The sequence below is a fragment of the Coloeus monedula genome, assembly GCF_965178545.1.
Source record: "Coloeus monedula genome assembly, chromosome: 1".
Classification (NCBI taxonomy): domain Eukaryota; kingdom Metazoa; phylum Chordata; class Aves; order Passeriformes; family Corvidae; genus Coloeus; species Coloeus monedula.
This window is the reverse complement of record NC_138781.1, coordinates 71,333,063-71,477,241: the sequence shown is the minus strand read 5'-3', so window position 1 is coordinate 71,477,241 and position 144,179 is coordinate 71,333,063. Positions and strand designations below refer to the sequence as shown.

The following is a 144,179-nucleotide window of genomic DNA, read 5'->3' as shown; positions in this document are numbered from 1 at the left end:
CCGTCAGTTCTATATTTTTTAAAGGAATTTTCTACCAAGCGTCTGATTCGTAAGTAATTATCGAGATTGCCGCCATCCCATCCCCTCTGGACCCCGTTTTTTTTGTGATGGCTGCTGTCCCGCGTGGAAGCATTTGGTGGGATAGAGGTGGCGAAAAGGTTTTGTCCTGTTCCACACCTCACTGGGTTTCGTACGGCACTCCCTCTACTCCCCCTGCAGTTTTCCAGATCGCCGCCTATAGTGTATAAGCATAAAGTATGCCCTTGGTGCCGTTTGGGGTTGCTGTAGGCTGTCACAAGCGTGTTTTATAGAGGCTGATTTTAATTTTGCCACCCAGGAGAGTAATAGTCCCAAGGAAATGAAGCATCTTTCTGCTATTGTTATATATCTGAAGGAAAAATCCTGGCACATAATTGGCTAAAAAATAGTAGTGTGATGAGTCAATAAATTTCTATTGTGTAGCTTTCTCTGAGTGAACAATGCTATGTTCTGGGGTAGTGTTAAACAATTAGTTCACATATCATGCAAATAAGCACATCCTAGATGGATACATCTGGGGGTAGTAGAAATTATTCATCTCTGGCCAATCAGACAGCAGTTTTTATTTATTTCAGTGTTCAACAGAATACCTCTCTGAGCTCTGGGAGACCTTGTGAGCAATTGAAAATACAATAACTTTACAAGGAGAGCCAGCAGTTTTTCCTCACTCTCAATCCAGAATAATAATGTATGACAAAATACCCTGTTCCCACAATGATTATCCTTTCTATCCCCAAGTGCTCAAATAGACAGCTGGGCAGGATTGACAGACCTCTTCATTGTCCTGTCATTGGGGCTCCCTACCCTTTCTCTAGTGGAAGAGATTTTGGCATTAACATTTCTACCAGTACAAGGCAGAAAGAGAGATGAGTCTGTCCAGGAGTCCATCAGAAATTACCAATAAGGACAGAACCTTAGTTTGGGTAGTGCACCTGGCTGTATTGAGGAAAGTAGGACAAAACAGAATGCAAATCAGCCATATTATTTCTTTTGAATTTCAACCATCATCTCCCTCTGTAATTCTATTTAAAGGCAAAATATTTTATCTTTGATTACATGTGATTAAAAGATTACAAGGAATGTACCTTCCTCTTTGAATGGTACTCACCACTATGCTTGAGTTGCTTGGAGTAGTTCTCTGTAAATTCCTGCAGTTATTTTTATTGTTTTGTTTTACAATAGTGCCTAGAAATCTGAACTGTTTGCTAGATGCTGTTCAAACATGTTCTAAGGGACAATCCCTCCCCAGAAGGTTTGCAGGCTAGCCCTTTACTGAGAATAGAATTTAATTCCTGGATTTCGTTTCTTGGTACATTTGAGTTCTTGAATCTCAAGAAATCTTATTTTTCTCTGTCTCATTTAATCCCAGTTATTGCCTAATTAGAAGTTAATGTTTTTTGAAGGGGGACTACCAAGAGAGTTTTCAAGCAATGTGAAGCATGCAGGGTTTTGAACTAAGTCTCTACAGATGGTGCATGCCTACAGACCCCACTAGATCTCTCTAAGGCATTAAGGAAAAATTTAATATTTTTCATTTTGTGCAGGGAGATTAGTGGTCCCCAGCTGTGCCTGAGACCATCCATTCTTCACAGCTGGCCATTCTTATTAATCCCCAGGAAATAGCCTATGTTCTAATTTGGTGATTTTTAAATACAAACTGAGCAAAATTAATTTAAGCACAATAGTGGAAAAATTAAAATCATACTTTGTGGTGGATCACATTCTCGAAGAAGTAACTTTTGTGTGTGGGTAAAGAAGTAATACCCCAGGTTCATCTCTGGCATTTATTTTAAAGTATCATGGTAAATGTAATGAGAGAACATAAGCATCCCAGGCACACTCCTTCATGAGCCCAAATGCATTTTTATTCTGGCTGTTGTTTTTTGACTTTACATGGGAAGAGAGATGTCAGCACAGAAAAGCACCAAGCATTATGACAATTGGAATTAACAGTCCAGAAGACTGTTAAAGTTAATGATGCCAAAACCCAGGAAACTGATGCTTTGTTTTCAGTCCTGTTCAAAACTTTGAAGTGAATCGCTCTATGTGCGTTTCCTGAAAAGGTGAAGTTTCTTAGGACTGTCAACTCCGACAATTAATGATCAGCAGATAATTACAATGAGAGCTCATTAGGATCTTGTGTGCTTTCTAGCCAGGTAGGTCTGGCTAAAAAACAGTTCCAGCTTCTCTGTTGCTCAAGCGCATAGTCTCCAGCTGCAGGGACTGGGCCTGGCCATCTGTGTTGTGATGGAGGTCCTCTTAATTTGTGTGTCTGAGGCCTTGAAGCAGACACTAATTTTCTCCTAGTTCATTCCCAGCTGGTGCTTGTCTTTTTCCAAAATTCTAATTACTTGAGCACTCTAATTTATCATTCTGCTGGTCAAGAACAAAACACATTTAAAGAAGAAAGTGCAGGCTTTGCAAAAGAATTTGCTAAAAACACAGGCTTTTCTCATAAGCCATTTAAGAGAGTTAAACAGAGTGGATTGCAGGGGAATATAGTCTCCCAGCCCTCACCTTACAACTCCAGAAGCTTCTGGGGGCTTTGGTCACTATGCCTGAGGAAAATATGCAGGGCTGTTCTTGTTCCTGCATCCATAGATTGGTGATTTCTGTCCAGCCCCAGGCCAGCTCTCATCCTTAGGCTGCATCCACACTTCAAGGTGTTCGTTTATGAATGCACTTCTTTTTCTTGTTTTCTGTTGTGGAGTTTTTACTGTACGAGCTCTTCCTTAGGGATAGCTGGGCAGAGAGCTGGGTTCTAACAGTGTTGAATCCTTGCCTTCCACTGTGGCAAAACCTTTCATCTGGCACTCACCAGTGATGGTTTGGTTTTACTTTGACAGTGTTAGCTCTCAAGGGGATGCTTTAACACACAGTGAATGGTGTTTCTCCAGGAACACAGAAAATAAGGAACACTGTGAGATTAATTTCTTCTTCTGTTTTTTTTTTTTCCCCAAGCCAACTGAAATTTGGATTTTCCAGTATAAAAAAACCAAACCAACACAATAACCCTCTGATCTCCCCATCACTGAAGATCCTAAAATGGTTGTGCACTAGGAAATAAAAGTGCCTGAATGAGGAGTTTTTTACACTTCTACTCTCTCCTTGCCCTTCCTAAAATGTGATTGCATGAATGAGTGATTAAATGTGATTTGCATCTTCTTAAGGCAAAAAGTTCTCAATCCTCTACATTTTTCAACAACTGGATGAAAATGGGTGTGTGAAAAGCTTAGGTTGGGAAATACTCAATATTTTGCTTAGAAGTCTACCTACATATTGAAATTTACATATTAAAGTTGAGGCTATATGAAACCTTTTTAAATGCCACACTGCTTTTCTTTAGTGTTTGTAGTAAAATGCAGCTTTTATTTCTTTTGAACTAGTAAGTCTTATTTTTGGTCTCTTTAATCATGTAGAACAGCAGGTTAATCAGAAAATTCAGTGTCTGAGCCTCATCCATCATGGAAGTGTGGCTTCCTTCGTTGTCTCCCATAGAGTCTAATCTGGAAATTCTTTATTTATTGTGATTGGGGAGCTGTATGACTTCTGAGAGAGTCCTTTGTCCTTGCATGGAGGCATATCTCATGTGAAATGGCAAAAAACTCTAGTGACTGGTTCTGTTCTATGCCAGCACATTTGTGAGCATGAAACACAGGTTGCATCTCAAATAGCAAATTACTTTTGCAGCAGGGGTGTGTTTCTGAAGTGCAGGCCCTGAGTGTCCTCTCTCACTGCGTCTACTTTTCTGTCTACAAGTTACAAGGTTGCTTCCACACCACATGAAACTGGAGGATGCTCTCTAGTGGCTGTGCTCCACCTGCTAACCAGTGTTCCATCCATGCGAGCACAGGAGAACTAAAGGAAAGTAACCCCCCAGAATGTGTTTAGTGCAGATGTTGCTTGCTTAGCCCCAGCAATTTTGGGCTGTTCTACTTGTTAGTGCAGCCATAACCTGGGACACATGAAATATGAAAGCAAAAATAGGGGAAGAGTGTGTGTGTTAATGTGCACATCTTTTTCATACTATATTTGTTATCTCAAAAATTTAGCAGAGGAATAGTGCACAGGCAATACATAAAACCCAGATGTGGAAACTGCAACCTTGAACCCCTTTTCAGAGAATATATCAAAGAACTTTTGTCTTTTATCAAACAAAGACAGCATAAGAGGGAGAGACATTATTAATTGCTAATTAGAAGTAAGTGCCCTCTTGTTTAGGTAGGAGACATTTGTGTCTATTGTTTGTCATTCAAGTATTAAAAATGCTTTCCAAAGTTCATGCAGTGTTAGTTCCAAGGCAGTTATTCACATTTGAAGGTTAAAATCTTAGTAATGACACCTTGCATGAACCAGCACTTACAACTAATTGCCCTTATTATTATATTAACTATTTTTTTTTTGCATGTATGCTCTCATCCTCTGGTTTACCTTAGAAAGTAGCCTCAGAGCTGATTTTATCGCTGCTGTAAATGCACAGAGAGTAAATTGAAGGCATAAGGTGTCCCCCAGTTAATTAAGTTAGCATTTTAATCTCATTTTTGTAATTTAAAATGCTAGGAAAGATATGCATAGGTACATATGCATAAGATCTGCACCTTGGATTATCAAACACTGATTATTAGCCTTTGAAATGTCATGAATAAAAATGGCGGAGTTCATTTTTATATGGTGAATTTTCAATAGACTTTAAATATACAAATTAAATGAGTGGAACTCACTCGGTGTTTCTGAACAGTAGAAGTCTAAATCCAAAATTCATGTCACTTTCGTGAGAAAACAGCTGCTTCAGGAAAGTAGCAGATCAAATACCCAAGCTAGTATTACAGTTCTAAGTTTGGAGATGGCCAGGCTTTTGCAAACCAGTATTCTCCAGTGAAGTTAATTTTGCTAAATTTAGTGAATGAAATGAAAAAGCAAATGAAAACTTGAATTTGTCTTTAGTTTATACTGAAAAATAATATAGTCAACTGTATAATAGCTTATTACCTGGTAAGTGCAGATAGAAACGCCCTGCTTGTTTCAGCCTACTGTGATCTTAGCTTTTCTAGGATTTTTATTTGAATTGAAGTCATGAATATGGCAGTATAGCAAGTAACAAGGGACACATCTGTGCTGTAAGTCATGGAATCATTGAATCGTACAATATGCTGAGTGGGAAGGTACCCATCAGGATCTCTAACTACAGCTCCTGGCCTGCACAGGACATCCCAAGAGTCACACCACGTGCCTGAGAGCATTTTCCAAATGCTTCTTGAACTCTGTCAGGCTCGGTGCTGTGACCGCTGCCCTGGGGAGCCTGTTCCAGTGCCCAACCACCCTCTGGGTGAAAACCTTTTTCCTGATAACCAGCCTAAGCCTCCCCTGACACAACTTCATGCTCTTTCCTTGAATCCTGTCACTGGTCATAAGAGTTAAGAGACCAGTGCCTGCCCCTCCTCTTCCCCTTGGGAAGGAGTTGTAGACTGCAATGAGGTCTCCCATCAATCTCCTCTTGTCCAGGCTGAACAGACCAAGTGACCTCAGATGCTCCTCATACGGTTTCCCCTCAAGGCCCTTCCTATGGATGGTCTCTAATAGTTCAATGTTTTTTTTTATATTGTGGCACCCAAAACTGCCCCCAGCACTCGAGGTGAGGCTGCCCCAGTGCAGAGCAGAGTGGCACAGTCCCCTCCCTTGCCTGGCTGGTGATGCTGTGCCTGATGCCCCCCAGGACACGGCTGCCCCTCCTGGCTGTCAGGGCACTGCTGGCCCATGTTCAACTTGCCATCAACCAGGACCCCCAGGTCCTTTTCAACAGCACTTCTTTCCAGCATCTCATTCCACAATCTGTATGTTTAACCAGGGTTGTCCCATCCCAGGTGCAGAATCCAGCACTTTCCCTTGTTGAACTTCATGTGGCTGGTGATTGCCCATCTCTAATTTGTTGGGGCCTCTCTGCAGGGCCTCTCTGCCTTCAAGGGAGTCAACAGCTCCTCCCAGTTTTGTATCATCTGTAAACTTGCTCAGTTTACAGCAAGTTTACAGTTTACAGTTTTCCAATCCTGCATCCAAGTCATTTAAGAAGATGCTGAAGAGCACAGGGCTGAGGATGGAGCCCTGTGGAACCCCGCTAGTGACAGGTCACCAGTCTGACATCACCCCATTCACTGTAACCCTTTGTGCCCAACCCGTGAGCCATTTGTTCACCCACCACATGGTGTGTTGTTTATCCAGCTGTGTGCTGGACAGTTTGTCCAGAAGGATCCTGTGAGAGACACTGTCAAAAGCTTTGCTCAAGTCCAAAAAGATTACATCAACTGGCTTTACCATATTGGCTAGGTGGGCCATCCACCATGTCATCCTGCTTCTCAAAGACACACAAAAATGTAATTGTGTCAGCCTTTGGGTTTGTCATCCCATAAGTGTCAGAAGAGACAGTGTGGAGCTTCAGGAAGAACATCTCCCCTCACAGCCCTGGAATGGTTTTGTTCTTTGCTTCAAGAAAAATATGATGGGCCAAATATCTGTAGACAATATCTTCATTTGCCTCTGCAGAGTAATAGACTCTATGAATTTAGCTGTTGTCCTCTTCCCTCATGTCTCGTGGTCTGTAGTGACATTCACAATAGCTTTTCTGTTTCCTGAAAAGCTAGCTAACCCCAAAACCTTGAAAAACACAGATATTCCTGTAATTCAGCATGACATCATATTAATTTCGAAAAAATATGTGTTCCTGATGTTGCCAACTTAAAAAGATAAATCACAAGATTGTTTGTTTACATCTTGTTTTGTGGGAAATTCTTTCGTAGGTTTTGCATGCTGATGGCATCTTGACACAGTCTGATGTCAACAAATGCAAAATTGCTCTGCTTGTGCTTTGGACTAGTTAGTCATCATGATATTTTGGCTCAGGCAGAGCTGCTGTCTGAATGCCTTTGGGGAAGTTGCTGTCATCCTTGGAGTGAGGTAGAGAAAGCCTTTAACTCTGCAGTGTCTGGATGAGCATGGCCTGAGGTGCCTTACAAATACACATGTAATGCAAAGGAGTACTGGGCGCCTAATCAGAAAAAAGCAAAAACCTTTCTAACACACCTTAACTTGAGCATTCTGAAACAAAAACACTGGGAATGGCAAACAATTTTTGAAAACTTCCTCCTGACCTTAACTATTCGCTTTTTCCTTCAGTTTCCAGGCTGTCGCTTATTCTATCTTATAATACTTACGACATGACAGCAACACTGTGCTAGTGCCTACTACAAAACCATGCCACTTCTTATCCAGAAGGAAAAGAAATAAAAGAAAGGAAGTGGAAAGCACTGGTATGGCAAGTCCTAGAAATTTGTAAATTTTAGTGTAATAAACTTAAAAAGGAAAGGTGGGAAAAAAGGGAAACTTGTCTGTGATTTGCCCCTTTATTTTCTTGGGGCATATGTATGAATTATATATAGCACAGAAATGATCTAAAGTGAGAAAATTGTAACATTGAATCTTGCAGCCATTTACAGTGATTCTGTCTGTTAAACTGTGCAAGTAAATTCCAGCTTTCCTGGTATATTTTGGAGAATTTGTGTTGTCATACAGTCTGGTATTAAAGTATATGCTGTGCTCTGATTTCCATCACTGTGGTTTAATCAGCAGCTGGGTTTTCTTGCAGCACCTAAAAATAATGGTACCTCAGTCACCCAAAAATGAATTTAGCCTTCTCTGTCTGGCCTGGTTGCATGGACAGAGGACGTATATCCCCAGTGATGAGGAAATATGGCTGTGGATTAGGAGGGGATATAATTCTGGCTTACCCTCTCAAAAGTCTCTGGAAATGTATTTAGTTTTCATTTTGTGTATTCATCCTTAAAATGCAGTGAACATGGCTGTTCCATGCCTGCAGTCTCCCTTTATATTTTGTGGTATACGGACAGCCTTGAGAAGTGCATACCATGCTCCCCTGTTGTCCAGAACACTCAGATTACACCATGTGCCTAACCTCCCTCTGGGTGCCCCTTCATCTTGGCACGAGTCATTGCAAGGCTTGCCTTGGCTCTGTGCTTGTTCTCTTTTCAACAGCTTTGTGGAATCTGGTATCTCTTTGGGGCATAATCAGACAGGGCGCGAGGAAAGAATATGGGACAGATTAACAGAAAAATCACTGCAATGCCGATCACTTGCTGATATGCAATAATCTCTACCATCAGCAGAGCAAGCAACTTATTTAATTGTTGTATTTGCTTTTTGGGAAGAAACATCTTAATCACAGTGAGTGCATGCTATACTTCTCTAGTCTTGTCACAGCACTGGTCATTGAAGCACTGAGACTTTTGGCAACTTCTGGACCTTTCAGGGAGCTGTGGTTTTTGTATGGATACTCCACAGTGACAATCGTGTCTTCCCACTGTTTCCTTAGCAGGAATTCCTGGTAGAGCAGACTGTAATTCAGGTGTTTCATATGGTGGACACAGACCCTTTGGGTCTCAGAGAGCCTGTCCTGTGGGTTTATTCAGGACACAAACTGGGAATTAAAAGTTTGGCCAGTACATTCCTGGTTCCAAAGACATCCCAGAAAGGTTGAGTTTCATAGTTCTTTTAATCCTGTCACTGCTGTTGTTCTGAAGCAGAGAAAAAATGTCTTTTTTCATGCCACTCTTGAATGGGAATTTGTCCTTTAAAATCTCTTTCTGGAGTCCTGCACATACAAACATCCTTGAACAAAGAATTTGGGCCTGACTCTGTGTGCTTAGACATTATCCACAGTTTTTTGGATAAGTGTAAGAGAAACAACCTTATAATATGTATAAACTTAACTATGAATTCTGTGGCGTTAAATGTAGATCTGAACTCTCAAAATCAGAGGTAAGGCATACACTACAGAGAACTGCCTTTGCCTCTCATTTACAAAGTATGTTGTCTTGGATGACCTCTAAGTTTGTTGGCCAAAACACTTTAGACCTCCTTTGGTACATTATATTGTTCTTCCCAGTTCAGACAACTGGGTTTAATTTTCAACACATAATTATTCTACACTTCTTTGTGTGATTCCTCTTCATCTCCCCAAAGTAAATGCATTTTGACAGTTACCACCAAGAAATAAAAAATGTTATATTCCATGGTTCATTGGCTGCAGTACTGGAAAGTGAATCATTCCCTTCCTGCGTAAGTGTTACCATATACTGTATTTTGTTACAAGTATGGATAGAATATGTATATATATGTGCATCTCTAAACCCGTGTGTTTTGCCCGATCCTGTATGTCCCTAGGAATCTTATAAGTGTGAAGGCCCTGCCTAGGACATGCATTTGAACATTACTAGATCTGGTCCACAGTCTAGTGGCTTTGTAGCCCTCGAGCCTACTTCAGACACAGTCATTTGAAAAACCTGCTTATCCAGGTTTTTATTTGAACACTATCATGGCATTTTCATGGTAACATATTTAATACTCTTGAACAGCAGTTCTTGGAGACATCGGAATAGGCATTATTTCTTCCTTTTTTCCTCATTTCCTTATTTTTTTTTAGTTTTCTACACCCCTTATGTTCTTTACCTCATTCCTGCTGTAAACGTGAATAAAAAGTTAATTTTATATCACCATCTCTTTGACATTCAGGGGTGAAAAAAATCCTGGTTATCTTTTCAATTTGGAATGCAAGTAGATGTTTAGGTTTATACAGCTGTTGCTGACTCTCAGCATCATGTTAATGAAGTGCTCCTTTTTAATGTCTTCCAAAGTTCCAGGAGAGATTTGCATTTGCATTTTTTAATCTGACACAGCATTGGAATGAACTTGTATGCTGAGATATTCTTTTCTTCTGTTGAGGATGTTTTTGAACTCTGCTCTGACCATCTCAAGGATAAAGAATCAGTACAACTTGTTTTTATGTGGTTTTCCACTTTCAGTATAAGAGCCTTTTCCTATGCTCAGAGGAATACATCCTCATCTTTCACAACATGCTCAAGAATAATTCAGAAGATAGCCCAAAGGTGTGAATTTATTCTCAACCTATTGGCAGGCAAACCAGTTCACTAGGAGTCAACAGACTGTGTTTCCAGGAGAATTCCAGTCCTGGAGCAGAACATCTCTCACTGTTCATTAAGGGGCAACATGGCTTTGCATCACTCATGGTGCAGGAAAGCAAAATCTTTTTCATCTTCTCTTCTTGATGTTATACCTAGAATGACAATGCTTCAGCTCACTATACACTCTAAAAAAAAAGAAAAAAATCAGAAGATTGAATCATTTCTTTCTATCCGTGTTTGTAACCTGGCTTTAGATGGCCTGTAAGATAGTAGCCCGTGTGGGCTTTTTTCTTTCGTCTTTCCTTTATGCATCCATATCTGGAAATGATGGTTTCTTCCCTGGGGAAAGACGAAGTACTCATTCTCTTCTCTCACTGTTATACCACAGGAGCAGTAGCTGATCAATGGGGATCCCAGCAAAGAAGAAGAACACCATTTATCTGTGAATGAAGTTTGGACAGGTTTACCATTCCCTGAAGAGATGTGGTTTTTTCCATCCATCATGCATCCTGTGTTGTTGAGATCATGGATTCTGACCTGTCTGCTTGCAAAGCTGTGTGTGAGATTTTGTCTTGGTATGCCTTGTCCCACCCCGTAGAGGGGATATTCTGGCTGCTGCAAGGGCAGGGCTTTGTACAAACTTGTTTTAGCTCCATGGACAGAGCTGTTTTCTTGGGGTGAAGGCAGCGCCGTCAATTTAAAAGCTTAGGAGTGGTGATTCATGACTCCTGTAACAAATGCCGAGGCATCAGTTTATCCAACCAAAAAGGCCCTCAGGAGGTGGAGAACATCTGGCAAACCCACATTAGGGAAGAGGCTTGTCCCCTCGTCACTGCCTTGGGTTAAAGAACACTGAAATGAAGACTGGAAAGAGGAACTATTGGGCTATGAGAGTGAAGAATTAAGGCTGCCTGTGTGGCTTTCTCCTCTGCCCTCTTGTACATCCATTAGTGCTTAGAGCTTGCTTCATTACCTCTCACTAGTTCTCCAACAAGCTATTTAATACAAGTAAAAAAACCCCCAAAAACTAACACAAACTTTTAACATATTACAATCTTAAGGAAATAGATGTTATTGAGCATGTATTGCTGTTAGTGAGAAGTGGAGTAATGTAGCAAGCTGCTCAGAATATTCTACGACTTTTCCCTGAAGTCTTGAGATATACCTTTATAAGGACCTTTGAGTTTCCATGGTGGTGTAAACACTTCTTAATGTAACTAAGAATGGAGTACTTTGTCTTCTGCATATATTTTATACAGCTGACAGAGTGAGCCATATTAAAATGGTTACTTCCCATTTAATATCTCTACTTTATGAGTCAGATTTCCAGAGAGTTTGAATTAGTGTAATCTCAATGATGTGTCAAAGAAACTACTCCAATCTATTGGCCCTATATCTCTAAATATGGCTTATTTATATGGCCCAAAGCCCTGTTGAATTTTATAATTCAAATAATTTCTAAATTGAAGCACTTGAAAGCAAGATATGTGATTAGCATACACTTAAGAACATGTTTCTAGCTGTTAACATTTCCCACTATGTTTTAACAGCTTAATCAAACATTATAATTCGTTATGAAATGCTGTAGTCTGACATAAAATCAGTTTCACAAGTGAGGAAGCTGCTTCTGCAGAGAAGCAAACACTCAGAGAATTAGCCCTGGAGCCTGAGCAGGGCTCAGCTGGAGAAGATGGACAGTGACCATGCTGAGGCTTTGACTGCCATGGATCTGAAACCATGGGGAGTGTCAACCTGGCATCACCCAGAGCTAAGGCTGGTCCCATTGAGGCACGGCTGCATCTTTGGGTAATGTATTTGCAAATGTTTAAGATTGGGACAATTTGACTTGCTATGAATTAATCTGTAGGCTTTATTATAGACAATAGACATCACTGCACTTTTTTATTAATTTATTTTGAAAGGAATGCCTTCCAAGCTCTGTGCTGAAGACAGTGAATGGGTTGGAAAAAAGTGATGATTGTCTAAGATTTATACACAATGTTTTCTAATCCAAATCTGTTCCTTTAAACGTTCATACTTTGCTTTTCTTCCTCCCCCAAATTCTGAATTAGGCAATCAGGGCACATAAATTTCCAAATGGAAGCAAACAGTGTCCTTTCAGCCTCCTCTGAAACAGTTCTTGGACAAACTCTGAGGGAAAAAAATGTTATCAATGCTTAAAGCTGCATTGACCCGAAAATGAAGTTTTCCCAGGTTGGCTGCTGCAGTCTCACTTTTCTGCAGTGTTTCGTAGGAGGTAATTTCTGTGCTGGTTATGATTTGAAAGGCCTGGCCTGCAACCCAACCTCAATCAAATTGGAACAACATGTCACCAAAGGTCCCGGTCCCATGGTATGTGCTTGGAAATACAACTCCCCAGTGTGGAGAGGTTTCTGGCAAGTCAGTGAAACTAAACTCAATTTTCATGGCTAGAAATTGCTGCAGGAGCATTTCATTGTGCTGCAGTTGCTGTGCTCTCTACGTTTGTGTGTGTGTGGGGGAGGGGGGCAGTTGCAGGCTTGCATATGGGTGTGTGTGTCACTGAGATAGGGCAACTCTGAAAGCTGGATTTGTGGAAAGAAATGACAAATTTCTGTTAAATTATTGACACAGAAGGAAAAATACTTTTGTCCTTTGAAGTTAACTAAAACCAAATGGGATTGTTTCCTCAAGGGAAAAGTAGGAGTTTAGTTATGATGCATCCCCTCCCAGAAATCTTTCAAATTATACATACTGTACCCTCTGTTTATATAAATATGAATTACGTGATTGTGTGTACAGGGTCATTTGTAGTTCAAATGGAAATGCAATGCTTCTAGGCAGAGACTATGGAGAAATTGAGGGGATTCTAGGATCTGCCATTTAACCCTTTTCAAATGTTCAGTGGCTTTGAGTAGATCTGCAAGAAAGCTTTGGCCTAGCATTACAAGGAGACGCCCAAGTTTTGCTGGTAAATCCAGATTTCTATGCAGCTTTAAATGGAGAGAGGTTGATTGTCTCTCATTTATGTGGGGTGCTCTGATTGTACATTGTTGTGGATGGTGACAACCAACAGTTTATGCTCTGCATTAAATTTGCTTATGTGTTCTCATCCAGCTGTGAGGCTCACATTTTGCAAGGGATGTTTTCCCACATGCAGGATAACAAATTTGCCATATTGACCTAAGGGTTGTTCTTTTCCAATTTGCCAGTGATTTCTTTTTTCATTTCAGCTAATTTAATAATAGTTGGTTTAATTGTCGTTAAGCCATAAATAAATTGTCTTCTGAAACACTTGGGGTTTTTCTGTGTCATACAACTACGTTTCTGTATGTCAGCAGGAAGATGTATTTCTGACTGGGTGTCCTCCTCTCTTTTAAGATGAGAGTTTATCAAATTTAATTTTGCCATAGGGCATTCAGTTATGTTTTTGCTCTCTTTGTTTACATCCTTGGACTTTACTTTCTACTGCTTTATGTCTTCTTGCAAATTCTCTGAGGAAACTTAGACAAATTTGATAGAGTTCCCTAACGTAGTAGCTCTGGGCAGTCCAAATATGATGCTTATAAAGTAGGAATATCATGACTATTGCCTTGTAGACAAAACGTTTTGTTCCCAGTCTGTAGTTTTGTTCCCAATCTGTGTCATACCATCTATGTCATGTCTTGTGTCATCTGTGTACCCTCTCCTCCCTAATTTCATTAGTTTTCCCAAAAGCTTTAGAAGCTTTGGGTAGTCTGTGTCTTATTTCAGCTCTAAGAAGGCTTTTTCTGCACAAAACTTTCCACTTAGAAGAACTTTACCACTGCAAATGTGAAGTAATCACCATTGTCTATGTGCGATGTCACCTAAAGATTGTAAGGATGTGTATGTCTGGTCTTCCTGAGACTGAGAGTTAGACTGAAGCCCAGAAAACTGTTTGACATTCGTCTTAGCATGGGCAAGGAAGACGAGACATCCATCAAGAGCTCCTGAGACAATTCTTCAGATGACATTTTTGTGTTTTTTGCAGTGTTGGTGGCAAGCAGGGTGCAGGGTTTTTCTGGTGTGTGAAAAGACATAATTAATTCCTCTGCTCTTGTGGGTGGAGTGCCTTCCACTGTGTCTCCTGCAAAGATGTCAGGAGAGCTGTCTGTACCTCCTCACAGTGGAATAAAGGCTGATTGAAGAGCCAAATGCTCCTAAAAACAGTGGCCTGTACTTTCAGAGCTGGCATTAGAAAGACTTATGTTTTACCAAAGAGGTTTGGGACAAACCAGCCTGTTACTGACAGGGAATGTTGGGCAAGTGACTTTTTACACTGCTTCTGACCCCTTCACTGGCACGTGTCCCATTATCCATTCCTTATAAATCATTTTAGACAGTATCAAGGGACATGTCTACATTTCCATCAGCAGCGAATTTGCCAGAGGCACATTTATAATGGCCTGTTAATAAAAAGCAATGCAGATGGATACAGTTTCAGAAAGCAAATGCTTGAATTAGATACACAGGTATCAGTATTGGATTCACGGGTATCAGTATCTATTGACCCAACACTGTATCTCTTCTGGTCTCACCTCAGGTAATGTTAGAGCCAGCCAGGTCAGTAGGCTTTTCCAGTTGAAATGGAAACAGGGCAGTTGTATCATCTGAAATTTGTAGCAGCTCCTCTCATTTGGAGATCACTCTTGGTTTTTGACAGACAAAGCTATGTAACTAATACAGAGGGTTTGCTTCCTTAAAGTCAGTTTTCCAGATGCTTTATTCATGTTATCCTAAGAGTCCTGGCGTCAACATACTTCCACTGAGTGAAATACCTGGGCTGTTAAAGGTGTGCATGGATCATTGCAAACAGCTTCATGCTTCTGTTTCTTCCCTCTTAAAAAATATTATGATTATTTTTTCAAGTATTTAGTTATATTAATGAACAGACTGTTTGAAATGAGGATGGCAGAAGTGTAAAACTTGGTGGGATGGCCATGGGACACCATCACATGGGTTATTTCTCTACTAGGTGATCAGCGATGTTGGTGCTTGGCACTATCCATTTATGTCTAATTATTGCAGGGATATTGCAATGTGAAATTGGAGCACAACAGGAGAAATCAAGCCAAGCTGTTAAGTGAGATATTTTCTATCAGTTATTTTTGTCTTTCATTATGGTAGCAACAGGGTTATTAGGGCTGAGATATTTAGCCAAAACCATAATGCAGAAAAACACCTGATTATGTGAATACAGTCTGTGCCACCCAGCAGTTTTATACTGCCACCCTATTCTAGCCTTCCTATTTTATATAATGGCATTGAGCTCCTTCTGCAGCTCAGTATCCAGCCCCCTCTAACACTCCCAGCTCAAGCTCGTTGTCTCCACATATTCTTGCACTCTGAGCTCAGCTGGACTAGGCATGGTGGTGCTCAGCTTAAGTCCTCTGAAATTAATTGCTACTCCTCCCTTTTCCATCTTCCTGCAACCCCTTATAGCCTGCCTGATGCCTTCCAGCTCCAGGCAGGCAAAAATGGTAAGATTCATTTCATCAGTAAGGAGATATTAGGGAGAACTAAGGTAGGTTGGACATAGGGAGAAAAATCCTGCCTTTAAAAAGTACAATCTGAGCATTTTACAAGCATTTTCACTTTTGTACATTAGCTCCCTGAACCTTAACTCTCTCATCTCCTTCATTATTTAACTCTACTTTAATGGAACAGTTTCTTAATGAGCCACAGTAGAAGTAATTACTTTTGGCTGGGCATTTATCAATGGTAACTTAAATGTTGTTTTGTCCTTTGTCAGATTTGTGCATTAATTCAAAGCTCAGTTTAGTTCTGAAGAACTAAGCAATGGAAAAGACAGTAAGGAAATCTTCATGTTCATGGACTTTCTTGCTCAGTTTACAAGTAAAAAATTTTTTTTTCTAGCTGGTAATTCATGATACCTTAAACTGGGCTGGGAATAGTCAAAGAGGGTTCTCTCTGCTGTCTACATGACAACAAGTAACATAGTTCTCATTGTCCCATTGACTTGCCTTTTCTCTCATACAGATCTGATTAAATGGGCATTGCTGTTACTGAGTTTTATTGCACTGGTAGGTGTTTGGGATGTGTCATAGTGCAGCAGTCTCCAATTGCTAAGCAAAATGTACTAATAAAAATAGAAACTGGTCAAACCAAATCCAGGATCAGCATGCATGTTAGTTGCAAACAGAATTACTACAAAGGTCAAGTTTGCAAATACTCCAGATCAGGCACAGGTCTGAGATCTTAGATGAAATCTTTGCTCCATTCCATTCTATTTATCCACTGAAGTGTGCTTCTGTAGAATTACATTCTTCTTGTGTATTATACCAAAATAGTATATAAATTCGTATATGTGTATAGGTATGTATATGTGGGGCGGGCTATAATATTTCAATGGCATTCTTCCTCATGGAAAGTTTCCTAAGCATGGGGCCGTTGAAAGAGGCAAGTGTGCAGTGCTGGTGGACTGGAAGTCTCTCTTTCTGCTGACTGACATGTTTTGGAGAAAAGAGCCCTTTGGAGTCCTCTGTGTCATCTCAGTGCACTTTTGAGAAAGTTTCTACAGAAAAAGCACATGCCAAGTATCTGAAAATGCTGTTAGGTTCACAGTCACTTCTATGTACAAATGTACAAATGCACATACACAGGTTTTACATAGGCAAAACCTCTATCTTGCTGTAATCCCATTCTTAAACTTACAGGTGTCTGGTTTGGATGTAATCTAGGTTTGCAAAACTTAAGGTTGCAAACACATTTGAGAATAAGACCTAAACCCTCGTGATTTGCCCCCCCTTTTTTTTTTTGAAGATTTTAATTGTCATTTTTTAAGGTGAGCTTGAAAATTAAGAAACCTTACAATGACTTCTGTTAATACAGTGAAAAGTGCAAAGAGGTGGAATTTGAGTGGACCTTGAACACCCACTAGCAATGTTAGCAAGGGATTTTGTTAATATATAGTAATCCAAAACTACTGTAAGTTCTAATCAGTCAGAGCCATCAATAGGCAGATAAAGAGCTAATTTTCAAATGCTGTTATGCTGGGTTTGGGAAGGGATGTGAGAAAGGTCTATCATTATGTCCACTCTGCAGTGGATTGAACGATCCAAGATGCTGCTGCAAAGGACAAATACACTAAAAGTGACACAAATGAAAATTGGTTATTAAGTGAGTTAAATACTCTAAATACTCAATTAATTTGAATATAATGCTGAAAGTATCTTTTAAGTTTGTATTTTAAACACACTAATTTTGAGACAAGAGGTGATTTCAGTAGCTTGCTTTGTTGAACTTTAATACCTCCAGTGCATCTCTGGTGATACCCACATTCAGTTTTCCCTCCTGATCCTGTCCCTCCAGCCCTTGCATTCCTCGTACCTTGTTATTCTTTTGCAATTCTTCCCATTTTCTCTAACTTGGAAAAGATTCAAAAGTAAATAGTTTACTTACAGTGTTACCATGACTTGGGATGTTTCATTGATGCAGTTACTGTTAATTTAAGTTGATCAACTGTTAATTCAAATTCCTCTAAAGGTATGCCTTGCAATTGTAGCCACAACTAACAAATATCCTGCAACTAAAACTCTGACAGTGTTTTTTTTCTGTTGGGTACAGACAATGAAAACAGAAATTAAAGTTTTTATGTATGTTTAATTAAAGGTAAAGCACAAAGGACTATGACAGCTTATTCACAAATGAAACTAAAGGTAATTTGCCATTTTAGTAATTAAGCAAAGCAATCCCCTAATACCAGTGTTTTCCTTACCACATCCTTGAAGGACAGAGATGAGGGAAATCCTGTGGAAGCAGAGTGCATGAATACATATTACTGACGTATTTTCTTTCATTGTCTTTGTGGGAAATTTGGTATTGGGGGGGGGGGGGGGGGGTGGAGTTTTAAGATTATGGAGTCTCAGGCAGGAATTACAGAAGCCAAGGCAAATTTGAGGAGCAGGGTGCTGGGAAGTGGCAGAGCTCAGGTAGGGGGCAGAAAGTCTTAGTATTGTGGCTTGTGCAGCATTACTCAGTTCTGTTACTTTGAGCAGTAAAGCCCATGTCAGTTTTTGAAGGAATCTGGGATGAGAAATAATTAGCTGTACAACAACAGCAGGAAATTATTTGGGATCTGGGAAGTGATGGATCTCTGTGTCTTAATTTCCTGGCTCTCTTCTTTGGAGAGTGGCATTTTCATGGCTCACTGTATATCCTTGAGCTTCCCACTGGGTCACACATCCAGAGCTCACATTATCTCCCATGGAAGCACACTTACCAACAAATGCACTTTCTATTAATTATCAGAGGAGTTCAGAGCTTCTTATCAAACACATATTTATTTGTACCTCAATGATCATTTACCAGGAAATTTTATAGAGTCTACATCATGCTGAGGTGCCTTAAGAAAAAGAAAAAATTGAAGAGAGCAAGAAGGGGAGAACTGTGGTCTGTCTCCTATGGAAATTTCTCCCTTGACATTTGGGAAATCCTTTGGTGGGTGATAAAGGGAAGTTTTGATTAGTTGTTAGTATTATTTGCTTAGTATATCTTAGTTGAATTTTCTTAAATTCACATATGATTTGAACAAAAAAATCCACATTTTCTGAAGGTGGATTTCTGTAACTGTACTTCAGAGCACAGAGAGTTGTGTGCTCTGCCTTAAACAGCCAAAGATTTTAATGATGACAGTGTAATATAATAACCATACGGGCCTCTGTGTAAAGGAAGTAGTTGATCAAGGAGGTATCTAATTACCCAGTTGTTGGCAGTCTGGTTTGTTCTAATACTTTCTTGGATCTGAGTTATGGTCAGATATTGAAGATGATGACGACTGTAGGGTGCCTGGGAATACAAAGCACTTTCACTGTGCTGGCTTCGATGTGTTGTCATGTTATAATGATTACAGTTTATTCAATGTCACTAACCTGCTCAAATATTTGAGAACAAAGTGGTGTGGTTATAGAAAATTTTGTGCAAGATAACGCAACTCTCAAGATCACTCTTAAGCACTGCTGTTGTCATCTGCAGTCCCCTTTGATCCCAACCACATATCCATGTAGTAACTCTGAAGATCTGTGAACCATTTCTCCCTTTCTCCCTGTTTTGGGTTGCAGCTGCTTGTTAGAACACTTCAGGACATCTCTTTGAAGAAACGTGGTGGTGACAGTGGCAGATCAAACCGCAAATGCTCAAAAACCTTGGGCTGCAGGAGGAAATCCATGTCAGAATCCCATAACATCTTGCATCTCTTATTGGAGGAAAAAGAGGTTAATATTTAGGAAACAGTTTGGGAACCAGAAAAACAGGATTCTCAGTTTCCCATCTAACCATGGAATAACTATTCCATTCTCCTTGTTCCTTAGTTCTCCAGGTGAAAATAGGTCTTTTTTCTCCTGCAGAGTCTTGTAAGAGTGACTTCATTAAGTGTTGGGACATCTGCGCACTCTGATGGTGGTAGGAACTCAGATGGGTGCAGTTAGAGGCATGAGGGTTTATCCCCTGGTCTGAGAGTTTTTCAGCTCCAAATGGTATCTGTTTATAGGACAGAGGTATAGCTGCTTACTGCTTGTAACTCCTGAGAATTTTGTCAGAATGATGTCAGAGCAAAGTGCACAGTAATTTAGCAAATCACAGAGTAGCTGCATGGAAGACCAAGTTGACCCTTTGGAATTATTCCCAACAACATCATCTCATTTCAGCAAGTAATTCTAATACAGCTCTGATCTGAAGAGTTTTCGTGGAAAAGCAAGCCTTACTGCATGGGTTATAGAGACTTGCAGCAGGTCTCTGTATTTTGCTTCTGATGGCTTCACGGAGCCAACAAGTTGGAGAAGATGTGATCTGGAAACTCCTAGTCTGCAGCACTGGTCCCATGTTTTACTAATTTACACCTTCTGTAAAATTTTGGTGATGGTGTCAAGTCTACAAAAAATATATTTCAGGGCATATTATGGACCAATGATAAACATTTAGTGATCAAAGTCTGTGAAGGGCTTTGTATGAGTCTAGAAATCCAGTCTGAGCTCATACGACAGACAAATTACGCAGAAAAAAGTATCAGATATCACTGGTAGGAGGAAAACACAGAGGTCAACACTGTCCTTTTCAGAGTTATTTCTACAACATGAACCTGCAATTGACATTATACATAACTTTTTGCCCCTTCAAATGTAAAACTGAAGGGCAAATACTAAAAAAGCTTTCTAATTATAGTGCTCAGTTGTGCGGAGCATTCTTGACAGTAATGTAATTCCAAGAAAATGTCTGTAATATATGTATGCTTTTGTTCTTGGAAAGGGTTCCTCTGATTGCTGGTGGCACTGTCTGACTGCCCAAATGAAGTGATCCCCCAGGAACTTTGGATCTCAGCCCAGGCAGCCAGCCTGGAGTCATCACCTTGTCAAGCAGTGCTCCCCACAGCCTGGTTCATTGCTGGATGACCTGTACAGGAAAATAAATGGGTTCCACATGAATATTTTGACAATGTCACCTTTAAGGATGCTCTAGGAATACCAGGCTGTGCAAAAATATTGATATACATGATAAAAGTAACTTGTAATTTCTATTTTTAGGGAGAATGGTTTGGTTTTGTGTGTGATAAGTTTTTTTTCACAGTAATTATCATGGGGCTTGGTTTTGAGTATGTGAGGGAAACAGTGTCAGCAATATAGAGATGCTTTCATTATTGCTGAGCAGTGCTTGTACACAGTCAAGACCTTTCTGCTTCTTAACCCCACCCTGCCAACATGTAGGTTGTGGGTGCACAAGAAGTTGTGGAGGGACACAGCTGGGACAACTGACCCCAAATGACCAAAGGGATGTCCTGGACCATACAGCATTGTGCTCAGCATATAAAAGCTCAGGGAAGGAGGAGGAAGGGGGGATATTTGGAGTTATGGAAGTCTTCCCAAGTAACTGGTACCCATGATGAAACCCTGCTTTTCTGGAGATGGCCAAACACTTGCCTAAAGACAAGAAGTAGTGGAATGGTTCCTTGTTTTGCTTTGCTTATTAAATAGTGTTTGTGTCAACCCACAAGTTTTCTCACTTTTACCCTCCTGAATTGCTTCCCCATCCTACCAGAGCAGGATGAGCAAGTGGCTGTGTGGGGCTGGTTGCTGGCTGGGGTTAAACCACGAGAAAGGGATTGCATTCTTGTCTGCAGAGCCCAGCCTCGGAGGGCCCTGAATCCAAACGTGAGGCCTCTTGGCCCTTTCGTGATGCAAACAGTAATTTAAAATATACATCTGGCACAGTGTAAAGAGAGAACATCCAACATCTGTCACATTCCATTATCTTGCCTTGATGCTATTGGGCTATTATTAGTATTTAAACTAAATATATCTTCCCACAGGCTGCTAACCATAATACTTCATTCCAGTACCCATTCCTTTTACTGCCACAAACTGTTCTGAACATCACATAAATGAAACTGGAACATCACTTGATGGACTGTTATCATATTTTACTGCTTTATTTTATTTCAAATGGGAGGAAACAAAACTCGCCAAGTGTTGTCGTATGGTTTGCAGAAGATTAAATGGATTTCCCTATCGTTTTGGGTGAGGGAAGTGAACAGAGGCTACTCTAATGGAGATCAGATGCAGGCATTTGGTTCCACACTAACTAGGGCCCATATGCTGTCACTGGTGTATCAGTTTTGTCTTGGGGCTGTAAGACTCTGGAATGACTGGTTATTTTTTTTTTTTTAACTGTCTTTTATAATTAATTATCTGACTCCTCTATCTCTTCAAAGCTGAGTGAAATAAAGACGTTGTAAGAGAATAGAATTACTCTAAGCCAGAAGTTAGCTCAGAAATGTTTCCTTCCCAAGCCAAATGTCGTATTTCCACTGGGACCTCTGCTCAGCAGTTTGCAAATAACTGCCCCAAACCTCAGGTAGCATTTTGAAATGAATTGTGTTTTTAATTCACACCAGCACAAAACACAGGTGTTTGCCCAGGGCCAAGAGCAGTGTCCTTCCTTAGGGTGCCATGAAGGATCCTCAGGAAGCATCCAGCCTGCATCAGACAACTCAGACTGTATCTGTTCCCATACATTAAGCAGTGTTGCTGGGTCCTGGGACAGGATTATCCCCCTGGTTGAACACAGTGGTCTTGGGTGTTATTTCAGCCTGGGCCAGGTAGTGCCATCTCAAATGGCTCCGAGGTGTGTGGATTTGGTACAGACCAGAAGCAGTTCTGGGGAGTAAGGGCAGTGCTGTGGTCATGAGCCTTCCCTGTCTGGGGTGTCAGTCCCAGAGAGCAGTCCTAACAACACTTAATTTCAAAACAGAGTGAGAGTCCTGCAGGCATTGGTGTGTTTTCAGAGGCTGTCTCACCACCCCTATTCAGTGAGCTAGAGGGTGGTCACAGGGCTCCATCCATTTAGAAAGTGTGAGCAGAGCATCACGTTAGTGCAACTCTGCAGCTTCTGGTGTCTGACCTCTGGTACCCTACACACTGGAGGTACTCAGTTTTAAGCTAATCCTATCTTCTTGTAGACATTATTTATTCATTGTTTTACATTATTTATTATAGTGCTGTACTCGTCAAATATGAAAACAGTAACAATACATTAGGGGCTACTCTTTCCACCCCATAAAACTCATCCTTCTATATAGGAGCAAAGACCCACATAGACCCAGAGCAGATCAGCTGCCCAAGTCCCTTCTGAATGGCTTGAGGGGTCTGGGTCTGGCAAGAGAAGGTTTTACCTGCTTTTCAGTGCACCCACAGCCATGCTGACCTGTGTGGATGTGCTGACTCCAGGGAGCATCCATGCTGCCCGGTGACACTGGGTAGCCATGTCCCAACTGGATTTCCCACCCTGAGTTACGGCAGTCATGGCTTCTCAGCCTGCATCTCCTGGGGACCCAGCAAGGTCTGGGCTGCTGGCGCCCTGCAGGAGGGATAGAGGCTTCAGAGCTTGTGTGCAAGCTGGCTGAGACAGAAAATTTGAGCTCTTCTTTGGGCCAACAGTGCAACAAAGACAAGCCTTGCATTACAGGCGTGCTGTTGCTCTGGAAACTTGAAGCCTCCCTGAAGCAATGCAATTACTAGCTGCTTATCACTTTTGCTTCACCAAGGAGGAAATTTATTAATTTAGGGAACACTAAGGATGCAGAATTTTTTTAAACAAGGCTTCCTTCTAATAGCCTCTAAAGAAACCACATTTCTTTCTCTCTTATTTCTACCTGCCTCCAGAAGGCAAATGTATGAAACCTCTTTTATCAGCCTCTGAACATTTCCTGTAGAAAGAAAAAAGATTACTCTCTTTTTTGAGTTACCTCATCTTGAGCTGGCATGGAAACTTGTTCAGTGCACAATGGCAGCTGCATCTCTTCAGCTAAAATTGATATACAGTTGCCACTTACCTCAGCTCTTCTCCTGACTTGTTAACAAAATGATTATTGCATTGTGCACCTCTTAAATCTAAATGTTAAATGGTGTTTGGGAACAATTCACATCTTCTTTCTTCTTAGCTGAATCAGTTCCCTTAAGGAATCAATCCATAAGGCTATTAGCTGTCACAGTAAATACAGGTAATGAAAAATATTCTCTTTGGGGGATGAGGGAGTGTTTGAAGGAAAAGTGTATGAAAGAAAAGGCTCAGCTATAAGACAACAGGGGTTTTAAAGTTTTTTTAGCTGCCACAATTCTTGATGTCTAAAAATGCCTTTGTAGACTTGCTGCCCTGTCCAGTGTCTTCTGGGACCCTACTTTTTCCTAAAATACCATGTTTGATTTGGCACTGTATGAGGTGTCTTTTAAAGCAAAAGTGAATGAAAGCAAGTGGTGCCTACTGAATGTTTGTAAGTGGCAAAGAACTGTAGGAAATGCGTTTTATTCCCCAGAGCCTGAGGAGACCACAAGGCAGAAAACCCCTTGGTGGCAGCTCTGCTGCAAGAAGAGGTAATGGTGGCAGTGGGAAAGCCTTGGAGAAGGTTGAGGATGGGAGAAGGCACCAAGCTGCCCGTCATGCTTCCTGCAGCTGCCCTACCCAGGAAGGAGATGTCCACCGAGTTCAGGGTGGGATGGGTGCGAGGCCACTTGGCTTTCTGGTACAAAACAGCAACTGAGCTTAAAGCAGCAGGGAACATTCTCTGGCATTTATTTTTGGAGGGTGTTTAGGACCCTTTGTCTTTGAAAACTTGCCCCTGTGTGCAAATAGATAAGGGAATGGCAGTCTGAGTACAGTGGACTTTACAATAGGATACTGCTGGGAATGGCATTTGTATTTTCAGACTTTAATAATCTGGCAATCCCCACTGTGGCCCCATGCTATTTGGGTCTATCCCAATTTTATTGAAAAGCGTTGTTGAAAAGATATTTTGCACACTGGTAAGAGCAGACCTCGTCAGAGTTACTTTAAATAAGATTTCAGAACCCTTTTTTTTCTTCTCCAGGATATTTTCCAGTCCCATTCTGTAATGTTTGTGAGCAATTTTAACAGCTGTTTTTTCCTTAATCATTATCATTGGTCTTGGGTTTTTTGTTTGTTTTTTTTTTCTTTTTTGACCCAAAGCAGAAAGTGATGGCCAGGTCCTTGCATCCCCAATACACACCATTTCTTTTGTCTGTATAGAAATGTGCACCTCTGCAGGTGGGTGAGCTCAGGTGTTCAGCCCTGGGAAGCAGTTGTAGGTGCCTCTCTGCAGCACACCAGCCACCGAGGGATGTGTGTGCTCACAGCTCACAGCAGAATGAGGCAGAAGTGGAAGGGAATTTTTCCAGCACAGTACACTGCTCAATCCTCCTCTTCTGTTGACAGGGAGCTGGATAACCAGAGGGCTGAGCAGCGAGTACCCAAGCACCATGATGTGGGAAATACACCTGGATCCTTTCCTTACCACCTTGAGGAAGAGATTAAGCACTAATTTTAGTAACTGGCTAATGAAGGGTGCTGCAAAGTTCCACTTGATAAAATCAGATTCTTACAGTTCATTCTCACATTATGAGCTACCACCACTGGTGTTCATTTTTTCTAGTCAGTATGCCAGACAATGCTCATGGAGAGACACTGGCTGATAGCTCACCAGCTGACACCAGCAGAGGATGGAGTGAGGACCTCTCCTCCTCTTGTCATCTCTTTTTGCAGCATTCACGTTCTTGCAGCCAGGTACCTCTCTAGTTCTCATTGTTCAGAAGAAATTCAGTTCTTTCTCTGAGATCCCACTAATGAAAAAAGAAATTAAAAGCAAATATCATGAAAATACCCAGAAAAATTATATCAATGACACAATATATTAATATTCATTTAGCTGCTGCCATTTCAGGTCAGATTCCCTTAATACTCAATACCGTTGACTTCAAATAAAATTTAAGCTATAATTGTTCATATGTAAGTACATCCTCGATAGGGTGAAGATGGTGACCAGTGTTGGAACAGAGCTGGAATTGTTTGTGAACCTCATACTGCGGCTTACTTAATTTTTAGCTGTTTGCTTTTGCAGGGATAGCCGTCCAGTTGTGTTATTGAATTGATATTTATAACCATTTTTTAAAGTGTTCTGATCTGGGAAATCACCATTGCGTATTTTTAGATCAGATTTCTGAGTAAAGAGAGTAGTGGTTTGCTATGTGCAAATAAGATGATGTTACTATTTTTCAACTGCCTCTACTTGCAGTGGAGCAAGTTTGTTCAGCAAGCTAAAGGAAAAATTTGAGCTTTCATAGCAAATGCTGTTTTTAGCCTGCTTGAATCTTTGAACTAAGATTATACTCAACCACTCTTTCTCATTGCACAAGCAGACTTTGGAAACCGATACACTAAAATTAGGAGGCATGTTTGCATTTTCAACCTCTTCAAGTGCAGCACTGCAAATAGTTCTTTCCAGCTATGTCATTATTGTACAACATAGGGTTTGGGGTTTTTTTTAGAAAGCAAATGTCATTACTTACATCTCTTCCACATTGCTTTAAAAAAATACCTGCTTTGTTTGGCAAAATGTATGCGAGGACCGAAGCTGCTCTTACTGCAGTGTCCTTGCTGACCCCATAAGCATAGGAGCCTGGATTTGTCACAGGCAGTTTCAGAACCAGTGGCTCATCTGAAGGGAAGGAGTGAATGCAAAGTTCTGTCTTTTCTGTGCTCAGGAGATGGAGAAGGGATCACTAGAATAGTGAGTTCTCCACTCTACTCAACAATATGTTATTTGTCCTGAAAAAAATTAAATAGAATGTGTATCATTCTGCTAGGGTTGTGTACTCTCAGTACCTGGGAGGATTGATGAAGATTTTGCATAGTCCTCTTCATGAGTACGGTTGAGGTAGTGTATTTTAAGGCATTGTGATGGAAACTCTATTTTTTTGTTGTTGTTTTGTTTTGGGTTTTGTTTCTTTTGTTGTTTGGTTCTTTTCATTCTGAAGGCTTCCAACTAAAGTTAACTACCTCTTTAGCCTTTCAGTGCTTCACATGCCTCACAACTTTTGCATAAAACAATGAGGAAAAGTAATTTGCTTAAATAAGAGCAAGGAATGATTTGATAAAACTGGATAACTGAAAACCCAGTAAATCCTCTTTGACTAGAAACAGGTAGCCCAGCTTTTAATTGCATACAATCTAAACACTGTCACTACCAGAAGAAATTAACTGTGGTAGTTAAGCCTTGCTGGCACCATGCCACACCTTGGAATGGGTATTCTGTGGGGTACAGGCTCTGTTCATGGTCATGTGTAAAAGACTTTCTTCATGAAGTACTGAGCAGGTGTGGGATTGAATATAGACTGAAGTTTGGCTTGAAGACAGAAAATTACACAAGGATTGTTCTGGGGTAGGTAGGAGACCTCTTTGCATTATATAGACAGGGAGTTGTTTATTTTTGGTTTGGGGTGGTTGGGGTTTTTTTGTTGGTTTTCGTGTTTTGTTTTGATTTTGGTTTTTGTCTGTTTGTTTGAGAGAGAAAGAAAAAAAAATATTTAATTGCTAGCTTGCTAACGAGGGAAACTTCGAGGAACAGACCCGAGTTTCTCCACTTTGCCACCAGATGTCCGTCATGAGCAGGGAAAGCTGGTGACCTGCGCGATACTCAAAAACCTGGATTCGCAGCATTTTTGAAGATCTGACAGCGAAAACTCGAGTGAAATTACACGTTACCATAGAATTTTGGGCCGCGGGTATGCTGCGAAGGCTTCTTGGCAGCAAAAAATCCAAAATCTTGTCGGTAGTTCTACAATACATGTTTAACTCTTAAAACGTGCGTGTCTCAGCCTGCAAGCACTTGTAGAATACAGAGCCTTTGCACTCCTCCAGAGAATTAGGTATGCAGCTCCCATCCAAAGTCCTAAAATCCTTTGAGGAAACTTGCCTTTCAGATGGAAGGAACATGTGAAAGCAGTCACTGCATGTGACCTCTGGAAGTCTTAGCACTTTTCAGCCTCACTGAGTTGCTGAGTGACGCTGTAACTTTCGTAGGTCTGATAGAATTAACTGAATCCTACAGTAAAGCCTTCACATCCATAAGCAAGAGGCATTTCCAGGCATAAGTAGGGTGCAACTCTGAAAGCACTTCCGAAGAAAAACGTGGAAGTCTTTAACTTAACAAGGTGCAATGACTTCATGAGGAGGTTATTAGCTTCCGAGCTATACGAGGGAACTTACCTCAAGAATAAGGTAACTTAAGAGGTTAAGTGCTGGAAGGTTTTCTGTGTGTCCTTGTCCTCAGACTTCTTCAAACTCAGACGCCCGAGTGCTTCCAACTGTTGTAACAGCTGGTTTTTATCGCTGTAACCCCTATTTCAGATTGAAAACGTAAAGGTGATACATGTTTGAGAATCAGAGGAGCAGAAACACCCAAGAGCTGCCCTAGAGTTTGACACTGTCTGTTGCTAAATGTGCATCATCCCTTCCTATCTTCGAGAGGAGCAGGGGACACTTCGGATGAAGAGTTCATTCTTCAGCAATAACCCTGTAATGGGACACTTCCGTCTCTCATTGTCAAAAACAGGAAGCGGAGGCTACAAAGCTCTTCTGGACACAGCGACACGAGCTACACCCAAACAGGCTCAGAGCGGGAAGTGAATGGCCGTGGGAAGTGGCTGCTCTCCTCCCTCACCACCTGCGGGATAAGTACCTGCCTAGGAAATGTCCCTCACTCACCTAAGGGCTCCTGCACTTCCTCCCAGCTTCCAGACGCCCTTCCTAAGGGGCTACAAAACGTCCTGCATCTCTCTCAGCTCACCAAGGGGACAGCTTGTGCATCAGGCTCTGCTCCTGGGAACCTGGGTTTTCCCGGCAGGATCTCACACTGCCTTACAGAAGGAAATGTGTGTTACTCGCCTCCTCTCTGGGAGTGAGCCCTAATCTCCTCATTTAACAAAAGCAGCCCCATTGCTCTATGATGAGAAAAGTGAATAAATGAACCAGCAATATGAAAATTTCCCTGGGCATTGCCTTCCTGAGTCCTTCTTGGGTGACACAGACTTCTTTCATGAAGGTAGTGGGATCCACTGCAGCAAAAGGAGCATGTTGGGTCCATGCTGTCACATGTACCCTCATTTTCAAATTTTGAGTGTCTTCACAATCTGGAGAAAAAAAAAAAAAAAAAAAAGATAGTTGCAAAAGCAACTTGCGTACTCTTCCCTCCCACCCCCATGACAGCTGTGGTCAAATGTCCTGAAACATGCCTTTTTTCCTCTCAAACAAGCTTTAAAATATCCAGCATTAGGGTGTTCCTTGACTGGTGCAGTTAAAAAACACATCTGTAACCTCACTTTCAGAGACATGAAGGCTCAGTGTAACCTCCTCCACTTCTGAAAATACCGTATTCTGTCCTGAATATTCTCAGCTGTGTCTCTGGGAAGCTGAATATGAGCTTATTGCCAGATTCTGATTCTAATAAAGTTAATGGATCTTTTGCCAGTGACTTCAAATGGTCCAGATATTATTCTCGGGCCAACTCCTATGAAATTATCCCAGTTCAAACCTAGAGCAATTACACCGATTTCAGCGAGACTAGACTGGCTTTACTCATCCAACCCGAGGAAGATCCATGAATTCAGAGATCAGGGTATGGAAGAGCTGCCTCTCGCTCAACCAAGCTGTTGTTACTAGAATGTTGGATGGTGTTTGGGTTTTTTTTTCCCTCTTTGATGAAAGTGATGAATTCAGATCTGCAACCTTACTGTAGGAAGGGGTATGTTCTTTTATGGCAGTGTAGGCTAACCCACAGGACCCAGACCGGTACTCCATCGATCAGGGCTGGCGGGGGGTACCTGGGTACACCCAGCTATGTACCACAGCTCCGTGTTCAATTCTGCAAGGTATTCCAGAAAAAAAAAACCCTGTAAAATGCTGTAACCTGCTAAAACGAACAGCAGCGCTTATTCGGATTTAGAAAACTCCACCTATTTTCAGGACAAATAGCCAACACCCACTGGGGGCAGGAGGGGTGGCCGAAACCCTTCCTTTAACAAGAAACAAGCCAGCAGAGTTGCACGGCAGAGGCGACCGGAGCCGCAGTTTCGCGGAGCGCCGCTCCAGCGCAGCGAGTCCGTGACATCCGACGGGGCCGGCGCTTCTCAACCTGCTCTGCTCCGTCGCCCCCGCCCCGCCCGTCCGCCCCCGCGGGGCCGCGCTACCTGCGCCCGCTCCCCGCCCCGGAGGAGCGGCCGCCCGCCCCGCCGAGAGGCGGGCGCGCTGGTGATTTGCCTTCGCTGCCAGCAGCCGCGCTCCGGCCAGCCCGCGGGGACCGGGGCTGCAGCCGCAGGAGCTGCTCGCTCGCTCCTCCGCTCCCTGGCAGCGAGAAAAGTTTGCTGCCCTTCACCCTGCTCCTTCTCCCCCCGTACGCAGCCCCCGCGGCCCGGCGCGGATCCCCCGGGCAGGGGCATGGCGAACTGAGCGGCCGGAGCGGGCCGGGGGCGGCCCCGCCGCACCTGAGCGGCGGCGGGCGCGGGGGGCTCCGCAGCGCGGTGCCCCGCGGGCGGCCATGCGAGGCGGGGGCGAGCGCTGAGTCCCCCCGGCCTGGCCGCCCCCCGCCGGCCCGGGCCGAACCCGCCGCGGGGGGGCAGGGCTGGAGGGCGGCGGGCAGCCCCCGGGGACAGCGGGGAGCGGGGACGTCGCCCGCCCGCGCCCGGCCGAGCGCCATGCCGCGCCGGCTGGCCTGGCTGTGCTGCTGCTGGGCGCTGCTGAGCGGAGCCTGCCGCCCCGCCGAGCCCGCGCTGCCCGCCGAGGGCGGGGAGCCGCCGCCGCCCGCCGCCGCCTCGGGCTTCCTCTACCGGCGGCTGAAGTCGCACGAGAAGCGGGAGATGCAGCGGGAGATCCTCTCGGTGCTGGGGCTGCCCCACCGTCCCCGGCCCCTGCCGCGGGAGCCGCCGGCTCCGCCGCCGGGACGGCTGACGGCGGCGCCGCGCTTCATGCTGGACCTCTACCACTCCCTGGCCGAGGGCGCGGAGGGCAGCGCGGGCACGGAGCGCGGGGGTCGCCCGCAGCCCCCCGCCCCGCCGCTGCCCAGCCCGCAGGACAGCGCCTTCCTCAACGACGCCGACATGGTCATGAGCTTCGTCAACCTGGGTGAGTGAGGGAGGGAGGGAGTGGGTGCTAGGCTGCCCACCCAGCCACTCACCCGTCCGCCCGTCCCGCGGGCACCCCTGGCCTGGGCAGTGGGGACGGGCGGCCGCTCCCCGGTGGGGCGCGACGCGGTCGCGGCTCTGCCGGCTGGATCGCGCCTTGGGCTGCGCGGGTTTCGGCCAGGAGGACAGCTCACTTCGGCGAAGGGCAAAACCTCTCGCAAACAGAAAAAAAGGAATATACGCCAGGATGCAAAACCTGGCGGGGGGAGGAGTGGGGAGAAGGAAGAAAAAAAGAATAATTATTTTTTTAGTAGTCCTTGTTCTGATGGTAGTGGTCAGAGCCTGTAGTTCAGAATTAAACACACCCTCTTCTGCTTCGTGGGTAGCAGGGCTGGGGTCATGCTAGAGTACAGGTTGCACTCACTCTATGCAAGGTCCAGCGGAGATGCTTTTGGGGCTTGAAAAAAAGTACAGCCAAGCTACTCCACGGTGTCTTCGTCTTCTCTTTTTAATTTTTAATTTGTTTTGTTTTTATTTTGAGGGATCAGAGCTAGTGTGGTGGTGAATATGTGACTCTGTGTCGGTTATTCTGGTGATTGAGCACGGGAACATGATAAAAATCTGTATCATGTGGAAATCTTGAATTAAGTTCTGTTAGACGTCAACCTGCTCTTCAAACAAATCATCTTGTCAGCGATGTGAAGGGCTCTGAGGCAGGCATTTCAGTGGGAAAGTTATTAAGCCTTTTTACTTAAGGGAGCTCTTAGTACTATGCAATTGTAAGGAAACAGTGTAATTAGATTCAGCCTAATGTGGAGAATGAAAATATTTCAGTTGGCAAATTACAGTTCCTTTTTTTAGGGAATTCCTGTGAAGCTCAAGTGTCTTAGCCGGTCAGCTGAAAACTTTGCCTTTTCACTAGTGCTGCCAGAGCTGCGTGCCAGAACGACAACAGCTTGTCTTGTTTAAAAAAAAAAAAAATACAATTTGTTGTGTGTTTACTCATTTGGAGCAGGGATATGTCACCGCAGCAGGAAATTTCTTGGAGCTCCCAGTGCTGGTACAGGTGTTCAGTAGCTTTGTACCATGCTGTATGCATCTAGAACAAGAGCTGATTAATTTTTGTACCTGATGGAAATCACGTAGTAGGTCAGAAGTGTTGCAAAGAGTTGTTGAAGGATTTGTCTGCATTGAAACCGAGGTGACCACAACTCGTGTGGATACAGCTGAGCTGCCTTAGGTGCTCAGACCTTCCAGGACTGTAGAGCCCTGTTGCCTCCTCGTGGGTGTGTGCCTGTCAGGGTCTCAATTGCCTTGTTTAAAGTCAGCTCGGGGATGTTTAGGTGGTGCTGTGATCTCAGAGCTCGGATGCATTTGGTTGAGACTTCCTGAAATTGTCCATCAATGAAACCAGCGAGGTCTGTGGTCTCAGCTCAGAAGTTGAGATCTGGGAAATACTGTACAGGCTTCAGGACTAAAGGGCGCCTGCCTCTCTCTTTCTTCCCTCCCAGCCTCCCCAAACGTCTCTGTCCTTTGAATACACAGAGCTGCTGCTGCTGTCTCTGTTTTTTGCCTTTGGAACTTTCAGGACCTATACTTGGAGCTGTGAGTTTAAGAAGTGTGCTGCTGCCTGTAAGCAACCCCATGGCACATTTTACTTGAGGGATGTGAAACAAGGTGCTTGCAAGGGACTAGGCAGTTCCCAAAAGAGCTGATTCCAGGCATAAATGTGAGCATGTGGTGTTTTAGAAGGTAATTAGTTGTTTATAAAGCACCAGGGGAGTATTATTAGATGGTATACCTGAAAGTATGTGTTTCTTTTGAAAATAGCCCCTTCCACTCATATGATTCAAATCAGTTCTGATAATTTGGATCAAGACACTTATGTAACAACAAGGAAAATTATTCATGTAATGTAGCAAAATAGTGCAATTGAAATGCTAGTTATGAGTCTCAGGAAGCATGAATCAACTGTAGAATTCTCATCAACTTCCAAATTCCGAGATAAACCATAATGTCATTTAATGTGATTGTTTGTTACCAGAGTGTTGGCAAATGGATGGGCTGGGACTGAACAGCTGTTTGGCTGTTTTCTGTGGCTTCTCTGACATGTCAGGAATATTTTGGGGTCTTTCACCTGTGTATTGACATTTACTTTTCCATTTAACAATAATTCAGGTCAGAAAACTAGAGGAAGCCTAATGTTATATTCCAATACAGAAACCAAGGGTTTGATGGGAGAAAGCCTGCTTGTTATCTGTCGAAGTATTAGATTAAGTCAGAAATGCAGCAAAAGATGGTGGGATCACCACAGAAAGAGAAGAATTCTTGATCTTAAGCACACTGACTATTCTGATGAAGTACATGTCAAGCAGCCCTGAAAACTCACAGCTGGAGTCTGCTTATAAGTAGACACTGCCAGAATTATTTTAGTTGGGGCTTTCTGCATGTGGCCATACATATAGTTACTTCTGTTCATTTAAAACTGACTTCTGAAGAACTTTGTGTTCAACCTTGAAGACTTCCCCTTCCATTATTGAAGGGGCAACTACCAAAGAGATGTGAGGGGCCCTTGCTGTTCTCCCAGGCTGAGGAGTGTATGGTATCACCTGGGGGTGCAGGTGCATGTGGCTGTGTGGGTGTGAAGTCAGTGTGGGTGACCTGCCTTCAGGTGCTGATACTGCTTCTGCTGCAGCTCAGATCCAGATAAAAGTTTGATGCATCTCGTTGTGCTGGAACGCCGTCATCTAGGTGAGCTGTGCAGAGAAGCTTGCAGGTGTTGATGTTCTTATAAAAGTGCATTTAATTTTTCCAACCCATAGCCCAAAAAGAGTCTCACTAGCTTGTAGTCACTGATTTCAAACATGCAGGGCTCCAGCTCTTCCTGACCAACCTACATCTTTCAGTCTGGGGATACAGCAGATGTGTTTCCTGTCTAGGGAAGGCTATGTTTCCATATGTGCTCAGGGTATGGTCGTCTTCACAAAGGTCTTGGAAAGCTGAGGGACTTTGGTGAGGTCTCAGATTATTCAGGCAGTGCAGGCTTGTCCCAGTCTCAAAGGTGGGAGTGTTCTTGGAGATGGTTTCTATTTTATTTTGGGCTTTTTTTTAAAGTGAGAAAAGAAGGTCACAGAGGTGTGGAGGTTCTCCAGACACAGGGAGTTGCTGTCTTACAGGGAGGATGAGAAATACCAGTCTTTGAAATGGGGAGTCTGGGATTTATCTTGCCTACCTGGTGATGTCTGTCTTGTAGTACGGACTTGCAAGGTGTGGGCAATGATTCCCAGAGGGGCTGATTATATGGGGAGCTTGGTGTGTCCAGGGTTTCTAGGAGATGCTTAGCATTTTGCTTTATAAAGCACCTGGAGAGCAGTATCAGGGAGGAGAAATAAGTTTTTGTTCCCATTACAAGCAAAACCACACAAGATATAAACCAATTCAGATAATTCAGAAAATAAATTTAATTTATCAGGTTAGGTACAAAAAAATAATTCGACAGAAAACATAACCTGTTCTTGGTAAATCTGGTCCCTTTTTTGGGAAGATGATCCTAGAAGTGTCTATTTTGGGTGTTTTCATTAGGATGAGGCATCCGACAAGTGCCTGTTTCTTTTCATTTCCCACATAGGAAGTCTGGATAGCTAGCACAGATGGAAACATCTGCATGGATTCACTGACAAAGCAGGGTACCAAACTTCTGTGCTGTGGAAATGGCTGTATGTCAGGTTTGTGAGGCTGCAGCAGAGGAATGCACTGTGGGTCAGCGGGTGTCTTTGTGAAACTGTTCAGCTCTTTTTGTAGGAACAGCCTTGACATAAATGTGTGGTGTGTCTTGACACAGTACTGTTGGGAGAATAACATCTATTAATGTTTCCTGTCTGGAAAATGTACCTTCCTTATGGCACCAGATAAGGTTATCTCCTCTTGGCAAAACAGCCCGGGGTTGGTATGGAGATCCCTCTTAAGGCAGTGATGCTGGATTGACAGCTTGACTGTCAAGCATCCCTTTATTTTACAACCATTTTAGTGAAAAATGTATCAAGTTCCTTGCAACCAACCCCCTTTTTCCTCAGTCCAGGAAGATGAGCAGAGAGGGGTCACTGCTCAAACCAAGCTGTAGACAAGGGTCGGATCTAAAGTCCTCCCAGTCTTTTCTGGCATACCAGTGCTGATGTGAAGGGGATCTGCTCTCCCTCCCCTCTTTCAGCAGCTGGTGTCTTCAGAGTAGTGCATGCTGTGTGAAGTAGCAGAAAACGAGACTCTCAAAGACTTTGCTGCTTTAAATGCATACAGAATTATCCGTGTATAATGAAAGGTGCTGTGAAGCAATCCTGTGTCAGAACATGGTGTTCACCCATGTCTTCCTATCCTGACATCCACACTGAGAGGAAAAACAGCCATGTACTTCCTACAATCAAACCCAAGGAATTCAGTGGCAGTCTGTGGGTTTCTGCTGTGACCCAAATCTGGGGCTGTTGATAGCTGTGCAGGAAAAGTCTGAACCCATCGAACCCTCCAGAGATAAAGATCATTAAAAGTGTGCTTTGGGGTGTGGTTATTCAGCATTGTGGCTTTTTGTAGCAGACCAACAGCACTGATTCACTGTATCTCTGTACTTTTGTAGAGAGGGTTTTCCCTTTTATCATAAGACCCACAGGTCCCTTGGGAAAACTTCATGCAAAAAGGTTGAGAGGAAGCTCACCTTTTCCCAGGCGGTCCTGCAGTCAGTCCTGAAGCTTCAACATGATTTGAGTTGGGGCTGTAGTGAAAAGCCTCTTCTATTTTTGAATCCCCAAACTCCAGGCAATCACCATCTTCCCTGCAAGACTTCAAGTGTCTGCTGGGGCAAGGGTGCTCCCTTTCAGTGCAAGGGGGTTGCTTGGAGGTAAATACAAGACTTGTAGTACAAATACACTCACTCTATCTCTCTCTCTCTCCCCCCCCCCTCCTTGCCTATAAAGCAGCACCTTATGGTTGCAGTGTCTTCCAAACAGGCTTTCATTCTTTTTTGGCAGCGGTCGCCTACCAGATTTCCTTTTAGGAATGATCTTGCCCAAATCCATAGCACCTTAGGTGCAAGCAATATGCCTTTGTTCTGCACAGCTTTTCACAGGAGGGAAGCAGTGCTCCAACATCTTTACACGTGTTTCTAAAGCAGGTGATTTTTTTTCATCTGAAGGGTTTGATCGGCCCATCTGTGTTTTTCCCAGTACCATGCTTGCTGTTGGGAGATATGAAATTAGGCAACCAAGATGTATCAGGGATGTCGTGTGATTGTATTGATGGGACCATACCATTCATACTGTCATCCCATCTGTTTATACTCTTGGCCACGTGTTGTAAAGGTCAAGACATCTACTCACAGGGAGTAACTGGAGTGTGTGATGCTGCAGATCTGGCTGTGCTGCCAGCTGGCTGTGTGCAGCCTCACTTGCTCGGCTTGTGAGCAGCATCCTCCACGTGCGTCCAGAGCAGGCCAATATTAGAAATCATGAAGCTGAATGAGTTTACTGACTTCTGCCAAACCTTGTATAGTGGGCTTTGATGCCAAGACAGATTCCCAAGTGCCAAAGAGCAGCCTTACATTTGCTGTTCAACTGATGGAGATCAAGGTCCTCATTTATGTCATCTCCTTGAAGTAGCTGCTGCTTGCGAGCTGCCCGATAGTGTGAAGCTACCTGACAACATGATTAAAGAAAGGGCAAAGGTCTTTTAGAAGCCCTCATCTCCTCTGGACTTGGAGTTTGAGGGACCGTAGTCATCCTCCTGCCTTTGGCCAGGAGCCCTGGAAGATGTGTGGCTCCTGGAGAAGCTGCTCTTCAAAACCTGTACTGTTGAAACGAGTGGAGGGTCATGTTCATGTAAGCAATTTATCCAAGTCTGACTGTCATCTGGACTAAGCTACTGGAACCAGACCATGTGGCATTAGTAGGATTATTTTTTATCTTGTGAAAGCTTTTCAGAGCTTGAAAATTTACAGTCTTAGACTTCAACATTTCACACAAATTTTTCTTCCAGCAACAACAATAACAACAGCAGTTTATTGTAATTGTAAAAAGCTAGTATTGCCAGACCAGTCTTGATTATTTCAAGCCAAATTTTTTATCTGTAAATAAATGAAAAGTTGCATTTTGAATTAGAAACCCAGGTGTGGGACTGGCTTTGGGGTTTTTTTTTGGAATTTTTTGTAAAAATAAAAGCAAATCTTCCTAGTTCTTTCCCTTAAAAAAAATTGAAGCTAAACCACTTGTTATAAAAAGGTTTCCTTTTGGCAATTTTCTTCCACCTCAACATGGCTTTAGCAGAAAATCACTTGGGCAGCTGTCATGGATGTCTTGTGCTGAGTTCCTGCTGGGACTGCTTGCTGCAGGCTTGTACCTCTGCCAAGGAGCTGTGGATCCTTGCTGGGTCTAGCCCGGTGCATTGCAGTGGTTACACTCTCTCTCGTAGTTTTAAATATAAACTTTCAAGCGGTGTTTGTGATTTAGGAGGAAGGAAGGTGGTGTTTAGACTTTCCATGCCATGGAGTCACAATTCTTTTTAGGTCATCTTGCCTCATTGCTGGCTTGTAGGGGGTTAGAGGAAGGTATGATTTACTTGGGACGTAAACAGTCCCATTGTGTGTTTCTGCTGTATCCCAGCAGATGCACAACTACTAATCATTTAACATTTCCATTTGACCATTTATATAGCAGTGTGAAGCAAAGAGCAAGCACTATTGCCCAAATGGAAAAATGGCTCATGGGTGAGAGATTCCCATTTGTTACAGCAAGTATCAGACCTCAGAGCCTGGGAGATGGAGGTTAAGGACTGGAAAGCTGTCTTCTGTCCACCTGATTCTTGGAGTCTGGTGTTGGGTCACACCTAGGTTCCCTGTTTGATGGGGCAACAGTTTTAAACTGAAAGAGGGTAGATTTAGATTGGATATAAGGGTGAATTTTTTCAAAAAGAAGAAATGAAACACTGGAACAAGTTCCCCAGAGGAGCTGAGGATGCCCCATCCTTGAAGCTGTTGAAGCCAGGTTGGATGGGGCATTGAGCAATCTGTTTTACTGAATGATATTCTTGCCCATGGCAGGGGTTGATCTGGATGACTTTTGAAGGTCCCTTCCAGCCCAAACTTCCTGGAATTCTAAGAGGGAATTGAGAGGGCACTTGGGACTGGGATTCTGTAGCCATGATGTACTGAGGGTGCCTGAAAAATATTCAGTGAGTCGTTTCTTTCCACCTTTTTTTCAGTTGTGGCTGGCAGAGGATGAAGAGCAGTGCCTTCTGCAGAGCTGCAGCACTTGCAGCAGGGGTGGCTGGCAGCAGCATCCTAAGAGGCTCCTGTGGCCCGGTGCTTTGCACCCAGAGCAGGCTCCCACACAGTGGCCCTGGGAAAGGCATGGGGCTGCACCTGCTGCAGGGCTGTTGCAGGAGAAAAAACTTAATTAAAGAAGCTGAGTCCCTGTGGGATTGCAGGGGTATAATACTTTGTAATGGACTTCGATTCCTAAAACCTGCTGTGGATTGGGGCTGGCATTTCCTGAACTTTCAGTTACTTAAGAAACAGTCTTGTAGTGTTGGGTAGAGTTTTGGAGTGGATTTTTTTGTTTGTTTGGCTTTTGGGTTGGTTGGGTTTTTTTTGGTGAGGTAATGAGATTTTTTTTTTGGTTTTGTTGTTAAGGGCACAAAGATTTTGACAGCACTGCTTTCAGCTCTTTTTATTTTACGTAGCAGTGTTCATCATAGCACAATAACAGAATTGAATCAGTGGTAGCAACAGTGGGAACTTTTGGCAAAAAAGGATAATGTAGACAGAGCCGAAGTGTTCTGCTAACTAAAACAGTAGCTGTATTTTTCAGAGAGCTAGACATGACTGTTTTGATCCAATGTGGTGTTAATCACAAGAATACATAACTGCTTTCCTGTGAACTTTCCCCTTAAAAATATCCAATGATATCACCTGATGTTTTGCATGAATGCTTCGTATAACCAGAATTTAGAACAGCTGGCTCCTTATAAACTTGGAACATTGATAGGTCAAATATTAGTGTATAAATAAAAACATTTAGAAAATGAAAACAGAAATACAGTATTGGAAATATACTGAATGTGCAGATGTACTTCACGGCTTGAATAGCTTTACAAATTAATCAAGACAGTGTTAACACTTGTTCTGAAGAGTCAAATTTCCTGATAGTAAATGAGAGAGTGTTTTCAAACAGTATTCCAAAGATGTGTTATTCCATGTATGTTAATGGTTGTTTGCAGTGTGAGAAATACATGAATTGGCTATTTGAAGCACTCCTTTAATGAATATTTATTTGTTCAACCAAAAATTTTGTCAAATGGAGATCTACAGTTTCTTTTATCAAGTGCAGGCTGTAATATGTGCCATGTTTAAAGCATGCACAGAGATGTTTATGTTGAGGTGTACTGCTGCAGCTTTCTTATCTTGTCGCTCACTGCATCACGTTCGTGTGGCATGTATGGTCAAGGTATTAGACACTCTGTTTGTACAAGGGCTAAAGGGTGACATAATGTCTATTGAAGCACAAGTGTTAAGCTCCACACCAGGCAACAAAGAGCACTTAAAAAATGAGAACAGATTAGAGCTCATGAGCAGGGTCTGATAGTCGCACGCGTAAGCCAAGAGGTGTTGGAGGGAGGAAGGGGTCGGCAGCTACAGCGTGAAACAGATGTCTTCTTGCATCCTTGTCTCTCCTGGGCTTTCCAGACCACTTCAGAGAGAAATCCAGAAGAGTAAAGCTCTTAGCAGTCAATTCCAGTCCTTTTACAAGGAGTAAAATTATCCAAATAAGTTGGAAAATAATGTTTAACCGTAACTAATGTGTACAAGATGCAAAAGGCTTTTCTGTCACCGCCTTTGTAACGCCATAATAATACAAAGTTGTTTGAACATGAACACTTGCTGCAGCCTAACTTCCATATTTTTCAAATTGTTTTAAAATACCTGGATTAAGGTTCTATATCCAGGAATAAAGAAGTGGTCAGAGCTTTAGTTCCTCATGTCACAGAGGTGCAAGCTCACTCTGGCCAAATTCAGATGAACAGAGGTCAAGGCAGCAGTCTTTAAATCACCAGATGCTCTGCAGGAAAAAAGGAGGAGGCATTTCCTATGTCACTTACCATGGACTTCCCATTCACATTTCTTCACTACTTATGGCCACACTGGTGGTGTGGTGTGGTGCAGGAAGAGGATTTATACACTTTTAATGTCCATGAATCTTCATAATGATGCCGAGCCTGGTTCTTCAAAACATTCATGTGCAAGCAGTGAGAGGATTTTCTGCAAGCCTTGACCTGTGTGCACAATTTTGATGCAAAATAGTAGGAGGATAGTTCTAAAATTTAAGCCTGCCTTGAAATTCATGTTTTAATATCTCCGCAAAGATTTTATCCACAAGTACAGAATCCAGGTGCTCAACTTAAATGATGAAGGTTGGCAAAGAAACCCTTCAGTTTAGAAAAGCAGCAGCCTCTCTTGCCCACAAACCGTCATCCTGAGACAGCATTTCAAGCATGCAGACCCTTTTGCTTAATTACTGTAACATCAAACATCTTTGACATGAAAAGGACCAAGCAGTGGCTATGCAAGATAATGAGTTGTTTATAAAAATAATTTAAACAGCATATGAAAAGGATAAACATGCATGTCCTGCCAAAATTCACTGTATGTTCTGCAGGCTTTGGTGATTGTGAATCTCTTGGCTTGCTCTTTAAATTTTTTTTTTTAACCCCACAAAGGAAAAAAGGCAGAGGGGGAAGGGAGTGAAGGGAAAAGAAGGGAGACTTAAAGAAAAGAGAGTAAGAGAGTTCTCATATTTAAGGTAGTTCCAACTTATTATGCTATGGAAGATAGCTGGAGAGAAAATACATTTGTTTAATGTACTACAATAGTTTTCTCTTTGAGTTGTCTGTGTCTTGTCTCTTGCATGTGATAGTTTTTACACTGTAATGGTTGTAGCAGCTGTCAAAAAATGTTCCATTCTGCAGGATATGTAATGCTTGTTACTTGCTAGACAACATCGAGATACTACTCTGTCTCTTATTCAGAACCTCGAAACACTTCATAAGCATTGAAGTCTCACAGTATGTTCTGACAAATGCAAATCACTCTTGTACTGATTTTCCAAATAACTAGGCTGAGGTTCAGAGGTTATGACTGGACCAGGGCTGTGATGAGGTCCCTGAAATTCTTGCTTCCAGTCCTGCAATCTCACCATGAGAATGTGTGCTGTTTTACTGACCTGGCTGGTCCTCCAGTGGCTCATGGGGCCGGTGAAACAAAAGGGTCCTATTTGGTGAAACCTATCTTTTTTTCAGGTGGCAGCATGAATTAGCTGGAGCCTACAGGTTCTACTTGGCTTAGGCTTTAGTTCTTCATGCTTGTGAACCTTGCTCATCACTGCTGCACAGTCTGTGCCTTCTGCAACCATGCTCCACTAGGGACATGGCTCTTCAGACATGCTTGCCAGCAGTTGAACATAGGAAAGATGAAAGGTGTCACAGGCTAGCACATGTTTCACTTAAAACTATTGGAGAGCCTAGTAAAGGTTTGGTTGATTTCTGGAAATGCCCATGCTGCAGGGAAGCTAATAGTAGATGTTCTTCCCAGTTAACTGACAGTTTTGTTGAGAAACTCCCCATAAAAATGCAGTGTAACAGCTGAAGTTGGTATAATGACTCCTTTATGTTTCAGAAGCTATTGGGATTGGGTCTGCCTGATACTTTTGCTATCTCTAGTCTTAGTAAAAACAGTTTTATGGGGTCCCAAAACAGTCTGTTGCTTCTGGCAGCCAGAGAGCTGGCAGCTCTGATGCACTGAGGCTTGAAGAGATAGTTCATTAATTCATGGCACTTTCCAGAATAAACATGGCAAACCTCCTCTGAAATAACAGACGGTAAATCCTCCTTGTCACTCAAGACTGCACATTTGTCTTCAGAAGGGGGCCATGAAAGAAGCTGTCCGTCTCCTAATGAATGAAAAAATAAATAGAAGAAGAATTGTGCATTGTGTTGTACTTGACATGGCGAAACTTTGGGGTGGAATAGCAACAAACCTTTCCTCCCATCTTAGCCCTGTTAATTGTGGACCTAAACCAAGCAATGCCCCCTGGGCAGGCTATCAGATGGCATAAACTATCATAGCTCTTTGCCGGGGATCTCTGGTGGGAATGACAGTGCTTTTTGCTCTTTCTTTGACTCTTTTTGGGAAGGTAGGTGTCAACACCTCTCAGCTTCGGGTCCTCAGGGATAGGACCTCTGGTCTCTCTGTGCTGTGAGACTTGTGAAGCTTGCTACAAGCCAGGGTTGCTCGGAGCGCACAGATGTTTTGTGCAGCTTGTTATTTTCTATGTTGGAGGTTATGAGTCAGATTACTGTTACCAAAATGTTTATGTGAAATCATTTCTGAGTCATATATTTGCATCATATACAACCTGTCTGACAATCAAAACATTCAGCGCTCGGCTAATGATTATACTAAGTTTTCCAACACTCTGCTCCAACATAACATAATTACATGGCAGAGTGCAATATATTACTTTGACAGGGTTCTTCATGCATCTTGTGAAGTCAGAACATCATCATTGCTATTATTTTAAATTATCAGAGTTTGTTGCACTAAACAAAGTTAAAAATAGTGAGTGGCAGTTCCTCAGAAAATGTCATGCAAATGTTCTTGGGCTTTTTCAGTCCTCAAGAAAGCATATTTCAAGAAGTTGCATAGTACTTTTAACTTTATTCTCTCCAGAGAGGTGCTTAATCAGGACTTATTGGTTTAACTGACAGAAAAGCTGTGGATATTTGCCTGAAGAAATTGTTTGGTGCCTGCGGGACTGTTTGGTCATTCCTCTAAAATACACTTTTAAGATAGAACCAGAGTATTTTTAGCAGCGTAGAGTCTCTAAACTACAACTTAATGCACTTTATGTTTATCTCTTGTGTGAGTTCTAGCATAAATAGGGATAGCTTACAAAAGTATTCTGAATAACTAGGGCAAGCATTTAAAGTTTCACTTGCTATCAGGTGTGTGAGAACTCGGGCAGGAGTGTTTGCCACCATGTTTCAGTGAATTCAGTAACTCCTCTTTAACAGCTTATTCTAGAGCAGGATGGGGAAAACTGAAGCACCCCCCAGCTCTATGCTAAGGTAATGGTCAAGGAAATGGAAAGTGCATGGGGCAAAGGGCTGCTCTTTTGTTTGTTTTTAAATACATGCATGAAAAACCATATGAATGTTGAAATGGAAAATGGTGTTAGGGCTGACTCATCTGAATTTGGTTTACAGTCTTTTGGAATTGGCTTTGGGAGCTCAGTTATAAGTGTGAAGGGCACTGGCAGGTCCCTTTAAATATAAAATATCATTGCATTTCAGCGCTCTTACTGAACTGGCAGAGTGCAAAGCGCAGTATGGATTATGATGACATTCTTTATGTTCCTAGTGGAAAAAAGTATGAACAATACAATAGTGGACTTTCCTGGCTACAAGTGACTGAGCTGTGCTTAGTAATTAGGGAGCTCGCATTTGGAGCAATAAAAGCATCCCTGTGTAGTATTAGTGAGCACCATCTTTGCTTATGCACACTCCTTGGCCAGCGTCAGTGGCAAATACATAATTGGTCTATGAGGACCAATATATTGTGAAGTGTAGTGGAAAATGCCAAAATAAAATTTCAGTTGGATGAAGTCCATTTGTCCTGTGCTAATTTCTAGCCCTGTAAACAAACACAGCTGCTGAACGTAGAATCAGTGCTCAGAGTGGTTAAAAACAGTGATGCATTGCTAGTGAGATCACAGCAGAAAAAAATATGTAACACATGAGGCTGCAGTAAGGATCAAGACTATCCTCAGCTCTGATTAATTGTTTTTGTTCATATATTTATGATGCTTAGAATTTAAAGATTGCTGTTTGATTGCCAGGCCATTCAGCTGAGAAAGTCAGAGTATTAAGTATCGATGAGCCCGTTGTCATGAACTTTCGCTAAAGAGTGAATTGGTAACCAAAGGCTTGATGAATGTATATGTATGTGTTTTATATTTCTCTTTTTCATACCAATATATCACCCATTTGGTCATCTGGGCTTTGTTGTTATTTGTTTATATATATGAAGGATCCATGCAAGTAGGTTTGCCTGTCACTTCATCTTAATTAAAATGTCTTTAGAAGAACTGCAATACTGAACAAGGAACATGAGACTTCAAACATTAGAAATCTCGGGGCCAAGCCTGCTAGGTCATTGGCAAAGTAGCAGCACTTACACTGTAATTTGTCTCATGGCCCAGTTGCATGTTTTGACATCCCTGAGCTGACTAATTGCTCTGGGGGAAAAAAAGAAATAAAGAACGATCTTGGTTACTGTAGTAGAAAAGACGGTTTCCAACCTCTTCTGTCTATCACATCCATTATCTAGTGACTGCTGCATGGTCATCCCCAGAGCTAGCAGAGTAAGGTGCTTTTGAACAGCATCAGTTTTAAAGTTTTGGACATTTTATAGCCATCCTGGGGCTTTGACTTTTGGTAGGTGCTTCACTCCATGCTCTCATGCAGCACATGTTGGTGCCACCCTCTTCAGAAGCCTCCTGGGGCTTGAGGAATAATTGGGTGTTTGCGTTACTGTGTACTGGACCAGTGCCATCATGGATTTTGTCGTGTCTGCAGAACATCAGTGGCCCGGGTTCTGGAAACTCTCCTAGCCCCTACACCAGCTCAACGACAAGCTGGCATGGAGCATTTAAATCTCAAACTGTCAGTCTGGCACGTTCCATAAACACCAAATTGACTCAGAGTGGCTAGGTCTAGTGCTATAAAACATACTGTTCAGGTATTATTGCCAAGGAAAAAAAATTACCTGTAAATAGCAGACTTACAGCATAGGGGTTTATTTCTGTGCTTATGCTTTTTACATTTCCACTTTTGCACTAGCTTGGCAAGAAGTTAACTTAAATGTCAAAACTATTTTTATGTAAATATATGCATTATTGAATCTCTTACTCATAATGCAAATAGTACTTTAAACCCACACAAAACAGTTGAAGCTATATATATTTTCTCACTACTGAATTTGGCTTTTAATAACTTTGAGTGCACTGTCCAAAATAAAGTTAGGAATCAAGGGCACTTTATTTTCCAGCTAGCAACATATGTATTCTTGGCTTTGCACTGTACCAATTTGAGATGGAAGAAAACCTGGGTTTGTACTACAGATCCTCTCAGCAATCAAGAAGAGAGAAATATCATAGTTAAATAAACACATTATTTTAAAATTAACAAACTTTTCTAAAAGTTTATGCAGCTACAAAAATTATGAAGGACTATTAAGAGACTGTGGAGGCTTTGATATCAAACAGTGGTTTTCTAATATGTTTCTCCTGCTAGAAGTGCAGCCTTGTGCCAGAGTCAGAGGCAGCAGTTATCCAGAGAAAAGATCTCACTGCTGCCTGCTGCTATTTGAGGAGTAAGGACAGCAAAACCTGCCCTCAGCATGCACAGACAAAACCACAGCTGAGGTAAGGGATTGTGTACTAAGCCCAGGTCATAGTGGCCTGGAAGGAGATGCTCTCTGTCCTTTGTGGGTTTTATGGTTTGTCTTCACGTCACGGATTTTCTTGCCCCACTGCCCTCCTGCCTGTGTGAAGTTACTTCAGGTTGGTACCGGATCCCACGAATAAGGTGCGAAAAGTCACTTCAGGAAGTCATGCAGACAGGAGCTTGTTGCTGAAGAATACCTGGCCAGTGCTCTGCCACAGTGTCCTGGTGGGATCCACCTTATTGCTGTCTTACTGCTCCCTGCCACATACTCAGTGTCAGAGCTGCTGTAGCAGAGGTCTTCACTGGTTTTGCCTTGCCCTCTGCTGCAGGCAGGAGTTCCCTGAGCATGTGTGTGTGTTCAGGCTAACTGGGATGCAAAGAAGCAAGCTAGAGGAAGAGGGGAAAGGGGAATCCTTGGCAGAATTGCATGTGATCTGCCACCCCAGATTTCAGTTCAAGCTTTTAAGTCAATTATCCAGCAATTCAGGTCATCTCTGTCTGGGTTGCAGGGTATTTGCCTGCCACTGTGTGTGGCATGAAGGGCACACATTGCTACTTCTGCCCTTTCTCGTTGAATTAAACCCAAGCTGTACTCGAGGAGAAAAAAAAATGTTGGAGTGATTTCTGGGGCAGCTGAACTATGAAAGCTGCTTTGGTTATCTGAGGCTGAAGTACATGTGGAGCACAGCTGGGGAAGACCGCTGAAAAAAGCCAGCCCTTGGAATGTTGGATACAATCACAAGCACAATGTGGAAGACCCCACCAGAGTTGTAGTAAATGCAGCAGCTGGTCATGGGTGGGTCATGTCCAGCAAATCACTTGGGCTGGCCATGCACACCTGATTTCATGGGCATGAAGGAGAGGAGAAACTCTGGAGAACGAGGAATGAGCTGGAGCAGAGAGGGGGTCGTGGCTGTTGCCTGTGCAGGCAAGTGAATTTGAAGGATGGTGACTAAGAGATCCTGGTTTTCTAAAAATAATGCTTTCCGCTGACTGAAACCACAGCTCTTGCTGATGCAGCTTTTGATTATTTTACCTCTTATTCCATCTTTCCTAGTTTGCATGATTCAGACTTATGTAAACACTAGTAATGGTGCCTCATTGTGGTGAGAGTGGCACTGTGTGAAAGAGACAAGGCTCACAGGGGCAGGAGATTTGTCCTGAAAGCTCTGTTGTCCGTGAGATCCTCTGTGCATCCCCAAGCAGCTGCTGGAGTGAGAGGTCAGATATCTCTGTCTGGTGGTGCCCAGAAGAGAAGCCTGCGGAAAATGATGCTGCTTTCTTTCCTTGCAATGTTCTCTCCTACAGAACTTCATAGTAATGATCTGTATTCTTTCTCGTTAAATGCAGTGTGTGTGAAAAGGCTGCTGAGAGTGGGGTGCTCTGGGTTGTCTTTAAACACAAGCCTTAAGGAAAAACTGAAACAACAGATGAATAAAGTGGTTGTGGTTTAGCTTGAGCCATTTATACTATTTTCCTTTTTAAACACATTTTTGGAAGGTGAGGGGAAACCAATTATGATTGAGTTTAAAGCAGGCAGACTATTTCTTTATTAGACTGAGATGTGTGATTCATCTTGACCGGCTTTTTCTCAGTTTTTAAGTCAGTCTGCTTGTGTTGCATTCATTCCCTGAGCTTATTTTGTTAACCTTGCCACCTGAACAAATTAAGCACATGTCTTCATGTGGTGTTCCCTTAATTATGTACCTGCTGGTCACAGTTGGGACACCTATATTTGCTTCTGCTTCTTTGTGTAGCCAGAGGACAATCAATCCTGCAGGTTTTTCTCCCTTTGAAACCTTTTTTTGTGTATTGTGCAGATTATGTGAATACGCTTCGATATCCTGTTTTTCTATCACTTTGGCATTTCTTTATATGCTTGGAGCGCAGAGATAGTAAGCTAAAGTACAACAGGTGGTACTTCCATTAGCAGTGGTGGTGTACACAAAAAGCCCAAGTCTGAACAAAAAAGGTAAATTCATGTTAGGACTAGAAAAGACCCTCAGAACTATTGAAAACAAAGATGTTGTAGGCATTTTGTCCAGCAAGCTCCATAGAAATCTGTTGCAGTTTTCCTCCATGTCTCACAGGTCACAGGACTCCTGCCAGCTGCCCTGGTAAAAAAAAAAGTAGGAGCAAAGAAGTGAAAACCAGCACCTACAGCTGTAAGCTGCTGGGGAGGATGTGGTGAGAGCAAGAGAGATCAGTAGTGTCACTCGTGTCCTGGGTTCTCACAGCCATGCAGCAGCTGTTAGGTGGTGTTCCTGGGTGGATGTGAACTGTTCTCAGTGTTATAGGGGGAAGAGAAAATACCTAACATGCAAAGTCCTCCTGCTGCTTTGATTTGAGCAAAATTTGGTCACTTGTCCTAGCCTTAGCATGTGAGAGATTGACAGTAATTCAGTAATGGGGTCTCAGCAGGCTCTTGCCCCACAAGAGACAGTGAGGCTCTTTCTCTAGCTTGGGTCAATACCTGGTGCTTCTTGACAGGACCACAGGAGAAGGCTCAGACTGTTGATGTAAGTCATGGAATGTGGGACTGATACGGTGTAACTGTTGGCCAAATGAGCATGGTTAAAGCCATGATCGACTCTCACTTCATTGGGCTCTAGCAGTACTAACAAATTTGACACCTTTGTTCTCATTTCCCAAGTTTCAAGTTCACATTTCAGGAGCTGCAGGAGTAGTGGTTAAGTAGGACAGAGTACACCTCAACTCTTCTCCCAGGTTTTCATGTGGATGTGTGCATGCTGTGCTCTTGCTCACTTCTCCTCCTGCTGAACACCATCAGCTTTCTATTGGGAAAATCTAAAGTTTGCAGTGTGAAGGTGTTGGAGGTAGCTTGTGAGAGATGTAAAACACAGGTACTGTGTATTTGCTGTGGGGGGAAGGATCTGCTAGTGTTGAAATTCTGTTTTTTGTTCTGACTTGTGACATCTATACCGGTGTAAAAATACAGGCATTACTATTGGTAGAAGCAGTGACTGAACACTGTTCAGTGAATACCCCAGACACAAGAGTTGGTTTAGATAAAGCTTGAGTTTATATCATTCTTATGTATGTGATGGAGAACAGACCCAAAGGTCTCCAACTCCATGCAAAATTATTTCGAGTGGTATGTGGCCAGTAGGTACCCTGTGTGAGAGTAACCAGTGTGTCAAGAAAATGAGACAGTTTCATGATTGTGGGGGAGAAAAACCCTAGAGTTTAACTGAAACAGCATTAACAGATTGTCTCTTGGAATGCAATCAGCAAGTAGTATGGGTTGTTAGATACAAAAATCAAGTCACTTTACTCTTAAAAAAGAAACAGCTAAATAAATACTTCAAGAAAACAGTGAAATCAAATTGCAATAAATTTTATTATTTAGTGCACTTTTAAGGCCCCAGGATGGGAATATATCTGCATTCAGGAAAGCACTTAAGCATGTGCTTTCCTGGATAGGGACAGTCTAAGGCTTATACTTAAGTGCTTTCCTGAATGTGGGCCAAAGCCTCCTAAGAGTTTATTTTAAAGACACTCTTCCCTTAATTAAAACACTTGGTCAAATGTAACAATTAGGTGTCAGCTTTCTTACTGTCACACAGCAACTTTCTGTAACAGCAGGCGGTAGCACTATACAATGACTGAGGTCAAGAAGCAAAGACTACTTCATCAGTTGACACTGTGAGAGGAAACTCAATTTTTATGGGCCTCCCAATAGTTCCCTCCGGCACGTGCCGGCAATCTAAAATAAATTGAAGAGCTCTGCCAAGAAGTGGCCCGAATCTGTTTACAGGGTCTGCACTGGAACCAGCCTGAGCTCAAGGCTTCTCCCTACCGCAGCAGTGCTGAGCAGCACTGGAGCTCTTGCTGGTGCTGCCAGTACATGTGGTTGGACCTCAGTCATTCTGCCAGGTGTTCTGTTCTGTTTATTCAGACGTTAAATTTTTATTTGATCATTCCTCACAAGCATCCAGTTGTTTTTTTTCTCACTCAGGTGGCTGGGAGCCAGTTGTGCTAATGGCACTATCAGATGTGCTGGGGAAAGTGGAGTCGTTGCAATGCTGCTTCTCCCCTGATCCAGGGTCCTGGTTGGATCTGAAATGTAGATGGAGCAGTAGTGGCTCCTCCTGCTCTTCCCTGCATTGGGTGTTCAGTGTTTCCTACCTGGAGGAGCAAGAGTTGCCCAAGCTGTTAGGAAGTTGCCTTGCTGGGAGGGACAGGCATGACCGGGTTACACCAGTAATCGTGAAAATGAAGTTGTTCTGGGACATATTGCCAGGGAGTCCTTGTTCCCCAAGGGGGTGGCTTTCAAGCATCTCCGGCGGTGCTAGGAAACACTGAAAAGTAAGGGTTTTATTCTAGCACCTTGGAAGTGATTTTGATGAGAGGATTTCCAAATAGAGCCCACCTCAGGTCCTGTACTTTGGGCATCCCTGTCCAGAAGCCATTTTGGTGAAGTGCTGGAAGAGGTGGTGGACTCCTGCCTTGTAGCAGCATCAGCTGTCCTATGCATGAGGAAATTCACTCTTTGGTTTTCCTGAGGAGCTGGACTTTAAATAAAGCGTGTATGGTTTGAAAGCCTGTTGCATTTTCTTTCCCTCATCTTAGTCTTAGTATGCCTGCCCTTTACCTCATAACTAGAGCAGTTCAGTGTCTTCCCCACTTCTGCTGTCCTTTTGACTTGACTCTGTTGTTACGATGGTTGCCTTGTCTCACTTATTTTTATAATCTGTGCTCCAAATTTGTGATCCGTAATTGTGGGATAGCTCACAGCAATCCAAGCTATTGCCTTTTTGTGTGGCTCTTCTGAGTGACCCCTGCATAGGGTTTTCATCAGGTTGCAGTAACCTTGATTTTTACATTAGTATTTAGTTTCTGGTGTCCAGGGATGTTAGGTGTAGCAAGGATTTCAAAGGTGAGGTGAAAGCAAGTCCGTGCCAAAACTGCTCCTGAAAGATTTTCCCTCACTAAGCCTCACATGCTGTTGTCCCTTTCCTGTCCTTTTGGATGTGGTGTCAACTTGAGCTTGGGAGGACCTAAAGCTTGCTCTTGGCTCTTCCTCGCAAAGAGGCAAAAAATGAAAGAGAAAATATTTTTTGTGGTAAAAGATGAAGAAGGATGTAAGACTTGGTAAGGAAAGACTGAAAATTGCATCTCTGATAGGTTGAATTTTCCACTGTATGGAGAATGTGCCAAAATACTACAATAAAATACATAATGCGTTTCCTCTGCCTTCCCATTGTAAAACTTGAGAGTCATGGCATATTAACCAAAACCAGATACATCCATTGAGTTTCCATACTCTGAAGCAGTATAGGGTGGGGTGAAGCTGGTATTAATAGGTCTATTCATCACAATAAATGTTCCTGGTAGATGTGGGTGGTTCAGACTCAGTGAAGAAATGGCTCAGAAGTGATCAGTCTCCACCCAGAGAAGCAGGAATTTTTAGCAGGGAGTGTCCCACATACCGGTAATAAAAAATGATGGCTAACTGAAGAGTCTTTTCTTGAAGGGTTTTATTTTAAATTCAGGTGACCTGAGGTTTCATTAGCACCAGGAGTCATTTTGGTTCCCCAGCTGTTTCCTAATGCAACTTGCTAATTATTGGTCCGTACTCCATAGGTAAATCTGCATTTGATTAAGAGCTGGCTTTAGGCTGTCGTCTTCTCACTTCTGTCCCAGTGCGCCATAAAAAGCCCTATAAAATATGGAGGTTCTTGAGGGAGTTGGCGTCTGCAGCACTGACTGACACGAAACCAGCATTTTTGTGAATTTGTGTCATTTTGTACGTTCTACATTCTCTTCAGAAATTTATCTATTTATTCATGGGTTTAATTGCTATTTCTTTTACAGCAGGGCTTGGAGTTTGTAATGAGAAGTCTGTGCTGGGCGTTGTACCAATACATAACAGAGAAGGCAGCTCTGCCCTTGACTGCTAAAAGGACATGACGGGATGACAGAAATAACAAAAGGGGTGGAGGACAGAGTAACAAAATGTGCAGAGATTAACAAAAAAAATGTGTCTATCCACATTAAATAAATTATTTGAAATACAGTGCGTTATGTATCAATATGCAGGAATATGCATTTTACAGTATTTTGTATCACATTTAGAGATTTACATGGTTTTTTTGATCTTTATGGAAAAGTAAGGATTGTACAAAGTTTATTTCTGTACAGGCAGAATAGTCTTCTGTACCTAATCTTGCTTCCATGTCCCTGGGAGGCATGTGTATGTGGAAATAATTTTTAGCGTGGTGCAGCTGAAACAGAAGATGAGACATCAGTGATGTCTGTGTTTAGAACTTGTGTATCTGCTCATAAATGGATGTTTTGAACTCTCTGCTTGGTGGAGAGCAGAGGGATCATTTCTCTTGTTGAGTGATGGACCTGTATTGATGGTTGGTCTCAGCAGAATACACGGAATCACTTGGCATTTTGGAGAACAGCATGCAGGGGATCAAGTCAGTTAACTGAACAGGAGAAGAGCAAGCAAATTTCTATTTCAGTGCAAAGCCCATACACGGCCTGAAAGGAACCTTTCCCCTTAAAGTTACTTTTTTGGCAGGATGGCAAGAGTTCATATAGCGCTTGTGACACAAAGCAGTCACTGAGGTAAAGGTAACCTGTCGTTTGCTGCTCACAGTGCTTGCTGTAGGCATTTTCAGAGGCTGTAGGCATAGCTTTGCATTTCATGGTATATTCTACAGGGGAGCTAATGGACTCCCTGGAGGTGAGAGGAGCACATTCTTCCTGTGTCTGCTAGATGGGCTTTCTGGCCATTTTGATGTCCATACTGTGTAGTCACAGAGACCAAGTGGGTTGAACAATGGACAAAAGTTGCCTGAGAAGGCTGGAAATGCAAATGCATTCCCATTTCTCACAGTAATGCGGATATTAGTCTCAGTTCTGAATTTGTTTGCTGTGGGCTTTCTGCAGCGATTGAAGACAGACCATGCCTTGGTGGAGGAACATTGTCTGTTCAGCTATGCAAGGGCTTGTAATTTGATCAAGTAATTCTGAGATGGTTGCATTTTTGTTGGTGAGTGTGGGAGGCTTTGTGCCACGTCGTACCCTTACTGTCTTGGGTTTTACCATTTAAGCCTCCTGTTCACTGATTATGTAAATTCTGAGGTTTCATTCTTAGGGCTTCATTGCTGGGTCTTCCTGTTCTTAACTTTGAAGAAAGCAGCAACCTCCACCACAGTCCAGTCAGTGTTCACAATGTGACTTCTGGGTTGGCTTTGTACACACTGTGGTTTGCACTGATGAGCTGCTAGCCCTCATGGGTGAGAGGTTTCTGGTGCTGGGGCGAGTTTGGATGCTTGTGGACTCCTCTGAAATATGTGGCAGTGAGGAATTCAGATGGTAAATCACGTTCCTGTTTGGTGGTGTTGAGAACAGATGAGTGGGAAGCAAGGCTGAAGCGGAAAAAGTGGCCAGAGGCTGGGGCCAGGACTCTGCATTGGTCAACGATGGAGGGGAGAGAAATGTGGGACTGGGGAAACAGATGAGTCAGGCAGGAATGTTTTTGCACAGATTCCTGGGTGGAGGAGCAAGTTGGGGTGTAAGTCTGCTGCTGACCTTCTGGTGGTAGCTGACACAGCATTGCAGAAATGCAGTGCTTTTTGTGGAAGCAGTGGTAAACGGTGGCATTAAAAAAATTGAAAGAGTGCTCTTATGAGTTGTGAGGTGCTAAATTACCCCACAAGTGATGTTTTGAGGGAGTGGACAAGTTTGAAAAGAAAGTTGAAATAATTTTGCTGCTGTTGACTTTCAGTGGTTCTCTAACCTAATTTCAACCGCACCTGCAAGGAGGAAAAGACTCTTGAGCTCTGGGTGCCACAGTTCCTGCTCCAGGTTGTCTTTTGTCCAGTCTGTGGTCAGTCCTCCTTGGGGATGAACTGGGTGCCAGCATGGTCCCCTCCACTTCCTGGGACCAGCCTGAGCATCCCTGCCATGGACATAAAATTATTCCAAACCCTGTTGCAGTATACCTGATGGAGGGGGAGGGCTGGGCATGACCCCTTCTTCTGGAAGTGCTGGGGTCCACCAGCTTGCTGTAATTTTGGAGTCTGAGTTAGCTCACAGGTACTAACAGTGAGCAGGTGCAATCTGGCTTGAAAGTAACCCTCTTCCTACTTCTCAGTTTTAGAGGTGAGGGGTATGTTTTGATTAGTTCTAGTAAATAACAATTTTAGTATTGCATAAGCATGACTTGTCATGAGTTGCATTGCTGGGTTTCAGCATTATTGTTGGTCAGTCTTTTTTAAAAATTAACATTTTAGCTTTTTTAACAAAAGAACTAAAGTGTTATGGTTTGGACTTTTTAAGGACATTATTCTTCTTTCTATTGAAGTAGAAATGAAAAAGGAAAGAAGAAGAAAATTTAAAAAATAGTGTATTTTCCATTAAGAAAGATTCCTTTTTCCGTCCTTTTACTGGCATATGTGATGGTTATTTGTAGATGTTTCTTTCATTTTTTAAAGAGCCCCCAGCCATTTTCGCTTGAAGGAAATGTTTTAAATAAGGGAAACATCATTTTTCATTAACTTGATTTTTCATTAACTTAATTTTGGAGGGTTTTTCTTGCTGTGAGCTCAGTTTACCAATTGGACCTACCTAGTTGGTCTTTCGAATTCATTTTTGTCAGTGGATCTCTGCATAACAGTTTCCCTCTTCTTTTTTTGCCAGAGTAAGATTAGAATGAAAGAACTGGCCAAGAGATAGTGTGCATAGATTAAACTGTTAGTCCAGATGAATTATACAGAAAACATGCATCTCATGCATTGTGAGAAGCACCAGGCGTAAAAAGTATCATCTTTTGAAGGTTAGCTTGTAGTGTGCAAAGAAAATAACCAGACTGCAGCACCTTGGAGCAAACTTTTTGCTTCCCTTTTAAAATAATTGAAAAATCAGTTATTTTCATGCAGTCATGAGTAAGTATTTTAGTGTTGACTTTGCCTTTTCATAACTTCTTATTGCACAGTTCTTCAAAAATTCCTTTACTGTCTTTCTCAGATTTTATCTCAGAACATGTGTTTTTGTCATTAATTTCATTCTTATGCCTTCATTGTTTTACCAACTTTTTGTTGGCTTACAGTCTGTGTGTGTCTTATTATCAGTTCCAGTTCAGTTTGTCCTATGACCGTGATTTCTTCTCCTTCCCTTCCTCCCCTTTCCCCCGCAAGATTCCCTCTGTAGTGCTAAGCTTCTGATGGCTGGAAGACTGTGACAGGGTATTGATCCTCCTGTGTTGTCTTGCGTTTGTCCCTGAATATTTCTTACTGGCCACCTTTGGAAACAAGGCTCTGGGATTCCTGAGTTGTTGGTCTGGTCTATTAAAGCTGTTTCTGTGATCTCATCAATCTGACTCTGGCTGGTTAGGGCTGTAAATAAGCGTGACTTGCTAAGTGCCACATTGCAGACAGAAGGATCAGCCTCAGCCCTGCATTGGCCTTTGTTATTTTGATTGAGCAAATGAAGAGGAGGCAGATCCTTCAGTTTTTGAGCTTGTCATAGAGCAGTATCAAGAGACTTTATTTGAAATTGTCCCTTTGCTTGCAGTTGGTTTTCTTTTCTGAGAAGCTTTGCTCAAGTATTGCCTTAAAGCACCTGCCTCCAGGGCAGGAGCTTGTGAGCAGACCCCCAGGGACCCACAACCACTTCTGTGATTTTTGCCCCCATCAGCCTTTTCCCACATGAAAACTGTAGGGAGTGGCTTGCCAGCCTTTCTTTTTTTGTGTATTTCTAGAGCAGAAATGAGCAACAAAAATCAAACTCTTCAGGTTGTTGTCTTGACTGAAAAGAACAAGCTGGTTAATACCTTTGTTCTTTGCCTTTCAGTCTTTAGTTCTGAGTTTTCCTGTAGAAGTCTAGAAAGATACCTTCATATGTATCATTTAATACCAAAAGGAGTTGTGTTTAGTTTTGTGGCTGACTCAAGGATTTTGAATATATGACAACAACTATAAGTGTATAATTTAAGACTCGTGATAAAACTTCTCAATATGGGAACAAGTTGAAGCACAATATTGATGGTACAAGGTCATCAGCTGTTCTGTGGCTGCATGAAACCCCTTCCTGTTGGTCTGCTGGACAGACTGTGCACCAGGAAAGCTGTGTTACACTGATGAGGAAAAAGTAGGTACTAGTAACATCTATTTCAGTTCTAGGACTGTTCATCAGAGGTTCTTGAGCAGATACCCAAGTGGTGAGCTACAGACCTATAAAAAACGTAAACCTGTTGTCGTTATGGACTTTGAGTTATGACAGCACAAACAGGGGGTAACCTTTTGAGGCAAGATTGTTTGGTTTGGACATACCTACAATTAGAAAAACAAAAATGTGCAAGCAGATGTTTCAAGGTTTTGTTTTGTTTTGAATAAAAGTATCCAGTCCTAGCTCAGGGTTTTTTTAGGCCAAGTTCTGGTTCAAGGCTGGTGGGAGATCTTAAAACTGACTTAGAAAGTCCTGAAATGACTCAGAAAGTGAGTGCCAGCATAAATTGTAGCGATACCCACAGACATCACTGACCTATAGATTCGGAGTGGACAGGGGACAGTCACGCTGTCTTTGCCAAGTGACAGTCCTGCAACAAGGCTTCTTTCACTGATCCTGATCTATGCACTCTGCATTATGTTTCGGGAGGCAATGCTGTGTTTCTGTGTGCTTTTTGGATCCTGCAAGAATTTTGTTGTTTTGGTATGGGGCTTCTCAAATGAGTGGAGAAATTAGAAATCTGTTGCTGGCATAAGATTTTTGTAGGGTTGTATATGTGAATGAAAAGGAGCTGCAGATTTAGTGTCCATTGAACAAGTCAGTGGGATGGCAGTGAATGGCCTGTTTGCAGCTGACAGGCCCTGGAAATCATTTGTAGAAAAGAGTGGAGTAGGTTATTCCAGCTAACAGATCTGTTCACAAGCTACTCATTGACAACTGGAAAATGAAATAATATCTTTTGGCTGATTGAATCCTTGAAGGATGATTAACCCTCAGAACAGTAGTGCTTGATGGGTGGGAGGAGTGCTTCAAATAAATAAAGAGCATTAGTTCAAGGGTTTTTGTTGGGTTTTTTTTCTTTCATAAGTTGAAATTTGGAAAGACACCTTTCACTGCAACTGTCGGGAAAAGTGAGTGTGATATGAATTGCCCTCACCCCCGTGAGAATTCTCAAAGATCTGGCCAATGTCAATCACAAAACCTGTCTTGATGATTTTTGAGAGATCTTGTCCTGATTTTCAAGAAGGGCATGAAAGAGGATGCCGGAAATTATAGGCGTGTCAGTCTCACTTCAGTGCATGGTAAAGTTATGGAGAAGATTATTCTGGGAGTGTATTGGGTTGACCCTGAGTTGATGGACAGTCTTTAAGACCAATTACGCTTCTCACAATTTACATATTTAAACCGCACAGAAAGGCGGAACTGCCCCCTTTTTGTCGGAGGTCGCTTGCTGGGAGGTGGGGGGGGCTCCGAGCCTCCCGGCCCTGCCGGGCCGGGCCGGGGCCACTGCCCCTTTTCCCCTTTCCCAACGCTGTGGCACGGACCCTGGGTGGCTGGGGGGGACTGCCTCAGAGCCACAGGCAGCTAAACCCAGCCATGGACTGCTCACAGCTAAACCCATCCAGCGCGGCTTCTGGGGACCGGCGGGTCCCTCTCCTCTCCATGCGGAGCCGGCGGAGTCAACGGGAGCCGGCAGAGCCTCCTGTCTGCAGCCAGCACACTTCGTGCTGAACTGAAGAAGACACCACGCAGCCAGCAGCACAAAGGGAGCGAGGCTTTCCCCACCGTAAAGCCTGAACAAGAACACCCTTCAACATGGCGGCGTCAGAGTCAGAGAGAAAGAGAAGTGAGTCACGTGGGACGGAGCTGGAAATGGCGACGGGAGAAAAGAGGGCGGTGCCGCGATTCTGGCGGGCAGCTTAAAAGAAACCTTCTTGCATGCCGTGGTAAGAAACTGTAATACCACAAACTGTTTGTCTCTTTAATCCATTTGAAGAACATGGGGGGATGGAGTATCTTCGTGTGCCTGTGAAGATTGTGAAGAATGCCGATGTCAGGCTTTATAGTAGTAAGAGGCTGTTAGAGACTTGTGGCGAAGAAGAGCCTTTGTGTGCAGGCCAAAAGAACTTATCCTTAAAAAGATGAATAACCCCATGTGATGGCCCATGTTTTGCAGTGTGAAAGAACTGTGAGATTTTTCATGGGAGAGATGTTCTACACACAGCAGATTGATTGTTTCCGGGCGGATCTGCTGTTAGTGGCAGTTTGGGAACCACGTGCAACTGAAGGAAAAACCCTTTTTTCCCTTAAGCATAAGAGAGAGACTTTTCAAGAACTGGAACGCTGACTAACATCCCATGTTCTGTTATCCCTTGTGTGAGCTAGGTAAAAGGAGAGAAGTGCTGGAGGGGGGGATTTGCTTTAATTTTGTTTTGTTATTGTCTCTTTACTTTTAATTCTATTAGTAATAAAACTCTTTCATTGTACTGCAACTGTTTAAGGTTTGTGCCTGCTTTGCTTTTCTCCTAATTCTTATCTCACAGAAGGAAAATAAGTAAGTAATGAATATTTTGAACCAAAACCACTACATTTAATTGGTGTTTCCGCCCGGTTTCGAACTCAACCCGCTACAGGGAGGTATTCAAAAACCCCTCAAAAGACCACACAGCCATCGGTCACAGCCAGCACAGCTTCATGAGGGGAAAGTCCTGCTTATCAAACCTGATTTCCTTGTATGGTAAGGTAACCCACCCAGCTGACCAAGGGAAGCCAGTTCATGTAGCCTTTCTGGCTTTCAGCAAAGCTTTTGACAGTGTCTCTCACAGGATCCTTCTGGACAAACTGTCCAGCACACAGCTGGATAAACAACACACCATGTGGTGGGTGAACAAATGGCTCACGGGTCGGGCACAAAGGGTTACAGTGAATGGGGTGATGTCAGACTGGTGACCTGTCACTAGTGGGGTTCCACAGGGCTCCATCCTCAGCCCTGTGCTCTTCAGCATCTTCTTAAATGACTTGGATGCAGGACTGGAAGGGACACTGAGCAAGTTTACGGATGATACAAAACTGGGAGGAGCTGTTGACTCTGTCAAGGGCAGAGAGGCCCTGCTCAGAGTCCCCAACAAATCAGAGATGGGCAATTGCCAAATATATGAAGTTCAACAAGGGCAAGTGCTGGATTCTGTACCTGGGACAGGACAACCCTGGATGTCCCCAGGACATACTGGGGAATGAGAGGCTGGAGAGCAGCACCATGGAAAGGGACCTGGGGGTCCTGGTTGATGGCAAGTTGAACATGAGCCAGCAGTGCCCTGGCAGCCAGGAGGGGCAGCCGTGTCCTCGGGGGCATCAGGCACAGCATCACCAGCCAGGCAAGGGAGGGGATTGTCCCACTCTGCTCTGCAGCAGAGAGACAGCAGAGGGGCAGCCTCACCTCGAGTGCTGGGGCAGTTTTGGGTGCCACAATATGAGAAATATATGAAACTATTAGAGAGCATCCAAAGGATATAACAAAGATGGTGAAGGGCCTTGAACTGAAGCCATATGAGGAGCATCTGAGGTCACTTGGCCTGTTCAGCCTGGAGGAGACTGAGGGGAGACCTCATTGCAGTCTGCAACTTCCTTGTGAGGGGAAGACACTGGTCTGTTCTCTGTGGTGACCAGTGACAGGCCCCGAGGGAATGACCTGAAGTTGTGTCAGGGGAGGTTTAAGTTGGATATTTTCACCCAGAGGGTGGTTGGCCACTGGAACAGGCTCCCCAGGGAAGTGGTCACAGCACCAGCCTGACAGAGTTCAAGAAGCATTTGGACAATTCTTTTGGCACATGGTGTGCTTCTTGGGGATGGTGCTATGCAGCCCAGGAGCTGGATTCAATGATCCTGATGGGTCCTATCCAACTCAGCATATTCTGTGATTCTGTGATGCTCTGGTTCATCTGTGAGCCATCTGAAACATGTCATTCCTCTTTACTCAGTGGGCTGATGGGTTTCCAAGATGGAGGATTTACTTCTTCCACACTCATTTCTCTTAGGTGTTCCTGACACTTTATCTCAGACCCTGAGTTTTGTTTTGACTGTCCTTTACTTCTGTGAGTTCAGAATATAGATGATACAAGTTTGGATTGCAGTTTGGGGAATGTAAAAGGCACTTTGGAGAAGTCAGCAGAGCCCTCTGGTCTATTCAGAACAGCAGGGGATAACTTCTTTGGGGATCCGGTATATTACCTCGAGGAAATACTTGCAAGGATTGAGGAGGACATGCCAGTAGCTGACCCTACATTGTTTCACTTGAAATATCTTGGGCTGCTGAGCTGCTGCTGAATCAAGAGTCCAGGAGAAATGTGTTGCATGTGCCCTCCCCTGTGGCAGGAGGTGCTGGGAGTGTTGGGGTGCCCAATTCCAGTGCAGGCATTACAGAAGGATCTTAATCATGATCCCCAGCTGCAGAAAAAGTACATCCAATTTAGCCCAAAACCATACTCAAAAGAAATGAAAATTTCCTGACAACTGGAAATGCTGTTTTTCTGCCAGCTCTGTACCTGGTTCCAATTTCATCTCTTAATGGAAACAACCTGCAAGATCCTAATTACAGGCTGACAGCTTGGGACAGAAGAGGTAATCACACTGCTAAATGCAGGAAGGAGATTTCATCAGGGCTTTGTTGACTGGCCTGCCTGCTCACTGATGTGAGGCAATGACTCCACTGTGGATCTGTGGTCTGGCCCCAGGTCCCTGTCTCAGACCAGATCACTCTGCAGTATGGATGTGATCTGGATCAGCCGTGAACAGACGACATGGGATATAATGCTACCTCGGTGCTTTTATGTGGGCCTTATGTTGCCTGTGGGAGGCACAGACTGACAGATGACTTGGCCAGGAGCCTGTCAATACAGAGTCGGATAGGAAGGAAGGAATGGAGCAAGCTTCAACCACCAGAGGAAACTTTTACTGTATCTTGGTTCTTTATCACATTTTTTTTATTTGGTAGTAGGAGTTTTAAAACTGGATTCACCATACCAGCAAACTGTAGCATCGGCATTATTACTGATTTTCATCCTCCTTCCTTCTGTTTTTTTAACTAGATCTGTTTGCAGATCTGACCTGGAGCTTGGCTTCACACACACTTCACTCAGCACAACAAGGGCCCAACAAGAGCCGTTGAGGATGTGGTGTCTAGAATGGCATCCTGGAAGTACAAAGGCAGACAGCAACCTCTAAACTGTCTCTGCCACCAAGGGATGTAGGTTGTGGAACTCCCCTCTCGGAGCTAGAATCTACCATCCTGGCTTTCCAGGTGGCTTCAGCGGTGCTTCTTCTGGTGCTGACTGTTACTCCTTTCAAAATACAGTTTATCTTCCCTCTTCTTCTGTTCTTTTTGGGTTTTTTTTGTGGTTTTTTTTTGTTTGTTTGTTTTGTTTTGTTTTTCTTTCCTGGTGCTTAAAACCAGTTTTGCATATTTTCTTTCCTGCTGGAATTCTTGACAGTTTAACATTAGAATCACAAATTATATATTTGTTTAGAAGCCCAGTCTACAGATCCCTTTTTGTTCTAAGGAGCCTGAAGAAGTTAACATAAGAGATTTTTCTGTATGATGTAAGAACCTTGAAGTGGTTTTTGTAGGCTCTTAGATGTGTTCATAAACAGTTACCCCAAATGTTCTCTATTAAATCTGTGCCCCAGAAAATGGTATGGTGGGTTTGCCTTGCCCTTTCCAGAATTCTTCCTTCCTGCTTGTAGGCACACACATGTACAGATCTACTGATGTGCCTAGTTTGTGTAGCAGCTAAAAGTTTACGTGATTCATTACAGCTCTTGTAAGGTGACTGCAGTGGTCTCTCTTGCTTCTGCATTGCCAGAAAACCTTGTTGATTTTGTAATTTTAAGGTTAAATATAGGTGGACCTAATATAGATATTCCACATATCAATCCATATAAATGCATGTATATGTGGAAAAAGGAATGAAGTACAGCTGTGAAGAAGGCAGAACCTTGGGTTTTTTTTCTGTTGGAAGGACCACTACAGTATTGATACATTAAAAAAAAAGGGGGGGGAAAAAAAACCACCATAAAACCCCAAACAAAAAAACTCAAACAAAAATCTCAAACCCCCTCCCAAATCCCCTTAACCTTTTGTGGTGTGAAGACCCTCTGGGCTTTGCTCAAATCTCTTCTCCAGGTCTGAGTGAGAACAGGCTCAGAGATTTGTTGTCTCTTAACTTCTTTTAAGAGGGTTTCCTTTAAAAATCTGTTTATGGTTCGGGAGGACATGCCTGAAAAAATATTTGCACATAAAACAGCTGTTAAGTGAATCTCCACACACTGAGATCAAGAGAACGTGAAGAAATATGTACTTCCAAAGACCTCTCTGCCAACTTGGAGCCTCCTTCAGAAAGTAAAAACAATCTCCCTACAAGTCTCTGGTAACTTAGTTACTGAAAAATAAATTGAGCTACTTAGACCCTTGAACCTTCTTATTTTTTTCTCCCCCTCCTGCTAGGTCTGAAAAAAATGCATAAAATTGTGCTGGAATGATATGCACTGAAGCCAAATAGATTGATTTTAGTGTTTCTTTGGTATGTTGTCAGCTAGTCAAGTGCAGGCAGCGATGGAGTTCATCTGTGTGTGAACTAACCACTTCCAGTGGTGCAGCCGCCAGCCTTCCAGCAATAAATTAAAATGTCACAAAGCCCTTTTTAAATCTCCCCTTGATGCCACTTGCTAAAAAGATCGTCACCTGTGAGGGGCTGTTAGAGGTGCAGTACAGTGTTATCAAGGACTTCTTATTTGTAGTTTTAACTTGTCTTTCCTTCTTTTGCCTGGCCCCAAAAGCAGAAGGCTCACTGTGGCAGTGTGACTCAGTTGTGCTGTTTTTGTTTGTTTGGGAGTGCCATTTGGTCCTGGTGTCCTTCTAGTCAGGGTGCTTAGGTCCCAGTTCTCTGCTGCAACTTCATGGCCCTTTAAAACCCTCCGTGGTCACAGCCAGAAGCAGTTGGTGGTGCGCTACAGATGTTTTTACAGTTCATTTCCAAACAGCTGCTTTTTCCTTCTTTCGTCTGTTTTTCCTTTATTTATCAAGTCCCCGAGGAAGGCCGACGGCTCATAACCCTGGCAGGGGCTCCCTCTGTAAGAGCCGTAGCATGGAGCCCGGGGGCAGACCCCTGGCAGCACCTGCTACTGCTCAGGGTGGCACTTCAGCAGGTTGCAGTGAGCCCAGGCATGGAGCTCTGCAGGCTCAGCTGTGGGCTGACAAGCCAGTGTACCCACAACTTCTCCTAAAATGTCTGGGAAAAAGATAGAAAAGCAGTTGACATAAGGGTTGATCATGCCAGAGTCCCTCTATGGCAGCTGGAGCTGTCCTCTGCTTTGAGGGTGCACCATCTGAATACAGGTCCTTAAATGAGCTCGCTGGATTCAAACATCAAGGCATGTACACTATCTGTCATCCTGGAGAGGAGTGCACGCTTGCTCACCTGTTGCTGCCGTCCACCCTCAGTGTTCCCTTATGTGCCTTCAGTAGAGATTTGTCCTCTACTGAAATAAAAAGGTTTGATTGCAGGTAGTGGGCAGAAGGAAGAATGAAAACAAGCCAGAGGGCCCTATTTGGCCAGCTGACAAAAATCCCCAGGCGTTTGCAACCAGTCCTTGGCTCACAAACAGGATTTTTCCCATTCATATTCCCTTTCAGCAGGCAGATTTCTGTGGATTGTTTTGGGGGAAGAAGTCCAAAGATGAATCCTTTGTCCACTTGCCCTCTAACAAAGTTGTTTGTTTCTTAACTTGTTTGCAAAATCACGAGTATATTTCATCTGCTGCTTTTTCTTCTAATTTTTCTTTATGGCAGTTCCTTTCTTCGTTGGAGTGCCGGACAAGTGAATGCTGTTGGGAGGCTCCAGGGTTGTTACAGCCATGTTTGCTTCTGTTGTGTGGGCCAATAAACCCGGGGCTGCTTTTTCCCAACAAGGCTTCAAGTTTTATAACAGCAGATTTCAGATGTCTCCTGGACTGGAGGATTCTGATGGAATTTGTTTTTGAGCGTCAGGTCCAAATTTGTTAACTTGAAGGGCCTGTCGCCTCTTTTGTCATCGTTTTGTCAAGTCTGGGCTAGGCAGATAATTACTTGTGACAACTTCACAACTCTGCGAAATATTTTTTTCAGTTCAGACTCTCAGAGCAGCAGCTGGAAGGTTGGATGCCAAACCAAAGTGTTTGCTGGATAAAGAGACAAGTGATAAAATGATTTTGCATTTTGCGATTCTTTTGTAAAAGAGCTCAGCTGGCCACCCCTAACGATGAGTTAAATTAACTGTGTGGTCTTGCAAAAGGAAGTGCAAGACACTGCCATTCTCTTTTAATAAATAGCCATCGTGCTCTTGCAGAGCACGGGGAGTGAGGGCACCTCTGGCATGGAAGGAAGAAGCACTGAGAAATCAAATTTGAATAGAGTAGAATTTATGGACGCTAGCAGGGAGCTCTGTGTCCTGGAGAGGAGTGACAGGGAGCCTAAAGGATAGTCTTCTGCTTGAGCTGATTCCTGGGGATCCTCAGCAGAGGGTGAGGCAGAGGTTGCCTGCAGCAGGGGAGCAGCAGGGCCAGAGGGCAGCACCACTGCTGGGGTCCTGCCTGTCCAGGGTCAGGGTGGAAATGAGTGAGGTTGGGTGAATTGGGTTGGGTTCCTATCAAATGTGTACTTGTGCAACAGGGAAGCCAGAGGATTGCAAAGCTACCTGAGAGGAGGGTCAAGGCAGGAATGTGGTGACACTCACCCTCTGGACTAGGGTCAGAGTGCCCATGGAAGAGAAAGATGTGTAAGTAATCATTGTGGAGACATCCCCATGTCTGTCCTTTATGCCTATTGCCCAGTTTCCTCACACAGCTGGATCAGAGATGGACCCTTCCCTCTCTTTCGCTTGAGCAGACTACTGTTCTGAAAGTGGTTGGAGGTGATTTCTCATTTAAAACATCTTCCAGCTTAGCTTTTAAAAGTGAAAGTTGTTTTTTGTTGGCATTTGAGTTGCATCACTTCTGTTAATACTCCCCTTTCTACATCAGTGTCAGTGATCTGCATCTCTCATGTCACATTAAATAGGTTGAAGCTGAACATGTCAGACTTGTGTAGTGTCATGCAAAATTAAATGCCATTTCTTTGTCTACTGAGTCAGGAGGGCCAAGAACAGGGATGACATTTGCTAGTTAACTCATTTCCATATTTTGGGTATTTGGCAGTGGCTTTGAGCTCTTCTCTCTTTCTGCTGTAGCAGTTGGTCTGTTTCAGAGCTTATCTGCTGTTGAAGTAAACTCTTCAGAGTTAGCATGGCGAGAGGCAGTTTGGTATCGGCAAAAAAGTTATGCAGCAAGTTTTTCCTATGATTTCATCATTATTATGGCATTTGCAGTATTAGAAAATGCACTATGAAAAACATGATAAGGCTAGGAAGGCGTATTTGGCTTTCACATTTTTAAAGATGTTCTTTAGGACAAAACCACTTTTTAGGGTTAATGAAACAGTAGGAGTTACAATCTTTTTATATCCTGAAGTGAGGCACCTTTATTCCTAATAAATAAGAGGTCCGATTTCTATTTTCAGTTCATGTAGGTTTACCAGTCCTGCCCAGATGCCAGCTTAGCTAGACAGCTCCCCTTTGTCTTTGAGACCTACTTGCTTCTGATTCAGGTTTGAATACCACGAAAGCTTAAGCTGGTACTTAAACCTGTGTACTCAGAAAAGACTTGCTAAAATTTGAGTGGAATGTATACAACTTGAAAAGCTGTGCATGTGAATACCATTTTGGAGGACTGATGAAGCGTTGGGGCTCAAATGAATGAGAACACTGCTTTGTTCTGGGTAGCTTGAGAAGCATAACCCTGCATCTTCCTGAGAGGCTCTTTCTGCAACCCCTCATGTTACAGAGTTGTTACTGACTGACTTCAGTGAAAGATCCACGCTGAGAAACTTTGTCACTCATGATCGTTGCGTTTCAATGACTGTTTGGAAATACTGTGTAGAAGTTCAGCCTTCGGAGAAGATGATGGGAAAGCACTTAATTTCACTTGTGTTTAGGATTATTTTTGGCCAAGTTTTTTTACCAAAAGGGGCTTAGTTTCAGAATACTAAATGTGAAAATCTGTACTGCATGACTTCATTTATTAACAACAGAAAAACTGTCCCATATGCTTTACTGGCAGGGAAAACATATTTTTACATAATAGAATTAGAGTAGAAAATACTATTCCCTCTTGGAAACATTATAGGGTATTAAATATGAACTTGGAAGCTACATTTCCAAACAATTTGATTGTAAAAGCTTATTACAATTTGATGCATGCTCTAGCATCTTTCACTGATGTTGGTTGTAGGCATATTAATTAGCTAAGAAAATATCAATTGATGGCTGTAAAATTATGGATGTGTATCTTGCCACTCCTGAGTCTTCAAGCAGTTCTCAGGGAATACCTTTGCTTTTGTGGGGCTTAAAACTGGAAGTGCAGTTTTCCTGGCTAAATATGTTAAGGAAGTGCATACACAACTGGCCTTTTATGCCTTAAGAGCTACTCCAAGCATTGACATTTATGAACATACTGTTTTGTTTGGTTTATGTTGACATCTGGAAGCCTCGAGCTGAACTGGTGCTCTCCTGTTGTGCAAGGCACTCTACGTAAGGATCAATCCTTGTCTAGGAAAGTTCACTATCTGATTAAAACTAGATGTAATAAGTAGCTTTACTAGAAAGTCAAAAGGGAATGGGAAGAGGGAAATGGTAAAGCACGGTGGTTTTTGTTGTCTCTGGATCCAAATTCATAGGAGAAGTGTAAAAGCAGTATTTTAAGTTACGAAACTCATTGTTTTGCTGGTACACTTTGCATTTTTTCACAGCTGGATTTCTACAGCTGTGTTCAGATGAAGGTTTGAAGGTTGCAATGGTAGAAAGATCTCCTGATGAGAGCTGGACAAGTGCAAAGCTCACTTGTGGAGACACATCTGCTGGTGTCTTGGACCTAAGTGCTGCAGCCTCAACTGTCAGCAGCTCAGTCTGCAAAGAAACACAGGCAGAGAACTAATAAAAGTCTCTGCATTGTTACAGTTCCACTGGGCATCCTTGACCAGACATTTAATATATGCCTTGATCTGTTCATGATTCCACATTACTCCTAGTCCTCTCTCTGCCTTTGATTACAGGCAAGTTGCAACCCATGTTGCTGGCAGGAGTGAGTGCTGTTGGTAAAATGAAGGTGTTGCCGTGTAAAACAGGAGGGTTAAACCACTACCTGTGGTAGTAGAAGTCCTGTGAGATAGGTTTGGAATGAGCAGCAGCAATGCACACTTTGCTCTGCTGTTCCACTGGTGTCCTCTGTCCTCCACCTGAGGACATGGTGGCTGCATCCCTCTTGTCGATTAAGGAGCCTTTCCACAGGGGTTGGCTGAGAGGGCTTCCAGTTGTTTTTTCTAGAACCTGAACTGGGAACAACCACTTCCCATCACTGTCCCCCTCTAGAAAGGTTACAAACATTTCATTAGGAGTTTATTCATTCAGGGCACGCTTCAGCAGAGCAGTGCCAGTGAGGAGAAATCTTTGTGGGAACACCTGCATCATAACAAACCTACTGTTGTTAAGAAAAGAAGAAGTTTCTTGCAACTCTGGATGTATGAACTAAATTTTATATTCAGTTTTTATATTTAAACCCCTTTTATTTTTAATATAGATTTTTACTGGAGATGGGGATGAAAGAACTCTCTTTGGAGAGATGCCTTCAGGCAGCAAATGGAGATAGAAAAAGTATTTAAAGACTGGCCTAAGCATGTTTTAACAATACTAAAAGAAACCAAAGTCAACATTCATGGTGTTTTTTTGTTAGCATATTAAGTGAGCTTTTGTTATCATCCTGACTGCCTGGTCAGAGAACATTTTATTCATTAGGCAGAGCAAGCTGGAGTATAACTTTTTTTACTCTTTGTGTTGCATCATGTGTTAAATGTTCTCATGTGCTTTCACGCACAATGAAGACAGTATCTTGGGTCACAAGGAAGGTAGGATTTGAATTAAGATTTTTGACATGGAACACACACAGATGAGAACTCATAAATGCCTCTGTCAACTGGGATTGCGGGGACCTCCTTGAAAAGGCTTCAGGGGTTCCTAAAATCCCACCCATAAATTATCCTCCAAAATACCTCTTCCCTCTGTCTGTCACAGAAATCTAGAAAGTGGTGTGATTTGTCATGAAGCTGTTTCAGTTCCAGGCTCTCTATGACAGCAGCAGCTTGCAGGCAGATGCGGTTGTTCCTTTGATTTGCTTCACTTGCCCAGACTTTAAATGAGACTCTGTGTAGAGTGAGATTTAAGAGCACCAAAAACTGAGCCCACGTGGCTTGACGTGAGGAGATACTGGGTTCCTGTGACCATCCTTGGTAGCAGCGGGCCTTGCAAGTGGCACTGCTGCCCCAGGTATGTGTTACTGAGCCCTTGCTAAGGCTGCCGTCAGCATTTTTGTCCAGAAAAACTCCTGTTCATTTTGTTGGCCTTTGGGTTAGACCCTGTGTTTGGCAGGCTGTACTTAATCATGCTGTCACTGAAGGACAGCCTATTTCTTCTTCACAGTCTTCCCATTACCCATGTTTATGGACTGTCGGCAAGTGCCGTAGGCTGTTAGCCGCCTCTCCGTGCCCACGCTGTCTTCATAACCAGATATTTCCACAACAGAAAAGGGGATTAGTCACAGGGGGAGGCAGGTGTGTCATGTGTAGGAAAGAGCATGATTAAACTGTGGTATTTTCTGCTTAGGCTTCTCCAGTGAACTGGAGGAGTCATCCTCAGCGCAGCATTCCCTGTGGTTCAGCTGTGAGGCTCAGGGACAGGGATACCCCCAGGCTAACACCTGTGTTTTGTACAGAAACATGCCGCTTTTAACTAACCCATGGGAAGTTTTCTCCTTTCTGCTTGTGAGCCCTTGGAGGAGGACGAAAAAAAAGAGTTCTTGAATTCACAGTAAACATAGTTAAGTGATAATTATTTTGTCCTTCTTTAGCTAAAGGCTTTTCATGTCTTTCCCCTTGAAATTGCTGTTTTTTCTTTTTCTGCTGAGTTTTGCCACCCCCATGATGGGTGGGGATCTGAGCACCCTTGTCTGGGGAAGGTGGTGTGAAGGGAAGAGGAGAAGTTTCGGCTTGCTGCTGTTTGGTACCACCCAGAGCAGGTGGGAAGGTCTGCTCCACCTGTGCCTGGCATGCTATGTCTGTTCCTGACTCTCCTGGTGGGCCAGCAGCCAAATGTGGGTTTCCAGAGTGATGCTGTAGTTACTGGGCTCATTTTTACTTTGCCTTAGCCATAGCAGGCCCTTCTTCTAGCAGCAGTTTTTCTGACAGGTCAGACTGCCCCTGCTTGCAAGGTGTGTACCTTGATTACTTTGGCATCCTTCTTACTTTTCCCTATATCAAAATGGCCAGATATTTCTGCTTTTCAAGCCTAGGCTGCAGTTGCTGCGGAAGGCTTTGTTTTATTTAAAAGCTTCATTTTTGATTGTTATGCTGCTAGACCGAAGTTGAGCTCTTTGTCATTGGTTTTTGAGATGTTGAAACTTGTTAGAGAGAAACCTGTGAGAATTTGCACTGTGAAACTGTTTTTTGCCTGATTGGGTGTGAGTGCTTCTTAAAGAGAGGAAATAGAGATGAAGGGAAAATTGTTTCCTCTTCACCAACATTTTAGAAGTAAATTTCACCTTCAGCTGCACCTGTGTTACAATTACCCCTGTGGTAAAGGGGGACAGAATTTGGGCTTTGATGTATCTGATCTACTGTGAGACAAGGTTCAAATGGATTTTTCCCAGTCACATGTTGCATGCATATTTATTTTTCTAATATACTCATTGATAGTTTAAGAAATGGCTGAAAAGGTCAGAATCTAACTTTATTGCTATGCTACTGTTGTTCAGGCAATTCAGAGTAGAACATTACATGTGTTTTCAAAGAGACAAAATAAATATTAGAACTTTGTACCACACTACCCTTCCGCAGTTTCTCTGTATACCAACAGCAGTAATGAAGGCATAACACAAAGATAGTCACCTCCCTGGAGTGGTTTCTAATGTGCAAACAGAATTTATGGGGGTTCATTGTTCAGGAGACTTATTTTCTCCATGTCAGATACTGCAACTAAATTTATGAAATGATGTGTCGCTGAAAATAATCCCTTGTATTTTGACAGCGGCTTCTGAAACCCCCTACCTAGCTTCAAGGATTATCTTAATCTGGATCAAGAGATACTGATGAGAGTTTCAAGGAGGCAAAAGTATTTAGGGGGGCTTAATTTACTTCAGGCAGCTAAAGAGAGATCATGGACAAATTTTGCTGATATCCTAATTACAGTGAGTATCCAAAATGAGTAAGGGCAGATGCTGTGATTGGACTGTGTACTTAATCCTCTGATACAAATGGATATTGCTGTCAGGGTCACTCTTGTGTCTAGTGGTCATCCTGGGAGCACTCTGTCACTCATATGGGGAAAGAAAATGGAAACAACACGGAAGCAGCGTCTGGGGATGGAGTTATGTTAGGAGGTGTCGTTCTTGTTCAGAGGAGGCATGGGAAGGTAGTGGGATGTGTTCAGAGACCTCTGTGTTGCTGCTGTCTCTAACCTCCATGGTTCAGAGATCCTATCATGAGACTGTGGCCAGAATATTAGGCCACTTGTAAAGGAAAGATGATTACGAGGAGCATGGGAAGGCACAAATGATGTGGAGAGCTTTGAATGCGAGTAGGCTTTCCGATTAGCTCATACAAACTGGGGGATTTTGGTCATAAAGTGTAGTTGTTCACAGTCAGCAAGTGGGATAAATGGCATTTAAAGATGGTCTCGAAGTAGTTTTGTATTCTTTCTGTCAAGGGCAGGAAGCAGACCTTCTCTTTCAGTAAAATTTTATTGAAGAAAGAGCCTTGTTCCAACTGGTGAAAGGGCCAGCATCATCCCTCAAGTAATTGCATCCACCACAAAAGGGATTTTGTGTCAAAGGAGCTTGACACGATTCATCAGGTGGATGAGGGGCTCCTTTAATTGGTCTGAAATGATGATTTCGATGATAGACATGGAGAGCAATGAAGTTAGGCTTGGCTAATCGCAGGCTTTCTGAGCAGCAATTAACATGTCAGAAATGTAGTTATGCTTGAAGGAAATGCCGATACTTTCCTTGCCTCCTATTAAAAAAAACCCAAAACAACAAAACCACAAATGGAAGTCTCCTATAAACTAACACAAACAATCTGGTAATGCTTGGGAACCTGTTTGTCAGTGGTGTGACCCCATGGCTGTAAAGCGGGCTGCCAGCAGCTCTAGCTTTGCTCTTACTGAAAGCAGAGAGGATCACGCTGTGTGTATGAGCCTTGTTAATGCCCCTGGCAGCTGTAAGAATTGCCAAGTCTATAAAAGCAGCTTATCTCCTGAGGAGGAGAGCCCCCTCACCAACCCCCTCCAAAATTAGACAGATTAACTTCCTAAGAAATGGAGAGTTATTCTGCCCCAAACCTACGCTGCTCATTCAGGCTAATCTCTGGAGGGCTGAAAGGCCTCTTGTCTGTGATTGGAATCATATGATAAAGCCTTGCTTGCTTTCTCTTTTATTGTGCCAAAAAGTTTTCCTTGCTTTTGATCTAGCTGAGAGCCGAAGTGGCTTTTAGTCTGTTTATGTGTCATGCGGAGCATTGTGAGACAAGAATTTTGGGTCTTGTCTCTGGGTTTCTGGCGTGGTATGTCCTCATACCCCATGTGGTGCTCTCCTCAGGCATCAGCTGTACCTTCCCCTTCCTCGTGATGGTTACGAGCACCTCCCAGGGAGCTTTTCCACTGACACGGTGGGGCAGAATGCAGACTAAACAGGGGTAAAGTTATCTCCATTTGCAGATTACTGCAGGCTGAGAAGGAGAGAACACTACAAGAAACTGTGGTGACTCCTCCTCTTCTGTGTCCTGGCCCCATGCTGGGAAAAGACACTTGTGTCTTCTGCTGTACTCAGGCATGACCTGTAAAAATACTGTTGGTAAACACTGAGTTCCACTAGCTGCATAGTAATCAAGAGATGTAGTGAATAATCTTTGCCCCACTCTTCTCTGTGATCTCTTAATCCTTGCCTGATGAACACTGAGTTTACTTCTGAAGAGGTCTAACTTTGGCATAGATGTCTGAAGGCTATAAATGTTGTGAGTTTTTTCCCAAAAAAAGACTAACTTTCCACTTTATTAAATGCTTGAAAGTCTTTTACATCAAAAATCTGTTACAGATTTTTTCCTAAGAACAAGCACTCTTTCCTCCTCCCACACAAAAAAAGTCCCAAGGAAAAAAAAGAAATCTTTCCAATGTTCAATACATCAGGGTTGTAAAAAGGCAACAAGCCCTGAGTGCATGGGTGACTTTTATGCTCCCCAGGACTGGATCCTCATTGCGCTGTAGAACTACAGCACATGGCTATGGCTTTGCTTGGACATGCTAAGACTGCATTTCAGAAGGGCAGGAGAACTCCACACTGTGTTTTCAGTGCTGATTCCAGATGCTGATGCTGAGGTGTCCCCTGTGCTGCTGCAGCTGTGGGTGTCTGTTGTTGCAACCTGCAACCTTCCCCTTCTGGCATGAAGAGCTGAGCTGGGAGGCTTATGGCTAATGCCTGGCTGGTGCTGGGTGAAGCTGAGGGATGGGATGTGGGCTACAGACAGCTCCCATACTTGGTTACTCTGTGTTTTCCCAGGGTGAGGTAGATTGGTGCCCCTCCTGCTTTGTTTATTGCCAGCTGGGATTGAGGGTCCTGGGAAATGCTGGTCCCTGAAAGCCCTGAAGGGAGCAAAAAAGGAATTGCAGGACGCGTGGTTAGTTGAGCACTTAATAATTTGGGAACATCAAGGCAGACTTCCAGGCTCTCTTCTGATAAGATGAAACACTCTAAACTGTGTCAAAAAATGAGGCTTCCAAAAACATCTGAATTTGGATCATGGCTCAGACCTTGGCTCCCTTCTGACCTTGTGTAAATCATGTAATTTCCCTTAAGAAACATAAGGGACCTTGCCCTTTGAACCTGTGGTTCTTGGCTCATCCCTCTTCTGGCTTTCCTGTTCAACTCCTGGAAGCCATTCTTGTTTGCTGTCAGGTTGGGGAACTGACTGCTCCATCTTCTCTTTGCAGAACAATGGCAGAAGAGTCATTCATTCATCTGGAAGGCAGTTTCTGTCACAACAAAGTTGTTGCCCTCCTCATTTTTTTGCTCTGTCTTGCTGGTCTAAGGTCTGAATGACAATTAAAAGCCTGCCTAGCTAATGTCACATGGGAAACAGAACATCTTGGAGTAATGGAGAGAGGATTGATACTGTTTTCCTGAACCCAGGAGACATGTGATGTTTCGGGTAGGGGAGCTCTTATCACGCACTGAGCATCCTGAAATGCCTCTCTATATCAGGAGAAGAGCAGAGTATCTGCTTGGCTCACTTCATTTGAAAGAAACAAAAATAGTTTTCGCATGCAGTCTGTGCTATGCTGCATGCGCGTATTTGTACCATTCAAAAGGATTGTTTTTTAAAAACCTTTGTTGTTTCCCATTAATTGATCAGAAATACAGAAACCACCATCACTTCAACAGTGTTTTGCTTCCTCCATCACTTCTGTCAAGGCCAGCATGGATGCTATGTTGGTTGTGTTAGTGGAAGCTGTCACTGAGGGCTTGCCTGTATTTTTTTCTTTCTGTGATGATTATAAAAACTTAATGTTTCTTAAACCATCTGTGACTTTTAGTGCCCTATTGTCTTCCTGCTTTGCAAGCAGGAAGGGAGAAATGTATATTTTCCTTTACAACAAACTGGCCTTTGTCAGATGTTGACTCACTTAGCCTGGGTGAGCCGGACTGCCACAAACGAGCTCATTGTAAATGTCTAACAATGTGTAGTTCAAGCCTCATGTTTTTTGAATTATGAAATCATATACTGATATACAGGTATGAGAAGGGCTGTGGATCCATTCAGCACAGGTGAGATTGCTATCTAGGCAGTAATTAACTTGAATAGGAGACTGGACTTAACCATTTCCCTATGATAACTTTACAGAGTTCAGACATTGAGATGCTGATGCTGGGTTTTTTTTTGCATTACACAGGTTGCTTTTCTTCTCACAGCTTATCTCTGTTTTAAATGGTTCAAAATAGATGGCATTTTAATTGTGCAGATGCTTCAGATATGCTGGAATGAAACCAGATCTTTCCCAGTGAGGGTCATGCTAAAGTTTTCATGTAAGGAGAATGACTATGAATCAATTACTTGGGACTTCATTATGATGAAAGAAAACAAACATGGCATCAACAGTGGGTTTTGCAGCCTTTGCTTCAAAAAGGAACTTGCAGAACCATTTAAGGCAAAAAAAATCCCAGAGAGAAGCATCAAAGGGTTCAAATGAGAGCATAAAATACTGTACAATGAAAAATGTCACAAGAGTTTCAATGCCTTAGATATGTATGTGAAAAATTTCAGGCTGAGCCTTCCCACACTATGGGAGGTCATCAAATAAAGCAGAGCTAGCTCTGTTTATCTCCAGTCAAAGCGACACATGACTTCATTTGGGTTTTAGTCTCATTACTGCTGAAGTGTGAAGTGTCAGGTTAAAAAGACTACACGCTTTTCACCCCTAGGGATTGCTCTGTTTTAATGGGTCAGGTCAACACTATGGCTCAAAACATGTCAAACTATTAATGTTTGATACATTTTAAACTGAAGCCCTTGAGAATATAAAATTAACCCTGTGCATGTCTGTGGTTGGGACTTCTTGATACTCAACTGTTTCAAGGAATACAGGGTGCTATTAGTGCTGGCAGCGGAGGGCTGAAACAAAACCAGAAGAACATATTTTTCTCAAACCCTATTGTTCTTCACAGAGTGGTCCTGGCAGTCTGTTCTCCTGCATCCTCAAAGGTTGCCAGGATGAATTACGTTACACAAACATGTCAGTCTTGGGCTATGAGAGGAGAGCAAGTGTCCAACTTAAGCAAGAAAGTGCTGCTGCTTTACAACCAGAAGTTTTCAATTTCTGACTTTACCTTCTGCATTCCTTCTATCATATACTGAAACTGAACCCCCCCACCCCCCGGAATCAAACAAAACCAAAAGCAAACCAGACAAAACTGAAAAAACCAGCAAAAACCCAACAAAAAAACCCCAAACCGAACAAAACCAAAGCCCCCAAAAGCCCTTACCCAGAAGGGTGAAGATTGCAGTTTCTATTGCCATTTTAGTGGCAAAAAATAGGAGACAGAGTGTCCTCCTAATGCCCACACTTTAAAAACCTTCCATGAGCTTTTCCAATGTACCACACAGTATCTCTGGGGACTTTTGGGATTGTAACTGTGTAGTGGTAGATGTCTAAAATGAGTAACTAAAAGAAGTTGGTGTCTTCTTCTATCTTGTCAGGAATATCACTTTCAGGGTGGTTTATCATTCCTTGTTAAGTCTAAATAATTCAGAAAAGACTGGCTAAGAAGCTGCTTATTATACTGCCTTTTTTGGAGTGGCATGTGGATAATTTGCCTTAGTTATAATTTTAAAGGAATGCAGTAGTCTCTACAGTATAAAATCTTAAGAGGAACACTTTTCTATGGTGGTAACATTCTCCATTCAGGCATTTTTTTTAACCTAGACTACTGGCACATTTATTTCAGAAAGGCATAGATCGTGTCAGCATTGAGTTTGTGGCTATGTAAAACAGTGGGAATATGAGTTAAATTGGTGTATATTGCTTTGTGGTTTACTTTTCATATGATTTAGTAAGAGGAAGCACAATTAGTTAAATGTTTCAAAATTTAAGATCAATGTTGTTCTTCTAGGTGTATCATCTCTTAAGGTCCTCTCACAGCTTTTGTTGTTGAATGTCAAAGGAAATATTCTGATCAGCAACGCCTAATGGAGGGGTGTTTCTGAAACAGGATTGTGAATCTTGTAAATCTTTTTTCGGATTTCACTGTCTTGGAGATAAAGCCAGTGTGTCACAATCTGTTACGCTGGACTCAGTGGAACAAATAGCTCAGTTGAGATCCTGATTCTGAATTTTATTTTTTTAATTGAGCATTCGTTCTTAGGAAACAGAAAGGCTAAGAAAGATGTTGATATTTCCCCCTCACCACCAGCACTGGAGTTGTCTATTTTTATTTACTTTGAGAGGCAGAGGAAATTGGACAATTGGCTGAACCACAGTAACCAGCATCACCTGCTTCTCATTATTTCTGATGCTTCCTTAAACTTCTGAAATCTGGAGACTGTAAGGAAAGCATAGAGTCTTCTTATTTTTTTTCTTTTTAAATCTGAAAACCACACATAATCTGGCAAAAATTCCAGTGCTTTCAAGCAATGACAGGATATACACTCTTGTCTTTGATCCATACATTGGGGAGGGCCTCAACCCCTACCCCATCCCCACCCTCCTCTTTGCAGTTTAACTTGTACTGTCAGAAGTGGTTTCAGTGTATAATCCTTTGCAGACAGAAATAGATCTATGTCCCTACAAGAGCTAATTTGGCTGGCAGTCCCCAGAAAATTAAGCTTGTGGTCCTGGTGTTTGCATCCCAGCTTATCTTGCTGTGAGATGAAGCACTTTGTAGCAGATGGGCTGTCCCAAGGAAAAGTGGAAGAACAGCTCTCAGACTGGGAAAAGAATGAGTGGTGTGGATGTTGTTTTTTCTTTGTGGTTGGGTGCAGGCAGAAAAGGATGAAAATGTGGTTCGGAAATCAAATGCAGACAACCTCTGTTCTCCTTGGAGGACTGCACAGAAAGTGTGTGTGCAGGAGACATTGCTGACCACTGACCACATCTCACTCATCACCTAGTAGGGATTTTCAGAATCCGTAAGCAAGCCAATGACAAGAGACTTGTATCTTTTTTTTTTATGAGGGGCAGTTTATTGTGAGTATCTCTTCTAAGCTTTTGCAGCTGACGAGTTGGGTTTATATCTGAACTTGAGGCTTTATCTGGGCTGGGACAGGGGTGGGAAAGGTTCCATAGACTAAGAATGGGGAGTTTATGCTGGACCTTTTCTAGTTCTTCCTGGGGATTTAAACTATTTGTAGATCTAAACCTCAGATTCAGCTTCCCTGTGGAAGGGGATTTGTCTTCTCTGTTTTCATTACATCCCCAGCATTTTGAGTACAGTAGCACAAAGCTTTGAAAATACTGCACTGAATGGTCTCAGTCTTAAAAGGCTTTATTTCAAAGCGTGGTTGGCTAAGTCTAGACGAGTGACTTTACCCCATTCAGCTCCAACACATCATATGTTTCTAACTCACTTAAAACTTGCATTTAGAAGCTCCCCTCCTGGGATCTGGGCTGGTGCTTCCAGCCCATGTCCTGGCACTCCAGCATGCCAGGGTCTCGCACTGAGTTGGCAGAACACTGGCACCTCCCAATCACCCCGAGCTTCCATGAGCACTGGTGTGGCCAGTCAAACTTCTGTAAACAGACTCTAGTATCAGTCCTCTCATTAGCCTTGACCTCAAGTAAAAGAGGCCAGAATTCACATTTGCACACTCAGAGGCTTTTGTCAGTTCCATCAATTCTATTTGATGTGCTTTCCAACTGGGTTTTTATATATCATAAAAACCTTTTCCTCTTGTCCAGCTAATCAGAGCTAAATCTAACATGCAGAAGAAGTTCATGTTTCCAAAACTCTCACTTCCCTGATGAACCTCTGTGCTTGGTGACAAAAAGCCAGGTCCTTGCCACTGCTCTCCTGGTGAATGTGCTGGGGGTGACTGAGGAACAAGTAACTAATTTCCCTCTCTGGCTTTTCAGGTGCTTGAGAGAGAGGCACACTTCATCTCCTCCCAGTGTCTCACTAGTGGTCTCCGACAATGCAGTATGCAAACATTCTGGTCCATGTAATCAGAAGGAAGGGAGGATTTAACCTGATGTAAATTTAGTTTTCAAACAATTGTCTTAACCTGTTATTTGAGAGTTGAGAGAAGTGGATGGGGTATATGTGCCACAGAGGTTTCCCTTCCTGATGGAGGCAAGTGCCTGTTGCTGGAGTTAATGTAGCACTGTTTGTGTTGGCTGGATACAAAGCCATGTCCCTCCCTAGGTAATAACTGGTGGTATGGAGGACCTGAGGCCTTTCTGATGTGGGCGAAAACTCGACAGACAAGAAAATAGTGAATTTGAATATCTGTGTAGACCTACCTACTGCCAGTCTTTCATCACCCAAATGAAGGCAAGCTTTTATACCCCATCCCACTACTGCTGGTTTAGTGAGTGTGTGTGCAAGAGCAAGGAATCACACACCTGGAAGGAAGCAACTCAGTTGGAGGGTGGAAAACCCGCGTGCCCACAGTGTTTCATGAGTCATGGCAAAGGTGCAGCCAGTAGACAGAAAAAGAAACATAAGCGCTGCAGCTCCTCTGTGATTATGCTGTTGCATATGCTGATCAAACAAGAGGTAGAGTTTAATTCCTTTATTAATGCACCTACACCGGTACTTGGCAATACCATCTGCTTCAGAGTTCATTCCCAGCTATAAGACACAGTTACATCTACAGAAAAAATTAGGAAATGGCCTGAAAACACATTTTTTACACTGTAACATTTGTAACCTGGATAAAAGTTTAGCAAGTGCCTGCATGTGTACTAAACAAGCAGTGGAGAGTAGATTTTTAGGAGTTAAAATAGCTTTTGAGTTAAGTAGATTATGCAGTATTTGATCATGTATTTTCTAGTCTTTCTGAATGTCTGCTCCTGTACCTTGTGATGTGAATGCTATTTTCTGCAAATGCAAACTTTTGTTACAGTTTTCTGCTATCTATAGGAATGCAAAATTAACTTTAAATATATGGAAACTTTCTACTACCTACATAGACCAAAAAGCAGATGTTAGTCTTGAGTTGGTGGAGGTGAACAGCCAAATAAAGTTCAGCCAATTTTATTGGGAAATGAGGAAAACTGAGTAGAATATTTTCCAACATTCAGTTGCCTTGCTTCTCCATCATGCTACTGGTATTAAAAATAGAGATTTGCTATGGATGCCAGCAAAATATTTCATCTTGTAGAGAGAAGAGCATTGTGAGGGAAGCTGCAAAATAATTTACTTTCTGGTTCCAAGGTCTTCCCAAGGTCTTTAGTGGGGAAAAAACAAAAAAACCAAAGTGCAGTTGGTAAAATAACTTGGAGAGAGGTTTTTTTGTGGAAATGGGTTTTCACAAGATGCTTAAAAACAGCTTTAGAATGGAAAGGGGTTTTCATGAGAGTCTTTACCTACCCATTGTAGTTTTGTGAAAGGTGTGGCTATTCCATCACTTAAATAACTTGTCCTACAGAGCTTTTAATTGGGGCATTTTTGATTGCAGTGCTTCAAATAACTCAGGGTGTCAGGTATGGTTTTGGATGAGCCTTCTTGCCCAAACCAGAAGGGGCAAGACCTTCTGTGTTTCTAATAATGGTTTCAGCTCAGCTGAATTCTTTGTGAAGTACCAGGAATGGCTTAAGTGCCCTTTTGGATTTTACCTGATAAAGCAGCAACCTTTGATGAAACCAGGTCTGGTTTCCCTGACTTCTTTCTCTTAGCTTGCTCTGCCCTCTACTGAGGTAAAATTAGGCCATTTGTATATTTTGATCTAGTGATTCTGTTTTCTTACAAACTGGAGTTTTTATGTACTGTTAGCACGAAACCTTTTGCTTCAACAAAACATGATTTCAGTGGTTTTGGTTCACTTTGGGATGTTTTTGTTCCAGTGTGACATTAAAGAACATCCATTTGGAAGTGTTGAGGTTTTGGAAATGGAAGCTCCATTTCTAGCCCTATGATAACCCCAGGATCCCAAGACCACTAGGTGTGTTCCTGTGACATTCATCTTTTAATGCTTCCTTATAAGGCATCTAAGCTGTGATGGTATCCATAAAGTTTGTAAAGTATTTCAAACTGGAACAAAAATGAGAAATGTTTGCTTCTCATTCAATAATGTTCCCTGTTGAAGCTCTGTTTTCTACTTATGTGGAATTCAAGCAAGACCATAACTTTCCTAGCAAAAGTGGCTGCATTGGAAAGGGGTTGTGAGGGGCAGTTTCTTGCTGTTGCTTAATGCATGAACTTGTGATATCTGAATTTGTGAGCTGTGTCTTCTTGGACAAGGAATGAAAGGTAGGGCTAGAAGGAATATTTGCTATACTCTGAATATAACGTATAAGTCCAAAAGACTTGTGATTCAGCCCATGTTGGTTAAGAGTGTACAGCCTTTCAGAAACTTTTGGTTTTAAGAAGGAAAGTATTCCATGTCAGAAAATGAAACATTAAAGCTGCATGTAGAAGAAATACAAGCCTTTGAAGAAGAATATAGTGAAAATACGCCTCACAGCCTTACCTGAGCCATGCAGAAATGCAGCTTTAGCCTCTTCTGTTGTTCTGCATGTAGGATATCATGAATATGGAGCACAGAATGTTAACTTGAGCATTGGCTATTTGTATCTAACAGCACGTTGTAAGTGTTAAGTCATTGAACTATTGCATTCATGTTTCTCAGTTTTTAATATTGCATCCCTTTCCCTGCTTTGTTTCTGTTTCTATAGGACTCCTGAGGTCCTGCTGTAATGCTGGTAAAGTTGCTCACACTGAGACATCCACTAATAAATTTTATTTTAAAATACCCAAACTGTTTTTTATTCAAAGTGAATCAGTGTGTACTTGATTCCATACTTCCATATGTATCAGTTGGGGAAGTTTATCAGTGCCCATTTTACTGTTAGCAATGTAACCAAAACTAAAAACCTTAGCAAATCCAGCTAAACTTGTATTTATTTATGGATAGACTAGCTCATATTTGTCTTTTCTCCCTTCCATGCATTCTGAAAGCGTAATTCACATTTGACTGTCTCTTCAGAGCCTTTCAATCACACTTTCTTCTGTGTGCAGAGTACAGTTGACTCCTTTTTTAAAAACTAAATAGTCCTACTGCTTCAGATGCCTGACTAAAGCCCTTGGTGTTTGCCCTTGGTAATCCCATGGTACCCAAACAGGACTGGTCTGTGATACACTGAGCCAAATCAAACATATGAGTGTAGCAAATCACAGAGTGTAATAACCTAATCTCAAGTCAGTCAAGCTGCCTGTTATCAGACCACTGTCCATGCCCAGTGCCATTTTGGATGAGATACAGCTCGGGTAGGTCCTATGACAACCAATGCACTGGATGCAAGGGAGCCATCCCAGCTGCTGGTCTGCTGAAGAAACAGCAGAAAGGCAGTGGCAGAGGAGAGAAACTTTTCATAACATTGAGCTAGACATTTGAGACTAAAATAGGTACTCAAAAAGGTTTGTATCATTTTTGCTGTTGTTGAGTACCAGCTTTTTTTGTATATAGAATAAAATCTTGTTTTTGGATATAAGCATTTCTCCCACTAAAAAAAAATATCTTATTGTGCTTTTTTTTTTGTTCTCCCTAGTACAAAAAGAAAAAAAAAAAAGAAAAAAAAATTCAGAATCCAAAATATTAAGAGTATAATTATGAGAAAAGCATTTCTAATGGAAATGCTTATTAGAAAATATTTTGTCTTTGCAAGGATTTTTTTAGGTCCCCAGCCTTATCTCAGTGCCTACAGTAGAAGCTGAGAGTTTTGTTTCACCCAGACTCTTTCTGGCTCAGCCTAAAGCAGAGTTGCTCAAGCTATTGATATTTTCCTCATGGTAAATGCAGAAACCTTTCTCTTCATCCCATAGAAAAAGTTTTCTATTGCTGGATGGAAAGACCTTCTAACACTTTGAATGGGTGCTATCCCCAGTAAGATAAACCTTCTATCTAAAATATTTTCCAGCTCAGATTTTCCTCTGATGGAAAGATATCAAGTGATTCTTTCCATGCATTTGAGTACCAGGGTGAAAAATAATGTTGCTAGAAGCTCTTCAGGATCTTGAAATACAAAGGCTATATTATTCAGCTTGGGGTTGCTTTTTTTTTTTTTTTTATAATGTCTTCAGATGAAAAGTGTGGGTCAGAAAGAATCTGGAAGGTTATATACATCAACACCTCACCAAGACATCAAGCATGTGGAATTCAATATTGCAATGATTATGCCTAAAAGAATGCTTGAAAGAATTCTCCTCGGCTACCCAAACAAGTGCACATATATCAGGTAGTCACAGGTCTTCAGAAAACAAACAAAAAACTCCACCAAATAATCCCTCCTTGTGTTGGCCTATTTCCTGTAATTTTCTAACTAGCATGAAGTAGCCAAATTCCGTGGTGTAGACTGGTTTGTTCTGCAATTTTTTTTTTTTTTCTTGGGGATTTACAAACCGCAGAGAGCTGGAATGGATCAGAATAAATATTTGCTCATGCACCTACTGATTAGAGCTTTCAAAGTCCCCAATTTTGTTGCAACACACGTGTGAGCATTAACATTCATGTAGGTTAGGTCAATAAAAGGAGTCTCCTCTCTACCCACTTCTCCCCTCCTCAATATTGGTTTCATGGAGACAACACTTTAAATGTGGTGTGCTTTTTTTTTTGGTATCCCTCAGTGTTTGCTGCCTGGCAATTTTCTAAAACTGTTACTGTACCAGAGACCACATTTTTTAGAATCCTTTTTATCCCCCCCCCCCTTAATATCAAGCATATTATTACTCATCTTGGAGCACTTCATCACTGCTGTTTCTGAGTTGGAGATTCCTCCAAGTATGATAGCAGCTGCAGCTAATAACATCAATTATTCAACACTGAGGTTCCTGTTCTGTTTAGACTGGGGGAAGTTCTTTACTAGGACATGCCATATAATTAATTGCCTTTTTCTCTGCATGCAAACATTATAAAAGCTTTAGTCTTGCTGTGTCTATGAGAGAATAGCCATAAAAAGATTCACTTGCTGAAGCCACAGCCCCACTTGTTAGGGTGGCTTAATGTGCAGGGGTGAAAAAGATTTGGTAAATTTGCATTAAAAAGATCTGGTGCTTTTCAGCTCTCCCTACTGTGTATATGTTTGTAAAAAGAGTGCTTTGATGTGCTAACCTGATCCAAACTTTCTTATGGTTGATGGTTTTCTTATTAAAACACAAATAAAAACTGAGTAGGTATGGCAGCTGTCTCCATGGAATCTTGTTAATAGTGTCAGATGCATTGCATTACCATCTTGCTGTAACTTTAAAAAAATACTTTAAAGGACTTAAGGAAAAAAAAAGCAATTTTTTAACCAGTGTGCCTAAAGTCATAAACTAAAATAAATAGTCACAAACTAAATCATAAACTGAGTCATAAACTAAAATCTCTGTCTGGGCAATTTAGTTGTTGACAGCATTAAAACCACTTCAGGCACAACAAAAGATAAAAGATATATTTTAAGATGAAAGTTGGAAATTTTTTGTAGGTATTTATTTCAATTGATTTATCAATATATGTTTATCTGTACTAAAATTTGAAAGAGTTTTGATGTTTTTCTCCAAGGATGGTGTGCGCCCAGTCAAGGCAAGAGGGGAGGGCATTACTAAGAGGGAAGAGCGGAAAAATAAAATCAGTGATGACAAGGCTGGATTGGGTGGGGCAGAGAAATGCTGGGATGGCCAAACAGCCAGGACATGATTGCAAGGAGTGAAGATATAGAAGCCAAATGTCTAAAAATTAATTTGTGGGAAGTGGCTCTGCTGAGAGTTTTAACATACTCTCTTCTTTTCATTTTAAATTCTGTCTCCAGGAACCTGATAACTTACAGAAAAAGGGCAAGATAAACTGAAAGTCAGAAATGCCAACATACTGGGTTGTTTTTTAAACCAATGAAGTTTATTAATTTCCTATTTGTTAACCTGAGACCTTTTGGAGTCAATTTATGTGCTATTGCTTTAAGAACATTTGTGGATAACATTTGATTTTTAAATGCCTAGAGCCCAAGGGTTGCTTTGGGTATTTGGTGAAAGTGAGGGGGGTGGGGAGAAAGGGGAGAAAAAAAAAAGTAATACTTGGCAGAGTCTGACCCTTTTCCTGCTGGATGTTTTTCAGGTGAACTACCCAGCTATGCTACTGTATTAAAGTCAGGCCAACTATGTGGAACTAAGGATTATTCCACAAATCCTCCTTTAACAGTTCTTTTAATGGTGCTTTTCCTCAAGTCTTAGTTTTTCCTTAGGATTTCCTACCCTGATTGGGAGTCTCCCATCATTCCCAAAGCATTGCATCTCCCTGGCTTTCATCCGGGCTGGGTACTGTGCTCTGCAGCTGGGAATAGGAGTTGTGTCCCCCGCAGGCCCAGCACGGGGCTGCAGCCACTGATGACTTTATCAGATGGACAGAGACATTCCAAGTATGCTTCTGGTCACTGTGGGATATGGGAATATAAAAAAAAAATATAAAAAAAAAGAAAAAGGAAGGCTTAGACCAAAGCTGTTAGTAAAACCAGGGGTTTTATTTTTTTTCTTTTTTTTTTTTTCTTAAAGAGTGAAATTCTTTACTCCTAAGCAGATTGTTAAAGTTGTGTGATGTCATTTTCTTTTCTTTTTAAAGCTGTGTTTTGAGCAGCTGAAAGTCTGCAGGTTAGGTAAAACTATTAATGACTATTTTTTGACCTCTGCTCCAACCGCCCACAGCGCCTGCAAATTTTTAAATGTCTGACGGCTGCTTGGCTCTCCGCAGCATCATTATGTTGGTTGACAGCAGATGAGATTTCAGAGGTAAAAAAGTCACTTCCCAAATTGCACCATGCTGGCATGGCCAGTAGACAGATTAAAAAACGGGATTTCAGTGATGTGGTAGGGCAGGATAACTTGATTTTTATGAGCAAGGCATGCCAAGGGTTCCCTCTGGTTCTCTCTGGCTGCATGCATGGTGGGGGCAAATCATGGCACAGAGCTAGTGTGGGGAGAGTACTTTGCAAGATGTTATTGCCTCAGAAAGAGCAGCACTTACCTCACATTGCTGTAAGGGCTGTAAAATATTCTGGGCTTTCTGGGCTTTTTTTCAGTTTTCATGGTTGCCACTCTTGAGCACTTCCCAGCTGTGTTAGGGTTGCACTGTGAGCAGCTTCATGGCCCTTCTGCCTTTGCTGGAGAAGGCTGTGGAAGTGGTGAGAGTTTCCTTTTCCTTCTTCTGTCCCTCTTTGCTCATCTTCACTCTCTTTGCCAGCTTCCTGGGCCTGAGAGAGTCTTGCCTGAACCTTTAGGGAACCTGTCAGGATGGCTGGGACAGAAGGACAGGGAGGAAGGAATGATAAATAAGAGGGGTGGCAAGAGAAACAGTTGGTTAAGCAAAGGTGCCCTGGTATTTCTGTGTAGATCAATGTCTTCCAGGCTCTGTTTTTCCCAGTTGGCACAGGGAGTTGTCCTGATGGTATTCACCCCCAGCAGTGGCTGAGAATCTCCCATCCTGGTGACGTGTTGGAACCCCTTCCTCCGATCAGTGTGCCAAGCCAGCACATAGTAAATGGATGCCCTGAGGGGAGGGTCACTTACAAACCATGCTGTTCCGTGGACAAACATACATAACCAGGAATAATAGTCTTTAAAACACTTCATGTTTCTTCAGGCTCTTAATGTATTTGCTCTCCTCAGTCTTCAGAGCTGTAGCATCTTCTTGCCATGACTGTCACAAAGAGTATTTGCTTTGTAGTTGTGTTAAAGGTTGGGAACTTGTGGCATCTCCAGACCACGATTTTATTCTTTTTATCCCTGTGGCCACTTCCTGCCCTTCTTAGGGGAAGTGCTTCCTCCTTTCTTGTATCTTCTGTTCTCTGGCTCATGCCAAGTCTGGTGTCCTTCATGCTCCCTCACAGAGTGCCCTGCCTGTTCCCCAAAGCCCATGCTCTTTGGTGGTCTTTTGGCTGGATGCTGCATAATTCAGTAATTTGAAATTGGAGCCCTGTGTAAAACACTAAACAATAAGTGAGGCAACAGCATTTCGTGGTATCTGCTGGAGTCACAAGTCATGTCAGCAATGGCAGTGCCCTTACAGTGGTGGTGTAGGCTCCAGGACAGTGTGACAACCTCTGGAGTGGGACTGAATTCTTCTGTGTATCAGTCTTGAGTGCTGGATTAAACCTTTCCAAAAATTTATAAAACCTTAAGCGCTCTGGCCAGTATTTTTATGGGGAGTGATTGCGTTGTACTCAGGAGATATCTTTCTCAGCTGGGCTATTAAATGAAAAGCTGTAACCTGCCTGTGATGCCAAGAGATGAGTGCTCAACAAAATGAAAGCGTGCAACTTAAATTTCTAGCATTCTTCTGTTGTCTGCTTTCCTACTTGCTGCTGGTTGATTCACAGTCATACCAATAAACATAAAACCTCACCTGTAAGACAAGCAGAGAAGGTAACGTCCATAAATCAAAAAAACTCCCCCAATTTGCACAACATGCATTTTGAAATTTAGCTCAAACTTACAAGTGAATTGGTTTGTCCTGCTTTGAATTCCAGCAGAAGGACAGATAATTTTGAGAGATGGTGCAAGATAAGTATGCCATTTAAAAAATTCTGAAAATATTTCCAGACCCAGTTAGTGCACCCAGGGCAGCTGTGCTTCCAGGGAGCTGCGTGCCAGTGGCCATGCCAGCAGGAAATGCAGCGTGGCCTGTGGCGAACCTGGAGGGTGGGAAACGCTGCAAGAAGATTTCCACGGGCAGCTCTCAGTGTCGCAGGCAGTTAATGTGTGGCTGTGGACACAGGAGCCAATGCTAAGCCAAGGAAGCAAGCAGGAGCAGTAGGAGAATTCTTTTCCCACCACGTGCATAGCTGCATAGCACTTCCGATCCTGTCTCCGTGCCGATGGGCTGACAGCATCGCCTTCTCCCCTCCTGCAAGCTGGCTCTGCATGCATGAAGCCTGGCTGTGAAATAGAAATGCTTTTTGTAAAGCATAATATTATTTTAATCATTAATTATTTGGAAACGCAGTACAGAAATAGCTTAAGATCACTTCTTCCAGAGGGGTGTTTTTGCAGTCAGGGTCTTTATCAACTTCTCAGTGGGAACTGCATTAATACTGCCACAAAAATGCAAACAGTAGTGCCTTTGATAAGGCAATTTGGCATCCCTTAAGCAGAAAGATGTTTTGTTTTCCTAAGATACAACACTGTTTGCAGTGCAGGGACCTGCCCTGTGTGCCAGCATATGGAAAGAAAATACCAGTTTTGTTAACATTTGTGTTGGGAAGCCGTGGGGAAGGAACGAGGGAGGTGGCTGTGCAAGCAATTGCAAAGCAATCTCTGTTGCTGCAAGGGGACAGTCCAGAAAGCCCAAATGTAAGTGTTGTTGGCAGTGGTGCTGATGGCCTGCAGTCAGCCTCCCAGCTTATCTCCCCCTGAACACTTTGCCTTCTCCTCAGTTTTACTGCAACTCTTCCCATCATGTGCTAGAGAAAGGCTGGTCCCCACTGCCACCTCTTCCCATTGCAGAGCGGAAAAGCTTTACTGGCTGTACAGTAGGCATCTTTGTGAAAATGCCTTTTTAGTACTTTCTGGTGTCCCATGGGTATTATGTATTTGATTAGGGCATTATTTTGATTTTTAGACTGCCTTTGGTTCAAGAATCCTGAAAGGAAGCTGTTGTGCAACTATTTTAATCTGATTTTACAAGCCGATTCCAGCTTGATTCCCAGCACAAAGAAACAAAGAAGAGCTCAGTTGTATTTTTCATCCAAAAATAAAAACTCCTCCTCCTTTGAAGATCTTCTGTAGAGTGTTATGTTTAGAGAGTGATTTGCTATTGTTTAAATTTAATCTCCATAATTACATTGGGATTGGATTAATGATGGGTTATTTTCTGAGTCATTATTTTCTGGCACACACAGCTATCGAGCATAAAGCCAGGTCTTCATCGGATGTAAACTGGCATCACTCCACCGAAGTTAGTGGAATAAATCCACTTTATATTATGTCAGCCCAGATGTGACTTTAGAGCTGTTTTGAAGAAAGCACCCTTTTGGAGTTTGTTGGCCTTGAATCTTCTTATTATTGTAAAGGTGTCTAGGCATTAACTTACAACTACATTAGATTTATGGTTGTACAGCTGGTTGTTGTGTCTGCACCACCTCATCTGGACCCAGAGGGATCAGCAAAAGGTGCGGTGCCTTTTCATAAGTATCTTGACTTTTTTTTAATGTTTAAAAACTGCTTTTTATCCCTGGGGATGCAGGACAAGTTCATCACGGAGGTCTGGCAAACTTTTACATGCGCTTGTCTATGAGGACAAACCTTGGTCAGTTTGTTGGGCATAGTGTACTGCAAATCTAGGGGAGATGTCTGAGTAGCAGAGTGACTGGTTCTTTTTTTGGGATTAGTTCTTTTTGCTCATGCTGCTTTTCAGGAAGGGGTGAAGGGGTAGGAATTTGGGAGGATATGGCATCTTCATCTGGTAGAAGGGCAGCAGGAGGAGCAATAGGTAATGGGCTTGATGTAGGTGATTAATCCCTCACCATGGTTGAGGTGATAGAAAGAAACAGTCTTTTCTTGGGAGGTTCTGGGAGGCTGTGTAGAGTTGCTGTGATCACAGAAGGTAGTTGAAGTTGCTGGCCTGAGACCAAGGTGGAAAGAAATGATCTCCCCCACTCTCGTGCATGCTGGGCAGGGAAGGGTTTGCTTTCAGACCTTGTATTTTAATGTCTCTTCTCTTTTAAAGAATTGTCCTTCTCACTGCCTGTGAAATGACTTGTTAATAAACCATAGTTTTGGAAACGGGAAGGTCTTGCTTTCTTTTGGGTCTTTACAGTAAAGAGAAAGTGGTCAGTCCTGTCTGTAAGCAGTAGGGGATTTAGGATGTTGCTGCAGTGGGATAGACCACTTATCTCTTTAGCTTGGTAACCAACTGACAGTGGCACACACTGTATATATGTGTGAAAAACAGGCAGCAGTGATCCTTTTGTGATGCATCCCCACTAATTCCAGGAGCCGTCTGTTTTTGCTGCTGGCCTCATCTTGAGCCTGCAGGTCCACCTAGAGCAACGTAACTTCTGTTTCCTTGTTTAACAGCAGAAAGTACCTGTAAAGCCTTTTGGTCTCCTTCCTATTTGAAGACATTAAACGGGTACATGGTGCTCTTTGGGTTGTACTCTGCAGTTTTTTAAACAGTATTTAGGAAATGCTGCTTATTTTAGGAAGAAATGTCAGCTTTAATCATTAACAGTGCTTCTGCAGTTGTGATCATCTGTCAGTGATGTGGGACTGTCTGGGAGACTTGGTATCTCTTTTTAGATTGACCTGATGGATTTGGAAAATACAGACAAGCCTTCAGGCATATCATGGGCATCTCTTCAGAGTAAAAATGTGCTGCAGACCCCACCCACGTAGATCAAACAGAAGGCAAACAGTAAGACCGAAATGAAGACCGAGTCTTGCTCTGAAGCTGTATGTTGCACAGATTGGGTGTACAAACCCCCATATTCTTACTCTCTTTTGCTTCAAAAGGAGCAACTAGCAACTGTGCTCCAAGATTGAGGAGGGGCTAGTTCAGCTTACATAAAAATTTTGTTCTGTGCAAGCCATTGTCAGCCACTATTGAAGAAATTCTGGTGAACTTCTGGCCACTGTAAGTTCACAGCAGTAGATCAGTCATATATGTACATGGTCCATTTATTAGAGGGGACTGTTGAAGCTTTGGTAATGCTTAAAGCATTTGAGGCCTAATACACTGCTTCATTGCTCCAGATGTGATAAACACTGTTGACTTAGAGCAGAAATTGGTGATGTAATATGGAGGAATTGCCTTTGTGCTGATTATGTAGATGTGGTGGTGAATCTCCTGTTAGGAATTCCAGTTTTCAAGGTTTTTTCTGATTTGATTTGGGAGTGGGTCATGTGTGAAGGCTGAGAAATGAGTAGGAATGGCTTACATTTTTACTCAAACTGAATTAGTGAACACTTATGCAAAACCCACTTTGCATAAGCAGGCTATGAATCCTGGGTGCTTTTTCTGGGGCATGGTAGCTGTGGCCCTGCAAAACCAAGTCACCATTAAAGATCTTGATGTGCAAAAGATTCTTCAGTAGTTTCAGCTTCTCTGGGGTCAGGACAGATGCAGAATGGCCTGCCCCAAATAGTCCTATCTTATTGATTTGCAACCCACTCCTTCTGTGTGCCCTCCAAGGAGCCACATTGTCATGGAAATCATAATTATTTATATAGGAAATTTATTTTTAAAAATTACTTCTGGAGCTCTAGGTTAGTATTTTTGGCTTTATTACCTAGAGTTTGAACTAGAGACTTTCTTAAGCCAGTATTTTAATTCTCACCTGAGCACCTGACCTAACACTTTCCTCAGCAGCTGAGAACTGGAGAAAATCACCAGATACCATGATACTTGGTGCTGCTGTTCTAAGTGAAAATTGTGTTTCCTGTGGAAAGGCTGTTGACCTCTTATTTCTGCATACTGGTTTACTTAGATCCAAAAAGAAATACTTAAAATTCCTGTGCAGAAGGAGAGTTTGTTTCCATGACTGTCATTAGGCTTATGTTTCCTTTGGTCCAAGGTGTGTGCAACACAGTCAGATGGAAGTAGGATGGTATAGTTACCAAAGTAGATGTGTTAATTTCTCAATTAATTTTTTTTTTCTGTGCAGTGTTTTTAAAGTAACAAGTATTGTAAGCAGCATGCTATTTTTAAACCAAGGACATTTTGTGCTGAAATTGGCTATTGCAACACTGGGTTAGAATTAGAATACACAAAATTCAAAACCACAGTAACCCTAATTTTGCCATTCTTGCCTCTTTAACTACTCAACAATAGTGCTGTGTTTGTATAGTATTTAAAAATATTTGTTAAGGGGAATGTAAAGAGCTACTGGCAGGCTTCTCTGTTAACTGTTTCTGTATGCTCTGCTAGTCTGCTCAGAAATGGGCTCTCGTGAAAACTCGGGGGTGAGTCCAATTTCCAGAGCTCACACCTTCCTTTGCATTGCAAGCAAAGGAGCAGCCACCAGCCAGGATGGGGGCAGACCTGCATGGTGGAGTGGGCAGTCCCTCTGGCTCATGATGGGCTAAAATCTCTTTATGGCATCTCCTTTGCCAACTCGCCCTGATATGTGCAGGCCTGGATTTGTAGTCTCCAAGGACTTATTCCAGCAAAAAAAATAGTAATGTTCAGGATAATACAGTCTGACCATGAAGATTAATTTTATAGGCTATAGTTCATGCCATGACTGTACAAACACTGGTTTTGCCTGGCTTGGTCCTGACATTCCAGCCAGCACTCTGGGAAATAGTTATGGGAGCCCAACACCAGTCAGGGCTTCTACCTCCCAACCTGCCCCAGCTGTGAGCTGCCTCATTTTCCCTGCAAGAGCTTTGCACAGTTGGGGCATTCTTATGTCCATCTTCAGATGGAAATTAGCTTTGGATTTCACATCACCGGTCAGTCTGACCTGAAGGTATTCATGTGGAAAAAATAATAACGGGAAAGCAGCTTGAGAAATGATTTCTGCTTTTTGCTGTAGCCTTGCATTTTGGTGTATGCTGTCTGTATTTTGAATACAAGCTCATATGATGCATTGTAACACGTTAGCAATCCAGACTGGGTAATCCTGGGAACCAGCAGCTTGAATCTTGCCTTTCCAAATTTTACTGTTCTAAAACTTGACTTCTTTGTTAAAAATGAAGTTTCCAGGGGGCAAAAAGCCCCCAGAGAAGGATTGTTGGCATTTTATATTTTTAAGCTGTCTTGCTGAATGAAAACAGTTGATTATTAGCTTGATGGGGTGACAATGAGTATATAGAACTTAAATATCTCACCACTCCCACAAAGAAAAAAAAATCCACCCTCCATTGTATCATGGGGAGATACATAGCCAGAAAGACTTTCCAACTCATTAAACTTTTATACTTGCTTCATACAAGGTTAATGTAGGCTTTTTTCCATCCTCTGATGTTGTTGGGCTTCTTCTGAACTGATCACAGTGGAGGACAGCATCAGCTTAACATCATTTCTTTCTTATAACAGAAACCTGCCTTACTTAGAATAAGCAGAATTGCTTAATCTGAAGGATTAAAAAAAGATTTCCTTGTTTGTGTGTTCCAGGCTGTTTATTCTGCCAAGCCTGATAACGAAATCAGTCTGAATGTTTCCCCTGTAATCAGTTTAGTCAGCTTCTATGATTGTGTGGCGTATTTGGGCAAGGACAGAGATAAAGGAAGAAAGTTCGAAAAAAACAGGAAAATACTATTGTGAATATATCAGGCAAGTTAAAAACTGGGAAAGGGTAATTGGAGTCAAGCATCATACCTGCTGCTACTTGTCATGCTCTGTGGTAGATGTTTTGGTGAGCTTTTCTTCCTTGTGTGGCTTGTATTTGACTTTTTAGAAGAGGAGTGTGGGAAAATACTGATTTAAAGGACTAGAGTTTGGTTATATCACTTTTAAGCTGCGCATTTTGTGATGATTAGTGGAGGTTGGGTCACTGTAGCTGACTTGAGGTCAGAAAGGAACAACAAAAAGTGATGTTTGGGCTCATTATGAGCCCATGTTGTGTGGGATAGCTCCAGGCTCTCTCCTGTGCACTTGGAGAGACCATGTCGCATCTTGATGTGGGCAAAAGCTGGCAGGAAGCATTGCTGCCTCTGGTGTAATTTTAGCTTTCTGGCATGCTGATGGAGTTCTGTTGCTTATCCTCGTTGTGTCCTTCCCCTTGCCCTTCCTGCTTCTTCTTTATCATTCTTTGCCATGGGCCTGGGGAAAAGCCACCTCGCTGCACCTCTCCTGCAGGTCAGCTCATCCCTGTGACAGCATGGAAGGGGGTGTGGGTTTCAGCTGGTTGTTGCACCCCTGAGTGAGGATGTAGTGAGTTCTAAATCGAGAATCGTTGCTTCGTATGTGTGCCTCTCCAAACCCGTGGATGTAGACATTCCCTCACCATTAATTACATCCTCTTGTCTTTTAGCAGCGAGCAAGCAGGCCAAGCTGGGCACGTCCTGCTGCAAGCAGCCCAACAGTTTCTCATTGGTTGGATGCTTGCAAATTTCTCAAAGTACGTGCCTCCTCTCTTTTGGGAAGTGCATCTTGTGGGCCTCTCCTCAGGATGGGGAATGATTGAGCAGCTTGGGTCCCCTCTCAGAGGGCGTACATGGAAGTGACACCAGTATTGCTGGAGTCAATCCCCATTAAACGCAGGGGCAGGTGCTTCAAAGGGTAGCCTGGATCACCTGTAACCAACAACCAGAGAGGTAACTCCTGGTGGCACTGGGATTGAGTGTTACCATCATTAGCCTTGGTGCAATCTTTGATAGAGATGCTGGGCGTCACGACCTCATTTCTGGAAGTTATAGAGCCCAATCACCCTCATTTGTCAGTTGTTTGACATCTGAGCTGCTCAGACAGCAGTGAAAGACTGACAAAATTGGCAGCAGTGTCTGACTGACAGCAGTTTGAGAATTTGCCTGTTTGCCTTGTGGCAGCCTGTAATGCAGCATCCCTCAGTGTGGTGTTCCACAGAATGCTCAGCAGCAGTCATGCAGAGGTGAAAAGATTTCCAGGCGAGCTTCAAAGAGAAGGATGTGACTAACTGTCTCACAGGGAGGCAGGACGTGGACCCAGCCAGATGAGGCAGCTCACATGAAAGGGCTGCCAAAAGAAAGGGAGAGGACAGACAGAACTCTGACTGCAGAATGAGGAGGAACAGGCAGTTGGGCAAGGTAGAGGGGTCGGTTCCAGCAGCTGGGAGATGTCTGTTCTTCAGGGAGGTAACCTGTGGGTAAAGTGCCGAACCTCAAGCACGCTGGCTGTCATTCCTGGCCCTGTCACAAGCCTCCGCCGCCTGTCCTTGGACAAGTCACTCTCCTGGTGACTCAGTATCCCAGCTGTAGAACAGGCATTGCTGCTTACCTCATGGGGATGTTGTGAGGGTAGGCTCATGGATGCCTTTTCAGTCTGATGTATTAAATGGGGGTGAACAGCAAAAAGTGACCACAAAGACAAACATGAAAAGGGATCTGTTCTTCCCTTGCTGCCTCTGAACGTAATCATGTCCCTAATGGTAGTGTAATGGTGACTTATTCATCACTGACATACACACCTTCAGTTCCTCTGGTGGGAACAGCTTTTTGTTTTCACTTTTTGTCCCCTCAGGCTTGTAAAGATGTAATTTTGTATGTTTATATAATATGTTAATTTTTAAAGCAATTTCTAGTAGAAAATTAGCAAAAGTAACAAACAATTAATCAAAGTCAGACTAAACTGAGATGTAACCAAGTAATACAAGAGTGGGATTAGAAGCAGAGTTTGCAAAGGGAGCCTCAAACAGAAAATGCACATTCTGAGAACTAAAGAAGGAGGAATTCTGTTTTGTGTCTGTCTTAAACCCTTCGCCTGAGAATGTACCCAAGGAGGTCTAAGACCAGAAATCAAAAGGGGTCACTCCTCAGCTCTCTCATTTTCAAATAAGCTTCTGCAAAGGAGGGGGAGCTCTGGTTGACTTTAACACTCAAAATAAATGTCATATTAATTGTATTTGCTCACAAGGTGGTCGAATGGCTAGTGCACAAACCCAGGAGCCAGAAAACATCACATTTTAGGGCACTTAGGGAATTGGTTGACCTGGTGCTATCACTTGGTTCTGCCTTTGCCAGTGTGTGCTAAAGCAAAACGGAATTACTTGTCTCTTCTCTTGGAAGAGGGCTGTGAGACTTATGGAAATGCTGTAAAGAACATGGAGAGTCACAGGTGGAAAATGCTGGGAGTGGTCACAAGCTTCAGACTTTTACACAGGAGCAAAATGCATGGTCATATTTCACCTGTCAAAGCTGGCTTTTCTCTGAAAAATAGGAAAACCCAAAGGAATTGGCTAGAGAAGAGGAACATTCATCTTCACTTAGTACTGTATTTGAAAAGCTTGAATTGCATAAGTTTTGCTGGCACTTTCCAGGGCTATCTTTGGAGAAAAAAACAAGATTCTTGGTTTTTTTGAAGGAACAGGTGGCAGCATGTAGAAACCTTTTGTTGTTAAATTTTAGTCATGGTTCCTTTTTTTCTTTTCTTTCCTTTTCCCATCTGCAGTTGAGTATGACAAGGAGTTCACGCCTCACCAGCGGCACCACAAGGAATTCAAATTTAATTTGTCTCAGATTCCTGAGGGCGAGGCTGTCACAGCCGCTGAGTTTCGGATCTACAAGGACTGCGTTGTGGGAAGCTTTAAAAACCAAACCTTCCTTATCAGCATCTACCAAGTGCTGCAGGAACATCAGAACAGGTATGCAAGAGGGGGCTTGCTCTGTGCCACCAGCTGCTGTCCTGGAGAAGGCTGAGCTTGTGCATTAATGTTGGTAGAACTGAAAATAAATATCAGGTTTGTTCATGTTAACAGGGTTATGTTATTGCATGGTCCTTTCCTTATGGGAAATGGGCATGGTAGAGTGCAAATGAGGGTGTGACTTAGCTGCAAGCTTTGTCTTTAAATAGAGAAAGAATCTGCTGAGAAGCAGTAGATTTTTAAACCATTGCTGGCGTTGCTCTTGTGTACTGAAATTCACATATCCCCTTTCAACTTAATACTGCCAGCCTGTTTGAAAAATACTGGTAATTAGTTCAGACTTTATCTGCTCCCAGCTGGACTTACATTAAAGTAAATAAAGCAGAAGAAAATTCAACGTGCTGATCACAGGTACAAAATCACTTCTGATCTTTCAGTGGCAATGAGAGAGGAAAAGTGATAGAGGCAGGGTAGAAACTGTGACACAAAAATCCAAACAAGTGTTAATGGAGTGATTAATTTAAAAAGAGTAATGTTTCAGAAGGAGGAATCATGTAAGGCTAAAAGATGGAAATATATGGTCAATTAAATGTCAGAGTAATGCTGTGGTACAAAAGTGTTTCATTACTTCTACTGAAACTTGTCAGGACTGTAGCTGTTCCTCTGCTGCAGGCATTAAAAAAAAAAGAAATCAAAACCAGCAGTGTTCAAAAAAAGCTCCATTTGTTTTCTCCGTGAAGGCTTCATGAGTGTTTTTCTTTCTGTTTCTTCTTTCTCCAGCTTTTCCACTGGTATCATTTGGAAGGATTGGCCTTTGATAATTGGCAGTTCTTAGGGCAACGTCAAATAGCTTGTGGTTGTTCTGTGGGGAGTGTGGCCTCTGGGGAAAAGAGAGAAATACTTGGGTAAATAGGTGATGGGGAAGAAGGTGTGGGTTTTGGAAGATCAGTGCTCCCTTTTTGCTTCAACTTGCAGATTCCTGGAGTGCCTCCTATGGTGATGTGCTTGCTGGTTAGGATGTTACATCAGTGCCCACTTGAAGAGCTGATGAAAGTCCAGACATGCAGATTTTGTAGGTGTTAGATATATTGTTCATTCAGAGCCACATTGCAGGGAAAATGGCAAGTGTTGGTTTGCTTTAGATTCCACAAGTAGAGATCCCACCTCTGGAGCTGGAAGAAAACCTCTGCCAGGTGTCTGTGGAAGCAGCTGATACACTGTTCTGTGACAGTCACCGAGGCAGGGCAGAGAGTAGGAGAACTGTCAACTTTTATGTGGATATAACATTTTGTTGGAGTAAACTGAGCAAGCAAGTAAGGCAACGTAGGAAAGAGAATAAAGTACAGGATAAAGTACAGGATAGTGCCCTTAGTATACCCTAACAAATATTCCTAACAAATTTACAAACTCTCTGTTCTGAAAGTGGCTGTGTGCAACAATGATGCTGAGACCTTGTATCTCAGTTTCACACACCATACCAGAAGCATGCCAAAATGGGATCGCGCTGCAAAGTTGCAACGTGTCATTTGGCATTCTGCGTGTCCTGGGCTTGCCTGGGTGCTTGAGACCTCCCTATGGACAGAGCAGAGGCAGCAGCACCTGGGTAGGGATCACCAGAGTGGTCTCTGTCCAAGAGCTGGCAAGTATTTTGGGTCTTTCAGTTCCCTTCTGCCACGTTCCTTCTGCCGTTGCTGGCGGCCATGCCGAGGGGATCCCGCCGCTGGGACTGGGAGCCGTAATGTGGCTTCCTCCAGGCCCAGACTGCCAGCAACTCGCCGTCCCTCCTGACAGGGGCCAGGCGTGAACCACTGACCCAGGGATGAGTGTCTGTAGTTCATTACTAACCTCTGACTCATCCAGTCCCTCAAGGCTCCCTTTTTGTTTCTTTTTCTGCTTTATTTATTTACTTTTACTGGTGGGAAGGAGGGAGGCGTTTGGCTAAAGCATCTTGTGCTTCAGATGAGTCTGTGGGACTTGTCACATCATCCTCATAGTGGTGGGCAAGATGTAGCTCACAGATTCTTGCAGCTGTAGAAAGGACATGCCCTTTTCCATTCTTTTTTCCTTTCAGCATAAAGGACACTTTCATGTATGTGTAAAATATAAAATCATATTTGAAAATTTGTGCTTCTCTATAAATACATGGATAGGTTTGTATTTTCTGTATGTATCTGTTTATACAAGTGCATATATACATTAATTGTTCCCTTTTTATTAAAAATGTGTAGACATTAAAAGAATTAAAATAAGACAGTGGAAGTTGCATATTACATATTCAGTGTTATATTCAGTTGAGGTCTGACTCCATTAGCTACAGCTGCCATAGGTTCAAACATTCACCCTCACTGGTGACCTGTGGACTTTGGCCTGTAAGCAATCTTGAAAACAAATACTAAAAAGTTGTATTTAGCTGTTCGCTAATATCTCTGCATGGAGGGGAAAAATGTCTCAGATTATTCTGGTACACCCTAAGAAACTGTATTATTTGAGAGGTTATGGGTTTTGATCATCTGTTCACTTACTTGCTTTTGCTGGGGGAAAAAAAGTCCAAAATGTTTTTTTCTCCCCTTTTGTCTCAGTGGATTAATTTGGAATACAATGTTCTCTTTTCCAGTTCAGAACACTGGAAGGTTAAATTATAAGGAAAAGAAGTCACTGGGTATTGAAGGAACTTGCTAAATAGTTTAAGGCTTCTCTTGAATTTTAGAAGACATCACATGAGCCAGAAAATAACATCTGCCTTTGACTTAAAAAACCAAAAACTTCTAAAAAAAGTTGTGTCACACTTCCTTTAGACTAATGGTTTTGAATAACAGCCTGACATTTCCTGACATTTTATGACATTTTATTGCATGAGGAGGAGTCTATACAGATCTTGAAGTCTAGCTGGTGAACTAGCAGGTGAGAGAGACGAGTCACACATTTTTTCATCTCTTTCTGCTGACAAATATTCCTGCTGGTCAGGAAAATTCGTCCGTAAAGGCTGCAGCAGGTACCTGCTCAGTTAACATTTGCAGTCTTCAGAAAAAGTTGAAAGACACCATGTTAATCTTGGCTTTTATGAGGTTAACAGTTGTCTGAGGCAATTATTAGTAGCTACTAAAATACTTTTGGGTGCAAATAATTCTTAAGAGGGCAGCTGGTATGTATAGATGTAAACCAGGAGTCTACAAGGGAAAGGCAGCATGCACCTCTTGGGGGAAAATATAAAGAAAAAGGATCCTGCCTGCTTCTGTCAAAGAAACAAGTTTGGCAGGGCAGGAGATAAGAGAAATCTTCAGTAAATAAAAATCTCCACCAAAGCTCAGAGCCTGGAAGTATCCCTTGGCTCCAATTAAGTGTAATGAAGTGGCTTAATTCAGTATTACTTGAGCAAAGGGAAAAAAAAGCTCATCTGGACAGTAACAGCGTGAGCGTGTGACTCCAGCCCAGATGTGCGCTGCTGCACGGATTCGTGAGGCATTGCTGGCTGCTCCCTGATGGCTAAAAATGGAACCAAGCCTGAGGCTAAAATTGCTGCCAGTTACTGAATTATCAAACTGATTTTTGCCACTGTAGACAAGGCTAAAATCAGGGACTATATGGGCCCATTTGAGGCTGTCTCCTAGGCAGACGTGTGGAAAGAGAGCATGAATGATCAGAGATCAATGCTGATTGAAATAACATAAAACCTCTGGGCAGAAATTTGACCTTGTCCCATCAGAAATATGAAAAGTATATTTGTGGGGGCTCCAGGCAGTGAAACTCACATTGAGGACAGTGTAGTCTATGTACATTCTCTCTTAAAAAAGAAAACATTTTCAATACTGACTCACTTGTGTCAGTAATATTTTCATCTCCCCACTCCTTCCACCCTCTTGTAAGGTAAGAAAAACAGTGCCTAGAAATGAAGCTTTTGTTTTTTAACCAAACCACGCTTAACGGCCATGTTTTGTCATAACACAAACTGCTGGAGCTGTCATTGGGATGCTGCAAGGAGATTCATGAAATCCTCAGGATGGATGGGTCAAGCTTGTGGCCAGCCATCGGCAGGATGCATTTCTGATTGTGTGGAGAAGAGGCTTCACCAGGCAGGCTGAGGTGACATCTGGTTTGCTTTGAGGGGGATGACTGGGTTTTGAAACAGGCTGGTGGCTGCAGGGGCTGATGCTGGGAGAGGGAATGGGCAATACATCTGCCAGATGTTGCTGCTCTTCAGCTTCCGAACCCCCTGGAGTTTTTAAAAGACTGGGCTGTTTGAACACTAGGGTGGAATCTTTTTCTTCTTTTTTTTTTTCCTGTTTGGAATATGCAGGAAACAGGGACATTTGCCAAACCACCAGTTTAGGAAGGCAAGTGGTGTCAGGTTCCAGGTGCTTGTCCCACCTTGGCTGTATCTGATGGACTGTTTAATTTCAGCAGGCAGGACCTGCACAGTCTCGACTCTCCTCCCTTGTGTGGTACCAATGCACAGCTAAACCCGGCACCTGGGCTTGAGTCTAAAGTGCAGCATTGATTTTGTGGAAGCACCAGCAAAGCCCTCTGTGATTTTTGGTGCCTCTTGAGAGTGGAATGCCATGTAAACAAGACCTTTACAAGGGAAGGGAAGAAATGAGTTTGTCCCTGAAAACAGATCATTATTTAAACAGTTTCTTTCTCGAAACTTCCATGCCCTCACCCAGAGAGGTGTCAGGTCAGGACTAGGGAAGGCAGTTTATGGTTGATCAAAGATGTTAGTCCTTGGTTTGGATCATCAGTATGTTTTCAAGTGTAAATATCCTGCTAATGCAGACCTCAAAACACTCCCACACTGTCCAAACAACTGATCTATGAAAAACACAGTGGCCTGTGTTAGTGATCAAAGGAAGATACGGTACATTAATGGTCAGTTTATTAAACAGTTTCGTTTGCACCCAGAATGAAATATGGGGACATGACGGTCAGGAAGATTCCTCCTACATGAAAAGACACGTGTGGACATAAATGTGCCCTGCAGAGCAACTGCCTGGGGACCATGTTCCTGTTCTAGTGAACACAATTCCTTAAGGGTTAAGGCGCTTGTTGGTTTTAGCTGCCAGTTATAGTGGTAATAAAGTCTTCCTCTTTGCAACAGGATATTTATACAAATGTGATCCGAGCTTCTAATCTAAAGGGCAAATTGATTCAACGGCAGTGTTTATAGCTTAGAAAATAAATAACCCTCCTCGACTGGGTTTTGGAATGGGTTGTGTAATACAAATGACAAAGCTAGCATCAATCTGTTTCAAGTTGGGGTCAGATTTGTATATAGTGTGCATATATTTGTATATGATAGAGCTGTTTCCATGATGCTATAGGGAGGCGTCTGTCCGCATCTCAGTTCAGCTCCCACTGTGGGTATGTGATTTGTTGTGTTTTAGGCTGGTTGGTTTAGAGTAGTTTGAAAGTCAGAGTTATTCTGGATGAAGCTTACTGGTTCCATAACCAGCTGGCATTTTCTATCTAAACTAAAGAATGCCGTATCAGTGCCTTATTTCTTCACTTAATGGACAAAGATAAATACTACCCCTTTGTCCTCTCCCTCATCTTCATGCCTCAAACGGCATTTCAACTCTGAAGTATAGTTCTATAGCCATCACTACAGCTAAAACACCCCTTTTTCTTACAGAATTGTATTAAAAAAAAAAACAACATTTCTTATCCCTGTAACTTGAGATGATTTTTTTTTTTTCTTTTTTTTTTTAACTGTTCCAGTTGGCAAAATATTCATTTCTCAGATCTCATGACCATAAGCTGAATGGGGTGTGACACCTTTGCACTCAAATATCTGTGTTGACTTTACTGGAGATTATCATGGACCCATAGGTTGAATTTCCTATATTCTTGGTGTCCTCTAGCTCTAGGCTCTGATTTTTCACTCTTTGCCAGAGGCAGCTCTGAAACATGAGTTTCCCCCTGCTGCTCTCTAGTGAGTCTGGAAGCCTTAACCCTCTACCCCTGGAGACTTTGCTGCCAGGGGCGATGTGCACAGTGTTACAGGACAGCCTTTTCAGCACAGGGGAGCTCTTATCACATGGAACCGTGGAGGTGCAAGGCTGAGCTTATCTAGTCCTTCTTGGTCTTTTCCATGTCTGGATGCATCCAGGATGGCTTTCCCCTCCCTATGCTGAATTGCAGACCTCCTCCAGAGTGTCCCAATATCTCCATTCCATGCTTTTTTCCCTCTGCTGGCTGTCAGTCCTTGCAGATCGGTGCCCAGCTGCTGATCTTCTATTCCACCTTGGAAGCAACTTCATTTGTAGGTTGACATTTCTTCATATCTCCTTTCTTGTTTCTAAGAAACTCTTACAGGCAGTGTACATCTCTCCTGGTTCTCTGTCCTACAGATGGCATTGCTTCTTCAGGACAGTTAAACTGAAGCTCACTTCTCATGGAGCAATAGAGACTGCCTTTGCCTTCCATGGCAGCTCACTCCAGGTGCTGGCATTCCCCTGCCTGAGGCTCTCTGTACAGGGGAGCACCAATAGATTGAATTTTCTTTGCTGCTGTTAAATCTTTGGAGTACCGGTCATTTAGATATTAATGTTGTTAAGGTTTTGTATTGCATCTCTTGGCAGTACCTCCAAGTGCCGTGGGAGCTCCACATAAAGTCCATTCTGTAAGTAATAAACACTTTTAAATTCAAAGTAGTGCTTACATCTACTGCAAGATGGGGGATCTACAGGTCTGAAAAGGCTGCAGTTTCAAAGTTTTATCTATGTGGAGCTCCATCCAACTCTGTAAGACCGAGTCACTTGTGGGTAAAAGTTATTTGCCCATTGAAAGTGAATAAGAACAAATAATCTTGCTAGATTGCAATACGCAGGATAATTTTTACAGAAAGTTGATGTCAGTGCAAACTAAAGACTCTGAGGTATGCAGAAGAGTATTTAGAAAGTGTGTTAATTAAAATGTAGATTCCACACACTTCTGTGCAAAATTCCCTTTTGAGAAACTGCTGCTAGGCAGTCTAGACTATTATGTCAACTTGTCTTTGAAGAAAAGTAAACAAAAAGGTTGAGCCGAGGAAAGTTTTAGGGACTTATAGTAATTAATGCTTTGGTAAATGGCTGTTGATGCGTAACAATCCTTTAAACACCTGGGTAATTGCAAGCTTTGAAGTTGGGCCAAAAATGTTGTTCCAAGACATGTAATTAAAATACGAGACCTTTAACTTGGTCATTTTGAAGGTGAGATTTCTGTTTGTTCTCACTGTCTCCCTGGTAAAACTTCTGCCTGCTCAGGCAAAGAAGGCCAGGGAGGGTGGGAAAGTAGAAAAAAACTAGTTCAACAGATGCTTCTTTAAATTTAGCTTTTTATAGCTTTGGTGTTTTTCCTGTAGCAAAGTTCCATGTTGTAATGTGTATCCAGAACAGAGAAATTATTTTCATGTGAACATTTCACTAAGTATAGTAACTAGGAGAAACCACTTGACCTGGTTACTAATTTTAATGAATTCTAAGTTAATTAGTGTTCAATTAAAGAGAATTAACACCCAGAGACATTTTGTTGAAAGGTTTACGCAGAGGTTTCAGTTAACAAAATATTTATCTTAGAGGGGGAAAAGCACTGAAGTTAAATGCAAGCTGTTTCTCCTATAAATGCCCTGAGTACATGGTTGGGATGCTGGCATTAAGAATAGTAACTATATTTGATATTTATATCTGACAAATCTGCTCTCTGAGGACACTGGAGCTAAATCCTGCCTTCTGAATTACACAGGCCATATTTCCTCTAGTAAACTGTGTACTCCTTTCTGTTTATTGCAGCCACTTGTGATTGCTCTGTTGACTTTTGCTTCTCTGTCCTTCTCCAAAGTCTTCTGAAGGCCATGGAAACACTCCTATTTATTTCTTGAGACTTGAGCCATACTTCAGGGCCTTGATGCAGAACAAAGACCCTGTTTCAAGTTGGGAGTCTCTAATTTGCATCTTCCTATTTAATATCCTCTCTTGCATCAGGAAAGTTGTTTCAGCTCATCACCTCAGTTTCTCCCATTCACTTGCTTCCCTTTAATAATATAAAGTTAATACATATTGTGCCTGCAGCAGCCTTCCTATGGAAATCAGTAACTGAACTCATCCAGATAGTCAAACACACTGAAAATAAAGATGAGACTGTTGGGCGTCTTAGTGACAATGAGGTGGCAGTAGCTGTGTAAAAACCCAGAGGCGGGTTTAGAGAGTATGTTAAGAAGTTGCCTGTTTTGGTGATGAAATTTATCTTCTGTACACTGAATTTTAAAGTCCTGTGGAGGTGCCAGAGGTCATGTGATGTCCTTGACATCTGGGGTTGCTTGGGCATGAAACCTTTGGACTGACTCTTTCTTCAGCCTATGCTGAGAGCAGATACTCCTTCCTCTCCTCAATGATGCTGTCTCAAACATTTCTTCCAGCCTTTCTTTTTCTAGTTTTTCCTGTTCCTTACACTCCCTTCCTGTTTTCCTCAGGTTCCGTCTTGCCTCTGTTGTTCTCAAAGGCTGAAGCTTTCAGACACCCTTCCATGAATGTCACCACATACATGGTTGCTGCTTCCTCTTGTCAGGCCACTGCCTGCCTCGCTGCACAGGATCAATGTTGTCACTTAATGACTAGAAATTCACTACTGTGTTTTGTGTAACTTGCTCAGTATATGATCCGTTTCTCACCTTCTTGTCCACTCTTAGATTTTGCTTTGACAGTTTGCTTGCATCTGCTTATGTGCAGTGCTCTTCAGCATGGTGTCTGACTGCTTCCTAAACTATTTATCTTTTGGATATGGCTATATGGCCTCTTTCTTGTTGTGCAGAGGAAAGAACTTTGTAATCCCTTTTTCTTTGCAGACTTTTTATCCAAGGTCTCTCCATCTAGTCTTTGCATGTCTCTGTATCCCCCATGACTGCAAAAAACCCTCCACCTTTCCCCATCTGATGAGATATTCTTTCCCTTTGATCAGGGGATGAGGTGAGATATTCTTTCCCTTTGACCTTCCTTCCTATTTCCCTTTGACCAGGGGCTAGTCTGGGATATTTCCCAGCTTCCACTTCAAGATCAGACATTATATGGCTTTTTTTGCAGGAGTAGCAGGGGTATCTCCTAGACATGCGGCTGTAGGAAAGAGCAGATTCCGCTCAGGTGCTTCATGGTATTTGGTTTACCAAGTGGGAAAGGAGGGGAACATATGTTCCCTGCATACAAAAAGTCCAGAGGATTTTGTTGCAAAGCTCTGAATCTCTGTTGAGCTTTTGTAGGCAGCAATTTTCAAGTACTTACTGCTTGGCCAAATTTGAGGTGATTTTCTTAAGGGGAGAGGGAAATACAAGTTTTCCATCCTGAAAAAAATAAAGGAGTGGTTAAAGACACACAGTTAAATAATTGGGAGATTTTTTAATGTGAGTAAATTCTTTCATTTTTTCTTTTTCCCTTTTCTCCCTAATTTTGTCTTTGAGAATAGGTGACTGAATAATTTTTTAAAACCTTCATGCCAGAATAGAAACTAGTAATGATGTGGAATTCTGTGCAGCCTGCTGAGGCTTGGGCAACAAGGGTTGATTGAAAAGAGGCTGTAAGAAAAGGTATTCAGATGTGTTGACTGCACATCCACTGTGGCCTAAAATACTTATGGGGTGAACCTTCGGTGTTGGCTTCATCCAGTTGAACAATACAAAAGTCACCTGAATAGCAGAGCTGATTGAAACTCAGTCCTGTATGAGAACTTTTGCAGAGAGTTAACTGGACTGGAAAGCCCAATTGTCCATTTTTCTTCATTTTACAAAGGAATTAAAATCTTTCCAAAGGGAGAGTGACAGACTGGGATATTGGTAGAATTGCTCTTTGGTCAGGCAGTTTTCTTAATATATTTGTGGAGGACACTAAAATGGGGGACACCCACTGGAAGGCAAGACTGTATTTTGAGTAATCTAATAATTGTGGAGGTTCAGTGTGGAGTGGGGGGCAATTTGATTTGATGGAAAGGACAATTGCATTTGGACATGAAAAATCACTGATGTAGATACACCCTAGGGAACGACTGTTTCCTTTGCGGTTCAGGAGCATGTATCTAAGGATTATAGTAGATCACATGGTGAACATGGGTTAACAGTGTGAGTTTTGTGAAGAAGCCAAAATCATATTCTGAGGTGTATGAGTAGAGGCACAGTCTGTGAGATGCATCAGGATTATCCTTCCACTTTACTCAGCATCAGTGAGGTCTTGATCTGAGCTGGGTTAATAAAAAACAATGAGAGGAATCTAAGTCTATAAAACAGGGCTTGTAAGGAGACACTGAAGATATTGTTGTAACAAGAAGAAGATATTGTTGTGACATTTAAGTTAGATAATATGGGGGGGGGTGGGGTGGGGGAAGTTCAAGTGAAATCCATTCAATTCCCTAGAAAGATGAGAAAGTTCCTGAAGCTGGAGATATACAAGATCAGGTCAGGCAAACATCTCTCAGGAATGACATGGGTGTAGGTGATCCTCCCTGGAGTTCAGGGGAATGGGCTACATGTTGTCATTTTGGCTTTACAGCTCTCTGATGTCCACGTGCCATCAAGGCGATGGGAATATAAACTTTCTGCCTCCTCTTCATGTTTTTTCAGACCTGACTGCTCCTGTGTGTGTGCTTCAGTGTTCAGGAGGGTTTGCTCTTACAGGGTTCCTTGTGCAGAGGAGTTACAGAGTACAGAGATCAGGAAGCAATTGGTGTGAGGGGGAAGGTCGGAACAGGTGCTAGGAAAACCCCTTTTCAGATATAGTTGATTTCAAGCATTGGAGAGGCCCAGTGTTTAAGTCATATTCAGAGGTGGGAATGATCTAGAAGTGCATTCCTCTCTTAAAACTGGAGAGGGAAAGAGTGGTCACAGCTGCAGCTGCTGTTTGCAGTTGCCTTTCAGGAACACTTCAGTTTATATACCCTGCCTGGGAAAGCCCAAATCTCTCAGCCTTAAGGTTTCCAAAACATGTAGCAGCTGGCCAGCTTTAGCTGCTTGCTGCTGTTGGAGGTGAAGGTCAGAGTTGATCTTGAGCCCTCTTCCCGCTGGAAGAATGGTGGCAAAGACTCCTGTGGGAAAGGCTGCTGAGTCAACCACAGAGTGTGCAGCTACCAGTGAGGTGGAGGAAAGCCTCCATGCTGTAAAAATAGCTGCACTAGGAGCTCTAGTACACTTAAGTGCTTATTTTTCCATGTGTGATCTCATGCAAACCAAGCTGCTGGGCAGTATGACATAGCAGTTGGCCAAAAATAAAACGTAACTCAATCAAAAAATTTTTTATGAACTTAACCTTTGGTGGGTAGGAGAGACAGGTACTCTGTTTTCTCTTTTACGTTGTTAGGAAAAAATCCAGGGGCAAAAGAGATGAAGATGGGATTGACACCTGATATCCATTTTGTGGTGATGGCCACAGGTAAAGGGTGGAAACTGTAGCCTTCTAGCACAGGAAAGTTATGTCTCTAATACAGTGAGAAAATGTACGTGGGATCTCTCTGGGTGCTTCTGCAGCTGATTTCATTAAATGGAGTTTGGGTGAGTACTTGGTGCTGCAAAAAAGTTACAGACTTAAAAGCATTTGAAGCTGAAGCCCATGAAGATGGGGCAAGACCAGCAGCCTTGGAACAAGGCGTCCAATCCTTGTGGATAAGCCTCAGAAAAATGTCTTTAGAGGCCTTTAGTGGTTCATTTTCCTTCACTGTTTGATGCTTGGCCAGCCATTTATTTGGTTCTGTATTTTGGTCAGTTGAGGTAAGCCTGTGTTTGTGTATGGTGAGCTTAAACCATGAAACCCCTGTGGCAAAAGCCATTGAATGCCTGGTCATGCTGGTGGTTCCACTGGCTATGAACCTAATAAATGTATGGATGAAGTAATGTCAGGGCTAGCATTACACTCTTCAGGAAGAAGAGTGCCTTAGTAATCCCTTGCTTGTGGAGAAATGGACCGCCCTGAGGACTAGGATTGTTTTTCTCCATCTTAGAAAGTGGTGAAAACCTTTATACTCCTGAATTTCACGTGTCAAAGTATGCGCATCTCATGACAAAACTCTGGATACAAACAAGCAGATATAAGACACTGTTTTGTTTTGTTTGTTTTAGACATTAACATAACCTGTAACTATTTCAGATTTTGTTTCTGTAACAGCAAAAGCCAGGAGAGACAATCCCCAACATCACAGTCTTGTCATTACCCTTCTCCTCGGCAGGGCCTCCGACCTGTTTCTGCTGGACACGCGGGCGGTGTGGGCGTCGGAGGAGGGCTGGCTGGAGTTCGACGTCACTGCCACCAGTAATATGTGGGTGATGAACCCCCAGCACAACATGGGACTGCAGCTGAGCGTGGTGACCCGGGATGGTAGGTTATGGGCCAGGTAACATGAGTCACCCCTCAGTCTCTTGGATGCTCTCTAGAAGTGGTGCTAACAGAACTCAGCTGGCATGTGGCAGGGTGAGCACTCTGAGTTTGTAAGGAAGCTGTAACCAACACCATGAGCAAGATGTCTGAGGGCACAGGTGGTGGGCTGTCATTTTCTGGCTGTCCCATGATGGACATGTCTGAGTGAGGTCAGGTGTCTCTAGACAGTACCAGGACCAGCTGGTGGAGGTGGGTTTGGGTAGGGCCTCAGTTTCTGTATTAGAGGTAGAAGGGGGCATGGAGCTGGGATGCGATGTGGGGTGAGTTTTAGGGATGAGAGGAAGAGAAGAGGCAGATAGATGGGTATGGACCTCCCCATGTGGGTTTATGGCAGCCCTCCTGGGGGCTGTGGCTGCTGTTGATGCTCAGATCTCATCAAAGCTGACGTGTGATCACTGCTGGAGAAACCATGTGGTTGCTGTGTGGGGCAGCTGCAATGACAGCATTTCACAGCCTACAGAAACTTTGAAAGATGGAGAAGAAAGGAAAAGACTGCAAAAGAGCATGAAATTGAGTGTTGGAAGATAAGCAGTGAAGAGGATCTAGATGAGCAGAAGGTGACCAAAAAGATGACCGTGACATTTGTCTTCTATAGGAACCAGTCTCCAACCTTGTTTTCTTTCTATTGCTTCATGCTGGAGTTTGGTACACCTGTGATGTCAAGTAAGATTAGAGGGGCTGTCCACATCTCCCTGAGGAAATGTTAGTGCCAGCCCTACCTCCCCAGCTGGGCTGAGAGCCCATCACCGTGCTCCTGACAAAAGCACACCATCTCTTTGCCCCCTGCTGTCCCTAGAGGTCTCCTAATCTCATGTCTGCTTCTTATGTTTCATAGAAAGCAGAATGAATTTCATGACACATCTGAGTTTATCTAGTTATAGATATAGTTATATCTATCTATATAATTTTAAAGCCAAAACAGAATTAGAGATGCCAAAGGGGAACCAAGGAACCAGATGCTGCAGTAAGGTCTTGTCCAGTATGGGTGGAGTGCTGTCATAAAAATGTCCATAGGTCGTGGTGGCAGGAAAGGAATGTTTGGTGTTTAAAGAAGAGTCTGAGCAAGAAGAGAGGAGACACTGCTTATGGGGATACCAGGTTGTTGAAAGGAGCAATCCAACTGCACCGTTTCTCTAACACTCCCTTTTCTCTTTGTCTTGAAGGTTTCAGTGTAAACCCTAGAGAAGCAGGCCTGGTAGGGCGAGATGGCCCTTATGACAAGCAGCCTTTCATGGTGGCCTTCTTCAAAGTGAGCGAAGTTCACCTACGCACCACTAGGTCAGCGAGCAGCAGGCGCAGGCAGCAGAGTCGAAACCGTTCCACCCAGACTCAGGACGTTTCGAGGGTGTCCAGTGTCACAGGTAATCATGGAGCACAGGGATTTGTGCAACACAAGCTGGAATGACTTCTTGTAATGGCTCTGGTTGCTTTGGAGTGCAGAAGCAAGAAGGGGGTCGTGAGGTGGGATGCTCTTCCTTGGGCAAATAGGTTACATCCGCAAGGTTGTGGAAGAGGAGGTCTCACATAATGAAACTTACAGGAGTCCTCTTGAATCCAGCATGGAGTCCAGACCCCCATGTGAAGTTGCATCCATTGAATTCAAGGTGGTGTGCTTGTAGGTTGCTTGTTATGCAGTATTTGTCTAGAATTATGGCCTGTGAAATGCAGTATTTAAAAGACTCCATCTCTGTATACACTGAGATTTATGGTGTTGCACATATGCATTCCCAGCAGAGTCGTCTTTCAGTTTTCTTTGGAAAAAAACAAGGTAGGACAGCAAGAGATGCTTTATTGTTTTTAACCTTGTGAGAACATCAGCATACAGATGGTGAAGTACATTTCCAGGCAGGCAAAGAAGTTTGCCTGTTTACTGTGGAGAGGTTGCACATTGCAGGTGTTCTACAACAGGCTCGTGAGTGCTGTTGTGGGCTGGTGGGGCAATAGAGTAACAATGATATTTTGGCAGAAATTGAGTCTTCTAAGTCTTGTCTGTTTTCCAGCACCACAGTGCTACAAGCCCTTTATTCATTGAGTACCTTCTTTTCTCTCAAACATTTCAGCCTATTTCAAGGCTTGCTTGATTAATTTGCTTATGCTGCCCCCTTCATTTCCAATAGGATCCCTGCTTTTCCCATGTCTGGAAATTACTATGCCCCAAGGAAGAGAGGCAGTTGTATTTTTTTAGTCTATGTCCAAACACAGCAGAAGGAGACGAGCCAGCATTGCTGACACTTAGCTGGTGGGAATCTGTAGGCTGTTCCCTGCTCTTGCATGCTTGGGTTGTGGGTGAGCCAAGCTGCACCCAAGGTGGCTCCATGCTGCAGGGAGCAGAACCAGGTTGGGAGCCCTTCCAGGGCTGGTGGCCAGGGTTTGTGCATGGCCGTGTGTTGACTCAGCTCAATTGTTCCAGCCCATCGTGGAATGGACTTGCCCTCTGGGCTAGTGTGTGCCAGCAGCAGTTGGCCACTTAGGGGCCTTTGCATGTCTTTGTGGTGCACACTGCAGCATGGCTGTGGGTTCCTGTGCCATGCCTTGCAAGTGCCAGACTCAGCTGGGTGTGAGATGTCCCTTCCTGGATTTTAAGGGCAGGAGGAGCAACTCAGTTCTGCAGCCTGACTTCCCCGAGGGAGGCTGGCCAGTGCCAGTGTGGCATTTCTGGAGGACTTACCATCTAATCTGCCATGAGAGCACCTTCTGTGGGTCTAGATTGCTGAGACCTGCTTTGGTCCTGGTCTCCTTCAGGTTTCCATGCTGCAGTTCTAACGCTGGACATCGTAGCTGCTTGCCGAGTTACTTTCCTGCATGATGAGCTTGCCATGGGCACAGGTGGCTTATTCAGCTGGGTGTTGTAAGCCCAGCTGTTGTGCAGGCAGCTCTCCCACTCAGGTAGGCTCAGCTCCTGTGCTCCCTTCACAAGAGCCATTTTTTTAATGCGTTCACAGTGCTTTGGGGAAGTTACTTGCTGCATTGCTGTTTTGTGGTGCTACTGGCACTTGGAGTCAGGATAAGCTCCAGGTTTCTCTCCCTGGCTCTGCAAACTTCACAGTGCTGAAACAAAATTTTCACACTATTAAATCAGGCAATGTGACTCAAAGCCCCAGGGGGAGCAGATATGTTGGGCAAAAAGGGCCATTTGTACTTTGCTGTTTTCTTGACTACACCACGCATCAGGTCATAAAATTCTAAAATGACAAAAAGGGAAAAAATAGCTGGCATTCTGTGGTCTCGTGGGCTTATTTTGGGCCAGCTTTAATTTAAAACCTGGAATTTGGCAGCAGAGTAGTCAACAAGGTATAGTGAGACTGTGGATTTAAGGCAGGGGAAAGGAAGGGAATTTAAAGTTAAAATGTATGTTTGGTTGGTTTCTGTGTTTAGAAAAGAGAGACTACATAATCTTGTTTTCCTTTCTAAGCGTGACACTCTCAGACAGTTCTCTTTAAGAAGTGGTTGATTTGACAGTCCAAGAGGCGCACCAATGAACAAAAAGTTTTTAGCATTAGAGATCACAGGGCCTTTTTCTTTTTTTTTGACCTGGGAGGATAAAAAAATGCTGATGCATGGTGGGGCTGAGGAAGTGTTCTCCCCAGGATGAAGCAGAAGGCAAGTCCAGGGATTATCCTGAAGGCTGTCCAGCTCTTCTGAGGGTGCCCTGATGCATCTGGACCCAAAGTGGGTGCTGCAGAACTGGGATGCTGCAGTTCCCTTCTGTGCATCCTCACTGGGCATCTTCTTCTCTTGTTGTGTCTCACATCTTGTCAAATTTTTGGTCTGTGCTCTTCCCCAAGCTAGGATTGCTGTTGCCTACCAGGGCTTGAGAGCAGTTTCTCTCTTGCAGAGCAAGGCAGTTGTTTGGTTTTGATGGGGTTTTTTTGTAGATTGCTAGATTTTGTAGATTTTTTTGTAGATTCCTTCCTCTATGTTAATCAATACACAGGGTTTTCTTTTTTCAGTCCAAAAAGGAATCCCTTTCCCAAAAGATGCTGTAAGTTGTTTTGGGATGGGATGTTTCAAAAAGCCCCATTTACTCTCGAGATGTGGCAAGTATTTCAATCAGTTTGGAGCACATGAAGCATGCTGCTGGGCTGGTACTGGACCTGGGGAGACAGGGAATTAGGTGAGAACATGCTGCTGAGTGTGGGAAAGGGACCCCACTATGCTCGCTTTGATGTGCAGCTGTCCTGAAGTCAGTACCAAGGGCTCAGATGCTAAGGCTGTGGCTGTGGCACAAGGTTCTCAATGCTCTGTATTTTTTTGCCAAGAATGCTTATTTCCCTATATTATAAACACATAATTATCACCGCCTTATATAAAGCAGAACTGAGCAACTCCCATGGTTATAAACTGCTTTGACATAGAATCCTGCGTCATTGCATTCCTAGAGCCTCAATTCTTCTGCAGGAGGAGGATGAGCAGGAAGAAAAGGAGTATTTTCATCTGTTGAGGCTGAATGTCATATGCCAGCTCTGGCCCAGGACATGGAGGAGCACAACGGGTGGGAGGAGCGGGCAGGTGTTTCTCTGCTGTTTGCAGGGCCTGGAGGCCCTTGCTCAGTGCAATCTTGCAGTGGGTTGAACTCATGCTCTCAGACTCGTGCTGACCCTCTAGCTGACCAAAGAGATGGGACTGTCCAGCATAACAGGTGGTGACCCTCTGCCCTTCAGCCAGCTCCATGATTTATGGTTTTTGCACAGGGCTATCTCCTCGTCCAGTGGCGATAATCCTTCTCTTCTGCAAGTCAGCCTTCAGGCACATCCCCTCCTGTCAGCCCCTCCTCATGGAGAGGATTTAAACACCTGACTTTGGACTGCGCTTGCTGCTCTGAATGAAACTCAAGCCAAGTCCCTTTTCAGGTCCTTCTCTTCAGCCATCCTAGGGCCCCCAGGACTGGTGTGAGGTGCTCCACAAAAAATGGAGAAGCCCTTCAAGTGGCCTTTCCTTCCAGCAGACATGCAAGGCACCAGACAGATTTCCCTGCGTGTACGGGAAGCAGATACCACAAAGGGCAGCATGCGCAAACACGGAAGGCAAATAAGGCCAAGTGCTGTTGTAATGGCAAGGGCCTTGTTAATGAACCTTGTTATCTGGCAGCCAATCTTCCCTTCACTATAGTTTTCCCTTCAGTACAGTGTTTGGATGCAGACTGGAGCAGCGTGGCCAGCATTTCTGTATGTGCCTTCACATGCGGGTTTACGTCAGCCCAACATCTTCCCTTCTTCCCACCCAGGCAGATCACTTTCATGTGAAGTGAGCTGCTATTAACTGTGTGATCAGTTTACACCAGCTTTATCCAGACAAATCACCAAAGTCAAACACCAAGAAGAAGGGGCTGGCCTTGGAGACCTCTGTCAAAGCTATTTTGAATCACAGAAGCAATTAATTACTGTGTGGAATTTGATAAACTGGCATGTTGGGAGCAGCAAGGGTATTCTCAGATGGATCGACCTCAGTAAATATTTATATGTTCTTTGCCAGCACTTAATGTGGGAGAGGTTATAGGAAATCTAAGGTGGGTGCAGAAGTATCTGTAGGAGGAAGACCATTAGGGTCAGGCTGTTCTCTCACCCTTTTCAGCAACACACATGCCAGTGTCCAGCCTTAAGAGAAACATCTGTGCTTGCAGAAAGTCAGACTTTGGGTCCCGGTGAAAGCAGACAACATTCAGTGCAGAGACAAGCCATCTTAGCTGTGCTGTTTTAACTGTGCTGCTTCAGGAGTTATTTTTAAGTGCAGAACTAGAGGTTTGAGCTCTTTTTAAATCTCTGTTTTAGACAAAATTGTTTGCAGTATGATTAAATTCAGTGCCTTGTAAATGCCAAGTTAGCGTTTCTGAATTGGTATGTTCGGGGAAAAAATAGAGACAATTTTGCTAAACCCACAAGGAGCCTACAGGAGCTCCCAAAGCAGCTGTCTAAACTCCCAGAAGATGCTGAAGGCCTCTGGCGAACAATCCTTGCAATTTGTGCCGTGGCAGTGTAGGCCAGCCCTGTGGCAGTTGTTTGCAGCACCTCCCCTCTGCAGGCTGCCTGCTCTTGGCCCTCCTGGCTCCCTGCTGCAAGGCTGGCGGGAAGGAGCACAAACCCTGTTGCCTCTTGGCAGTCCTTGAGTGGCAGTTTGGGCTAAAACAGCTGAGCATGCTGACCTGGGGTGGCTGATGCTGCTTTCCAGGCTTTGGAGAAAATGTGTTGTGGAAGCCAACTTCAGTAGCTCAGTGAGCTTTAGCTCACTGCCAAAACCCCGTGACTCTGTGTATTCCTCTTCTTTTCAGGCCCATAACTGGATATACATCCAGTGTACGTAGCTCTAAGGCATATGCTGAGCCCCTAACTGTAGGGAATGATTATGTGCATCTGTATTGCTGCATCTTTTTCCCCAATTCAGAAAGCCACTGCTAAGGGTTGCTTAAAGGTTTGTGACTTCCCTAAAGTTAGGCTAAAATAGCTTCCAAAAAGTAGATATAGTAGGCAAACACATAACAAGAGAAGAGGACAGGGGATCTTGGGGTGAGGGATAAACAGGGAAGAGTGTAAACCCAGGGAGAGAAGATGTTTAGTGTGTTAACATTTAGGAAAGCAAAGGGTGAAGCTGGGCAAGTGAGGAGGTAGAGCTGTCTGCATCTGCGTTGGGTGGAGAGCAGCCAGGGCTCCATGTGGAGTGTGAATCAGGTGACTCCGACCAGTGAGCTGAGGCGAGTTTTTGGGGGTAGTGTGAGAGAGGACACGTTCCTAACACGTTCTGCTTGGTGTAGCTTGTTAAGCAGCTCTTTTTTTCCGCCCCTGTGTTTTCTTAAACTTGTGATTGCTTGCAGCCTTCCTTCCCACTCCTGTTTTCTCTGCCTCCCTTGCCTTCTCCCCTTTCCTGTAGCAGATTTGGGTAAATTGTAGCTGGATTTGGAACGTAGCATCATTTTGCCCACTCAGTTGTGAATAGATCAACTCCGCTGTCAAATACAGATGGTTTTCCTCTAAACAAACTATATATTTCCCATTGAAGAACAATTAGGTTATGTTTTCAGGTACTTTAATGAAAGCCTTTGATCACTAAAAGTATCTTCTCTTTTTTTTCCCCTCATTATGATCAAATCATTTCAAAACGTCTCATGCTAGAAATTTGCTCCTGGGCTGAGCCAGGGGCTGGAAAGCTTCATCCGAAATAAACCACCACACCCTGGTTTCTACTGGGTATGTCTGGTTTGAAAATGGAAAGCTTGAATAGAGAGACTCGCCTCCATTCTTGCTACCGTGTGCTCCTGGAAGAGCGAATGTTTATGCTGCAGCAGGCTGTTAACCAGCTCTGCTCACCTGATTAAATCCGTGATTGAAGCGAAGCTATTGAAAGTCTGAAATGCAATCCTTAGAGTTTAAAACCCAACTGCTTCTAAAAACAACTCTCTAATCTTTAGTGGTTGGGAAGCTGGGCTTGAGGTGGACGGTTTTTTTCAGCCCTCAGTGTTAACTGTACCCAGCTGTACTGCTGTGCTGCCCTTAATGTCAGTTGGATGTGCTTTTAGTATTATAGTTTTTCTTTTGAATAAATATTTGCATTTGTAGTTCCCAAACTTTGGGGGGGGGGGGGGTGCTGGAGGGAAGAAAAAGAAAGGCTTATTCAGAGCCAAGGAAAAAGTCACTAAAAATATTTTTCTATCCCAGCTGCTGCATCTGGGGAAAGCTGCACTGGGAGGGTGCCCTTTTGAGCCATGGTAGGGGCACCAGGGGGTGGCAAGTGGAAGGTCCCGGGCAGCAGGAGGCAGGCACATCAGCCTGTGGCATCTGCCTGCTGAAAGGAGTGCCTTTACTTGCAAATGAGGGCTGTGAGGGAGGAGGAGGAGGCCCCTGTGGAAAGGCATGGGAGGAAAACATGGATGGGGACTTGGGGTCCCAAGCTGCTTGGCTGAATTTGCTGCCATCTCTTCCTCTCATGCTTACCACTGAGTGCAAAGCACAGGATCAGCAGCTGTAGCTGGTGGCCAAGTCACCCCACTGCAAAAGTGGTTTCTGTGGCTGCTCTGCCGAGGTCCAGAAGCCACCTGAGGTGTCACAAAATCAGCAACCACCAGTCAGGGTGGATCTGTGCAGCCACCTGGAGGTGAAAGGCCCCTCTGTCACAGCTCAGCTCCTCCACTCACTGTGGTTCCAGGTGTTCGCATGCCGAGCCACCCCTCTTTCCAAATATAAATGGGAAATTCCACTCGCTGGCAAAAGCTGCTCTTTGTGGGATCATCAGGAGCAGCTCCTGCATGGTTGAAACATCCCCATACATTGTGCCATGGCAAGGGAGAAGGTCTTGGTCAGGGCTTTGCATCCTGTGTCCCCACTTTTATTGACAATAAGGAGCAAGTGAATGGTGAGAGCATGTCCAGCGCTGTGTCATCTGCAGATACACAGTTTATGGAGACAAGAAATGTGTTTTTCAGAGCATAGTTTGTAAAGGTCCAAGGGCAGACATGGTGCCATGGGTCACATGAGATGTGTGGGGCAAGCTGGGGGTAAGGCACAGAGAGGAACACGGACATGGCTTCCCAGCCCACCTAAGCTGTTTGAGGGCTTCTGCAGACTGGTGCAGGGGCACAAGGTGATGATTAACCTTCCTGGAGCTGTAGTTCTCTCAGTGAGGAGATTCAGCTGAATCAGTGTGCAGATTCAGCTCCCCAAAGTCAACACAAGTCAGAAATGGCAGCTGAGGAAGTGCGGTGAGTGTGAGCACCCAGTGAGGATGCAGCCTATGCTGGGCTGAAGGAGCAGATTTATTTTTAAGAAGTTGTTTTACTGGAGGTGTTTCCAAGCACTTTAAAGACAGGTGAAGTAACTATAACCGAGTCCCTGTTACTTGGGTTCCTCCATTCCCACAGGCATCTTAAAAGCTTCAGCCCTGCTTTAGATGTCCCTCAACATCCTTTTCCTTTTGGCTGCGGAGGGAACTCGTCATTTCTCACTGCTGAGCCCACAGCATGCACACATCTGGCCAGCTGTGCCCTCCAGCAATGCTCTGCCTGTTTTACTTTCTAAATTCTTGTTTTGCTCTTTTTCTTTTAACAGATTACAACAGCAGTGACTTAAAAACAGCGTGCAGAAAGCATGAGCTTTACGTTAGCTTCCAAGACTTGGGATGGCAGGTGTGTGATGTTTCTCTCTGGGTAAACCAGACATTTTGTTATGAAATGTTATCTAAACAGTGTCACGGTAATTCCACTCGAGTCTGGCATTATGCTTTAAAATGTCCCTTGTGCCTCCTCACTATAACCAGTCACAGAGAAGGGCAAATAAATATTGATAGTTGTGACATTTGATAGGATCCAGAGAAAGCTTGATACTTTATGAGATTCAAGTATACAGTCATTCTCTGTCACTCATGGGAGTCACAGTACGGGCAAGGGCTTATTATCTGTGTACCTCTAATGATAAGGAAAACAATCTGATGTAAAGCAGTGATTTTAACTAAATTTTTTTCTAGTGATCACCCTGATTTTAACCTCGGCCATTGTTTGAAATCCTCCACAATCCCTGCCCCACAATTAGCACTGCCTGCGGTAGGTAAACTGAAAACTGGGTTTAGTTGCAACACCATGAAGCCAGAAAGTTGTTTAGAGTAAGTTATTTAAGGCCAGGCTATAGTGCAATCAAACATTACATTTCAAAGGTAGTTTGACCAGAGGGCCTGCAGGAAATGTTGGAACATAAAGGCCTCCAAACCACAAGCCCCACAATGCAGCCGAGCAAGAGTTTTAGGGATAAAGCCGTCTTAGTTCATGATAGTTGAGCTGTACGTAGATGTGCACCTTTGTTCAGACATTAAAATCAGTGTGTCCATGGAAAAGTGATGGCACACACACAAAAAAAAAAAAAAAAAAGAAAAGGCCAACTAAAACCCAAGGAGTTTCAGTGAAAACACATTTTCACCCTCAAGGAAGAAGTTAGTGGAAAATTTTCAGCTGCTCTTAATTGCATGCAGTTGTCTATTGAACCACGTTCTGTTTGTTTCCCTAAAAAGGACTGGATAATCGCTCCAAAGGGCTACGCAGCCAACTACTGTGATGGGGAGTGCTCGTTCCCACTCAACGCCCATATGAACGCAACCAATCATGCCATTGTACAAACTCTGGTAAGTCTCCAGGCAGCTCAGTGCCAAAGCACCAGGTGAATTTGTAAACAATATACCAGTGGCTCAGTTGTGTTTTCTTTCTTGGCAACAGGTTCATCTTATGAATCCTGATTACGTTCCCAAACCATGCTGCGCACCTACCAAACTAAATGCCATATCTGTTCTTTACTTTGATGATAATTCTAATGTAATCTTGAAGAAATACAGGAATATGGTAGTAAGAGCTTGTGGATGTCACTGACAAACAGTCTTCACACGGACTCTGTGATGCTGCCATGAACTTGGATACAGCCCTCCCTGCTTTCATGACCTTGGGAAAAAAACCATGTGATGAATCACCCTTCAGAACACCATGTATGTGCCTTGTGGGAGGAAGGGGTGTGGGGACCACCCCCCGGGGTGCGAGCAAACTGCTAGACTTCTTGCAGACTGACCCTACACCATGGTGGCTGCTCAGCTCAGCAGCAGCAGCAAAATGCCCACACACTTTATTTGGCTGGGATGGTCTTAATCTCACAGAGCAGCTTGGCCTGTAGCAAGTGCTTGGACACGTGCTGCAGTTTTACCAGATGGGCACTCAACACCCAAAACAAGTGAGGTCTCTTTTTGGGGGTGGGGAGGGAAGATGAGGGGGAGAGGCAGAGAAGCTGAAGGACGTGGTATTAGCACTTCAGACATGGAGTGTACATCTCATGCAAGATCCTTTTGGCCAGAAGGACCAGTTACTGCACCTAGACTGTTAGATGTCAGGAGGAGACTGTCATGACAGTAAGCATCTAAAATTGTGCCAAAGCAGATGTTTCAGTTCTCTTATGCTCCAAGCACCGTTTAACTCTGATCTTGCAAGCGTAAGATGGCTTGGCTGCACCCTGTGCTAGAAACACCGTGAACTCAGACCCTGGCTGGTCTTCCCAGTTCACCATCTGACTGAGCAATACAAATTTATACACTTGTCTTATGCAACTTCCTTCCACTCCCCACATGGAGCTGCCTCATCTACTACCACTTGCCCAGGAAGGAAGTCAGGACACTTCTACAGCTGTAATTTAGACGTAAAAGCTTAGGGGCCATTCATTCTCTAGCTGAACAGTTTGTTTACAGGAAGACAGAATGTCAACAACATTTGCAATCTTTCAACTCATGCAACTAACAAACTGGTATAAAGGATATGCGGCGTAGAGCCATGGTTTGTCTAGCAGAAGCCAATAGCAAATTATTTTGATCAATATTAAACTTGTATTAAATGCACTTACCTCTACTTGCATTTAAAAGGCTTCTTGTAAATACAAGCTATAATTTATTGCACTTGTCACTGTATATTCATTGTGCTGTATCATTTATAGAAAGACTGCTTTTTTAAAAAGTTTTTATTTAGAAAAAATCTCAGTGTAAACAATTGTACCACTTTGATTTTATACAAGAAACTCATGAGATTGTGCTTCACTAGAAAGTTGTTAAAAATGTAATAAAGGCTTCCTGAAAGGCAGATATACACGTTGATCCAATACACCTGCCAGTACAACATTTCTCTTTCACTGTGGCTTTTTCACCTTCACACATTTTCTGATCAAACAGAATCAAAAGTTCTGGACAGACAGTGAAGTGAAGAACCAGGAGAAATTCACTGGTTTAAAAGTTCATTGATGTTTTGCCTTTTTTTTTTAATAAGAAAGAAAAGCAACCCAACTTACTCCATATGATGGACAAAACCCAGCATCTTGACAGATTAGTCAAATTAGCCTGTAGAAATCCTCATTCCATGAGTTTCTGTGCACATGAGACAGCAGAATTCAGTCCTTGATTTGCTGTTGCCTTTGTATTGTGACAGTCTCTGCAATGTAAATTCTTTGGCTTTCAGTTAAGTCTAACATGGAACATCTTATGCACCAAAGAATAGATTCATATTATCATCCAAGACACCACAAAGTGTGTGGTCCTAGCATTCAAACTTATCAATGCTTACAGCTTGGAAAAACGTTAAGGCTCAAGAAGAAGAGGGAACTATTTGCAACTACTGTAGAAGAGCTGAATGGAAAAAAATATTAAACATTGTACTACTTGTTCTCTAGGTACGCTGACTAAGGAGCAGGTCAGCACAATGTCTGGATTCAGGGGATAGGAAACACATGGTCAGCTCTGGAGTCTAACTGATCATTTACCATTAATGGAGAAGTTATAACAGCACCTATTTTTTCACTCTGGCTCTAGAGAAGTAGAGCATAGTTGTGCCTCTGGAGCTGGATGGCAGCAGCCTATGGAAATCCACCTGACACATATACACTATGGCATCAGTAACGTTCAGGCACATGTTACAGTGCCATCACTTTCATTATGGCTAGACCTCCCATGCTGAGAGGATTAACAGGAAACAACCAGCTCATGGTGGCCTGGTATCTTCCAAAGGTGTGTGTGTTTTCAACCTTTCAGCAGCTATATTAAGACAAATAGGGTTTAAGTACAGTTCTAGAGGCAAAAGTGACTCAACACAGCTGTAGCTTTTGCCTTTCTAGTAACGGTAAGTAGTTTGTAAGGATTACTTTTTAACCAGATCTAACCTGAAGACAAAAATATTCTACTGCTGCCCTTCAGTTGGTTTTCTTAATGTATTTTGGTCTCAAAGGAAACCATTTACACTTCATTGCGGGAACGCAGAAATGCAGTGCAACTACCAATGCTGAAAATACTCTTGATTTGCACAGTAACTACTTGTTAGCTTTCCTTCACACACAGAGAGGCATGTCTCTAACACACACACAAGGGGAAGATACCAAAGTTAAGTACATTCAATTTCCTAGAAACAAAGAAACAAAAAAAGCCCCACCCCCCCAAATACACTATTTGAAAATTGGCAAAGATAGAAATCCCTCAGCTACTGTACAAAGACAGCCAGGGACAGAGCATCCAGACTTTTATTACAATTCATCCCTTGCCTGACGCAAGACAAAGCTATGCAGTGATTCAAGGTCTCTCGTTCCATTGTGTTCACTGACTTTCTTTCCACCTCGGAAAAGCAGAAGTGTAGGATAACCACGTACCTTCAAAAGACACACGCAAAAGAAACTTGCTATTAATGTTCAAACTTGTATCCATCACTCATATTTACCTGATTCTGAAAAGCCATCAAACCCCTCTAGAACAATAAGCTATTTTAATTTAAAAAACCAAACCCACTTTCATTGGCAGCCTGCAGTATCTGAAGTTTTTTAAGAGAATGGGGTAATACATGTTCATCTAGTCTCTCAGAATGGCAGCTCCAGCTCTGTCTTCAATTGTCTGCCTACCAGCTCTGAAAGACTTTTCTTTCTAGGAACTGAATTTAGCATTGGATACCACAAGACTACCTGGTGCTTTCAGAGAGAGAGGTTTCCTAACGTAGGGGCTTCTTCAGCTTTGTCCAGTAATGAGAATAACCAAGTCTGAACAAACAGTTCAGGAAAGAAATGGTGTCAGCAGGTGCCTCTTTTTGGCTAACACAGCTGTACTGTCACCAGGCACCTGGAGTGCAGCAGCCAGTTGGGCTGCATGCTGGAGCCTCCAACATTTGGTACACAATACTGTCCATTTCAGAACTTTCACACTTACAGAAAATCTGTTGCAGACGTTACGTTCCACAGTGCAGTCTACTTCTGCTATTTTGACATCAGTCAAACCTGGAAATTGCTCTTTGGCAAGGTTCTCCCAGGTTGGAGCCAAGTTCTTACAGTGACCACACCTAGAAACAAAAGAGGGAGATTTGTTTAGCAGATACACTTTCCACTTTCTCTCTGCTGTCTTGCTGCAATTGCTGTAAGTTTAACTAGCTGCCTTTCCTATCCCCTAATGATTTGGCCCTCCAACTCCCTTGAACTATTATGTCAGTAAATGAGCTAAGAAAACAAGTGATTTTATTTAAGTTAAGCACTGAAGTACTTTCTGGCCTTTGTTAGTCTTGCCTAGAATGGTACTCTAGATGTCCGTGCATTAACATTTTACCCCACAGAGGAATATGAAGCCAAATAAAGACAAGCACAGAGAATATTTAACTGGAAAAAAAGATGATCTCTTGGAAACAAAAATGCTTTTAGGAAGACACAGAATATCTGTAGTATGAATTAAGTTTTCAGGTAGCATATGCCAGTTATGGTAAAGTTATGTAGCCCAAGTTTAGTTAGTTAAATGAGATTTTAATATCCCTATTAAATTTCTTCCAGTTCCTAATGGCCTCCTTGACCAATGCAGAGTAAAGCATTTATTTTGTTTATATTTTGAACTTGGCTTAGCCAAGTTCCTAATGTGAACTTCTTACTGCCTTCAAGAAGAATTCCCAAAGCACTTTAGACTTTAAAGCTGCACTGCACATTCTGTTCTAAGCCAGCTGCACCTTAATTAGGTTATTAAAACAGACCCATAATTGCCTTGAGGCTGGATCAGGGCATTTACAAAAATAATGAAAGATGTCTCAGCAAAAGTTTTCTTAATGCAAGCCAATGTATATTTAAACCACCTTGTTAATACACAGTGACAGTATAAAAGCATTTCTGACCATGCACAAAAACTACTAGAACAGGATGATTTTGTGCTTACAATGCAAGTTAACATTAATATTTATCCAAAACTAACTGAAAGACAGAACTAGATGGCAACATAATAGTGTTTGCTGAGCCCTACATAAGTTAATCCGCTTGGAAGAGAATATGGTCATTTATATGCAGAGCACTAACAGGCAGTCACAAGCCTGACTTTCAGAGCTAAAACTAGGATACAAGCTACATAAATATAGGAAGCATTTTTCTAAATGGTGGCTTTCAGAGCATTGCAGCCAGGCAGCACACATTGGTTTAAGAATGCTACATCCTGAAACTGCTGTTTCTCAGCCTAACATCCAACACTGATCCTATCTGTGAGATCCAGCAGTATCCCATGAGAATCTCATGAGGACATGGTATTGTTAATGAAAACCAATCAAAAAGGGAGCATTTCTTGATCTTAAACTTTCCCAGAAAAAGTTGCTCCAGATAACGAACTAATAGATATGCCAACAAGCCCTGGGTTCAGAAATCACACTGGAAGCTGCTCTGAGCACAGGTGTCAACTAAGTTTCCCAGTCAGTTTTGCTGGTGGGGCAGAAGCAGCATAGGCACAGACTCAATCTAAGCCCCTCCCAGAGTACAGAGGGGATAAAGGCAGTGAGGAAAGAGCAGCAAACAATGAGGGGTGTGAGAGCTATGGGTAGGGTATTTCTTAACCCAGTGGTGGCAGATACTTGCTCACATCCAAAAGCAGATCTTTCAGATGGATGAGAGCATAGAAGTGGTTCTCAAGCAGCAAAGGGTGACAACACTGGAAAAGCCTGCAGCATTGAGCTTACATGAAATGAAATGCTCCCAGGTAACTCTTGCCTGCAGTAAGAAACACATTTATGCCTACTGTCAAAATTAAACTGCAATATTTTGTTATGCCTGAGCATATCTAATATGGGTTGTATTTGCTTGTGTTGCTTTGTAATGGGGTCTTTTGTACCCCAAACAAAAGATCTTTTTATGTTTTATATATTGTGTTAATGGAATGCTAGTGTTTAAATCAGAGATGTGTTATCTTTCACACAGTGAAATACAGCTTAATTTTAATCTGTCCCCTTACACTAGGCTTCCTTCTGTTGGCTAAGAGACCAGCAATGGATGAGCAAGATGGCATGCAAGTTTCATTAAATTCAGCAGAGGCACAAATAAGACGAGTTCTATAAACCAGAGAGAGAACCGTGAAATTTTATTTTTCTCTCAGAAAGGGAATAGTGAGAAAACTGGGGAAATACTTGTTCTACAAGTTTGAAATACTGAGGTCTTAACCCAGCTGGGGTCCCAGGCTCTGTTGGATACAGCAGTAATGGCAGATGCCAGACATTATTTTCATTTCTCCCCCCAATGCCTTCCATTGGGTGTCTACACCTACACCATCTGCATTGGACACTTCTACCTTGGGTCACCCTAAGAACATCCTAAAATTGTCATTTGTGCAAATTAGTTTTTTGACAGTTATTTGAAGAGTAACAGGCAATTAATTATCCATAGCTCAACAGTCTGTATCAAAACTCTGGTGGCTTGAATGAATCTTCCAAGCGAGGCTGGTTGTGGCAGGAGAGGGCCCTGAGGCTAGCATGCTCTTTTTTCTCAGCACTGAGGTATGATGATGTGCTCCCCTCACCTTACCCTAATGCAGGGATAGGAGCATGCTGAGCCTGCAAAGAAAGCTTCACCCTCCTTGTTACCCTAGCATTACCTGGAGGCTGACACAGTAAAGCTTCTACGTCAGCCTTTCCACAAAGAGGCAGCTCAAGAGATCTAAACCAGACTGAGGTTTTTTTTGTGCTGCAACTCTTGCCAACACACACATTCTTCAGCTAATTCACAGTTTAGATCAAGGCAACAAATACAGTACTACAGCTCAAAGACCTACAGCAACTAATGCACTCACAGCTTAGACCAGCAATAATCCTGAACAGCAGCAGCTGCAAACTTCTTACCATGGAGCATAGAATTTAATAAAGGTGATCCCCCTGGCAATGGTTGCATCAAAGTCTTTTTCAGAGAGAGAGAGCACTGCAGCCTGCTCCAAAAAAAAAAAAAGAAAACAAAAAAACGACAGAGAAAAAAAAGTCAAGCCTTTTTGTATATATAACAGCAGCCTACTGAGCTTTTACCTTCCTAAAAGGGAAACTGAAAATGGAAAAGATAATATTATTGGTAATATAAACAAGAGTAGCAGCAGCAGACCTGACTTTTACTTCTCAGCTACTTTCCTTCCCTAGAGAGATGCAGAGAAAAGCATATTTTGCACTGAATCTCATCCATAACTGGAGAAAAAAAGCTTTCCTGTTTTCAAAGGATTTGCCTGTATCCAAATTTTCAGTAATTGTAAAAAATCACCCCAATTTAATACACTGTGTTTCAAGGAACAGCCCTTAGAGGAGTTGGCTTCAAGCAGGTAATGGCCATCTGAGATTTTAATGAGGTATTCCAGGCACACAAGTGATGTCTCAAGAGCTGTTCTCTCTGTTCTTTCTATCCCTGCCTTGCATGCACAGAAGAAAAACTGTCACGAGGAACACAGATTTGCCTGTCAAGAGGACATCACAACACCACACTTGCATGGGTGCCAGGAAGTGTTTCTACCCCTGATAATATCAGCAGCAAGGGAATGATGGGAGGATAGCACGTTGCTTATAGTCTCATATGAGAGCATGGAACTGAAATTTCATTTTTGGTGTGAGACCCTTAAGGGTGGGAGGGATTAAAAACAAATAACTCTCATGCCTCTAAAAGCTTCAAAATCAAATGAAAGCAAAAGAAAAACAAGATCACAACTGACAGTATTATAAATTCTATTTTAATCCCAGTAAGTTTTATGAAGCCGAAAATAAATTTGAAAATCCAGATCATCCACTACCTTTAAACATTTTTGTAAATAGTTAGTTCATGGAATTATTTGACTAAGTTGAACTGTTATTACCACTAAAAAATTATTTAAAATTTGAAATTATTCTTTTATACTTTCTAATTATTAAATAATCAGAAATAATTAAGTGAAGGAAAAAGTAAGCAGTATGCTTCTATGCTTCTGAATTTTCTAAATGGATATCTAAAACTGATGTTCCAAACATAATATACAATCTAAGATACAAAATTTGAAAACTTGGTAAGTAACTTCCCCATGATTTGCACAGTAAAACAAATTTTAAGGATCTGTAGATTACTATCTGAATAGCAATGTGAACTATATAATCACAAAAATAAATTTAATATCAGATATCTCAGTTTTAGCTTTGTGTCTCAAAAAAAGACATCTAATGCAATCACAATCTGAGCATGTGCTGGTCATGCTGCCTTAATCCACCTGGATCATTTTTCGAATGATTTTAGCCATGTCTGGCAGTAGAGAAGTCTCACAGACATAAAAGTACAGCTTTTGTAAAAGGGCTGGCAAGTACTTGGGCTATGTAAGACATGAGGGAATCCAGTAGGGGCTCAACACCGGGACACAAATTTGCAGTGGGACCTCATTGCTTTTGCTGCCTGTGGTACCAGCTGTGGTCAACTCATGGCAAATGCAGTCAGTGTTTGCTGGCTACAGGGGCTGGCCCCTTGTTTCAAAATTCATGAAAACAGAGTCAAGGGGTCTGAAGATAAAAGTTGCAAGGACAAGTTGAGTCCTACACTATGTCTACTATTATTTCGCAAAAAAATCCCCCAACAATCCTTTCCTGCTTGTGTGTGTGCTGGTGAATGCAAGGCAGAAGTGGGAATTTGTGTCACATGTGGTTTGTGTTATTTCTATAAAAATAGAAAGGCAACTAATTACTTTTGGCATTGTACTAACACCAGCTCATTGGGATCTTCCATATATGAGGTCAATTAAAAAAATAAAAATTGAAGAGTATGAAAATTGCAAATCTATGTGGTCTGTAATGTTTGGTAAGCCACTTTATGCAAGATGAGTAATGCTGCTGGAAAAGTCAGCTGGGAAGTGTAATATTCTCCTGTAAGAAGCTGCATACAAACTGTATTCATAATCTTGATGCCTAATTACTTAAGTTCATTCTATATCACAAGGGAGTGTAAATCCCTGTCCCTTATTTTATAGGCAGAAAGTATGTTCTGCACATTTCATGAAAAATTGTGCTTGAAATCCATCCCTAACTTCTCAGCCCCACCAACTTTTCATTCATCTCCAAGAAAGATGGCAGATGAAAAGCCAAATGGATTAGAAAAGACACAAAACCATATTACATGAACTACAACTGCACAAAGGTTATTCACACCAATTCCTTGGTAACACTTTAAAGCCTGTAGCTCCTACAACCAAGATTAAAATAAGTCTCCAAACCCCAAGGAGTTTTCTTGTCGCAGGGCACATTACCCTACCATACTGGTACTGGTCTTCAGAATCTTTGTTCATTGTTTCTGCAGATAGATTTGTAATTACGTCCTGGATTTTTTTAGGGGCTTAGCGGTGTGCATCAGCCTCCTGGGTTCAAGTGATAATCTTGCAAAAAATGTTCATCTCTATAGTGATGAAATATGCTATCATACAAACCCAGGTGCCAGCAGTTCCATGGGCCAAAATGACCACATTTATGCCTGTATCTGAACAATTTATTGCAACCATAAAATAGGAATCAGATTTTTTTTCCTTCTCCAATTCATTAGGTTAATAAAAGTATCTCTAGGCTTTATGATCTGATTCCACTCATTAATGACTACAAAAATAACCAGGAAAGTATTTGGTACCGTTTACATCCAGAAACTGTCAAGCTATCAGAGAGAGAAAAACACATGTAAGACTCAGGCAGACTGCTAAAACAGTCTGAACACTTTACACTGATGCAGAGCACAGGAGCACTTACCTCAACATGGGTGGGCTCTGCAGGTGGTGGCTGTGAGGCCTCAGCAGGTTTGTCTGCTGGTGGCTCTTTCCCATAGCTCTGTAGTTGGGAATCCACATATTCTTTTAAGGAATCGAAGTCCCTCTTCCCTTTGTACTGGTCACCCTACAATTATCAAATAGTTTGTGCAACCTTCTATATACAGTTAATGTAGTAAATAAATAATTACCAGCAAAACATAAGATTGCCAAGTGTAAGCATAGTAATAATAAATATGATTATCTAGTTCTCAAACTTATCTATGACATTCCATTCACTCCACGTCTTCAGCTTTTGCCATAGATTCTTCAGTAAGCAAAGGGAACTATCTAAAATTTCCTTGAAATGAAAGGTATTTTAGAAACAGAAGCAAATTTTTGAAATTTTTCCACTTTCACCTTCTTGTCTCACCCTAGTCAGCTTTTTCAAAGTTTTCTTTTTTTGAACCTATAGCTACTACAAGGAAAAATAAAATACCCAGTGTGGTTGGGTGTGGTCTCTGTTAGCCTGTGAGCTCTACACAATGCTTTGACAGGGCTGAAAACCTTAACTTGCATGTCACTGGACTACACAGTCATTCCTCTGGCCTACACACTTGCCACAAATCCTTGGAAAACCCAAATAATAAGGCAATGTACTCTGGGCACCTAAGTTCACCTGGGAGCAAGAGACTACAGCAGCCTGCAGCGGGGCAGACATTTCCAATGGCACTACTCTCACAAAAGTCTAATCCTATCCTATTTTTTGACCTGTACATAAAGCTGTCAGCCAGCCAGATCTTTGAGGTCACAGTTTACCTTGGATGCTTCCCCATATTTCAGGTACTTTCACAAATCTAGAGAACAAGACAATCATGAGATTGTCAGAACAAGAAATCGGAGCAGTTGTGAGCAGCTTCTAGCCTCAAATCCACTGTCGGCCCTCTCCAAACTGGCTCTTGCATGATTGCCCTCAGGGCTGTCTGTGAAAACAAGCACTAATTTTTCTGTTCAGAAGAGAGATCACATCTTTGAGGCATTATATATCCATTTTAGACAGAATTCTTGAGATGTGGCCCCATGTGGTGTGTGTGGGCTGCAAAATGTATCTCCTCTTGCAGATGAGGAAGCCTCTTTAAGAAACAACATACAATCTTCCATACATTGGAAGGAAGAACAGACATCTCTTCAACTTTCCTTTATCATTGGAACTCTTTCTACACATTTCTCTTCTTTTGTAATTGATAATGTTACATGTAACTATTGCCCCTTTCCTGGCACTGGGTGTCAGTCGCTAAGGAGCAAGAAGCCTGTACCTGTTCGTTTGTATCCATGTCAACAGGGCAGGGTCAGCACCCACTGGTTCCTCCCAGGGTATCTGCTGCATGTCACCAAGAGCAGTGGTGTGATGCCAGACTTCAGTTATGACAAAGGGGATGAAGGTATTACAGGCAAGGCTGGATGACTGAAGCAGTTCTCCTCCTTCTCTTTACTCATCAGTATCATAGCTGCCAGCAAGATTTTCAGGAATTTCTGGGCCAGATTATTGGAAAATTGTTGAGATTGTTTTGTGCTTTTTTCAAATATGTTGTATCAGCCTATGGAGGAAGATGGGACTGTGGTGGCAGTATTCCACCAAGGAATGCCACACTGCCAGTGGAGAAAGAGAGTTTGATGTCATCTGAAATATATTGTTCAGATTAATGGCCAAGGTTCAGGTTTACCAAATACAACAGCAGTGATTCTTTTTCTTTCACTGCACTCTTGATTCAAATAACTCCAAGGAACTCCAACTTCAATTATTACAAAGTTTAAATAGAAGTTTAATTAACTGGAAACCTCTAGTCTTGGACGTAGCACCATGCTTGATTTGAGCACTCCTTCAGCTTCCAGTTGTGCTTCTGACGTGTCCCTTGAGAGGTCACAAGGCTGCATACTTATGTGAATCTGCTTGGGATTCAAAAACGCAGGGGCTGCTTCATTTAAATTCCCTAGAGTGTCTGATCTTATAGGGATGCTTATACCAAACCTCACATGCATTGATATGTACTTAGGGCCAGCTTCTCTTTAGAATGCCAGAAAATCGCCATAAGCAGTGGCCACTAAACTGTACTGAGTAGCAAAAGTTAACATTGCTGATACTGTAAATGTTCAAAAAGGAATGCAAGATGAATGGGAGAAAACCTCGTCTTCCTTCCTCCCTGCCCAGAACTTAGCAGGTAAGAGCTAAAAGTGTAGTCCTGGGTTCTCTTGCAGACCTGTTTTTAATACCCGTTGAATATATTTAACTAATCTTGAAATTGTGAAACATAGTATAAATAACACTACAATTTATAATATGTTTATTTACTGCTGTTCATGTATGTGGTATTTATAAATATTTTATCTCCCCATAATTTCAGAATATTTTAGTTCTCTGAATTGCTGCAAGGAAAAATGTCAACTGGGCCCACAAGATTCTCACTCGCAGTGTCATGTGAAATGTTCCGGTTTATATAAGAAGGAAAATTTGCATCTCTAGACATCACTCAGCAGATGGGCACCACTTAGAGATGAGAACCTTCTGATACACATTGTGAAAATTATATACCTTATTATTATTTCTATTTCAGTTATGGTTTTGTGTTCCATAAGAAATAAAATACTATGATAAAGTAAGCCCAGAATTCTCTCACACAGCAGCCTAACTGGAGATACTGCTTACAGGTTTATGAGAATTATAGCAGTTGTTTGCAAAATACAGCAAAAATCGTTAACTTGTATCTGTGGACAAAGTCTACCTCTTCTAGTACCCAAATGAACCTCCAATATCTCTTCCCTCACAAGCAGAGTTTTGTATATGTCCACTTGATTTTTTTTTTCCAGAATGTAAGCATAGTCCAAATATTATTCAGAGAAAAATGGTGCAATCTTTTGCTGAAGTGTCAGACTCACCTTTTCACCGTTCCTAAACCAGAGGAGTGTGGGATAACCACGAACTTGGGTTTCAGAGCAGACTTCATAATGCTGGGTACAGTCGACCTACATTTTGGGAATAAAACCCCAAACTATTCAATGCCTAAAATAAACATACAACAAGCATCACAGCCTTCCTTGTTTAAAAGCTCAGAAAAATACAGGAACAAGCAATACAAGGCTTGGCAAAACTCAGTACCAAGTACTGTCTTGACAATGATTATGTCTGCCTTCCAAACAGTGGTTTGGTTGTAATAATTGGGAGGCTCAGTGTATATTTGATTTATTTTTTTCTTTTTAAGGAGGGATCGGGGAGGGAGGTATGGCTAGAAGGAAGTAGTAGCAGTTACAAAGAACAATGGAGACATAATTAAATATTTCAATTAAAAAGCACTTGGTATTCTCAGCTAATAAAATCAGTGCTCAGTGGACAATGAGACACAAAAACACTAATGTGAGAGAGCTTTAAAGTGAAAACATACTGGCTCACCCATTTTTTAAGACTACTCTTTAAAGATTTCAGAAGACATGTCAACAGCTAGCAAGTTAACTGTATTCCAAGGGAAGCTCCAAGTGCATAGCAACATTCAATTCTAGTATGTCACAAACCAGTCTGTAAAGTTACTAGTTCATAAGCTTTTTGCTGAAGATCAATCCTAAAGATTAAACAGTGTCAAGACACTATTCCCCCAGATTAGATGAAAGTCATGGTTCAACCTTCTTAGGAACAGTTGTGTTTCCTGTTTACTTACAGACTTAAAATCTTAGGCAAGACATGCTTCAAGAGATGTTTCACAAGCTATATAGTTACACAAAATTGTCTAGGCATCAAGACCACTCTTAGTGGTGGTATTAAATAGCAACTCTCAGTAATATGATCTGCAAACACCACAGCCAACTGATTAAAACAGAAATTTTGGAAATTTATTTTTCACTGGGTACCAGAGAATGGTAATTTCAGAAAGATACTTAAGTTAAGCAATGTTTTCATAAGACAGCAAACAAGGGTATCAAAAAGTACAGAAAGCTTCAAAGGAAAAATAGCTTCTGACATTTTATTCTCAGAGGGAATCTATATCCACCAGGTCTGAAAATATATATATGTGCATCTTCTCTGAAGTCCAACTGTGCTAATATATGTGTATATGTATGTCTCCTCTAAAGTTCAACTGTGCTGACCTGCGCTGTGCACGTGCAGCATACCTGAATTAACACATTTTCAAAAGCATTAAAAAAAAATAAAAAATGAAGAAGTCAAGCTCATCCCTCCTACTACAGCTGAAAGTGCTGTGAGGGCAGAGGCAGGGGAGACAGCACAGGGAGGGTCCCTCTGCAGGACTGACAACACTGCTTCCATGCAATATTTCAGATCAGTGGAACCACTGTAAAAGTTTAGGGATGTGGGTGTTGAGCCCGGTCCAATTTCCACTGTTGGCAGATACAGAGGGATTCCCATCATGAGCCACCTGGACTTAGGTATGGGTCAGCAAATAAAGCCAGTAACTGCAATTGCCAGACCACCTCCATACCTCTGCACAGAAGTCACTCCACGTACAAGTAACAAGCTCCCATGGTAAATACACCACAGAACCTGGTTATCAACCCTAAGGAAAATAGTAAAGCAGGACAAGATATCAATTTTTAAGGTGTAAGACCCCCTGAAACCTTTTAAAAGTTTTATGGGGAAAAAGAGGAAAACAAAAAAGAAATAATTCATCATAAATACCCAGTACGGCTAAATCTTGCTAAGGAATGCAACGCTGCAAAGAACAAATCAGAAGTCACTTTCCCACTCAAATACTGAAGTCTATCAAGTTCTGACAAAGCAGATGCATAATAAGAACAAGTCTCAAAATATTACTCCCTGCATCTGAAGTATTAGACTTATTCCCAACTCTCTGAAGTGCAGAGAGGCAGCTGGGTTTGCAAGGAGGCTTTGCTTAAAATGGGGGAGTCCTGTTAACTGCAGATGTGTGAGAAAGAAAAAAGACCGTCTCAAAATTAAAATACAAAGTATGTCTATAAAAGGATTTAAGAGGTGACAACCAAAACAATTGTTAGTTGCAAATCATAGCACAAAAGGCATGATTCTTGGCTGAAACATACGTTGATACAAACCATATTTTCAGACTAAGAGTGCTTCACCTACCTTACCAATCTTGACAGTTTCCGAATGCTCAAAGGCTTGAGCCAGCTGTTCCCAGGTTGGGGCCAAAGCCTTGCAGTGACCACACCAAGGGGCAAAAAACTTGATGAAGTGATTACCTTTTAATTAAAAAAAGAAAAAAAAAATATTTAGTTCCTTTGGAATGAACTTAGCTGCAATTAAAGCTGAGGTACTAATCTCAGGCTGCAAATTTATCATGGTATTTCCTGAGTTAAAGATAGGAAACACTGTGAATCAAAGGCCAGGACAAAATACTTCAGCAATTAGGTTTTCAATACTGTACGCAGTCCCACAGCATTGCCAAATTTCCTGAAAATCCAAACAGCTTCACAATCTCAAGCCAACAAGTGAGGTATTAAAACTGATATTTTTAACCTAGCCATTTACCTTAGTGTTTAACTCAACTGTGTCAATCAGTTGCCTTGTTAGAGTAGAAAGAACTACCAAGGAATATGTTGATAACAGCATAAATTAAAGTATTAAACTTCAACTTGATGCAATGGTGTTTCCTAAGAAATGCTTAAGTCCATGAATTACCTAAAAATTATTGTTCGGTTTTCCATTCTCCTTTTTCTGCCCTGCTCTTTGAATTTTCATGTCATCTACTCTTAGTAGATATTCGTGGTATTTTATGCAGAAGAGAGTCTCTGTGCTATCTCCTACTAATGTTTAGTTTAAAAGTGTATTATTGATTGCAAAGTACCAGGATATGCAATTTCTTTCAACTAAGATTAATTAATTCAAATTGCTGCACATTTTTGCACATGTCAAGGCAAGGCTCTTTTAAATGAAATAAAAATGAACTTAATTAGAACAAGGAAAAAAATCAAAATTCTTTGCAGGAAACACCAGCAACTGGAGAAAAGCTCTTTTTAATAGAATTATTCATAATCCTTTGAAGACTGCTTTGGGGCTGGTATTACTTGAATTCATTTCTAGTTTGAGGGCTTGTCCACAACAGAAGGTCCGAGGCAAGGCAGCACAAAATAACTAGGAAACAAACTGCAATAATAGTGTACTCTAACTTAACTGGTCTGCATGTGGAAGACTTTCAAACTGATTGACGTGCTCTGTGTTGGTCAAGTAGACAGCAAAATTAAATTTCCAACAAGTTAATAAGAATATCTCATCAAAATCAGCAATTCTTTACCATGTACATTGACATACTCTCCTCAATAGAAAACAATATCATTTATTTTTTTCCCAGAGCAGCAAAAAGGTAAAAGGAGGCTATTTAAGAACAGAAGTCAACCTTGCTGGTGTAACTGCTAAGCTTCATGTTCAATTCAAGCACTGAACTTCTTGTAATTGGAGTCAAGAGAGGACAACAGATTTACAGATGATCATAAACCTGTTTAACCATCACAAATGGCCATGAGAATGTCTCGTCTATGAAGGCCAATGAATACATAATAAAAATATTAAAATATCTGCAATGCACTGAACTTTACAGTCTGAGGTGATTAAGTTGACAAATGCTTAGCATCTCCCTGATGGCTTTGAGGAAAATTCATTCAGAATTTTGATTGAATTCCGCATTGAGCCAGACATGCTGGGAAATTTTAAGTTAGCTGCACAAAATGCTGTTTTACACATGAAAATATTTCTAATCAGCTAATGGTTACTTAAAAAAGTTCTAGTTCTACCTTCCTAGTGATATCAAATGGGCAAATATTTAATTTAATCCAGCCTTTCCTTTTTGGATAACAGATGGAGAAAGCAGGATCCTCTGTTGTCATGCCAGCCCAAAGTTTGTATTCTAAGATTTTGCTCATTGTCTAAAAACTGTTATGTGAGGGGTGAAATTTCCCATATTAGGTATCCCTCCTGGCATTAATTTTAAATCTTCCAGACAAAATACTTTTTAAAATAGCCGAAGAGACAAAGTGTTTTGCCCACATTAAATTCTGGAGGAAGGAAGCTAAACAATATCAAATAAAGGGCCAGACTGCAGTGGGATGGGGGCTGGAAGGAGGAAGAGGGTGGATTATACTTATCCAGAACAACAGCCTGGGAGGAAGAACAAGCCAGCACCTAGGGAAGGAGGAAACGGGACTTGCAAAAACACAAAGCAGCAAGGCTGTGACTGAGCAAGGAACTCATGAAAAGAGACAGTTCAGTCGAACAAGCCCCACTAGCCTCTTCCCTGGGGTTAGCAGCCATAATTTTACTGCCTTCTGAGTGCTCTGCTTAAGCTTTCTCGTAGTCTCGTAGTAATTCAACCAGAGCATCTTTACATAGTTTGAAGTTTCGCCCTCTTTCACTAGGTATTACTGGAAAAAAAAGTGGGAAGGAGGTACCCTGAAAACTAACATTTCTGGTGCAGACTTCCCACTACTAATGTCTCTGTAACCAAGTTTCTCCTCTTTGGAAAAAACAGTTACCTTCTGCTATGTGCATCTTGAAATTGTCTGCTGAGAGTTCATACATTCCCTGCTTAGGTTCAGGGGCTTTTGGTGGTTCCACATCAGATCCTGGCTCCTATTCATGAGAAAAATTAACTTTTATTTCTCTTCTACAAGCAAATACACAACACTTGCTTCCTGCATCACACCATTCTGTGATAGTGCCATAGACTCTGAAATTTTAAATTCCTAAAGCAATGTTCTTATTTAGCCTGATTTAGCTACCTAATGTGTCCTAAAAAACAACTACTTGATAGCAAAAGGTGAAAACGATTGCCACATAAAAGAGAGCTAGCAGAGTCTGTGGAATACCAGTCATTCACTGCACTGTAGTACAGTCACTGAGCACAGTAATTGCTGTAGCATTCATTGCATCACCATATATTAACACGCTTAAATTATATAACAGTTCCTGCAGAGCATCACACATCAGCCACAACTGCCATCACACCCGTTTCAGTGGTCTCTGGGCTATTTAAAAATAGTGCAAAAGCTATTTTCTGCTCCCCTAATGCCAGAAGAAATGCTGTCTAACTAATGACTCCATGAAGACAATGGAAATAGAGCAAACACTTCAAACCTATAACTTGTAAGAAACTCATGAGCATTTCAGAAAAAGCAAGTGAATACTTTCTACACTCTAACCCTAGAGCTGAAAAGAATTTTTTAGGAACCTCAAAGTGCCTTTCTTAAAATAGTTTAGCATTTAATTTTAGCTATTAAAAACACCACGTTTGTTTAAATATAATCACATTCTAACTGGTTCAGGAACCACTAATGCCTTCTCTTGATTAGAAACAGCAATCACAAATTTAATTTTAGGCAAGGCTTGGCTCCCATATGTGAATGCTGCCCCTGAACTTAAGGATTTCCCTAGTGAGGGTATTAGCTTATCTTACTTAATTGATCATTTTAAAACTTTTCTTTAGGCCACAACATTATCAGAAAGTAACTGAGCTAAAGATGGCATCCATGTTTTAAGAGGCAATTAAGCCCAACACAATGCAATTTATAATGTATTAGAGCTAAATTGCTTTTCTTATTCTAGAAACATTATGGCCGACAGGTGTCAAGTGAAATGACAGCAAGGACCGTGTCTTAAAACATCAAAAGTATAAGCATTAAAACTGCATTATGTACTGCAGTTTTAAATGCAGGAAGCAGAGAGCAGGTCACAGGATGACAGTTTTAATTACTACTCTGACTTACATGTAAGCTGTTTCAGATTGATACTGCAACCTGACTTTTATCCTCAGGAGCAGATCTCCTCCTGGAAATTGAAACCTAACTTAAAGAAATGATAGATAAGTAAGCCTGCAGAAAAGAGTATTTCCTTTTCTTATTTCCTTTTCACTTACAGATGGTTCCTCATTTAGTTTCTCCAACATCCAGTTTTCCAGTGCCTGGAAGTCCCTAGGGCCTTGGTATTTCAGAGGTTCTTGTCCTGGTTTAAGCAACTTTAGCCTAAAGGGTCAAAATGTAGAGAAGAGTGAGGCAAAAATTTTCACACAGGAAACATTCTCAGGAAGATAATGTGCTTTGCTAATCCATGGCAATACAGCTCAGGCTTCAGTAAGAGATCACTTGACTGTTAACATCAGCATCAGGCTGATTCAGATTCAGATTGAAATGTCATGGCCAGAGCTTAGGACCCTTTTTCATTCCCATGTAAGCTTTAAGGAGATTTTAAAAAGAGAAAAAAAGAAATACCAAGTTAAAACTCAGCATGGTGTAATATTACTTTGATCAATAAGAAAGAGCAAATTAAAAATTGCAGCATTCAGTTCTATGAATCCTAATTCAGTTTGTCAAAGAGCATCAATTTTGTTTTGTTCACCTCTCTCCATCACCAAAGGAAAAATATCTAATGCTTATTTTCCCAGGAATTTCTTTCTCACCTTTTGTTTCCTGACTGCTCTCATAGTGTAGGGCTTTTCATGTGGTATTAAACTGATTAAAAACACACTGAGACAAGTTAATAGGACAAGAAGTTAAGTTACTGCTTGTAGGCATTCAGACTTCATGATCGTAATGTTTAATAATTGCTATCAAAACTTTTCCATAAACTACTTAAAGCTTCTACTAATAAATTTTAAGTTAAAATTGGAAGTATATTTGATAAAGGTGTAATGCTGAATTCTGACCTAGTCTTATTTTTTAAAGCAAATCAGAGTTTCAATTATGACTGTCTCCTAGCCCTCAGTTCCCCTTGCCAAGCTGTCATTTTGTACTGCTTCTTCTGTTTATTGAAATGTTTCTCTCTCTCTTGTTCCACAGTTGAAAGATATTAACATATGAAAGTGTTGAAAAACCACATAATGCAAATCCATTCAAAAGAGATAGGAGCTCCCACTGTCATTTCTGTTCAAGATATTCTTGAATGTTCCTTGTGATGATAGAAAGTCAAAATAATAAGGAAGCAACAAAAATGAAAAAGAAGAACATCTAAAATACACCTGCTGGCAATACTTTTGAAAAGTAACAAAAAAAATTCAGGTAACACCTTAAAAAAAAGCTACCTGCACCTTTATTTTCTGCAAACAAGTAAGTTTTCTCTAGTTCAGTTGAGAGAGTATTTATTTTGCAGCACCAAACAATCCTGAGACAACTGTACTAAGAAGTGCAAGGACCTGCTCAGCCACTTTTTCTCTGAGGGGATGAAAAGAGGATGCAGCCTTTCCTTTGACAGGTGTTTGAAAAAGCAGTGTAGGGATCAGCACATCCTGGACTTGAGACTGAGGAAGCTGTGAAATTTCCCTTGCTGGAGGTTTTTAGAAAAAAGCTAGTTCAAAACTGATTCAGACAGGAAGAGAGCTAATACCACAAATTCCCCTTCATTGCTATATTTCTATACCTAGCAGATGACTGCCTTATTATTTTTACCTTTCAAATAGATAAAAGCAAGCAGTAACTATTCCAATATATTCAATGACCTTAAAGAGGACGGAGGGAAAAAACCCTCCAGCAATTACACATCCATTGATTTTTTTCCTATTCAAAAATCTCTGCCACCCTATTTTAAGAGGAACAGCACCACAATACAATCTATGCAAATATGCAATGACAACCAGTGCTCACTCCTGAAGATATGAAAGCAAAACTGTAATATTAATTTTTTCTTGGTATTTGTAGTGGAACTAAGGCATGCACTGCCCTTAAGAACAATTCCTATCTCAACAAGGACTATGCTATTTATAACTCTAAACTTCTACTCAGTCACACTCATCTGCATCCAAGTGGGTGCAGCCAGGAGCGAATGAAAAGTTCAGGCTGTTGCTGGGGTTGGCAAAAGCACCAGACAAAGTGAGCAAAAGGAAGGAAACTGAAAAATACAGGCTGTGGAAGGGCTACAGATGATTACAATCTCCACTTATCCCCACTCAGATGAGTAATTAATAAAGCAGTTGAAAGGATCCCATCCATATTTGCAAGAAGATGTAAAGATGACACAAGTGAAAAATAAATTATTTTGCTCCTTTTCAGCAGTTTAAAAGGGAACACATATCTAACCCAAAGGCACTGATCTCTCATACATACTCTAGACCATGTTCTGCCTACCAAAGTTGAGGTAGTAAGACACACATCCTTAATAACAGCGTAAACATAACCTTAAAATACTAGATCAGTATAAGCAAATTTAGCTAGAAAAAAGTCCACACAGTATCACCACCACTATGCTAAGTGATACCATTAATTTATTGCTTTATGACCACTAAGTTCACTAAGAATCTAAGAGATCACCTATAATACAAATATGAAGGGTGCAGTGTACTGACAAACTTGTGGCAAGTTATTTTTTAAAGTACTGCTAGTAGAAACCAGCTCTGTCATGCATACCACAGCTGCACAATGTACTGTTGCTTCAGAAAGAGATACTCCCAGAGAAAAGAACAGGAAAATTCTGGACTTCAGTTAAACACAGCCACCTTCCAAGACATGAAACAGCTTCTTTAAAAAAAACCAACCAACCAACCAACTAGCATAAGAGTACTATGTATCTCATGGTACTTGGCAACATGGTAAAAAGGCTTAAAATTAACACAGCAGGTCCAAAGGGCTACAAAGAAACCCAGCAAAAATATAGCTTAGAAGTTAGCGTCAAGAAATTGGCAGAGGACCATGGAAAACTAAAAAAGAAAAATAGGAGCAGACTTCTTTCTGTACTTACGTAGGGTATCCTCGCACGCCAAATTCAGAGCACAGTGGAATATCTACAGTACAATCCACTTTAACAACATAGACCTGTGGGTTTTCCATGTTGTTGTATTTATCTCCCAAATCATTCCAAGTTGGCTGGAGGCGCTGACAATGTCCACACCTGTGACAGAAGGAAAAAGATATTGTTTAATAGCTGCTCACACTTAGAGAGGAAGGAGCCCATGGAAAAGCCATATGCAGAATGGTGATTTTGATAAATTTAAACAAATTTTTAAATCAAAAGTTAAATCAGTTAAATCAGAAATCTTCCATACTCAAGCACTGTTACAGTAAACAACAGCAAATGCTATTAAGAACTGTAGCATGCTGCAAACACACCTCATGTAAAAATCACCAGGATTTGAGAACCTCTCGCTACTCTCCTTTTACATTAAAAATCCTACCCCCCAAACTTAGTGAGGCTGTTAATCAAAGCACTGTCAGTCTTCCAGCTTTCTAGAGAAATCCTGAAAGGTTGCCCAGCTTTCTTTCTTTACATTCTAATATTTCAACCCCCCCATTTTTTTAGCAGTAGGTAAGAAGATAATAGTTTCTAGCCTCTCTGTAATGCCTCTTGCACTTCTGTGCTTCACAGGAATTGTAACACACAAGACAAGAAACATCACAACTGATTTCTGAACATGGCTTCCCAAAATCTTGATGACCCTTGTCAAGATTGGGTCCCTTCCAACTCAGAATATTCTGTGATTCTGTGAAAATCCTCCCATCCTGTGCTCTGGCCCAGCAACACACCATCAACCTTTTATATCTGCATACACACAGAAAACTGGCCTCACACAGTTGCTACAACAGCACCTCCCCAGAAGCAGAAAATGGCTATTATTCTTCTCACTGTTACCTAGTCTTTCAAGTCATTATAGCAATACTCTATTCCTCAAAGTATGATGAAAAGTTTAAAGGAATGGATTTTCATTTCTCTTTAACAGCTGCTTTTGCCAACCCTCCAAGACATCTAAAAAATACAAAGTTGGATTAACAGAAAACATTCTCAGACTGACAGTACAAAAGCACTTATTGCTTGGTGTGACCTAGAACATCGACGTTGTAAGTAACAATTAAATCACCATTAGGACTTTGGAGAACTTTGCTCTGACTTAAAACAGTTTCACTCATACAAATTGTTTTGAGTACACTTATAGAAAAGTTGCATGGATTCACACCTTTCTAGGTATCCTGAGATCATTAAGAGAAAAAACCAAAACAAAGCAAAACAAAACACCTTGAGATTTACTTTAAGATAAAGAATGTTTTCTGATCTTCCTGTTACAGTCAGGCATAGTGGGTCACACATGCTCCCGTGATGTGGGTGAATACAACCTCCCACGTGATCTAATTCTGAATTGTCCTGGTGAAGAGATACAAGGTGTTATTATTAAAATCAAATATTCCCTTAATATTTAACTTCTGACTTCCCTCCATAGTCAACTCCTTCACAGAGCTTGAATTAAGAGGAGGATTTTAGATACCCTGGTCCCTTCCCCTAGTGGATGTGAAACACCAAATGAGTGTTATAGAACAGAGGCTGCTGTTATAGAACAGAGCATGAAAAGCTAGGTAGGGGAATCCCAATTAATTAACCTCCAGTTTTTTAAGCACAACAGAGCTGCCTTGTCCCTACTTAACACTGTGATCTCTGCTATACACACCCTTTCCCTTCCTTCTTTGGATTATGGAAGCTAAAACTGACAATAAAGCAGGAAAAATGTTCCTATCTGAATCAGTAATTGACTAGTTAGCCATTCCCAGTTTGAAAAAAAAAATCAGTATTATATAGAAGGAAATGAGAGACAGTCCCCAAAACACTTTTTCTGAAGTTTCCAAGGAAATATATATAAAACCAAGGAGGTCAAAACTAAAGAGAGCAAGACCATGCAACATATCACACATTTCCCTCAGCCCCATGTACGTACACAGTCCTTCACTGCTGCAACTCTGCAACATATTAGGGGGGGCTGGAGTAGCTGCTGGGGACAGTGGGAACCTGGGTGTCCATGATGAGTCCTGCTCTTTCATCCCTACATGGGCTAGAAAGTTGTAAGCATCCACAACCTCCATTTACAAACACAGATGAAGATCCAAAAGAGACTAACACAGACATTTCTGGGGGCCATCAGTAGAGCTTGAGCTCTGCAGCCAGTAAGGGCATCTCCACAGCAAGATACAGCTCAAATCCTTATCCAGTTAAGAACACAGACATGTATAGTGGTACAAGCAGCACAGGCCCAGTCTTGCTCTGGACAGAAGAATTCAACTGAAGTAAAATCCAGTCAATAGAGTTCAATTCAACAACAAAGAACTCTGGTGATCAATTCTGCTGCAGCTTAGTGGACTTGCTGGAGGTTCACCGAGAAAGAACACATGTTGAAAAGATCTGTAAGAGTCAAAACAACGTAGTGAAACTACTCAATTGAGATTCCTTCCAGCTAAGGAACCAGGGGAACCTCACTCCCCTCTAGAAATGCAACTGGCATGGTGAACAACTTACGAATACTTTGTGCCACCAAGAGAGTAACCTGCTCACTGTTCTGTCCCCAGGTGTACCTAACAAGTGGGAGAGCCTTCTGAACAAAAGTCTTATGACATCTGATGGCAAATGACTTGGAATGCTCTCTTCTTGGAGTATCCTGCCATATTTGAAATAAATCTAGGACCTCATGGGATACCACCACTGTTTCCGTGCAAGGCCCTCAGCAACATTTGTTTCAAGAATCTGGAAGAGAAGGGTGGTGTTGGCTCTAACCCAACTCTTACTGGTAGGATTGATGATGCAACATTAGCAGCATCCACATAAATCTGAAAGACAATCCCAGCTCAGCGTTGGGCTGTTTGCTGTTTGCCTTGGAACTACAGAGAAGAGCCTGTGAGAAGCACTAGGAGATTAGCACATCACCTCAGAACAGGGCAAGAGGCTCTAAGATACCCCCTGATCCCACTGACAATAAAACTACTGTGTATAAGCACCTCTCTCAGGCACTTGGATGTTCCCTTTGTTCTGCTCTTCCCTTGGACCTGAAACCTGGCCCTGTTGCTGCCTGTCAGGGACCAGACATCTAGACAAAGGGCCCTGAAGCCAAGACCCAGAGATCTGGAGATTTACTAAGGGTGAGAACGTCCAGAGAAGCTGCAACAAATCTGGTAAACTATACAGCTCCCTCACACTTAAGTTGGGCAGATATCCTCAGCCCTCCCAAGGGCACAGCGTGATCCAAGTCTGCAAGGCCAAGACTCCCTTTGATCCGTACTGAGGATGTGCAGCATATCCTGGATTCTGCAACAGCCCTTTTGGCACAGGGTCTCCTACAAACAGCCTCAGAATAAAAGAAAGCTTATCTGTTTTTAGGGATGCCTGTGAAACAGTCAAAGTGTGGACAGACACAGATATCATCACTTGAGTACAGAAAAGAACAGAAGCATTCCTGCTCTGCATGGGCATTTCTTAGGCCTTACTGCACTCTCAGGAAAAGTCCTTCACCAGCAAGTCAGGCGTCCTCCACTTTTGTGATCTTCAGAGAACAAAGGCATCTGCTCTTTCAAGCTTTTACTTAACATTTTCACATGGCATAAATAAGTCAATGTTAATAACAAAAAAAGTTTTCAAAGGAAATCCTTTCCTGCTATGGATTTCAAAGACTCTCATATACCTAAACGGCACCATGTAGCAACGGATAACTTTGGATCAAAACATAACTTTTGCACATTGTTCCCTTAACTTTATTTTGTCTAGATTAAAGAAAATTTTGGAGGAAAAAAAAAAAGGAAAAAAGAAACCTAACAACCCTAAGAATAGAACTCCCAATAATGTTTACTGGATATCAGTAAGCTAAAAAAGCGTAGGGGAAGAGGCAAAGAAAAGAGAAGAATATGAACAACCATGAGAAAGACACAGAGATGAGAAGTACTGTCGTCTTGACTAGGAATATCCAGTAAAGCACTGTTCCCTCATTTGTCTCAATCATTGCCATGCCAAATGTGCCAGTCCAGGACAAAAGCCCGGTGGGTCTCTTGCAAACCTGAGAATTCTCCAGCTCTCCTACAGATACCTGTGGCCTCGGGGACACAGCACTGTAGTTAACACAGAAAAATTTTCCCTTAAATTTCGCGATTGCAAAGAGAACATAAATTCTGCAATGAAAGCATCTGCGAGCTTGGGCTGGGGGGCACATGGTAAGTAAGTGACGGTGGCCGAGCTGCAGCCGCCCTCGGTCTCTTTGCGGCACGCCGGAGCGACTCCCCCCGCAGCCCCAGCCGGGGGCGGCTTCGGGCGCCGATGGCTTGGACCTGATGATCTCAGAGGTCTTTTCCAACCTAACTGAGCCCGTGGCTCTGTGACGGGGGTGGCCGGTGCGGCCGCCGAGGCCCGGGCCAGGCACACGCGGGGCTCCCGCTCCCCGTCCCAGCCCTTCCCGGCCCCCGCGGCCCCCCCGGGGCTGCCCTTCCCCGCCGGCCCCGCCGCCGGCCCCGCCGCGGGGCTCGGGGCAGCGCGACCCCGCGGCCCCCCCGCCGGCCCGGCCCGGCCCCGCCGCCTCCCGCCGCCACGTCAACGGGGAAGAGGCGGGCGGAGGGCGCGGGCCGGGCCGGGCCGGGCCGCGCTCGGGTACCCACCACGGGGCGAAGAACATGACGAAGTGCGGAGCGGCGGCGGCGCCGTGCCGCAGCATCTCCGCGCTGTAGAGGTGCCGCCCGTGCGGGTCCCCCGCCGCCGCCGCCGGGCCCGGCTCCAGCTCCGGCTCGGCCCGCGCCGGGCGGCCGCAGAGCACGGGGCCGAGCACGGCCAGGGCCAGGACGCGCCACCACGCCGGGCCGCAGCGGAACGGAGCCATGGCAGCGCCGGAGAGCGAGCGGGCAAAGCCCCGGGCGGCCGCTGCCGCCTCCGCCCCGCCCCGCCCCGCCCGCGGCCCCCGCCCCCGCCCGCCTCCCTCCCCGCACCCCCTCACGCACACCCGGACCCTCCTTTCTGGAAATAAACCATTCTCTAAAAGTGTTGTTTATATAGCATGCAACATCTGTTTTTTAAAATGCTATTTACTAATTAGATTGCTCTATACATCTAGATTAAAATTTGAAATAATTGCAGATTTTATATTTTTTATATACAAACACACTCATTTCTGGAAATTCATTATTTTATGAAAGCATTAATATATTATTTAAATACAATATAGTATCTATTTTTATATTATATTTTGATTAGATTGATCTATAAATAGATACTAAAATTTTTAAAAAGTAACAATAACAAATGCAATATCTTTTTGTACACACACTCATTTCTGGTAATAGTTTTATAAAGGCCTTAAAATATTATTTCTATAACACATAATATTTGTTTTATACAGATCTGTTTTATACATATTAATTATATTGATCTATGGATTTATATTAAAATTTCAAATAACAATCCTTTTTTATGTATTTACACATGCATACATACTGCAATGAAGCTCTTCTTACAGTAAATGAATGATAAGAAGGCAGGTGTGGTGGTACCAGCCAAGTCAGTAATAGTCTTGTGCCTCTAGGAGAAAGCCTGGCCCCCAAGATGTTCAATCCAAGCTCCATGCCCAACGGGAAAGAGGTCTCCGTTCCCTTGGCTCTCCTGCCCCACACTTGGAACCTACCTCTAAGGGAACGGAACAAATGGGTGCTCATGCTGCTTGATGGTTTTTGAGTTGCAACAGTGTAACAGTAATCATGAAATAGTAATAATAGTAGTAGCAAATAATACCACAAGGAGATCCGGATGAGATAGCTGCAAGCTGATATAACACGGGAGAAGGGGCTTGTATTTAATGGAATCACAGAATGGTTAGGATTCGAAGGGACCTTAAAGATCATCTAGTTCCAACCCCCTGCCACGGGCAGGGACACCTTCCACTAGAAAAGCCCCGTCCAACCTGGCCTTGAACACTTCCAGGGATGGAACATCCACAGTAATTAATCTAAACCTACCCTCCTTCATTTTAAAGCCATTACCCTTGTCTTATCATTCCATACCCCTGTCAAAAGTCTCTCTTCAGTTCCCTTGCAGGCCCCCTTTAGGTACTGGAATGCTGTTCCAAGGTGTCTCCAGAGCATTGTCTTCTCCAGGCTGGACAACCCAACCTCTGTTAGCCTGCCTTCATAGGAGGGGTTCTCCAGCCCTCTGAGCATCTTTGTGGCCCTGTTGTGGGCTCGTTCCAACAGGTCCATGACTTTCTTGTGTTGGAGGTCCCACAGCATTTATATAATTGCTTCAGTTATAATTATTTTCCATTTAATTTGAACTTCAAGTCCTTGAGTTTGTGATAGTGAAGTGGGTAAAAACAAGGGACTCACCTTGTTTAACAGCGAAGTGCATTTTAATGAAAAAGTCAGGAAACTAAATAATTCATCGTGCACACGTGCACGCAGACATGAGTCTGACCTTTGTACCTGCAGCGGCCTTTGCTGGTG

The 144,179-nt window shown here is 42.5% G+C and overlaps 2 protein-coding genes across 2 annotated transcripts; one reads left to right on the top strand and one right to left on the bottom strand.

Moving 5' to 3' along the window:
• Window positions 1-30,079: 30,079 nt before the first annotated feature.
• BMP6 (bone morphogenetic protein 6) lies at window positions 30,080-116,868 on the top strand (the record flags this gene model as incomplete). The annotated part of the gene is made up of 7 exons (XM_082276834.1): window positions 30,080-30,506; window positions 93,960-94,152; window positions 106,324-106,472; window positions 107,696-107,893; window positions 115,565-115,641; window positions 116,517-116,627; window positions 116,719-116,868. 7 exons carry the CDS (start codon window positions 30,080-30,082, stop codon window positions 116,866-116,868), a joined length of 1,305 nt encoding a protein of 434 aa, XP_082132960.1.
• A 1,850-nt stretch (window positions 116,869-118,718) lies between these two features.
• Window positions 118,719-142,567, bottom strand: TXNDC5 (thioredoxin domain containing 5; the record flags this gene model as incomplete). The annotated part of the gene is made up of 10 exons (XM_082278496.1): window positions 118,719-119,662; window positions 120,210-120,339; window positions 123,127-123,209; window positions 126,007-126,150; window positions 128,937-129,023; window positions 131,107-131,222; window positions 133,509-133,605; window positions 134,888-134,993; window positions 137,698-137,847; window positions 142,350-142,567. The coding sequence occupies 10 exons, from the start codon at window positions 142,565-142,567 to the stop codon at window positions 119,540-119,542; spliced, it is 1,254 nt and encodes a 417-aa protein (XP_082134622.1). The 3' UTR covers window positions 118,719-119,539.
• Window positions 142,568-144,179: the final 1,612 nt, after the last annotated feature.